Below are 119322 nucleotides of genomic sequence, written 5' to 3'. Positions count from 1 at the left end.
CCTCTTGTAAAGTGCAACAGAATATGTTGCGCTATATAAGAAACTAAATAAATAAATAAACAGATTTATAAGAATTTAGGAATTTTTTGAGTTTTATATCATTGTTCTTTTGCTATCATTTCATAAAAGGAACCTGTGGACAATAATACCACCCAAATAACAGAAGGAGCCCCCAGTCCTTTCACTTCTTACTACAGTAATGCCGGATGTGGGACCATTTGTAGACAACAAGTAGATAGACAGCCATTAGGTCGACACCATTAGTTCGACAACTCAATAGGTCGACATGCTTTTAGGTCGACATACCATTAGGTCGACATGTCATTAGGTCGACACTGCCATTAGGTAGACAGTGTCTAGGTCGACAGTCAAAAGGTCAACATGGTTTTATTCACTGTTTTTTGGCCGAAATGTCGACACAGTCGACATGGACACAGTTTGAAGTGAACCGCAGCCCCTCGCATCGCTCGCTTCGCTTGCGATGCTTCGGGCACACTATTTTATTCTCCCACCACACCCTAGTGGATAGTAGGGCATGAAATACCGCCTGTCGGCACATGTCGGCTCAAAAAACAGTGAAAAAATCCATGTCGACCTTTTGACTGTCGACCTAGACACTGTCGACCTAATGGCAGTGTCGACCTAATGGTATGTCGACCTAATGACATGTCGACCTAATGGTATGTCGACCTAATGACATGTCGACCTAATGGTATGTCGACCTAATGGTATGTCGACCTAAAAGCATGTCGACCTATTGAGTTGTCGAACTAATGGTGTCGACCTAATGGCTGTCTAACTACTTGTTGTCTACAAATAGTCCGGATACCGTAATGCCTTGGGGTGGTTGGGTTTTGTTGGCCTGGGGGTTCACTGCTCTGGACTGTGACCTTAGGGACCTATCTGATGAGGTCAGTACTAAGGACAACAATTAATAGGTCGACCACTATTGGTCGAGAGGCCATAGGTTGACGCCTTAAAAAGGGCAACATATCTTTGGTCGACATAGTCAAAAGGTCAACAAAAGCAATAGGTTGACACAGAAAAAGTTTGACATGAAAAAAGTGGACGTGAGCTTGGCACTGTATTTGGTGCCTATGTCGATATATGGACACCATATATTTGCTTTGCTTGCCATGCTTCGGACACAGTGCCTCGCTACACTCAGTACACTATTGTAATCTAAAGGCCCCCATACACTGCAGAGATTTGGGCCAATTTCACCCACTCCAGGTGGTTTGGGCTGAGAAATTGGCCCAAATTGGATGCCTTTGATGTCCCCTTGGGTCCAATGTGCGGTCCCATGCATGCAGGTCCAACCTCAGACCCTTCTTCCAGCAGCAGGGAACAGGGGTCGCATGCTATCCATCACATGCAGAGGCAACACATGCGATGCGGAAGATCCCGGGTGGTTTGCGGGTGATTGGCTCATACATTGCTGTGATACATTGCAGTTGTGTATGGCCAGCTTAATGTATGTGTATGGCCAGCTTAATGTATGTGTATGGCCAGCTTAATGTATGTGTATGGCCAGCTTAACTCTACGTCCACCTGGATGGTAAAGTATGAAAAACCACCTTTTTTGAAGAACAAAACCATGAAAAACTCATGTTGTAATTATTTATGTCGACTTTTCCCATGCCGACCTATTGCTTGTGTCGACCTTTTGGTCATGCCGACCTGTGGTATGTCAACCTTTTTCATGTGTCCACCTATGGCTTGACGACCATTGGTGGTCAATCTATTGACTGTTGACCTTATTACTGTCATCCTGCCGACTGCATCCCACCTGGTCATGGTAGGTGGACCCATCATTTTTGCTAGCCTCCGGTTTCTGCTGGATGTTGCTCACCGGGTTTTCGCAGCTACATTTCTCCACATATTTGATATAGTGATGATCTATAAGAAAATAAAACACGGCACGGGACGGCTTCTATATCTGATATAAGTCCATCCCAAAGTCCCCCTCCCCCCCATTTCTATTGGCTGTTTTCACATTAGCATACCTCCCAATAACCCTGATTTCAGTGGGACTGTCCTGCTAATTAGACAGTGTCCCGCTGTTCCACCCATGGGTTGCATGGCAGGGAAAGGGGGTAAGTTTTAAGAGCTGGTGATAACTGCATTATTGCATGCACACGTCATCTGTTAGATCAGGGCGAGGAACCGGGAGTGCTGGGTACACTCTAAAAATGACGAAAACAGGGGGTCACACCCAGGGCTGCTGAAAGGGGTGGGGAGCAGGTACAGTTTACCCGGGCCCAGGCCTGTCAGGGGGGCCCAGGTCCGGGCACACACACAGATTTTTTTATTTGGTGGTGAGTGCATAGGGTCTGAGTGTACCGGAGTCAGCTGTTTAGCAGCGTCAGCAGGAGCGTGGATGTGGGTGGGACCGTGGGGGTGAAGGTATCACAGAGATCCTTCTGAGCGGCGTTCCACTCTCTGGCTCCAGGGTCTGCTGAGAGCCAGCCACGTGACTCGGGAGTTTACCTTGGCTCGGTGACAGGAGGATACTTCGGGTAGGTAGTCCCTGGGTGCTGGGAGGAGCTAAGACAGAAAGAGAATGGGAATGTAGTATTACCCACTTGGATGCTGCGGAGTGGGTAGTACTCCCAGGGTAGGAGGCCCCTGGGAGTACCACCCACTCCGCAGCATCCTGCTTGTCACGGTCCCTACATTCCCATCCCAGCTGCCACCAGCAGCAGCAGGTGCCAGTGCTGTGTCTCCAGCCCAGCAGTCCCAGACCTGGTTCCCCACCCATGTCCAGGTCACTGTGTTCCAAGGTGGAAGGTGGGTGGCTGGGTGCTCTGTGTCTGCTGCCTCCCTGCATGCTGCTGGGGGTAGAGATCCAACTCTGTCCGCATGTAACCCCTGGCAGAGCATGTACTGTAACTCCATGGCAATGAGCATGTAAACCCCTGGCATCAAGCATGAAACCCATATCAATGAGCATTTAGGTCAGCAGAACTTATGTGGCATAATATGTGTGGTATTATATGGAATAGGCATTACAGTGTGTGGCATAATATGTAATGAGCAATACAGTGTGTGGAATAACGTGTAATGGGCATTACGGCATGTGGTAAAATATGTAATAGGTATTAAAGTGTATGATATAATGTGTACTGGGCACTACAGTGTATGGTATAATGTGTACTGGGCACTACAGTGTGTGATATAATGTGTACTGGGCACTACAGTGTATGGTATAATGTGTACTGGGCATTACAGTGTGTGATATAATGTGTACTGGGCACTACAGTGTATGGTATAATGTGTTACAGGCATTATGACATGTGGTATCATATGTAATGGGTGTGTGGCGTGTAATAGGCATTACGGTGTACATTTTTGGTGCGCGCCACTGTCCCAGTGACCACCATGGAAGAAGTGGCATAACAGCGGGTCCATAGACCCCTTGACGGCTTGAGGGAGTCATCACCAGCAGAGTGTGCGAGGAGCTCCATCCATGGGGGCCCAGGGAAGTTGTTGTACTGGGGCCCAGGATTTCTCTTGGCGGCCCTGATCACACCAGTAGGCCATGCCCCATCCACATAAGGTGACACCCACACATTACGTGGTTGTGACCCGTTTTCATATGGGCCGTGTCTCCTGCGCAGCAGGCCCAGAGTACATGGTGGAATGCGGTAGTCTAGGTCAGGCTTATGGAAGATAGAAAAGCTCAGCAGCAAGTCAGCGAAACACAGCTGTGCTGCTGATCCCCGTGTTATGGCCCCCATACATCAGCAATCACAATTAATTGCTTCTCTGATCCAGTGATATTTTTCCCCAGATAAATGGTTTCTTCAATCTATATGACTTGCCCACACAATACAGATTTGTTTCAGTGATCGGCAGATTTTTCCTGTTAGAACGGAGGATTGTCACAATTAATTTGCTGATGTGTGGGGCCAGCCAGCACACAGAGGGGCGGATTTAGGGATGAGGGCGCCCCTAGGGACAACAATAATGTTTACTAAGTAGGACAGGTTACAGGGGCAGTATCTGCATGTCCTATCCATTTACACTCTATTTAAGATGGAATATAGAAGAGTACAGTGGATATTTTGCAGTTATTGGTACATTTTGGGCTGACAGTACTATCACAGGCATCCAAGTGCCGCCCCCAAACATGTGCCGCCCCTAGGCACGTGCCTCACGTGCCTAATGGGAAATTTGGCTCTGAGCACACATATCACATGTGACAGGTTCCCTTGCCAGAAATATGTGATTGGTGCTGCTTTTTAGTGGCTTTATTTGGTACTTGTTTAGTTTCACGGCGGCAGTTATGTAGTTTACGTAGTTTACGTAGTGCTGTTTTGATAATACCAATACAGCACTACGCTGCCTACATAAACTACGTAACTGCTTCTGGAGCCCTGAAACGACACAATGGTTAATATCCCCACTATCCACGTCATAGCCCCAGTATCCACGTCGGTGTGGAGTTGATTTTATAAATTGTGGCGAGCGCATAGAGCCACCGAGTCTGAAACGTGGCGAGTGCAGCGAGCCCCGCGAGGGGTCACGGATACGCGTCCCCTCGCGGGGCTCGCTGCTCTCACCACACTTTATAAAATCAACTCCACACCGACGTGGATACTGGGGGTATGACATGGATAGTGGGGGAAATGTGTGTGTTGTGCATTATACTTACAGTACCATCCTCCGGCCCAGCCACTGCATCCACTGGGTCCCCGCCATCCACAGATGGGCAGTGTTCAGCCCCCCTCCTCCAGCAATCAATCCCCGCCGCCATCGTTCAGTCCCCCTCCCCCGGTACTGGCAGCTGACAATGTACACAATTAGCATAGTGCCACTGGGGGCAGGGCCAGATTATAATGGGGGCACAAGGGGTCAGTACCCCTTGGCCCCCCTCTAGCTAGGGGCCCCCTGTGTTTGGCAGGTGTTTTTTTGGTACTTGTTTCCTAGCACGGCCACACCGATTTGCATCGGGGTGGTCGTGATGGAAAAATCGCGTCGATCGCATCGCATGCGACCAAATCGCATGTGACGCGACCGACGCGATTTTTTAATTGAATCAAATGTGAATAGGGTACCTGGGACCCGATTTTACATTGGATTCAATGTAAAATATTCCCTAGACCCCCAATTTTACACCCTCAACTCCATCCCACGATTGACACGAACCCGAAGCGTGGCAAGCGCAGCGAGCTCGCGTGGGGCGGCGGTGCGCGTCCTCCGCCCTTTTCATACCCCTACTATCCACGTTGGCGTGGAGTTGAGAATATAAAGTGTGGCGAGCGCAGCGAGCCACCGAGCCCGAAGCGTGGCGAGCGCACGTGTATAACTTCACAGGTATACGCGTCCCCTCGCGGGGCTCGCTACGCTCGCCACGCTTCGGGCACGGTGGCTCGCTACGCTCGCCACACTTTATATTCTCAACTCCACGCCGACGTGGATAGTAGGGGTATGAAAAAAGGTCGGAGGACGCGCACCGCCGCCCCTCGCGGGCTCGCTGCGCTCGTCACGCTTCGGGTTGCCGTCAATCGTGGGGTGACGACGGGGCCATATACAATGTGAAATGGGTCATATTGGCCTATTTTACATTGTTTCCTATGTGAGATGGACTTAATCAAGTCCATCTCATCTTGTGCCATTATAATGGCACAAGACCGACGCGATGCTCCCGATTTCAATGTTAAAAAATATTTTAACATTGAAGCCTATGGCAAAATCGCGGGCATCGCGTCGGTCGCGTCGGGGGCAATGAAATCGGGTCCATCGCGGGCATCGTGTACCTTAACTTTAAGGTACAGGATGCCCGCGATTGTGGCCGTGGTAGGAAACAAGTACCATTTTTTTTTTTTTTAGCTAAACATTTTGTGCATGGGAGTGGGGTAGTGCTGCAGCTTCACCTATCTGCCAATGTGACAATGATTAATGGTGCTGAGCATCGGGAGCCAAGGTACACTGACTGCACAAGTGTGCAGTGCATTACTGGGAGTTGAGTAAGTCCCATGACACTTTGCACCAGAGGACAGAGGCCAGTAATGACAAGTGCAAAAGGGCCCCACTGTCTAAAGTGCCCCGGGCCCCCCGAAGGCTTAATCTGGCACTGACTGGGGGAGCTGGGAAACCATGTGATGCTCCCCCAGCGGCAATGCGCTGAATTACGTACATTGCTGGTGCCTGGAAGTGACTGCCGGAGGAGGGGGACTGAAAGCTGCCGCCGGGTAGTAACCATCGCCCGCAGGGATCGCTGCCCGGAGGACGGTAAGTATAAAACAAAACACCCACCATCACTGGCTACGCTGACAACATATCTTAGTATACGTTAAAAACGTAGCACAGAGCTGTCGCCGTGAAACTACACAAGTACCCTTTATTTAAATCTAAAGTTGTCTTTCATGCTAGAAAAATTTTAAAACGTACCCAAGTTTAGATTTCATATTTATCATTTCTGTTTAAATATTGCAAAATAAAAAAACAATGTATCCTGAATTCATCCTTACACAGTTCTGCCAACATGAAAGGTGATGTTCTCAGCAAGCGTAGGAATGCAACAGGGGCAAGAGTTAATAATGGTTAGTCATGTATACTGGTAACACAAAAGGCCTATACATTTTCTATAGTTGACAGAAAAAGGGTCAGCTCTGCCTACGTGGTAACGCAAACATCAGCAATACCACGTATATAAAGAGCCATCCACTTCGGCTCTCAAACAGTTCCCAAACTTGTCCATCAGAGCTGCAGGCAAAATGGTTAAGGTAATTCTCGCTTACACTCACAGTATCTCAGCTGTCTGGAAAATCTGTTCTTCACATTTTTAGAACTAGAAAATTGCCTAAATTTTACATATAAACATATTGCATACATAGGGAAACACATGTACTTTTGGCCATTGATAACATGTACTTTTTGGCATTGATAATAATTTCAAATTGTATAATAAATTCATTTCCAAACCATTAACTTTCCACAGATCATCTTCTACGAGGATAGAAATTTCCAAGGTCGCTCCTACGAGTGCACCTCTGATTGCATTGATTTGTCTGCAAACTTCAACCGCTGTAACTCCATCCGAGTAGAGAATGGAAACTGGGTCTTGTATGAGCAGCCCAACTACAAAGGGCACCAGTACCTCCTGAGGAAAGGCGAGTACCCCGACTTCAAGCAGTGGTTGGGATATAACGACTCCATTAGATCCTGTCGCCTGACTCCACAGGTACATTTTTTATTTATTGTTTACTTTTTGTTAATAATAAGTAAGATAAGTAGTCTTATAACATGGACTGTCTGAAATCTACTATGTGTGTAACTTTATATTTAATTGGCTACATCAAGTTGAGCTTGTGAATTTGGGTTTGGGTTATTCCCTACATAGGCAAATGCAGGAGGGGTTTCCAGTTGCCTGGAATCTCCATACTCTTGGTAAGTGGCTGAAGATAGGACATTTATCATGCAGTATGTCAGTTTAAAGGAAAGCGTAGAACTGCTGCACGTGGCCAGTGGTAGCAGCCTTTCTACCAAGTTTGCTCTGTGTGTGGTTCGGAGTCCTCAATCATTACAGAGAGCAGCTACCAGGGGGAAGAAACAGGAGCCTTCTAGTCTAATTCTATTATGTTTGTGTATTTATTTATTATATATTTAGCCTTTTCCTGACCACATATTTATGTTATTTATGACACAGCCTATACTATAGACCAGGGGTGGTCAAACCTGTCCTCAAGATTTACCAACAGTTCATGTAGATATTAATACTGTTGGGGGTGTTCAATTCAAAAATTGTTGAATTGATCTATTTAATTTGCTTAACTGCTGACTTTTGGCCTAGGCAAATTATCTGTCTAATTGCGGACACCTTTGCCCTTTTTTGTCTGTTTTTGTCAATGCCGTTTCACTTTTTGGGGGATTGAAAAGGCATCAGTGAAAAATTGACAAAAAAAAACAGATGAGAATGTCCGCAATTTCATGGTGAAAGTCTACTAAAAACTGGTCCAGGCCAAAAAACAGGATTATTTGAATACCCGCTATATTCCATACAGTATCCAGTATATAAAAATACCTATGTTTACATTCATGTCCAGGGTCGTTATTAGGTTCTTCTACTGCTCCCCCAGACTCTCGCACCAATGTTCAACAAAGTAGGAGATTGAGGACTGTATGGAAACCCCCCTCTAATAATTGTGTGTGCCATGCCCTGTCTCTGCTTTATATTTAGATCTCTTACTTTAGATTCCAGCACAGGGATTTACTACAACCAGGGGTTCAAGTGAGGGGGAACGGGGTGGAACTGAGTTCCACCACCTCTAATGGTGAGGTGGAACATTTTTACCTCCACATTGGCCCTGCACATTAATTCTCACAGAATAGCCTTCTAGTTTGCAGGGGGTACCAAAAACCTTACCAATGGCCCTTTCTCTGCCTAATGGGGGGAGGGGGTGTAATTAGGTAGCATAGAGAAATTAGTTCCCCCACCTCTGCATGACCACTTTATGCACTGACTGCAGCTGGAACATTTATGTTGCTTAATTCATCTATTTTGCTTGAGTGCAGCACAGTGGACCGTTCCGGCTGAGGGTCTACGAGAAAGAAGACTTCCGAGGTCAGATGATGGAGTTCACTGAAGATTGTCCTCACGTCTATGAGCAGTTCCACTACAACGACATCCACTCCTCTCATGTGCATGACGGATACTGGGTTTTCTATGAGGAGCCCAACTACCGGGGACGTCAGTATTATCTGAGACCAGGAAATTACAAGAGATTCAGTGAATGGGGAGCAACAAGCCCCAGGATTGGTTCCTTCAGGAGAGTCCAATATCTGTATTAACCAAAAAAACTATATATATTAAGTTCTTTTTAAAGTTTAATAAACATATTGAACAGTATTGGATTGTTTGGTCTTATTGATTATTTTTATTGTAAGATATAATGACAAGGGACCACTGATAATTGCCTAACCATCTTAATAAGAGAGAGAGAATGATGGGTTGGTGTAATGGGACATTATGGGACATTATAACAGATGGGCTTATTATAAAGTTTATTTATGTGTCAATCTTCCCAAGTGTTGACTTCCCACTCTGTGATTACTGTTGACCAATTGATCGTATATCCCTCAGACATAGAGCTTTCTGTCCTCATGCCTGTACTTTATAACTACTGCAATGCTAATTGGCTGGCTGCCCGTGGATAATGATCTTTGTGGGGTAGGTTTCAGAGAGAATGAGTCCCATGTGCAGACAATTATTTGGGGAAAATGGCCCGGACTTTAGAGAGGTAAGTGTTACCATCAGTCCTTCCACCTCTCCCGCTAGAGCACCAATTTTATATGTTAGCAAAAACCATGGTGCACTGTGACACTCGGAACAGTGGAAGAACCCAAAGCGCAATCTAAAAAAAGGGGCAGGGTCTTGGGGGAAGGGTGTGACCTTGTGGAAAGGGGTGTGGCCTCTGGTTCGCCCCGTCTTTGCATGACTCTGAGGGTTGGCAGATGCTGGCCTGCACCAGGAGACTCTCCGTCTACAGCACCGGCCCCTGTGATGAGTGCCGCACAAATGGCCACATGGGGGAGGTCCACACTCCCATAGTGATGCCACTGGGTGGACAAAGAACATGATGACAATGGCCATTACTTTGTAACTATACATAAACCTGAGACAGCAGATTTTTTATTTGACTTGTTTACAGCAGCAGCAGCACTGGACATATGTATTTGCATTTACTTTCCCTTTTTCAGAAATTAATTCTTAGGTTCAAATAAAAAGTCCAGTGTTTCATCCATTGCACAATACAGCACATCCGGAACAATCTCATACACAATAGCTGCCCATAGCCGACCGAAGGGTCACAGACTTTTACGTGTATTTTGCACACATCAGCAGTAGGGTGAGTATATATAATGGGCAGCAATAATCTATCACAGGGAAATTCTGCGAGGACTGTTAAAGCTGCGATCAGTTACAGGGCCGTACTGGCTTTATAAATGATTGCCGCTTTAACAATATCGGCAAACTCTCCTACATCTTACTGGCATGTGCATTCTGCCCCGAGTGTTGTCCATCGGCTGGGGCAATTATTGTAAATGTGCTGCTCATGGAGCAAAAGGTTGTATGTTTTTTATTGTGAGGGGGAGTGGGAGGGGGGGGGGGGACTTACTACATATTCTAAAAGTCTGCCCATAGCAAACGATCAAATGGTGTATATCATTATCTAGGATGCAATAGAGAAAATGATAGACAGGGGTTTATTTACTAAGATGGGATGTTGCCCATAGCAACCACTCAGATTCAACTTCTTATTTATTTAGCACCTTCTAGAAGATAATAGAAATAATCTGATTGGTTGCCCATAGGGGGTGTGGATTTTATAGAACAGGGGTGGCCAAACCGGTCCTCGGGATCTACCAATGGTCCACATTTCCCAGACCACAAAGCTGGGGCACAGGTGCAGTCATTACTAACTGTCACATTTACCAGACCACCTAGCTGGTGCACAGCTGTAGTCATTACTAACTTTCACTTTCCCAGATCACCTAGCTGATGCACAGCTGTAGTCATTACTAACTGTGACATTTACCAGACCACCTAGCTGGTGCACAGCTGCAGTCATTACTAACTATGACATTTACCAGACCACCTAGCTGGTGCACAGCTGTAGTCATTACTAACTGTCACTTTCCCAGATCACCTAGCTGATGCACAGCTGCAGTCATTACTAACTGTGACATTTACCAGATCACCTAGCTGGTGCACAGCTGTAGTCATTACTAACTGTGACATTTACCAGATCACCTAGCTGGTGCACAGCTGTAGTCATTGCTAACTGTCACATTCCCCAGATCACCTAGCTGGTGCACAGCTGTAGTCATTGCTTACTGTCACATTTCCTAGATCACCTAGCTGGTGCACAGGTGCAGCCATTACTAACTGTCACATTTACCAGATCACCTAGCTGGTGCACAGCTGCAGTCATTACTAACTATGACATTTACCAGACCACCTAGCTGGTGCACAGCTGTAGTCATTACTAACTGTCACATTACGCAGACCACCTAGCTGGTGCACAGCTGTAGTCATTACTAACTGTCACATTCCCCAGATCACCTAGCTGGTGCACAGGTGTAATCATTACTAACTGTCACATTTACCAGACCACCTAGCTGGAGCACAGCTGGAGTCATTACTAACTGTCACATTACCCAGATCACCTAGCTGGTGCACAGGTGTAATCATTACTAACTGTCACATTACCCAGATCACCTAGCTGGTGCACAGCTGTAGTTATTGCTAAATGTCACATTCCCCAGATCACCTAGTTGGTGCACAGCTGTAGTCATTAGCAACTGTCACATTCCCCAGACCACCTAGCTGTTGCACAGCTGTAGTCATTACTAACTGTCACATTCCCCAGACCACATATCTGGTGCACAGGTGCAGTCATTACTAATTGTCACATCTCCCAGACCACCTAGCAGGTGCACAGCTGTAGTCATTACTAACTGTCACATTCCCCAGACCACCTATCTGGTGCACAGGTGCAGTCATTACTAGCTGTCACATTTCCCAGACAACCTAGCTGGTGCACAGCTGTAGTCATTACTAACTGTCACATTACCCAGATCACCTAGCTGGTGCACAGGTGCAGTCATTACTAGCTGTCACATTTCCCAGACAACCTAGCTGGTGCACAGCTGTAGTCATTACTAACTGTCACATTACCCAGATCACCTAGCTGGTGCACAGGTGTAATCATTACTAACTGTCACATTCCCCAGACCACATATCTGGTGCACAGGTGCAGTCATTACTAACTGTCACATTTCCCAGACCACCTAGCTGGTGCACAGCTGTAGTCATTACTAACTGTCACGTGTCCCAGATCACCTAGCAGCTGCACAGCTGTAGTCATTACTAACTGTCACATTCCCCAGACCACCTAGCTGGTGCAAAGGTGTAATCATTACTTTCACTTTTACAAACATGCTGCATTCATTCCTACTATAGGTCCACAGGTTGTCTGATACTGTACATGGATTGCTGGTAGATCTTGAAGACAGGTTTGACCACCTTTGGTCTAGAATCTAGATAGACAGTCTAAAGGTCAACCCCAAAAGCTCGACATGCAATAGATCAACAGGGTCAAAATGTCGACATGAAAAAGGTAGAAACATGAAAAGGTCATGAGTTTTTCAAATTCTTTGGGTGTAATGGACCCCCAATCAGTGTAACGTGTACCCCCACTTCGCTCACCATGCTCTGGGCTCGGTGCCTCGCTATGCCCGGCACACTATTATATTCTCCCTCTGTGCCAACTTGGATGGTGAAGTGAGATAAGCCGGTTTAAAAATAATCATGAAAAACTCAAGTCGACTTTGTGATTTCTCTACCGTTTTCATGTCAACATTTTTACCTGGTCAACATTTTTCCCTGTCAACCTTTTGATCCTGTCAACTGGATCTTTTGTGAGCAACCAAACTATTAAGGACACAACATATGGCTAGGTCAACAGTGACAAACGGACAACACAAGCAAAAGGTCAACGCGGCAATGGTGAACACATAAAAGGCTTGACATGAGGTTTTGAGGAATTGTTTGGACTTTTTCAGGCTCCACCATCGCCATGAACTTTGACAGGGAGTGGGCGGAGTGAAGCGAGCCGTACAAGGCTACTCTAATTGGGGGTCTGTGTGATCAGGTGTTACGTTGACACCAAAAACTCATTAAAAACTCATGTCAACATTTACATGTGTCAACGTTTTCCACATCAATACGTACATGACAAGTACATGTCAACCATTGTCATAGTCGACTGCGCATGTCAACCTTTTAGTGTCAACCAGTTGACTGTCTACCTAGATATTGCCTGGGAGCTAATCCTCAATGAATTATTTAGAGATGTTACGTGTTGTAAAATGGTATTATTATTATTATTATTATTATTGTTATATTATTATTATTATTATTATTATTATTATTATTATTATGTTGAGGTTATTATTATTATTATTATTATTATTATTATTATTATTATTATGTTGAGGTTATTATTATTATTATTATTATTATTATTATTATTATGTTGAGGTTATTATTATTATTGATGTTATTTTTATTATTGTTGTTATTATTTTTTATCCATGTTAAGATATTTAGGTGTATTAGTAGCGTTTTCGGTACTTGTGAGTTATCCGGGCTCCCGATTTTTTGATTGTATGCCTTAAGTTAAGGCATACAATCCGATGCGATGCGATACGATATCGCATCGCATCGCATCGCATCCGACCATCGGATGCGATGACCCGATTTTTCCATAGGAATCAATGTTAAAATGATTCCTATGGAAAAAGGGGTCCTTTTCATACCCCTACTATCCAAGTGGGCATGGAGTTGGATATAAACCTGTGGCGAGCGTAGCGAGCCACCGAGCCCGAAGCGTGGCGAGCGAAGCGAGCCCCGCGAGGGGACGGTATTCCGTGTCCCCTCGCGGGGCTCGCTACGCTCGCCACGCTTCGGGCTCGGTGGCTCGCTACGCTCGCCACAGGTTTATATCCAACTCCATGCCCACTTGGATAGTAGGGGTATGAAAAGGACCCCTTTTTCCCATTGAATTCCATGTTAAAATGGACTCAGTCCATTTTAACATTGATTCCTATGGAAAAATCGGGTCATCGCATCGCATCGCATCCGATGGTCGCATGCGATGCGATGCGATGTCCCGATCCGACCCGATTTTAAAATCGGACGCCCGGATAACTCACAAGTACCGCGTTTTCACTTATGACATCATTAGTTAAAGCACATTGGTCCATTCTGCCTGAGGATCTACGAAAGAGGAGAATTCACAGGACACATGCTGGAGATCACTGAGGATGGTCCTAACGTCTACAATCTGTTCTGTTATCATGACATCCACTCCTGCCATGTCCTGGATGGACCCTGGATGTTCTATGAGTGGCCCAGAGAGTACAGGAGCTTTACTGAGTGGAGTGCCATGTAACCCAAAATTGGTTAATTTACAAAAGTAGGTACTTATGTATTATCTGGGCTCCCATGTTTTTGTTTTTTTTTTAATCTTTTTATTGCTTTTTTTTTAAATGTAACGACATTGTACAATATTGAATGAAGAGTACATGTATATGAATAAAGAATATATGATTAAGGATTCAGATGCGTAAGTCTGATATATGTATATACATAATATAAGACATAACATACAGTATAGTTTAAATTTATTTATTATTTATTTATTAACAGTTTCTTATATAGCGCAGCATATTCCGTTGCGCTTTACAATAGCAGACAGTGATACAACAAAACAGGGTATTTACAGACAGTCAAAATGTAGGAGGGCCCTGCTCGCAAGCTTACAATCTATAGGGAAATAGGCATTGATACATAAGGATAGATACTGTATTCTTTATTGCATCGATTTCACCAGAACGCAAGGTTCTATGACTGGTTCTGGTATTTGATAAGCTTGCCTGAAGAGATGAGTCTTCAGGGAACGCTTATAGGTTTGGAGACTGGAGGAGTCTTATTGTGCTTGGGAGGGCATTCCACAGAGAGGGTGCAGCCCGAAGAAAGTCCTGCAGTCGGGAATGGGAGCGGGTAATGAGTGTGGATGAGAGACGCAGCATATCATATATTATAGTATATATTGTAGCATGTAGCATAGCAACATAGGACGTACAATGGTCCACTCCGAGTCTTCATATAATAAATACATAGATTTAAACATCTGTATAACATCTGTGTAATTAAAGTACAACACGTCTTTTGGCTTCTAAGAAAAAAATTTAGATGAGATCAGATGGCCAACCATTGCATGTCCTATTCTCAGCACATCTAACGGTTTAATGATAATGTTTATAGACCTATTAAGCATATAATCCTAAATAAACAAAAAACATACTCTAAGGTGGATAAGATTTTCAGACATAGACAAAGACAAAGACATAGACAGACACAATAGGATATCGGCGGGTGGTAGGGCAGACAGGGATGGGAAGGAGAGAAAGGAGGGTGAGGGGAAGGTATAAGGGTGCAAAAAGGGGGGGGAATCCAAAGTTGCTTAGGGTACTAAATAAATGGGGCCACAGGACAAAATCAAAAGCTTTCTCTGCGTCCAACGTGAGCACCATATGTTGCCCACGCTGGTCCGCAGAGACTCCCCCTGCATGTTGTATGGCAGCTAAAACTCGTCTGACATTGACAACTGAGTGTCTTCCAGTTATAAAGCCTGATTGGTCCTTATGAATAATTAGGGGCAACACAGGTTTCAATCTCTCTGCCAAGATCTTAGTAAAGAGTTTATAATCTATGTTTAGCATAGAGATTGGCCTGTATGAGCCCGCCAAATTCAGGTCACGTCCTGCCTTCGGCAAAACTTTTATTATAGCTTCTGAGAAAAAGGCTGGGAGGGTACCTTGTTCTATGATACAGTTGAAACAATCTCTTATCGACTCCACCATCTCCAGTTTCATGATTTTATAGAACTCATTTGAGTATCCGTCCGGGCCTGGCGCTTTGGCCAGTTTTAATTGCCCAATGGCCCAGGTGATTTCTTCTTTTGTAAATGGAGCGACAAGAGACTGCTTCAAGTGATCTGGGACTTGTGGTAATTTAATAGAATTCCAGAAGGAAGAAGGTGGGGATGTTGTGGACAAATCTGATGGAGGAGAGGGAAACCCATCTGTGCCAATCGACTCACCCGAAGAGGCCGCAGGAGGTGTATATAATGTTTTATAGAAGGCCTGCATAACCTCCGCAATTTGTTCATCCGAATCGGTGAGTGTATCTATTCCTGTTTTCAGCGGGTGGATTACAGTACGTTGCCTAGAGCCTCGCAATAAGTTAGTGAGCATGGGGCCTGTCTTATTTCCAAATTTATAGAATTTAAATTCCACATTAAAAAGGTATTTGTCCCCTTCTAGTTGGAGAAGTTCCTCAAAATGAACTTTGGCGTTTTGATATTCATTCCTATTCCCTATGTTAGGGTTCAATTTATACTGTTGATAAGCATCTGTAAGCTTACGTTGTGATTCTAAATATTTAATATTCCTGTTTTTCTTTATGCCAGAGACATAAGCGATAATTTCACCTCTTATTACTGCTTTTGCAACTTGCCAGAAAAGAATGGGGTTTTCAATTTTAGTGGTAATATTATCAACGCAGTATTTTTCCCAGGTCTGTCTGATCTTATCCTGGAGGCCTTTATTTTGGGACATATGGGAGGGAAATTTTCAATTAGGTCTCGTATTTCTAGAGACACTTAGCTCTATTTTTATCGTTATCAGGCCGTGATCTGACAATAGTGGAGGGGCTATATGTGCTACTTTAACTTTTGGGAATAGGGGTTCAGCCAATAAAATATGGTCTAATCTAGAGCAAGTGTTATGGGTCATAGAGGTACACGTGAATTCCCTCTCAAGGGGATGAAGTGCCCTCCACGTGTCTATCAGATTTAGTGTTCGCAGTAGGTAGGGAATACCTATTTTCGGAGGAGTGTTCTGTTTTTTAACAAGCGGGGTCCTATCTAACAGATATGATGAGATTAAATTGAAGTCTCCACATAGTACTAATGTAGTTGGGTCTAACTTGTGTAGGTGAGTCAAAAGTTCAATAAAAAACGCCTTCTTATATGGGGTAGGGGCATACAAATTGCATATATTTAACACCTGTCCTTCTAAGGTAACATTCACTATCACATATCTTCCTTTAGGGTCGCTGATCGAGGAAGACACACTTACAGCCAGAGATTTTTTTGCCAGAGTCACTACTCCACAAGATTTTTAATTTAATAAAGAGGATCCCAAAAAGGTCCAATTAAGCATATTAAGCTTTTTTATTTCCCCCGGCAGTAAATGAGACTCTTGTAGGCAGACAATATCTACCTCCTGCTTATTGAGGTATGTTAACACTTTCCGCCTCTTGGCTGGTGTGTGGATTCCTCGAACATTAAGCGTTCCAATCGTAATATACATCACATATTTTTTTAAGTGTACTAGAGAAACCAATGCTTCTAATTCACATGCATATGGGGGTGGGAGACACAAAAGGGTAACATTGAACACGTAGACATGGGTAGAACATAAGAGACACGAAAAAAGGAAACCTATACAAATTACTACAACTATACTGAAAAGAAACCTTGGTAGGTATATAAATTGTGGACTTCCAGTATGGCCGTTTGCCATAACAGTGGTACTAAATTATAGAACTAAGATACTAGACGTATAACGGCATAACTTCCCCTCCCACCCAACAACATTCGAGTAAACATTCAAGTAAGCCTAAGCTAAATAGCTAGTCGGCATGTGCTTCATAATAGCAAAATTGCCATAGCCCTCTATAGAACGTGTAAACGATGCAGCGTGACAATCAACATTGTCACTTGTAAAAAACCTCTCAGTCTGTCACGATGTCAGTTACTGTATGTCCTGGTTCTCCCCCTGTCTCGCAATGAGACAGTGTTTTATGAGGTAGTCTTCTGCCTCGCTTGCCTTGACGAAATCCCGGGTACCATTATCAGTAATTATTCTCAGGCGGGCTGGGAAGAGCATGTAAAACTTGCACTCGGACCTTATCATGGCTGAGCAAATAGGAGAAAAAGCACGTCTTGCTTTTGATACATCGCTTGGGAAATCTTGGAACACTCTCAGTGTATGATCCTCCCATCTTATGGGGTTAACTTTTCGTGACGCACTCCAAATTAGTTGTTTGTGCAGGTAGTTCAGGATTTTTAATATAACTACCCTGGGTCTTGATTGTGACTGGGGTTTAAGGATTCCCATTCTGTGGAACCTCTCCACAACCATATCTGCACACGCAGATTCAATATTGAGGAGTTTTGGCAGGGTATTGCGCACAAAGAATTCTAACTGTGTCCCTTTTACATGTTCAGGCACCCCAGTGATTCTGATGTTATTTCTTCGGGTCCTGTTCTCAATATTTTCTAATCTGTCAGCTAGACGTTTGTTATCAGTTTCTAGGCTTTGAACTGATTTTGTCAGAACACTGATTTCATCAGTGTTGTCGCTGATCTTTTGCTCAGCAATGGACATTCTATCAGTGAGGCGGTTAATCTGTATGGTTATGTCCGTGACAGCTTTCTGTATGAGGGGGGCCATTGATTTCTGTATCATAGAGATCAGCTCCTCGTGTTGGTAATGATAAATACCTGCATGTCCAGTACCGCTGCTCAGGTCATCTGTCTGGGGTTCCGTTATTGTTTTTTTGGCAGCTGGTGTCCCTGGGGCGTTGCTGGAGCCCGATGCCATGTTTTGCTCCACGCGTCTTTTTTCTTGCCTCTGTGGCTGAGGCACCGGAGCTTGTTTGGCGGCTGCAGGTGATCCCGGAATCCTCTCCATAGCGTGTGCCCTACGGCGGGGAGAGCGGGAGCGATCTCTGAGGGTGCCCGACAGCTTTGGGGTCTCTCGTGCTGGGTAGGGAGACGGAGCTACGTGGAGAAGCTCCTTACTCCTCCATGCCGGAACCGGAAGTCCTGGGCTCCCATGTTAAATGCACCCCATTTTTTCATACCCCTACTATCCAACTAAGCATGGAGTTGATTTTATATAGTGTGGCGAGCGCAGCGAGCCACCGTGTCCGAAGTGTGGCGAGCCCAGATATTACATAAGGACTGAAAAGTATTATATTAAAACTATCACATGCATATTGTTGGTTTATTCACAAGAACACATTATTGATTTGCAATTTCATACAGGCATATACAGTATTGTGTCACTGTATATGCCTGTATGAAATTGCAAATCAATAATGTGTTCTTGTGAATAAACCAACAATATGTATAACGGAACGTCACTTCCGGTGACGCGTGAACGTTACCAAGGAGATGGCACAGCATCAGTGGAACTAATTCCGGTTCAAAACCCCGATTAACGGGGATTGTATATGCATGTCTAATAATCCTGGTGTATAATAGTGAGATCAACAACCCATATGTTTTAGGATGGCGATTATCAACATATGAAGGGTCAAGTTGCCCTCTCATGTCTCTATTCTATACGAGCAAAAGTCTGTATTAACATAAGATTAGGTCACCCAGTTGACCCGGAAATAGTTCATAGAGGTCAAACTCAATTATATTGTGTTTTCTATATGAAATTGTTTGTTTTATACATAATTTATAGATTTGTTATAGTTTCAAGGTCTGTCTCCACTATATACTAAAAGAATTCAATGATTATTATATCGACAAAATGAGTGAATCAGATTAATCATGCAAATAAATCCCATAATGCACTGGGTATAAATATAGGTTCAGAACATACAGCAGCATACCTTGACAAAGCTGACGTTTGGACAGCGAAACGCGTTGGTAATGCTGGTGCCAGATCCTGGACAACTACTTGGAGGTTCCACCTGCTCAATCATCTGACCACAACTCTTCCCTAACAATCCCTGGAAGTCTACGGCTCAATTTCATCACAACTCAACCTGGACACCCGGCCACGAGGTTGTAGGTAGGCTCCCATAACATCAGCCACTCCCTCGGTGTGCTCACAGGATTACAAATCGCCGTTTCACGGACTCCACAAATCACTGGGACTGTATCTCTAGCGTGGACAGTGCGGGTTCTTCAATCCTCCCACCCCGGACGGGGTCATCCATACACACGTGAGATCTGGGCACCAGTCATTTATTGTGTTTTTACTATCCCCCCCTTTTTTTGCCACTATAATCTTTTTATAATAGTGTACACTTGTCAAAAAATTATATTTGATATCCACATGCTGCTATATTTTTTATATTGTTTTTTAATAAATTGTTATATGAATTTTCAAATCTGATTCACTCATCATTGGATGTGAGCGCTGCTTTTTGTGTTGTCTTTTTTTCTGGCGGTTGATAAAGGCTGAGACCCTGTTGAAAAAGTAATTTATAACACATACAAATCTGCACACATACTGTATGTTTTCTCCACTTTATTGCGTCATTGCGTGAGCAGAGCTAGGTTGGTTCTTGTCTTGCTTGCAGACTTGCAATCTAAAGACTGTATTAAGGGAGCAAAACCAATTTCAAGGCAGACTTCAGACATTGTGGGTCCCTGGACTGAAGAAATAGGCAGGGGACCCATGTGGCAGGTCCAGATTGGTTGCCGTTCTGCAAGATACAATTTTAAATGCCGTCAGTGCTCGCTCGATGGCCACCGGGTTATGCACAGCTGCAATCATGTGTTAGCCCAGTCTGGGGCCAGGACTGGAGTCCCAGCTCTCCACCATGATGGTGGCCTGGCTGCTCTTACAGGAGACAAGTGGCCAATGACAGGCTCAGAGCCAATCAGGCTAAACATGCTTTGTTCTGATTGGTTAGCACATAGAAAAAGCCATTCTGATTGGACAGAAGCTGAATGCATTCAGCACAATGAAGTGTATTCATACATATATTGTTATAATATTAAGATGTCTGGGATATGATTGGTGGATGTTTGCTGTAATAGATGTGTTATAAATTAGTTTAGAAAAAAATCAATGACTCAATTTCATATAAATGGGGGCGAGGTTATGGTCACAGCGGCGTGTTGTGAGTCACGAGGGCCTGGCCTATATCTCAGCTCTCTTAGTCACCTACCATCTATACCTGCATCTCTTCTCACTCACGTCCCTATATCTCAGCTCTCTTACTCACCTACCATCTACACCTGCATCTCTTCTCTCTCACTTCCCTATATCTCAGCTCTATTACTCACCTACAATCTATACCGGCATCTCTTCTCACTCACTTCGCTACATCTCAGCTCTCTTACTCACCTACCATCTATACCTGCATCTCTTCTCACTCACTTCCCTACATCTCAGCTCTGTTACTCACCTACCATCTATACCGGCATATCTTCTCACTCACTTCCCTACATCTCAGCTCTCTTACTTACCTACCATCTATACCGGCATCTCTTCTCACTCACTTCCCTACATCTCAGCTCTGTTACTCACATACCATCTATACCGGCATCTCTTCTCACTCACTTCCCTACATCTCAGCTCTGTTACTCACCTACCATCTATACCGGCATCTCTTCTCACTCACTTCCCTACATCTCAGCTCTGTTACTCACATACCATCTATACCGGCATCTCTTCTCACTCACTTCCCTACATCTCAGCTCTCTTACTCACCTACCATCTATACCGACATCTCTTCTCACTCACTTCCCTAAATCTCAGCTCTCTTACTCACCTACAATCTATACCCGCATCTCTTCTCACTCACTTCCTTACATCTCAGCTCTCTTACTCACCTACAATCTATACCCGCATCTCTTCTCACTCACTTCCCTACATCTCAGCTCTCTTACTCACCTACCATCTATACCCGCATCTCTTCTCACTCACTTCCCTACATCTCAGCTCTCTTACTCACCTACCATCTATACCCGCATCTCTTCTCACTCACTTCCCTACATCTCAGCTCTCTTACTCACCTACCATCTATACCCGCATCTCTTCTCACTCACTTCCCTACATCTCAGCTCTCTTACTCACCTACCATCTATACCCGCATCACTTCTCACTCACTTCCCTACATGTCAGCTCTCTTACTCACCTACCATCTATACCCGCACCTCTTCTCACTCACTTCCCTACATCTCAGCTCTCTTACTCACCTACCATCTATACCCGCATCTCTTCTCACTCACTTCCCTACATCTCAGCTCTCTTACTCACCTACCATCTATACCCGCATCACTTCTCACTCACTTCCCTACATCTCAGCTCTCTTACTCACCTACCATCTATACCCGCATCACTTCTCACTCACTTCCCTACATGTCAGCTCTCTTACTCACCTACCATCTATACCCGCACCTCTTCTCACTCACTTCCCTACATCTCAGCTCTCTTACTCACCTACCATCTATACCCGCATCTCTTCTCACTCACTTCCCTACATCTCAGCTCTCTTACTCACCTACCATCTATACCTGCATCTCTTCTCCCTCACTTCCCTACATCTCAGCGTCTCTTACTCACCTACAATCTATACCTGCATCTCTTCTCACTCACTTCCCTGCATCTCAGCTCTCTTACTCACCTACAATCTATACCTGCATCTCTTCTCACTCACTTCCCTGCATCTCAGCTCTCTTACTCACCTACCATCTTTACTTGCATCTCTTCTCACTCACTTTCCAACATCTCAGCTCTCTTACTCACCTACCATCTATACCTGCATCTTTTCTCACTCACGTCCCTACATGTCAGCTCTCTTACTCACCTACCATCTATACCTGCGTCTCTTCTCACTCACGTCCCTACATCTCAGCTCTCTTACTCACCTGCCATCTATACCTGCGTCTCTTCTCACTCACTTCCCTACATCTCAGCTCTCTTACTCACCTACCATCTATACCAGCGTCTCTTCTCACTCACTTCCCTACATCTCAGCTCTCTTTCTCACCTACCATCTATAACTGCATCTCTTCTCACTCACTTCCCTACATCTCAGCTCTCTTACTCACCTTCCATCTATACCTGCATCTCTTCTCAATCACTTCCCTACATCTCAGCTCTCTTACTCACCTTCCATCTATACCTGAATCTCTTCTCACTCACTTCCCTACATCTCAGCTCTCTTACTCACCTACAATCTATACCTGCATCTCTTCTCACTCACTTCTCTACATCTCAGCTCTCTTACTCACCTACAATCTATACCTGCATCTCTTCTCACTCACTTCCCTACATCTCAGCTCTCTTACTCACCTACCATCTATACCTTCATCTCTTCTCACTCACTTCTCTACATCTCAGCTCTCTTACTCACCTACCATCTATGCCTGCATCACTTCTCACTCACTTCCCTATATGTCAGCTCTCTTACTCACCTATCATCTATACCTGCATCTCTTCTCACTCACGTCCCTACATCTCAGCTCTATTACTCCCCTACAATCTATACCCGCATCTCTTCTCACTCACTTCCCTATATCTCAGCTCTCTTACTCCCCTACAATCTATACCCGCATCTCTTCTCACTCACTTCCCTATATCTCAGCTCTTACTCACCTACAATCTATACCTGCATCTCTTCTCACTCACTTCCCTACATCTCAGCTCTCTTACTTGCCTACAATCTATACCTGCATCTCTTCTCACTCACTTCCCAACATCTCAGCTCTCCACCTACAATCTATACCTGCGTCTCTTCTCACTCGCCTTCCTACATCTCATCTCTCTTACTCGCCTACAATCTATACCTGCGTCTCTTCTCACTCACTTCCCTACATCTCAGCTCTCCTACTCCCCTACAATCTATAAATGCATCTCTTCTCACTCACTTCCCTACATCTCAGCTCTCTTACTCACCTACAATCTATACCTGTATCTCTTCTCACTCATTTCCCTACATCTCAGCTCTCTTACTCACCTACAATCTATACACGCATCTCTTCCCACTCACTTCCCTATATCTCAGCTCTCTTACTCACCTACAATCTATACCTGCATCTCTTCTCACTCACTTCCCTATATCTCAGCTCTCTTACTCACTTACAATCTGTACCTGCATCTCTTCTCACTCACTTCCCTACATCTCAGCTCTCTTACTCACTTACAATCTGTACCTGCATCTCTTATCACTCACTTCCCTACATCTCCACTCTCTTACTCACCTACAATCTATACCCACATCTCTTCTCACTCACTTCCCTACATCTCAGCTCTCTTACTCACCTACCATCTATACCTGCATCTCTTCTCACTCACTTCTCTACATCTCAGCTCTCTTACTCACCTATCATCTATACCTGCATCTCTTCTCACTCACGTCCCTACATCTCAGCTCTCTTACTCCCCTACAATCTATACCCGCATCTCTTCTCACTCACTTCCCTATATCTCAGCTCTCTTACTCCCCTACAATCTATACCCGCATCTCTTCTCACTCACTTCCCTATATCTCAGCTCTTACTCACCTACAATCTATACCTGCATCTCTTCTCACTCACTTCCCTACATCTCAGCTCTCTTACTCGCCTACAATCTATACCTGCATCTCTTCTCACTCACTTCCCAACATCTCAGCTCTCTTACTCACCTACAATCTATACCTGCGTCTCTTCTCACTCGCCTTCCTACATCTCATCTCTCTTACTCGCCTACAATCTATACCTGCGTCTCTTCTCACTCACTTCGCTACATCTCAGCTCTCTTACTCGCCTACAATCTATACCTGCATCTCTTCTCACTCACTTCCCTGCATCTCAGCTCTCTTATTCCCCTACAATCTATACCTGCATCTCTTCTCACTCACTTCCCTACATCTCAGCTCTCTTACTCACCTACAATCTATACCTGCATCTCTTCTCACTCACTTCCATACATCTCAGCTCTCTTACTCACCTACAATCTATACCTGCATCTCTTCTCACTCACTTCCCTATATCTCAGCTCTCTTACTCACCTACCATCTATACCAGCGTCTCTTCTCACTCACTTCCCTACATCTCAGCTCTCTTACTCACCTACAATCTATACCTGCGTCTCTTCTCACTCACTTCCCTACATCTCAGCTCTCTTACTCACCTACAATCTATACCTGCATCTCTTCTCACTCACTTACCTACATCTCAGCTCTCTTACTCACCTACAATCTATACCCACATCTCTTCTCACTCACTTCCCTACATCTCAGCTCTCTTACTCACCTACCATCTATACCAGGGTCTCTTCTCACTCACTTTCCTACATCTCAGCTCTCTTACTCACCTACAATCTATACCTGCATCTCTTCTCACTCACTTCCCTACATCTCAGCTCTCTTACTCACCTACCATCTATACCATCGTCTATTCTCACTCACTTCCCTACATCTCAGCTCTCTTACTCACCTACAATCTATACCTGCATCTCTTCTCACTCACTTCCCTACATCTCAGCTCTCTTACTCACCTACCATCTATACCTGCATCTCTTCTCACACGCTTCCCTACATCTCAGCTCTCTTACTCACCTACCATCTATACCTGCATCTCTTCTCACTCGCTTCTCTATATCTCAGCTCTCTTACTCACCTACCATCTATACCCGCATCTCTTCTCACTCACTTCCCTACATCTCAGCTCTCTTACTCACCTACCATCTATACCTGCATCTCTTCTCACTCACTTTCCTACATCTCAGCTCTCTTACTCCCCTACAATCTATACCCGCATCTCTTCTCACTCACTTCCCTATATCTCAGCGCTCTTACTCACCTACCATCTATACCTGCATCTCTTCTCACTCACTTCCCTACATCTCAGCTCTCTTACTCCCCTACAATCTATACCCGCATCTCTTCTCACTCACTTCCCTACATCTCAGCTCTCTTACTCACCTACCATCTATAACCGCATCTCTTCTCACTCACTTCCCTACATCTCCGCTCTCTTACTCACCTACCATCTATACCTGCCTCTCTTCTCACTCACTTCCCTACATCTCAGCTCTCTTACTCACCTACCATCTATAGCTGCATCTCTTCTCACTCACTTCTCTATATCTCAGCTCTCTTACTCACCTACAATCTATACCCGCATCTATTCTCACTCACTTCCCTACCGCTCAGCTCTCTTACTCACCTACCATCTATACCTGAATCTCTTCTCACTCGCTTCCTTATATCTCAGCTCTCTTACTCACCTACCATCTATACCTGCATCTCTTCTCACTCGCTTCCCTACATCTCAGCTCTCTTACTCACCTACCATCTATACCTGCATCTCTTCTCACTCACTTCCCTACATCTCAGCTCTCTTACTCACCTACAATCTATACCCGCATCTCTTCTCACTCACTTCCCTACATCTCAGCTCTCTTATTCACCTACCATCTATACCCGCATCTATTCTCACTCACTTCCCTACATCTCAGCTCTCTTACTCACCTACAATCTATACCCGCATCTCTTCTTACTCACTTCCCTATATCTCCGCTCTCTTACTCACCTACCATCTATACCTGCATCTCTTCTCACTCACTTCCCTATATCTCCGCTGTATTGTGTACTAAGATTTGTGGGTACTCTTTACCTAGAACGGCGCCCACGATTGAAATCGCGGGCGTCGGGGGTAAAAATCGTGGTGATCGCGGTCATCGCGGGCATCGCGGGTAAATCGGGATGGCCGCGATGCCCGCGATCACCGCGATTTTCCCATAGGGAACAATGTTAAAACGGCAGATTGACCGCGATTTTACTGTTAAATGCCTCAATGGACCCGATTTGGGGCCAAATAGGCCAAATTAACCCTTAAATGTCCCCCCAAATTTTTAACGCCAGCCCACGATCAACGCCAACCCGAAGCGTGGCGAGCGTAGCGAGCCCGCGAGGGGCGGCGGTACGCGTCCTCCGACCTTTTCATGCCCTACTATCCACTACGGCGTGGTGTGAGAATATAATAGTGTGGCGAGCGCAGCGAGCCACCGAGCCCGAAGCGTGGCGAGCGCAGCGAGCCCCGTGAGGGGACGCGGATACCTTCACAGGTAGACGCGTCCCCTCGCGGGCTTCACAGGTGTCCGCGTCGCCACAGACACCTGTGAAGCCCGCGAGGGGACGCGCATAACTGTGAAGGTATCCGCGTCCCCTCGCGGGGCTCGCTGCGCTCGCCACGCTTCGGGCTCGGTGGCTCGCTGCGCTCGCCACACTATTATATTCTCACACCACGCCGTAGTGGATAGTAGGGCATGAAAAGGTCGGAGGACGCGTACCGCCGCCCCTCGCGGGCTCGCTGCGCTCGCCACGCTTCGGGTTGGCGTGGATCGTGGGGTGGCGTTAAAAATTTGGGGGGACATTTAAGGGTTAATGGGCTCTGTGGCCCATTTAACATTGATTCCTATGGCCAAATCGGGTGGATTGAGGCATTTAACAGTAAAATCGGGTCCATCGCGCCTTTTAACATTGATTCCTATGGGAAATCGGGAGCATCGCGTCGCGGGCATCGCGGGTACATTTATGGCCGGCCGCGACGCGACCGACACGATTTCCATGTTTAACATTGGTTTCAATGGGAAATCGCGGGCATCGCGTCGGTCGCGTCGCGGCCACACATAAATGTACCCGCGATGCCCGCGACGGGCGCCGTACTAGGTAAAGAGTACCGATTTGTGCTCTGTTTTTGTTCTTCTGTTGCTGTTATGTCTAGTTCTGTTTACCCTGTACTCTTCTAATGTGTTCTATATGTACGTCGCTGCGTACCACTTGTAAATAAAAATATAATAATAATATATAAAATACACCAATGACACATATGTATAATGTATGATTCAAGTGCACAGTCTGGAACCTGATCCCTATTGGGGCCCCCGGGGGTTTCCCTGTGGGCTGGTCTGACCCTGACTATGTTGCATTTACTTTGATGTATGACCCTTTGCGCCATGGATTTCCATGGCAAGGTCACTGACCGGTAAGCCCGCAGTAGCACATTCTCTATTTAAAAGTGAACACGTTGTTATTAGTCAAATAAAAGCATTGAAAACACACGTAAACCTCAAAACAACTGCTTCTAGCAAGCATACGTTCACAAAGGCAACACAAAGAGAAGCTGGCGATGAATGGGGCCTTACTGTGCGTTCACTAAACAGAAAATGCTGAACCCAGCGATGGACAATGTATATATAAAGGCACAAGAGCGACTCACTTCACCAACACCTCCAGTAGCACAGGCAGCGTCTAACCATACACCATGGGAAAGGTAAGGGAGCCTCGAAAGTCTCCGCAAGTCTGTATATGCTCTCTCTAGATAACCTATTCATTTAATACACAATATTGTATATTTATAACTTATTTGCAGAAAAAAATGATTGTGTCTGAAATGAAGGCAACATTTTCTATAGTGTGTATAATGCTGAACCTAAAACCTCTTATTGTATTGTGTTCAGTTCTGGAGGCCATATCTCCAGAAGGATATAAATACATTAGAGACTGTACAAAGAAGAGCAACTAACATTGTGCATGGCCTACATCACAAAACGTACCAGGAAAGACTAAAAGATCTAAATATGTATACTTTAGAGCAGAGAAGGGAAAGGGGGGACATGATAGAAACTTTCAAATATATCAAGGGCTTTAACAAGGTCCAGGTGGGAGACATTCTTCACAGGAAGAGGAGCAGCAGAACACGAGGACATGCACTGACACTAGAGGGAGGAAGGTACAGGTGGGAGACATTCTTCACAGGAAGAGGAGCAGCAGAACACGAGGACATGCACTGACACTAGGGGGGAGGAAGGTACAGGTGGGAGACATTCTTCACAGGAAGAGGAGCAACAGAACACGAGGACAGGCACTGAAACTAGAGGGAGGAAGATTCAGGGGAAATGTGAGGAAGAATTACTTCACAGAAAGAGTAGTAGATAAGTGGAATAGCCTCCCATCAGAGGTGGTAGACGCAAATACAGTAGTACAATGTAAACATGCTTGGGATAGGCATATTGATATCCTTACAAAAAAATAAGGATCAAATATGGTTTGAGGTAACATGTTTAAAAAAAGGGGCAGACTAGATGGGCCAAGGGGTTCTTATCTGCCGTCAAATTCTATGTTTCTATGTTTCTCTTGGTTCATTTGAAAACATTTCCACTTAATACAGTACATAGATGATTTCAATGAACAGAATATAGTAACAGTACGTACTATAATAACAGAGTAAAGTTTTAATGTGCATGTCAACCTTTTGGTACTTTTCCACCTACAGGATTCACTGTCGACATATACACTGTCTGTCAGCCATTTACTATTATTGTTATTATTATTATTATTATTATTATTATTTATTATTATTATTATCATCACTTATCTATCTGGCACCACCAGGGTTCTGCAGCACCTGACAATAAACAGATGAGCAAAAAACAAGAAAACAATGAATTACAGTATAATGCAATTTAGTATTTGGTAAATATAAGACAGCTGCAGCAGCGGACACTGACACAATTATAAAAATGGTGGAGATAAATTCTTAGAAAAGCACATGAAGAGAGAGGGCCCTGCTCGTTAGAGCTTACGTTCTAAAGGGACGGGGCAGACAGACAGGGTTGACACAGAAGGTATAGAAGTGATCATAAACAGAAGGCTAGGATGAGAAATGGTTAGATTTAATAGAGAAGTGGGGTCTTGAGAGCCCTTTAAAGTTTTGTACAGAGGTGGAGAGTCTGATAGGGAGGGGTAGAGAATTCCAGAGATACAGAGCACAACGGCCAAAATCTTGGAGGCAGGAATGGGAGTAAGTAAACCATCAGTAGGAGCATTCGCATCTTCGAGTCTATCTCCGTTTATGCACTTCCCGATACCCCGGATTAAAGGTCCGAACCTGACCGTGCACACCACAGAGGCAGCACGCATTTGAGGGCAGGTGGGAGTGTAAACAGAGAAAAGTAGTCCTTCCTTTTGCTCAAAATTGTAATTTTGTATTTAAGATTAAGGCCAATTCCAAGGAGAGCTTATTGCTTACATGAAAACTATTTTTAAATGCACTCTTAACAGCCGGACACACATTACACAAATAAATTGAGAATATACAGTATAATAATAATAATAATAATAATAATAATAAGATGTATGGAATAGAGCACAGGTTCTCAAACTTGGTCCTCAAGACCCCACACGGTGCAGGTTTTGCAGGTTTCCTCACAGAATAAAGTGAAATAATTAGCTCCACCTGTGGATCTTTTAAAATGTGTCAGTCAGTAATGAGTGCACCTGTCAGGTGACTTGGAAACATGAACTGTGTGGGGTCCTGAGGACCAAGTTTGAGAATCACTGGAATAGACCATAGCCCCATATTGTTGACATGGGTGAAAAGTGTGAAAAGGTCACTGGTAAAAGGAAGACATAGAGTAAAGTTGAAAGGTCAAAATATTAACATGAGAATAGTGTAGACGTGTATCATGACACCCTTTGAACCTGTTGACTTTAAGCACTGTCTACCTGTGACCTGTCAACAGTCTGATCCTTTTGACCTAATGCATGTTGATAACATAGTGGTGACTGTTGATGTAGACACTGTAGATATTTATAGGGGTATTCAATGCCGGACAATATTTCGGTATGTCGGAATTATCAGCCATTTTTGAATAGGTGGAATTTACGTTTCACCTATTCAATATCATTACCGATCTTCCAACTATAGCAAACATTCCAAATGTTGAAAAAGATTTGGATCAGTGAATGTGTCCGACAATTTAGTGTCCGTTTCTGACAATGCAGATGCAACTTTTAAAATAGTTGAATCTACAGCAGTGAGTCCCGGCCAAAAACAGCCGGGACTGAATAGGTCCTGCACAATACTTCCAACTATCGGAAATATCAGATTGAATACCTCCCATAAGCTATTAGCAGACGGCAACAAGATACTTGTTTGATAAAACTCATTTCTGAAAGCAACTACAGTATCTTACCCGTGGCTCAAAGATCACTTTGTATCACATTATTCTGGTCTTCAGTTAATAATGTTTTTTTTTTCCTTAATTGCTTTTCTGATGTCTATAAATAAAGCACAAAAATGAAATGCAATTCAAATAGTAAATGCAGTTAAAATTATAAACTTTAGTCTCCCAAATACATTTTTGGTCAGAGCTATTTCAGTAATAACTTTATTATTGTTTTGTAGTTTCATGGAAAATTTCTATATTTTGATTTTCAATATGGCCACAATTATTACTAAGGGGGGATGTTCTAACATCCGCACCCCAGCTCCGCCCTCCTATCGCCGCCCATCGCATTCATAATTATCGCATATGCACTAACATATGCGATAATTATGGCAAAGGACAGCTCTAGCGTTATGAGCTGTCCTTTGCTGTGAGTCAGCGGATCCCATCGGGACCCGGCAGCTCCCCCCTCCCTCCCTTACCCGGCGCTGCTGCTGAAGGGGGGCTGGCTCTCCTCCTCCCTGTACCCAGAAGAGGATCAGTGCAGGGAGGAGGAGGTCACAGGTCCGGGCAGCACAGCTCTCTGCCCGGACACAGTTGAGGGGGTGGGGCGATGCTGGGCGGCGGGGGTCCATGCGGGACGGTGGTGGGTCGGTGCGGGGTGGCGGGGGGTCACGTTAGAAGCCCATATGCTTCTGTGGGGCATCGCCAGATTTTTCTGGCGATGACCCCCGCCGCGGTAACCCAGCGGGGGATGCTTAGTGCATCCCAAAATACAAAAAACAGATAACAGGGTTTTTACTGCATTTTTAGCTTAGAGAATCTCCCCCTAAATGATTATCTTTATTAAAATGCATGTAAACTTGAAGGCAAATACACTTTAATTACAATCAGTATAATGCAGGTTGAGTAACCCTTATCTGTATACACCAAAACCGAAATATTCCCAAAACCGTAGGTTTTGATCCAGACACACACACACACCGACCACCCCCCACCCCAACCTACACAACAAGTATTAAGTAACAAAATATGTGTGATATAAAACACTTAAACTTATACTGAATATTATCAAATAAAGATAGAAAGACACAATAGCTCCTATTAACATACATGATATAGCCCTGATGATATCCTAGATCACTCTGTTTACAGATACTACGCGTTTCATCAAAGACTACTTCTTAGCCCAAATCCCATCAGTGTGTTTGAGCAAAATAACTATGCAGCCAATTACAAAGTTTTATCCTATTAGTGTGTGCAGCTCTGTAATTCACATCAGAAATCCTCAAATAATATAATGATCTCACAGCACTGGAAATAATAGTGCAAAAAAATAAAAAATAAAAACATTTTGGTATTATACATTTATATTGTTCCCACGTAATTAGGGCTGTTATTGATTACTGATGATAAATGGAATAAAGGAAATTCTAACAACTAACAGAAATGCATTCCTAGAATATGAAAAAGTTATTGCATTATGACATTCATGCAATTTATTATTATTATTATTATTATTTACTTAATAACAGTTTCAATAGCATACACATAGAAAACATTAATAATAAGGGACCAATTAATACATTTATTTATGGGGACAGAGGGGCAGATTTATTAAGCTCGGTGAAGTCATAAACTGTCTTGTTTTTATCACCGGCCAATCAGCTCCTACTTGTGAAGTTACAGGCTTGGTTAGAAAAATGACAGGTAGGAGCTGATTGACCAGTGATAAAAACCAGACACTTTATCACATCACCGAGCTTAATAAATCTACCCCACAATTGTTAAATTAATTTATTATTGAAGGTAACTTATTCATTAATACTAAACACAATAATATTTCTATTAAAGGTATAATATATATTTTAAGAAATAATAAAAAATTATGTTTTTTTTAATTAATTATCATTCATTCATTAATTCATTCATTTGTCGAATTTAACAGCGTTATTTCACAGCTAGTTAATAAAAACAATATTTTCCCCTTAATAATTATGAAATTATTTTTTTCTTCATTTGCCCCAATGACAAATTCATTTGCTTTTATACTGTATAATATATATATATATATATTTTTTTTAATCACTGTTCTACAGATCATCTTTTACGAGGACAAGAACTTCCAGGGTCGCTCCTATGAGTGTAACTCCGACTGTTCCGACCTGTCTTCTTACTTCAGCCGCTGCAACTCCATCCGCGTGGAAAATGGAAACTGGATCCTCTACGAGCAGTCCAACTATAAGGGATATCAGTATTACCTGAGACGAGGAGAATATCCTGATTTCAAGCAATGGTTGGGCTTCAATGACTCAGTCCGATCCTGCCACCTTACTACTCAGGTATGTGATGTTGTACTATCATTGTTTCTATGCTTCTAATGTGCTGCCGGCATAGCGTCAGCCACACCATTAACACATAGCTCGAGGGATCCCCATACACTGGAGTTGGAGATATTTTATCTACTTCCATCATGTCTACAATAATGAAATGTTAGGATTATCACAATGTTGGCAAAATATTTGATACGGTGGTGACTTACCTGGTTCATCAGGTATGGTGGCTCCAGTATTGTATTTGGGTCCCAGTAGTCAGCTGGCACTTAATTACTGTGATATCACTGCTCACACTAACCCTCCTACTAGAGTCCAATCCTAACCATCCCCTCCCACAGGCTAACCCCCAAACCACTTCTCCTTCAACCTAACCCCTAATCCTCCCATCCCAGTGCCCAACCCAAATCTCCCCTTCCAGCCTAATTATAAACCTTCCCTCCCTTAGTCCAACCCTAGCCTCTCCTTTGTGCCTAACACTAACCCTCCCTTCCTACAGCCCAACCTATCCTCCCCCCAGTGCATTAACCTAACCCTTCTCTCCCACAACCTATTCCCTAACCTTCCTCTCCCACAATCTTACCCTCCTCTCCTGCAACATATCACCTAATCTTCACCTCCCACAGCCTAACCCTCCTCTCCTGCAACCTAATCCTGTACTCCGCAGCATGGTAAAAGGTGGGTGAGCCACACATGACAGCAGCATGCAGGAGACTTGCCCACTTTTCTGGGTGGCCGGGTGTGCTACCAAATTTTCAATAACCACCAGTCATCACCATATGATCAAAAAGCATTAGGTCAAAAGGGTCCAATGGTTGATAGGTAAAAAGTAGACAGTGCTTAATATAGAGCACAATACCTTCATCCACCATACAGCACAGTACCTGCATCAACCATACAGCAAAATACCTGCATCAACCATACAGCAAAATACCTGCATCAACCACACAGCACAGTACCTGCATCAACCATACAGCAAAATACCTGCATCAACCATACAGCACAGTACCTGCATCAACCATAAAGCACAGTACCTGCATCAACCATACAGCACAGTACCTGCATCAACCATACAGCAAAGTACCTGCATCAACCATACAGAAAAATACCTGCATCAACCATACAGCACAGTACCTTCATCAACCATACAGCAAAATACTTGCATCAACCATACAGCACAGTACCTGCATCAACCATAAAGCACAGTACCTGCATCAACCATACAGCACAGTACCTGCATCAACCATACAGCACAGTACCTGCATCAACCATACAGCAAAATACCTGCATCAACCATGCAGCACAGTACCTTCATCAACCATACAGCAAAGTACCTGCATCAACCATACAGCACAATACCTTCATCCACCATACAGCACAGTACCTTCATCAACCATACAGCACAATACCTTCATCCACCATACAGCACAGTACCTGCATCAACCATACAGCACAATACCTTCATCAACCTTTACCTTTATTTACATTTTTATTATCCTCTGAAAATAAAGAGCTGAAATCTAGAAATATAATAGAAAAATAATAACACATTTATAAAAGTACCATTTTTTTCCGCTATTTTGTGATAACAGCCTTGTTTTCCATTACAGCATCGTGGTCCTTTCATCATTAAGGTCTATGAAAAAGAAGATTTCAAAGGTCAAATGATGGAGTTCACCGAGGACTGCCAGTGCGTCTATGAGAAGTTCCGCTACCAGGACATCCACTCCTGCAACGTGCTCGATGGTCACTGGGTGTTCTACGAGGAACCCAACTATAAGGGCCGTCAGTACTATCTGAAGCCTGGAGAGTACCGGCGATACACTACCTGGGGCGCCAATAACTCCAGAGTTGGATCCTTTAGACGTGTTCAGCAACTCTATTAATTTATCCTAGATGCTCTGTCTCCGAATTCCACATTAAATTCTCTTCTGTAACAAACATTTGTTTCACGTATATTGGTCTTTTTCCTTTGCCTAGGATTTAGAGGTTTATTATATATATGCGGGGGAACGGATTATAGGGTAGGTTTCAGGGGTGCAATGGATTATTATGTGATGACAAAAATATATAAAATGCCACAAAGAAAAATTATGGTAGATATTAAATACTTACTGTAGCTACAGTGAATTGATGTTGGGTTGTCCAAGTACAGCAATAAGCAATTCTCCCTCTCGCACCTGCAGTCATCAAATCTATCAAGGAAAAAATCTTAGCTTACTATAAATTACAAAACAAATACAAAGCTTCCTGGGCAATGCCCTGTTATTATATTTATACCCTATCAGTTACAGGCAAAGTATAGAGACTGGATAACATAGACACTAGGTTGTTACATAAGTTAACTAGTAACACATATACAGGAGGTATTCAATGTGGGATTCTGACTGTTGTAACTTCCCGACAGTCAGAATCCTGGGCGTCTTCGTCCAGATCACCTGCAACTTGACGGGACAAATTCAATGTTCCACCTGTCGAGCGTTGAAAAGTGGGCGTGTTGGCAAAAACGGCCATGGGTTGTCGAGAAACGGACATGAATTCAACAATCTACAGGCGTTTTTGACAAAACAGATCTGATCAGCATTGAATCGGCGGCAGGTGCTATTTCCCCTGTCTGTCGGAAATAGTGCCCCCGGCATTGACTACCCCCACAGTATGCTACAATGGGCAGCAGCTCATAGTGCAAACAGCCCCCTCCTCAGGATTGTTGTCCTTGCCTAAATAGTGCAATAACTTATAAAAGCACATTGCACATAGAGAATTGTGATAATGTTGTATTCCTACCATATCCTAATGCATCATTCATACATCCGAATAGTCAGACACATGGCCATTAATAATAAAGGATTTAGCCAAACTACTTTAGCAATATAACACTCCCCATTGCTCCCCAGTGTGCTCATATAGTGCCGGGTTCTCATCCGTATTCATCCGAGGACTATGTTACTTCGTACAGCTAGCGGGACTGTGTCCAAATAGCTGAAACAGGGACGGTTGGGAGGCATGTGAACGATGCCATCGGTACAGAAGGGGCCAGCACAAAGCACTTAAATTAGTAACAGCCAATGACTCGCTATCTCTGTAACATTTTGATTTAACATATACAATGAGTGTTAATGGAAAATATAAAATACATGGAAAGCTTAACCCTTTGAGTGCCAAGTGACTTTGGGCCTTATTCTAGTTCACTCTTTCTGACAAAATCCTTCTTAGATGGACAAAACCATGTGCACTGCAGGTGGGGCAGATGTAACTTGTGCAGAGAGAATTAGATTTGGGTGGGGTTTTACTTCGAAGTGAGATCTATGTTGCAGAGTAAAAATAAATCAGCCAGTATTTACCTTGCACAGAAACAAAATAACTCACCCAAATCTAATTCTCTCTGCACATTTTACATCTGCCCCCCTGCAGTGCACATGGTTTTGTCCAGCTAAGAAGGATTTTGTCAGAAAGAGTGAACTAGAATAAGGGCCTTTGACAGAATAGGTGTGAAAATTGCCAAGAAAACATCTGCATTCATCATAACGACCTGTAATGTTAACTTATATAGGAAATATAATCTTGTTTTTACACATTTTATTATTTGAATTTATATAACAAATGTGAGCGACGCTGGGATTTTTAGAGGATATTTTGTGCATCTCTCACAGAGACGTTGGCACTCAAAGGGTTAATGAAAAGTAGTAAATCTAATCTGAGAAATGTTCTATACAGCTTTATTAGGCACCGTGTATATATCTGTAATACTGCAACTACTGTATATAGGACAAACATTTGGCTCACTCCGGACCGGTCGTTCATGTGAGTAATGGGACATATAATTGTCAGCAATGCCAGGAATCTGGGGACATAAGCTTCGGACCCTGGTATACAAAGACAGGACTGTCAGGATGAAAAGATTAAATCAACCGGACAATACTTTTCCCCCGAAGCAGAAAAAAACCTTTTGTCCTCCATTTGCTGATGAAGCGGCGGGCGGTGGTATATATAACAGCGGCTGCCTCTGCTATTGTAGATCACTGAGTCTGTCGCAGAGTCACAATGGGAAAGGTAAGAACAAATGCGTTTAGGATGGACGGACTTGTAGGAACATATAGGGGACACAATACACACTTTAACTGAGTCGTTAGCGCTGCACTGTAACATATTCAAAAATATATGGGGGAGACGTATCAAAGCTCGCAGAGAGATAAAAGAGAGAGATAAAATAACAACCAATCAGCTTCTATCAGTGTTCTAAGACAGCCTGTAACATGGCAGATAGGAGCTGGTCGGCTGGTACTTTATTGCGATCCACTATATCTTTCTGCAAGGATTAGTACATAGACCCACAGTCTGCAAAATGACAGTACATTATGAATATCCCAAGATTTGATACATCTACCCCCCCCCCCCCCTTGTAGTCTGAGTAGTCTGAGTAGACTGTTGCACTCAATGGCAGAAACCTACCTGGACTCACTGCAGTATATCACACAGTAGCATGTGCTGGGCTAAGGGAGACAGGCTGCTACTGTGTCCTTGGTGCCCTCCGGATCCCAGGATACACATTCTACGCCTGCATCTGTATATATATGTATATATATATATATATATATATATATATATATATATATATATATATAAAGTTCGAATTGAAGAGGCACTCGTCAGACTTCGTAAGATGCAATCAAAAGATTTTTATTCCTACATGTTTCGGGACAGATACTCCCGTCGTCAGGGAACTTGGTTCCCTGACGACGGGAGTATCTGTCCCGAAACATGTAGGAATAAAAATCTTTTGATTGCATCTTACGAAGTCTGACGAGTGCCTCTTCAATTCGAACTTTATTTGGGAGTCTGACATCCAAAGTAGGCACCGGAGCATTCCACTATATGACCCAGACGAGTGCCGGATTTACCGTTTGTTATATATATATATATATATATATATATATATATATATATCTCAAAAGAAGACAGGCAGAACTCACGTGTCAGGCGCTGGATGCCATAAGGTGCATCAACATTTCAGTTTTATTTAAAAACTTTCATCAGGATAACATTATTATCTTATCCTGATGAAAGTTTTTAAACAAAACTGAAATGTTGATGCACCTTATGGCATCCAGTGCCTGATATTACTTCTTACTTCAAGATCTGTGAGTGCCGTCTGTCTTCTTTTGCTATATGTGGAACATGGCCCTGTGTTCTTAGGAAAACACCTGGTAACAGTATGGGACTGAGTACGGGTTTCTTTTTGTTTTTACATTATATATATATATATATATATATATATATATATATATATATATATATATATATATATATATATATACAAATCCAATATTCAGCCGCACTCCAGCTTTGAAAAAACAAATATTTAATTTTCTACACAGCAAACAGCAACGTTTCAATACTTAACAGTATTTTCCTCAGGCTGAGCCTGAGGAAAATACTGCTAAGTATTGAAACGTTGCTGTTTGCTGTGTAGAAAATAAAAGATTCGTTTTTTTCAAGGCTGGAGTGCGGCTGAATATTGGATTTGTGTATCGCTGGCTTTTCGTCAGTGGATTGCGGGCACCCGCCAAGCAATCGTTTAAGTGGAGTTGCTGGACCCCCCCTCTGCTCCTATATATATATATATAGAGGTGCTGCAGGTGGCACTCCGGAATCTCCTGATGATGATGAGCAAAAATACTGGTGCCTTCCTAGGAGACGGTCAGATGCTGGCCGCTCGTTATAGAGGAATACTGGGGACGGCGGAACTCAGAAAAAGTAGACACAAGGCGGTTTTGTGGACCGACGTTTCAAAGCCCGCAGGCTTTTTTATCAAGGTGCTGATAGTGAGAACTATCAGCACCTTGATAAAAAAGCCTGCGGGCTTTGAAACGTCGGTCCACAAAACCGCCTTGTGTCTACTTTTTTCTGAGTGCCGCCGCCCCCAGTATTCCTAAATATATATATATATATATATATATATATATATATATATATATATATATATATATAGGAGAGAGATATAGAGAGACAGAGTGTCAGCCCATAGCAAACAGGGCACTAACCAAATCTATTCAGTTGCAGTTGAAAACTTCTTTAATAATGTAACATAATGCTCACATAGAAATAGTCAATGTTTCAATCCTATTGGGGACCATAATCAAAGCATCCAAGGAGAAAGGCAGACTGGCCAATGTCTCCAACATTCCCCTGATATAGGATCTTAGGAGGTTATTCTGATCGGTGCGGCCAAACGTGCGTACGTTCCATATTAGCGTACGCTCTCCGTACGCGGCCGTTGAGGTTAAGTCCACCCACAAATCAGCCGCATACGTACGGGCAGAAACAACGTCGAAGGGGAGTGGCGTACAATTGAGCGTACGCCAACGTACACCGACGGCTCACCCCTTAGACTCCGACAACTGGCGTACAACAGAGCGTACGCCACCGTTTACGGACGTCTCTCGTCCGTCTTCCCACCGACTTCTTGCGGCTATCTGAGCGTACGCCAGCTTGCACGGACGGGTCCCTATTGTTTTCAATGGAAAACTCAGCTTATGTCACCGCTCGTGAGAGTGAGCGTACGTCCGTGCACGCTGGCATACCCTTCACATATATGGACCTGCAAATCTTGCCTTTCAACTATAATTCTGACAATTAATTAATTATTCTAATTGTTATTCAATTATTGTTTTCTATTAACTCAATTGAAGATTGTGTGCAAAATAGTGGGCATGGGCTTAAAACATTGCTGAAACATCCTTTGTAGGTGTTAGATGTGGTTTATGTTATTATATCATAAATACAAAACCTATGTTTGTATTAGAGTGAACACGTTGACACATGTCGACTTGTGTAGATTGAGTGTGCTACTGTGTAAAGTCTATGAAAGCACATAGTGAATGTGTATAACTGTTTAACAAATACCTACCTTAGCATATATAGGCAGGTCTTAAAAAGATTCGTACCTTAAATTAAACAAACCTTTAAATGTCGAGAAGTATAGAAAGATAAGCTTCCAATGTGTTTGAGTGCTGTGTGTAGGCTTGCAGGTAGTGAAATCATGGTTTGGACTTAATAGACTGCAGCATTGCTTATTACATTCAGGTGTATGTGTTTGAGTAGTAATCAGCGTAAATTAGCAAACCCAGGCGCACGCTGGCATGCGGTATCTGTAGGGGTGGTCTGAGGTGGCGGTTGGCGGCCGCCTGTTTTGTGTCCGAAATGAATGGTGCTTTAGCCGATCGTGCGGTAGTAGCACCGTTCATTTTTGGTGCACACCCCCGTGTACGCCCATATTTACGCCCATTTTCCCTCATTATTTCGGCCGCATTGGAGATGGTACGCATGCGCAGATCATTAAAAAACCCGGAACGTACGCGTACGGGCCGGCCGCACCAACCAGAATAAGGCCCTTAATCAGCATAAATCACTTACACCTGTGGCATCTAGTCCATCAGGCTGGAAGTGGGCTGCAGGCCGTTTATCACTCAAGGGAGTTCAGCTCTCTTTGCATAGTGAAACCACCAGTACCCAAACACATAACTAGATCACTCATCCCTCGAGATGTTCCCATCTCGATCTCCAAACAGAGCAACCGCTGCCGGTATTCGGATCCGGTCTCCCGGAAGACCAGTAGCTCCTCTCTCCACTTCCAACTTGCGTTCCACACCTCCAGCTCACCTTGAGCCCCTCAGCCCAATATCTGCATGTTATGTCTATTTAACATAGTACTATACCATTACTAATATTGCATTCCTTATCTATGGAACTCACTAGACTACCGGGTTTATTTAGGCAAGTATAATGGTGTGTAAGTGATCACAGATATGTGGATAAATTCTGTTCATTCAAACGCCCCCATTAATATATATTTTTATAGTCAGAGTCAATAAACTAGTCTGGTACAGAGCAATCAAATCATAAATATGTACATAAAAAACAAAAGGAACCCATAAAAATATATATAAAGGGGGCGTTTGCATGAATAGAATTTATCCACAGCAAGAAAACTGTATTATATAATAGTACTGTATTATATCATAGTATTGTAATATATCATAGTACTGTATTATATCATAGTACTGTATTATATCATAGTATTGTATTATATAATAGTATTGTATTATATCATAGTACTGTATTATATAATAGTATTGTATTATATCATAGTACTGTATTATATCATAGTACTGTATTATATCATAGTATTGTATTTTATCATAGTACTGTATTATATCATAGTATTGTAATATATCATAGTATCGTATTATATCATAGTACTGTATTATATCATAGTATTGCATACTCTATGTTGTGCCTATACAATATAGCAGTGTGTAAATAATCCTCATCTTTGTTCGCTATCATAAGAAAAAAATAGTCATTGTGAATTTCAGTAATTCTCTCTCACACTCTTTCTGCCTATCTACCTCTCCCTTTCCCCCTCTCTCTGTCTGTCTCTATCTCCATTTCCTTCTCTCTCTCTCTCTCTCTCTCTCTCTGTCTCTCTCCCTCCCTCATTCTCTCTCACTCTCTCTCCCTCTCTCTCATTTTCTCTCTCCCTATCTCTCCTTCTGCCTCTCTCCACCCTCTTTCTCTCTCCCTCTCTATCCACCTCTGCCTTCTTCCCATTCTTTCTCTCTGTCCCTATCTTCTCACCCCATCTCTCTCCCTGCTTCTCTCTCTGTCTCTCTCCATTCCCCTCTTTCTTCCACCTCTTTCTCTCGATCTCTCTCCCTCTCTCATATTCTCTCTCTCCCTATATCTCCCTCTATCTCTCTCCACCCTCTTCCTCTCTCCCTCTCTATCCATATCTCCCTTCTACCCACTCTTTTTCTCTGGCCCTATCCTTATCGCCCTATCTCTCTCCCTACTTCTCTCTCTGTCTCTCTATCCATCTCTCTCTTTCAATCCCATTATCTCTCTCCACCTCTCTCCCTCCCACTCTTTTCCTCCTGTCTTTCTCTTTCCCTCTCCCTCTCTCTCCTTCTCTTCCCAACTTTCTCCCTTTCTCTCTCTCTCTATCGATCTCACCCTGCCTTTCTCTCTTTTCCTTTCTCTCCCCCTCTCTGCCCTCCACCCTATTTCTCTATCTCCCTCTCTTTCTCTCCCCCTATATGCCCTCCCCTATTTCTATATCTCGCTCTCTTTCTCTCCCCCTCTCTGCCCACCCCCTCTTTCTCTCTCTCCCTCTCCCTCTCTCTCCCTCTCTTTCTCTCCCCTCTCTGCCCACCACCCTCTCCCTCTCTCTCCCCCACTCTCTCTCTCTCTCTCTCTCTCTCTCTCACTCTCTCTATCCATCTCTCTCTCTATTTATCTCTCTCTTTGACATGTTCAGTGCCAGGCAATAGTAAATCGCAGCTGAATGCAGTTATTTGCTACTTTTCCCCAGATCACATTCTTTGAGGACAAGAACTTCAAGGGGCGCTCCTATGAGTGCAGCAGTGACAACAACGACCTGCACTCTCACTTCACCCGCTGCAACTCCATCAAAGTGGACAATGGCTCTTGGATGATTTATGAGCAAACCAACAACAAAGGCCACCAGTATTTTCTTAAAAAAGGAGAATACCCCGACTACCAGCACTGGATGGGCTTCAATGACACCATCAGTTCCTGCCACATGATTCCTCTGGTCCGTTCCAAAAATATTACGTTCAATAGCCATTGGCCAAAGATGAATACAGTTAATCAAAACCAAATTAAAAAGGGGCAGACTAGATGGGCCAAGTGGTTGTTATCTGCCGTCACATTCTATGTTTCTATAGAGTAGAAATGTTCTTATATATTATTGTTATTATTCATCTATTTCAGGGCCAGTGCAAGCCCTGTCAGCGCCCCAGGCGAAATCCCCCCCCCCCAACTGCTCCCCTCTGCTCCCCTCCGCACCCCTACTGCTCTGACCAGTTTCAGGAAAGGGGGGGTGGATGCGGCTGCCACCGACCTGCTCCATGGCACGGGGCAGGGGGGTGCAGGTGCCGTTTACCACAATCCACGGGGGGCCAGCACTGGGCAGCTACTCCCGACACCACCCCCCTCCTCCCTGCAGCACTGAAGTGGTGGCGGATAGCCCTCCTACCCCCTGTGGCACTGGGCAGCTTCACCTGCGTCCTTACATCCCTCCCTCCTACTCGCAGCACAAACATTTTAATTCATCCACAAACCCCGGAGGAGGAGGGGGGGATGCGGGTGCGGGCAACGCTTAGCTGGCTCTAAGGGTGCTGCACGCTACAGCGGCTGCTGGTTCAAGGATGCAAAGTGCTGCCCTTCAGTGGCCTGATCTATTTTATCTTATTGCATTACAAAATGTTTGTTACAAGACAAATCATTTTCTCACTGATAATTATATCTTCCATTAGGTATATTGAAATGTAACGCATGTTCTTAAACCCTACAGTACACTGGATCTTTCGTGATCAGACTGTACGAGAAGGAAGACTTCCGAGGACAAATGGTCGAGTTCACAGAAGACTGTCCACACGTCTACAAAGACTGCAACTACCAAGACATTCACTCCTGCAATGTTCTGGAAGGTCACTGGATCTTCTACGAGGAACCCAGCTACATAGGACGCCAGTACTACCTGAGACCTGGAGAGTACCGGAGGTTCAGTGACTGGGGCGCATCAAATGCAAGAGTTGGCTCCATTAGAAAAGTTAAAGATTTTCATTAAAAACTTAAAAAAATCTGTATTTTATATTTGAAGTCACTGATAAAATACAGAATCGCATGAACTTTCTCCAAATGGTTTTCTTTCCTAGAAGTAATTGCTTATATCATTATTTATGCACCATTACTAGTTAAAAAAGGTGGGAATCTCATTTCTTGCCCTGCGATAATCTTATATACAGTATGCACCTGCAAACACATATATAAATAAGCATATTAATTATGCCTTAGAATAGTCCACAAATCCCAGTATGCAATAAATAGGCAAACTAAGTATGAATGGATTGTATATTATATAACAAAACTACAGCAACTGTGTTCTTGTTAGCAGGGAGAAAATGACACATTAGTGTAATCTGATATCCAAATTCAGACATGAAGATAACGGTACCATCAAGTCAGGTTTAACGGTGATCTCTACGTCCAATAAACCCAGTGACTTTATGTCATTTTTACTGTATGTATTTCTACAGGCCACTTATCTCCTTCATCTCGGTTCATGACCTCTGTGTTATTAACAGGAAACCGGTATTTGGGGGCAAAAACCTAATGGTTTCTTGGTGTATCAGAAGAAATTCAGGCACGCCCAGGCGTTTATGAGGAGGGTCTGTGACATCACCACCCTTAGACCTACTCAGATTTGCACAGATGGCAAAGTCTCTTCGTGGTTCTTGTAATTGCGTATGGATTTGCGAGTGGATAGTGATTAACAATATATTCACCATTTTGCACCGGGCATTTTTTCTTTCAGTCTGGGTGGTGGCTTGCTCCTTGCAGTCCACTGCAAATCCCCACATTAGCGATCCATGCTGAATTAGGCCTGATAAGCAGAAATATGAGCCCAATCTAAAAAAATATATATTATTTTGTGGAACATGATATTTTAACCAGTCGTAGCTTTTTACGCATTTTTATATTTCGTAGCTTTTCAATTACACAGCTGCATTTCCCAATAACTTCAATATAATCTCTTACATTACATAGGTCTACTAACATCTTCTGATTACTTCATTTTATGAGTCCACTATATAAAGCTATAAAACACAACAGGAGTCAAGTACAACATCGCAGGAACCATAACTGATTTAGGGGCAGATGTACATTATTAAGCCTAGGAAAGAGATAAAGTGGAAATAAAGTAAAAGGTGATAACACACCAGCCAACCAACTCCTAACTGTCATTTTTCAAACATAGCTGATTGGCTGGTGTATTATCACCTTTTACTTTATCTCCCCTTAATGATCCATTCTCACTTTCACTGATAAAGTACCAGTCAATCAGCTCATAATGGGCATTATTCCAACACATTCATGACAGTAAGGAGCGTATAGAAGGTACTGTACTTATCTGTGACCACATTACCTCTCTCCAAGACTTGGTATTGTACATAGACCCCTTGGTGAGTAAGAATTTCTTCCAGCCTTGTTCTTTGAGTCAATAAGATGGATACTACTGGATGGTTGAGGACAGTTTTGTATAGACACCATGGGCTGGACTTAATTTTACTCGAGTATGGGCATCCGTGATGGTGCCGAACAAACTAAGTTTTTTTTTAAAGGGGCAGTTATTTACAAGGACTGGTTTTGCCATGTGAATGATTGCCCCTTTAAAAAAAAATCGCATAGTTCATCCGGCATTCCCTACTCCCAGACTCGCACCACATTATATCCCGCCCAAGATCTTAAAGAAAAAATAGTATTCTGGAAAAACTTTTTGGACAAAGAGTGTAACTGTGGGTTGTACTCTTAGTTACTACTAATGTTCAATGAAATCCCTTACATTATATAGGCACAAACAAGCTACCACCATAAAAGTATCTACTAACTTTTGGTAACAAATTAATTTTGGCAATTGAAGAATACAAGATATAAAAAAAACAACCAAGGTTAAGGGGTCAGGACCTATTATAAATAAAGTAGACCCATTACAGAATGCCGGTGCCGCATGGTCCATGAATTGGTTAGTAATAACGAATCAGTACTACGCCATTGGTGTGGACGTATTGGGTTAGTTGGAGCTTGTTTAAGCATACGGACACAGGTAGGACCATATTGTTTTGTGAATAGATTTAGCAATACCATTGTTCAATACAATAAAAAGAAAATACTTATTTGCTATTTGGATGAATGGGGAAGATTTGCCAAAGGCAATATGGGTGAAAATGTAATGAACCTTGATTATGGTAATACTGCTATTATCGTGTCATTCTACCAGTCTAGGGATCCAGCTAGTACGGACCCACTTCATCTGGGACTTGGGCACTCTAATTAGAAGATATTTATGGATAAGGACCACTAGTCTTCTATGTTTGGTGGCACCATTGGCACATGGGTTGTATTGAAATTCTCAGGCCCAAAGAATCTTGTCAGTAGAGCCAGTCAGAGTAGACCTCATGGGGCAATGGTATAGCTCACAGACAATGTCTAGGTAGACAGACAGTTATAAAGTCAGCATTGACAAAATGTCGACAGCAGTGGCAGTACCAGACGAAGGGCCACAATAAAGTTCAAAATTCAAATAGGAGAGGAGTCCCTCAACTGCCACAAACTGCTATTCCAAATTGACTCACTGGCAGTGGAATTGACTCCCCTTTTTGAATTTGTAACTGTGCTTCAGACCCTCCTCTGGAGTCTCCTTTAGTCAACGGTCAACAGGTCAACTTTGTTAAATGTCAAGAGTGGCAAATGGTTCACACATGAAAGGTCTTTCAGGTTTTTCTGTTGTTAGTGTCAACACCTCAGCACATGGACTCCCAATAAGTGCTGGTCATGGTTTGGGCCATGTGCCTCACTGTGATATGGTCAGCACAGTTCTCATTCCCATTCGGAGTCCATGTGGATGGTAAAGCATAAAAAAGTCTAAGTAAATTTGAAAAAAATTTAAAAAATTCATGTTGACACTACTGACATAGAAAGGTCTGCATATAAGATATGGAAAGCAGGAATAATACTGGACTTATGCAGCACTTAGGATCCTTTCCACAGTCTGGTACATATTAATTCTCTCCCTAATGCTCTAGTGTGGCTCTATCATCTCAGCATCTTCCTTCCCTCTCTGTCTACACCGGGCTCACACTGGTTCCCTTCCCCTACACAGTAGACTTAGAACATCTCACAACTGACAGTTCTCTCCACAATACATATCGGAATTGGCGGCAGTTGAAAAACCGATGCCAGGATCCCGACCGGCAAGCCACAACACAGAGGCCGGAATCCAGACATTAGTTGAGATGCTGACACTGGAATCATGAAAGCTGGCAAAATCATAGTATGCTGGGGTGTCATAGCAATGGAACAGGGTGGGGGTTTTAGGGTTAGGCAGTTAGGAACAAAGGGGCAGTTAGGGATGGGAAGAAGGAAGGTTAGGGTTAGGCTGAATGAGGTAGTTAGGATTATGAACTAAAAAGGGGGTTATGGTTAGACACATTTGGGAGGTATGGTGTATAGTTGACCTACATATGGTCCATCCAATATCCCAGAACCGTATAAACGTATCCACCATTCCATGGTGTGCAGAATATAAACAACTAGTAAGCCCACTCAAATTAAAAGTTTTGAACGCTAGTCTGCTACCTTGTGATTGCCTCTGTGTTTGTGCATGTGTGAGAGAGAACAAGATGTAGTTTCACTCGCTGCCAACTGATGGCAGTGTTTCATAGACATACAAATGGCTACTATACATATATAGATGAAAAATAAACAGCATCATGGCCCGGAGGAGGCCGTATCGAGATTGACAACAGCAGCACCGAATAGTATGATATTTGATGAGCAGTGTTCTTAGAGGTGTATTTTGTAAATACCTCTCATTATCCGCAGTGTCGCTAAGAAGAGCCTGCCCTATATGTAGGGAAAGGGAAACCCGTGCAAGCCAAGTTCTACAGTAGATCTGACAGCTTTGGCCAGAGTGGTCAGGACACTTCCATAGCATGTGCCAGAAGACCCTATCAGTTGAACAGTACTTGGAACAAACTGAGTTACAGTAGATCAGAGACCCATCCCATTTGAAGATACAGGGGTAAATTTACTAAGCCGGCCGTATACGTCTGATCCCCGTCCAAACAGGCATGAACAGGATCGGCCCTATATGACCCAAAAATACATATGAAGAATATGACAAATTTACAAAGCTGTTGTATTCTCATCATTTGTATTTTCCAATGTCGTACCCATTCACATTCGTATCCATTAGTATACATATTTGGCGGGTCCCAGGCCAGGCTGACCAGTCACGGGGTTTATTGCTTTGGCCGGGGGAACTTGTATAAAAAGCTGTGGCATTACACTACTGGCTGTTTGGGCCCAGTGCTGGTTGTCAAATACAGGGGAACCCTATTAAGTTTGTCCCCCGAATTTTGGGAACCAGGACTGGCCCTTGATCCTGGTACTGGGTTTAGAAATACAGGGGTACCGTAATTTTGTCCCTCAAATTTCTAAAACCAGGACAGGCTCTTTGAGCCCAGGGCTGGTTATAGCCGGGGGAGGGCACTACATGCCATTTTTTTTTAATTCTGTGAAACCTGCACGGATCTGACTGATCTTACTGATCTGACTGATCTGTCTAATATGACTGATATGACTGATATGGTGAATCTGATTTATATGACTGATATGATGGCTCTGACTGATACTGTATGATGAATCTGACTGATATGACTGAATTGACAAATCTGACTTATATGACTGATATGACTGATCTGACTTATATGTTGAATCTGACTGATATGACTGATACTGTACAATGAATGTGACTGACTGATCTGACTGATATGACTGATCTGACTGATCTGACTGATATGATGAATATGACTGATCTGCCTGATACTGTTTGATGAATCTTATTGATATAACTGATAGTATTGATCGGACTGATATGATGATTCTGACTAATATGACGGATCTGACTGATCTGACTAATCTGACTGATATGATTAATCTGACTGATATGACTGATGTAACTGATATGAGGGATCTGACTGATACTGTATGTTGAATCTGAATGATATGACTGATATGACTGATCTTACTGATATGACTGATCTGTCTGATATGACTGATCTGTCTGATCTGACTGATCTGACTGATATGATGAATCTGTCTGATATGACTGATATGACGGATCTGACTGATACTGTATGATGTATATGAAGTATATGTTTACTGATATCTTCATGTATGTTGGGTGGAAATATAGGGCCTGAGTCAGTCCTGATCGCATGGCTGCCAATTTTTGGAACCCTGCAATCAGGTGTATGCCTCCCCGCCAGAGTGGGATCCTGCCCTGTGCAAGCCTGTGATTTGCTTAGCACGGCCTGCAAAAAGTACTGTAGCTGGATTAGTGATTAGCAGCAAATCCAATCACAGCCACTTACCATGTTGTGATTTCCCAGTGTGCGCAGTCTGTGCATAACCCAGGACTTACTCAGTGGCTTCGATAGAGACAGGCTGATTGGGCCCAGAGCTGATGTCACATGACTTTGCCTCAAATTACTGCGTTTTCCCTGACACTCCCAGAAAACGTCCGGTTACCACCCTCAAGCGCTGTCTTTCTGCCAATCAACTTGCGTACAGCCAGCAATTTAAAAAATGTGCAGGATTTCATCACAGGACGACCTCGCACATGCATACTACATTTACAAAGGAGAAAGTCCTAACAGAACTCTCAAAACTGAAATCAATGGGGGCAGGTGGGATACATCCAAGGATACTAAAATAGCTGGTAAAACCATTAACAGAATTATTCAAACAGTCAATAGCTACTGGAGTAATCCCAGAGGACTGCAAAATAGCAAATGTAGTCACACTGCACAAAAGTGGAAGAAAGGAAGACCAGTAAGCCCGACCAGAAAGCCATCAGTAGTAGTAGAGAAATTGATGGAAACACTCTTAAAACAAAGAGTTGTAGAATATCTCAAAACCAGGAATTTACAGGATCCGAAACAGCATGGGTTTACTGGGGGAAGATCATGTCAAACAAACCTTGTTGACTTTTTTGTCTGGGTGACTAAAGTAATAGATCAAGGAGGGCTGTAGATGTAGCTTATCTAGACGTTAGTAAGGCTTTTGACACTGTCCCACATCGCAGACTGTTAAATAAACTTGAAAGCTTGGGATTGGATTCTAAAAGAGAGTTGTAGTAAATGGAGTGAAAACACAGACACAGGAGGCAAAGGTTACCAGTGGAGTACCCCAGGGATCTGTACATGGATCCTTACTTTTAATATCTTTATTGGTGATATTGCAAATGGAAGTGAAGGTAAAATGTGGTAGATACACCAGGAGGGGTAAAACCAATGATTGATGATCTAGGTCAGTGGTTCCCAACCCTGGTCCTCAAGTACCCTCAACAGTGCATGTTTTCCAAGTCACCCAGCAGGTGCACTCATTATTCAGACACATTTTAAAAGATCCACAGGTAGAGCTAATTATGTCACCTGTGATTCTGTGTGGAGAACTGGAAAACGTGCACTGTTGGGGGTACTTGAGGACCAGGGTTGGGAACCACTGATCTAGGTAGATTAGAGGAATGGTCAAGAGCATGGCAACCACAGTTTAATGCCAAAAAATGAGGAAGAAGTCACTTTTGTGCAGCATTACGTTATTTTTTGCTGCACCTCCAGTGCACCGTATTTAATAACATTTCAGAGAATTCATTCTCTTCATGCAATAAAGTTCTTGTACTGTAATAGCTGCAATTCAACCAAACCTGAATTCACTGTAATTTCCATTCTCTGCACCTTCCTGCAGTATTTTGGAGGGGAAAGAAGACCCATCACGTGCCCCTAACTCTGCTGATTATGGATTTACTGACACCAGTGTGGGCCCGTGATCACTAAACGCTGACTGAGAGGTGTGAAAAAGACTGAACATTCTCGGCCCCGGTATAGAGGGAAATACTATAGATTGTTTGTACTAAGCGACATTTCTATTGTGTTAGCTATGCAGATCCAGCAATTGGAACGGTATATAAGGGCTGCTGTGTGTATCATCCCACAGTACCCAGGCTATAGTGCAGACACTCCAGGAAAATGGGCAAGGTAACCAATGGCTGTATTTGTTTATTTATAACACGATGACAATGTGATACAATTAATGTTCCATTTCCTGTTCTGAATTCTGCTTTGTATACACTATTAATCTTCATATTAAGCAGAAAGGTGACCTACAGTATAAAGGTATCTGGGCCCGGAACATTTATGTCATCATACAGATAATAAAGAGAAAAGTCTAATATTTCAGTCAAATCAAGAAAAAGTAGGATTTTGTGGCATAGTACAGGACAGGTACATCTTTTGCCAACACATAACTAATTAATAAGTGTTAATCATCCAAAGCCTTAATCAGTGTAATTAACATACACTGCATGATTAACTCTTTGTAGTCACCTGTTGTTACAACATCCACAGAACAAACACAAAAAGGCAGCAGTTTTATTTAATCTGGAATTTACTTCATTGTTTCCGCTCATCGCTGGTTCCAGATTTTACCATTTCTTCTTTATTTTTAACATAGTTATTATTTTATTGCTCAATACATCTCAATAATATCTGGTCATTTCAGATCATCTTTTACGAGGACAAGAACTTTCAGGGCCGCTCCCACGAGTGCAGCTCTGACTGTTCCGACCTGCACTCCTACTTCAGCCGCTGCAACTCCATCCGGGTGGAGAATGGAAACTGGATGCTGTACGAGCGCCCCAACTACAGCGGGCACCAATACTTCCTGAGGAGGGGAGAGTACCCCGACTTCCAGCAGTGGCTGGGGTTCAATGACTCCATTAGGTCCTGCCGCATCATTCCCCAGGTAGAGATTCTTTTTATCTAACCTGAAAATGAAAAGTATATTAGTGTTTTTAGAGAATGATGTTGTGACACAGTAAGAGTGGAGTCACGGTGAGGTTAGACCGTCATTAGTTGTCTACAGCGCACATAGGTCAACCGGGGATACTGTTCCTATGGTTCTCAATAAAGTTCTCCATCATCTAGCTCTGCCTTCAGGACCATTGTACGTACCGGCTGTGCAATTTGGCACGTTTTGGAAAATCGGTTAAAATGTGGCAACATGTAATCGGTCGAGTTTGATGCCTCATTTTCCTTTGAGCTAGATTTGAACCCTTAGAATTTTAGGGACTTCCCTGATGAGGTTACCTGGACATGGTGGGTAAGCCCATATCCCTGGCCAAAATGATGCAATAAAACTCTATTTATGACAAAATTGAATGGAATAGTACAATTTGCTGACAATGCAACAGTAGTTGGTCTGATTACTGGTGGGGACAAAGTAAGAGGTGGAGCTCCTTGCTAAATGGTGGAAATCAAATAAGTTGTCTTTAAATAATGATAGATGTTAGGAGATACACCTGAGTCCTTATACTGGAATAGAGACATAGATAGTCAGTGGATTTACGTTTGCAGGAGTGGAACTTACTGATGATTTATTGTGGTATTCGCCCATTTTATTTGTAATTGAGAAGGAACGTCTGAGGGCATTAGGTTTACAAGGTGATTCTTACAAGTTTTTATTGCATTGTAATCAAGAGTTGCTATTACAGTGAGGTACAGGAATTCAATTTTGTTCTGACTGTGAATCTAGTATCATAGTCATTGTGGTTAACGCTTCTCAGGGAACCATTGACCAATCTTTGCACAAGTTGGAGGACATTTTTGTTTGGAGAAACTTATTAAAGTCAAATAAGATCATTGTTGATCCTTACTTTCCTAATTCACTAATAATATGTTTGATGTTTACTCTCAGCATCGTGGAACCTTCAGGTTGAGGATCTATGAGAGGGAAGAATTCAGAGGCCAGATGATGGAGTTCTCAGAAGACTGTCCACAAGTCCATGAAGAATTTAATTACCATGATATCAACTCCACCAATGTTCTTGAGGGACACTGGATCTTCTATGAGCAGCCCAACTACAGGGGACGTCAGTACTACCTGAGACCCGGAGAGTACCGGAGGTTCACCGAGTGGGGAGCCGTCACCCCTAGAGTTGGCTCCTTCAGAAGAGTTCAGGAATTGTTTTGAAAACATTTAGCATAAAATGCATGTTAATAAATAAATTAAAACTTAATAAAATAATAAATATAATAAAAAAAAACATTTGATGTTAAAATTTCATAACTACACTCTTGGGGAAGAGGAAATTGGGAATACCTGTGCACAAGCAAAATAGTTGACAATTGTGTAAGTCAAAGGTAATCCACAATGTTTGATTACAGTTGAGTTGATCTCAAACAAGTGTCTCGCGGGTAGGTTCTTTGTTTGCATTTCATATGCTCCAAAACAGAAGAGCGTGGCCAGCGTACAGGAAAGGAATATATTCTCCTTTGCTTTCACTTTCCTTAGGATAAATGAAGAGCTGGAAAGTCAACCTCGTTCTTTGTCTTGTAATGAAATTCACATACACCTTCCAGTTGCCATCTTGTGGGAAAATATATTATCTTTGAGCGCATCTACCAATATAATAACAGCATTGCATCTCACAAAGCTGACCCATCGGGGACGTTGCAAGGTTTCTAGGCGCCCTATGCAACATTTTCTCCACCACCCATCCTCAATGCATAATGTGCCACACAGCAGTGCTCCCAATTTATGATATACCACACAGCAGTCTCTGCGTGGCATATCATCGCCTACCGAGGCTAGCGCCTGACGCTGTTCGGGTTGCCCAGATGCCCGGTGCCCAACCAATGACGTTTATTGCAGTGGACCCAGAAGTACCTGCCCGTTGTGTCTCGCTACCCTGACCAGGCCTGCAGCCAGTATGGAGAGGACAGCTACTATTAACTATTAGGTTATGACTTTGGGCACGATTCAGACCTGATCGATGGGCTGTGAGTGCTCGGAGACCAGCGTTCAGGTAAACGCTGCCCCACAGGAGTGAAATCCCACCCATGTGCACGGATGCAAATGTGATCGCAGCCATGTGAAGAGGGGGTAATTCAACCATCAATGAATTTCCCCCACCATCCTGTGTAGCGCTGCTTAAGCTGAGATTTACTCAGCACTGCGATTGCTGTGAGTAGATCGGGACCGTTGATGACATCAGCGTCCCTCCTAACCGACCACTTTCTGGCGCACTCCCAGAAAACACAGACATTATGTCCCCAAATGCCGGGCGCCTGTCAATCAACTTGTAAACATCTAGCAATGGGCAGCTATTGCTGGCTGTGATCGCAAGGATGCTCACGCATGTGCACTGCATATCAAGCGCATGCACTCAGCGATCAGGTCTGAATCAGCCCCTTTGTAGATGCGCTTCTCTGATTGAGACAGCGAGTGCCCATTTTCTGCCTTCTATAAACTTTGCCATAGCTAGAAACACGTCTTAATGTCTTGTATCAGTAACAGCTTCCTACAGCACTCGCTGGTTCTGGTGCCATGAGCAAATTCTAGTACGCTGTAAAACATTTCATCCTCTTGGTGAAGTCCAGAACACCACATCAGGCTGACGAAACACGTGGAGATTATTCTCCTGTTGGGTAAATCCATCAGCCCTGTTCCGGTCAGATAAGCTTCATTGTGTGTACTGAATATGCGTGTGGAAATAAATGATTTAACAGCCTACCAAGATCATTTTATCTTTACAATATACCAAACTCCTGCTTCCCTATAGAGTGTAAGCCCGTGAGCAGGGCCCTCCAACCCAGGACTTAAAGTGATCCTGGAGAGGTGGTGGAACACCATCCCATAACACCAAACCCCCCCCACAACCCCCATTAGACAGATCCTAGACCAGTGCCAGGGAATTTGTGCCCTACCTCCCATAATGGGAAAATGGTCCCACAGTTAAGGGGTGTGTCACACAATAGTAACTCCAATTCAAATTTACAACACAGTAGTAGCAAATCATATACACATTACACCGCATGTAGTGCCCCTTATTCTTATTAATATTCACAGAGCCTGTTCCTTCTAGTGGCTCTTCTTCACGTCAGCGACGGTGATGGCATTACATCACATACGCCATGCCAGAAGAAGACGCTGGGACAGGTTTTCTGTTAGAATTACCGTTCAGGACTGTGGTAGAGGTGGAACTCAGTTCTCCATACCATTAGAGGTGGTGGAGGTCAATTTCACCCTGTTCCCCCATCACTTTAACCACTGCTCCTACCTCTATGCTTGTCAGTTGTTACCAAGTCCTGTTTTATTGCTGTTTGTTTCCAATTGTAAAGTGCTACAGAATATGCTGCGCTCTATAAGTAACTGTTATTATTATTAATAATAATAATAATAATAATAATGTCTGATCTCTTAAAGCAGGGGTCAGGGAACTTTTTTACCTTTTACCCCCAAATATATTTAGATATGTCGACATTACCTCCTTGTTTTGAATAGAAGGAAATCATATAATTGTAACACACACTGTACCCCAAAAATGTATGATATATCCCGCTAGTACGGTACACAGCCTGGCAGCCATTGATGATGATGATGATGATGATGATTATCATGTATGGCTGTGTGTGGTACATACATGGTAATCATCATCATCATCATCATCAATGGCTGCCAGGCTGTGTGTGGTACAATCATTCACCAATGGCTGCCAGGCTGTGTGTTGTACAGTCATCACCAATATCTGCCAGGCTGTGTGTGGTACAATCATCACCAATGGCTGCCAGGCTGTGTGTGGTACAATCATCAGCAATGGCTGCCAGGCTGTGTGTGGTACAATCATCATCAATGGCTGCCAGGCTGTGTGTGGTACAATCATCACCAATGGCTGCCAGGCTGTGTGTGGTACATCACCAATGGCTGCCAGGCTGTGTGTGGTACATCAGCAATGGCTGCCAGGCTGTGTGTGGTACAGTCATCATCAATGGCTGCCAGGCTGTGTGAGGTACATCAGCAATGGCTGCCAGGCTGTGTGTGGTACAATCATCACCAATGGCTGCCAGGCTGTGTGTGGTACAATCATCACCAATGGCTGCCAGGCTGTGTGTGGTATCGCCATTGATAATGTGACGTCCCAGTAACTATTAGTGTCAGTATTACAAGATGATATAGTGACAGTCTGTGAAATGTTTTTCCTACACTAGAGATGGGTGTACCCTGACAGGAGCCTATAACCAGGCAAAGAAACTTGGTGCCGCATTGGCAGTGCAGACTGTGCACTGCCGAGATGGTGCAGCAACTAGTCACCTGTACTGAAAAAGTTGGCGGACTTGGAGGCGGGGCCCGGAGCATCACGAAGGTAAGTGTGTTATACACAAGGGCCTGACGCACTGCACTGTAACACACACACAGCCGGGCAAGCATATAGAATCTATATATAGTTCTATGTACAATGAAATTAAATTCATATACATGCCCGGCTGTGTCTCGGCAGCGCAACTGTCCATTACCCTTAGGAATTACATTTTTACCCCATTTGGGGTAATTTACCCCTGTTCCCTGACCACTGTCTTAAAGAATATTGTGAAGATCCATACTCATTGGATGTAGTACAGTATAACCATATATAATCATTTATTGTGTTCTTGGTTCCCATTTTGTACCAGCCGTAATATTGTCTTTTTTCAGGTTGTGCAATGACCAATAACAATACTGTTTATTAATGTGAAGCGTATGCCAGACACGAATTCAGAGTCCCCCAATGAAATGAGGGCATGTTAGCTGTATCATTCAAGCAAGGCGTTTCCAGGGTCCTCTATAATTTTAAGCTGGGAATACATCAAGACGATCACGACCCGAGTCACGATTTCCCTTGAACCTTCCCAGACACACAATAGATGTTATATGTCCGGCAGCTTCCCAGACACACGATAGATTATGTATGTTATTTCACATAAGATCTATCATAAGATCTGCACCTACCAGCACACAGGTTGTTAGTAGCATCCTGTAGCATCTTCCGATTATTAGCTTAATCAAGATGAGAACGGCTGCATCTGTAAGATCACAGGATCCACCTAACGACCCGCAGGCCTGCGCATTGTACCTCACAATGTGACAAAAACACCCACAAACCTCGGAATTCTGCATTCAGGCCTGCAATCGTTCTCATGTATGGCCAGCTGTTGTGCAGGGCCCTCTCTCCTTATGTGCTTTTCCTTCTGTTACTTAAACCATGTTTAATGGCACCAAATCCCTTGTTCTCTGCCTCCCTGATAAATCTACGGAACTCCCCCATTCTAAGCAATGTAGCACTCCTACAGCAAATGCTGCCTCCTTTGTAATGTGGTCCCATTCCTAAACGTTTAAAGCACTTAAGGCTTTTAAATATGAAAAGAGATGATGTTGCCCGTAGCAACTAACCAGACTATGGGCAGCGTTACCTCTTTTCATTTTTAGAACCTTAGTAAAATTTATCAGTTAGATTCCATGTGGAGAAGAGTTCTAAATAAATGATTCTATTATTATTATTATGTTTATTAATATTATTATTATTATTATTGTCATCATCATTATTATTATTATCATCTTTATTAGTACCATCTTTATTATTATTATTATCTTTATTATTATTATTATTATTATTATTATTATTATCATCATCATATTATTATTATTATTATTATTATTATTATTATTATTATTATTATTGTCATCATCATTATTATTATCATCTTTTTTATTATTATTATCATCATCATCATCATCATCATCATATTATTATTATTATTATTATTATTATTATTATTATTGTCATCATCATTATTATTATCATCTTTATTATTATTATTATTATTATTATTATTATTATTATTATTATTATTATTATTATTATCATCTTTTTTATTATTATTATTATTATTATTATTATTATTATCATCTTTTTATTATTATTAGTAGTAGTAGTAGTAGTATAAATATTATTATTATTATCATCATCATTCTTAATATTATTATCATCTTTTTTATTATTAATATTATTATTTTTATTATTATCATTATCATCATCATCATCATATTTATTATTGTTATCATCATCATCATTATTATTATCATCTTTTTATTATTATTATTAGTAGTAGTAGTAGTAGTAGTAGTAGTAGTAGTAGTAGAATTATTATTATTATTATTATTATTATTATTATCATCATTACCATCTTTTTATTATTATTATTATTATTATTATTATTATTATTATTATCATCATTAGTATAATCTTTTTTATTATTATTATTATTAGTAATAATAATAATAATTGTATTCCATCTTTTGGAACCAATATTTTCAACCTTATTTTTTAAAGATGAGAGCTACCGGAAAGAAGATTAAACTCATCTTAAGAGGTTTTTTTTTTTTTTTTTTGTCAGATGTAATAAATAAAACAGAGCCGTCTTTATTATTAGGACATTTTATTGTGACTCAGAATTGTTAGAAGAATATTGTTGGTCTTTAATAAAGATCTTGAACTCTTCTGAAGGAGCCAACCCTTGGAGTGGTGGCACCCCAGTCGCTGTATCTTCGGTACTCTCCGGGCCTCAAGTAGTACTGGCGCCCTTTATAATTGGGCAGTTCATAGAAGATCCAGTGTCCCTCTAGCACGTTGCAGGAATTAATGTCATGGTAATTAAACTCTTCATAGACCTGGCGGCAGTCCTCTGTGTACTCCACTGTGTGCCCTCTAAAGTCTTCCCTCTCGTAGATTTTGATGCGGAAAGTGCCACGGTGCTAAAGAAATAAGTTATAACATTGTTATTCTGACTATATATATATATATATATATATATATATATATATATATATACTGTAATTCCTGTACTTTTAGAAATGCATTATGTTTAAGGGCTTCACTAACATATGTGCAGGAAGTGCAGCTGCTTTGGGGCCCATATTTATAAGGGGCCCAGCTTCCTTGTCAAAATAACTTGTGTTGGATACATTTTTCACCATTTTGCTGTACAAATGGGCCCTTATAAACTTACCTATGGCTGATTAGGTTTTTTTCCTACTGGCATCATGAGATTTAATTTAATCTATGAGATCTGAATGCAGAATGATCCTGCTTTTTTATTTAAATTGTGAGGGAGCAAGATTTCTACGTCTATTTATAATGTTTCAGCACCTTCAACAGTAAGTGAAAAAATGTCTTTCTTATCAGTATGATAAAATATAGGGCATTAAAGGTACATAAGATACAATAAAACAATCATATTTAAATGAGAGCTGCATTAATAAAAACTCTAAATGTTCTATTTGTTTGTTTTTGGGGTGAAGAGGGATTCAAAGTTCCCGCATCTAATATTATGTTTGAACGCCCACTATAGTATTTGAATTAGTTACCTTCATTATTAATATCAATAAGATATAGGGCATTAAGATGTAATAAGATAAAATGATCATATTTTATTGAATGGGGATAACAAAAATAAAATGAGAGTTGCATAAAAAAAATCTAAATTGTCTAATTTGGGTTTTATAGGATGTAGAGGGACTCAAAGCTTTTTAGATGCAATTTCAATAGCAATAAAATCTAAGAGTAATAAGATAAAATGACCATGTTTTTTTTTTTTACGGGGATAACGAATATAAATGAAAGTAGCATCTAAAAAATGTTTGCTTTTAAAATTTTTAATAAAATCAGCAAATCAGGAAACAATGTAATCAGACCCGAATAAATGTCTACACTCAATGGAGGTGGAATTAATTTATTATACATCTTATACATTTGCTGCATTGTCTTTACGAGCAATATAAAAAAAGAATTGTCTGTCATTGGGGACAATTCTTTTTTTTTCTGAATGTAATGTGTATATTCCAAAATTGGTTACTGTTCACATCAACGTTTTTAACCTATGGGATAGAACCCAGACTATAGGTAGCATTCAGCGTACTAGGCTGCTGGGTTCCAGTACAAACCAGTACGTGCTGATAACTTTTAGGCAACAGTAAAGACATTGGAAGGAAGCAAAGGCGTAACTGCCATAGGTGCAAGGGGTGCAGCTGCTATGGGGCCCAGAGCTGAAGGGGGCCCATCTTTGCTGTCTAAGTAGTATGTTTTACATACATTTATCACCATCAATTGCTAAATAGGGGGCCCTTACAAACTTTTGCTATGGGGCCCATAAATATCTAGGTACGCCTCTGGAAGGAAGACTATTACTAATTATAAACTAGATAATCTGTCAGTTTTTTGTCTGTAGATATCTATTGCGTTGTCACCAGCAGTGGATTTACCTGTACCTAGGAGCAGCAACTGCCGACAGCCAGATACGGTCAGTGATTATTGATTATTTTTTTATTTTTTGCCCTTAAAACAACTTATTATATTTTGAACTGGTAGGGTAAGGTGGGGACAGTGGGGTGTGGATTATTAGATAGTCAGTGTCTACCCCAAAAGGTCGACATTCAGTAGGTTGACAGGGTCAAAAGGTCAACATGTGAAAGGTTGACATGGGAAAGGGTCAAAATATCAACATACAAAAGGTAGACACATGAAACGGTCAACGTGGGTTTTTTATGTTTTATGGTGTCTATGTCGACATGGACCCCCAATTAGTATTACACGTACCCTCCCATGAGTCACTTCGCTCACCATATTCTCCCTCTATGCCGACATGGATGGGGAAGAAAGAACAAGCCGGTTTTAAAGAAAGAATCATGATAAACTCAGGCCGTACTTTTCATGTGTCTACCATTTTCATGTAGATGTTTTGACCCTGTCACCATTTTGACCCTGTCGACTTATTGCATGTTGATCTTTTGGAGTAGACCTATTGACTGTTTATCTAGACACTGTAGATCTATCAACCGGAACCATCGATGAAGGAAAGATAATTATGTTTTAGCTGGTGGTGTTGGGGGTAAGTTTGGGCCTACTTTGATGAGCTCCAACAAAAGTGGGGCATAGGGGGTAGTGAAGTATTGGGGGGGGGGGGGGGGCAACCAACTATGATGTGCCTATGTACCAAGGTAGCTACGCACCTGAGGGATAATTCGGCAAGAGTTGATGGAGTCATTGAATCCGTTCCAGTGCTGGAAATCAGGATATTCTCCTCTCTTCAGGAAATATTGATGCCCCTGGTTGTTGGCATGCTCGTATACCATCCAGTTTCCATTTTCCACCTTGATGGAGTTGCAGCGACTGAAATGGGAGTGAAGATCTATACTGTCAGAGTTGCACTCGTAGGAGCGACCCTGGAAATTCTTGTCCTCGTAAAAGATAATCTGAAAGAAAAAAAAAAGACAGACTCATATTGCATCGCAAACAGATAGAACATCCGTACAACAATGGATACCTGTGGGATCGCTGATAATATACCGGCTTTATAACTTTATTATTTCTTTATTATTATTATTATTATTATTATTATTATTAATGCTTCTGTTCATTAACATTTTACAAATGTGACATCTCCAAAAAGTGCACCAATAATCGTAATGGTGGATGTGAGCTAATATATATTATGTGTTATTTACAAGCCTTAGTTAAACTAATAATTTAGTTAAATTTAATATACAGGTAGAGTCTCCCGTATCCGGAGATCTCTTATCCGAAATATTCCAAAAACCGTGTTTTTTTTTTTTTTTTACCCCTGCCCCTTTTTTCATACTTACCAAGTCCCTCGATGTCCACGGCGGTCTTCAGGATATTCTGCATCGTCTTCAGCGGTCCCAGAGTGCATTGCACCGGTGCACAGTCGAGCCGGTGATGTCACCTCTGGGACCACTGAAGAAGTTCCTGAAGGCTGCCGTGGACACCAGGGAACTTCAAGGACACCAGGGGAAGCCATGGGGCCATCGGGGGGAACAGATATGTATTTTTTTTTAAATCGTAAAAATCCCTTATCCGAAATGCTCGTGGTCCCAAGCATTTCGGATAAGGGATACTCAACCTGTATAATGTGTATTCCTCATTAATGTATTAGGTTATCATCTTCTCCATTACAATATAAAACGTTCTATGTTTCACCAGGCAGTATACCGTATATACTTGAGTATAAATCGACCCGAATATAAGCCGAGGCACCTAATTTTACAACAAAAAAACTGGGAAAACTTATTGACTCAAGTGGGACCCTCACTCGAGTATAAGCCGAGGGGGTATTTTTCAGCATAAAAAATGTTCTGAAAAAGTAGGCTTATACTCGAGTATATATGGTACCCTTCATGTGCTATGCCAGTTACACATTACGTGATGCGGGTAGCTGGTGTTATTGGTGGCAGCATACACACTTGCTGGGAGGGGGGCCATCGCCCTGTTTAATAAGGTCCTCCCTTGTCTGTACTAAAGAGAACAGCGAGGGGGTGGTTATTGGGGTGCAGAATGCGTAGCGGTGTGTACACACTAGACGGGAAAGTAAAATCTATCACTCAGCAGGGCCCGTACATGTATTTATTGCTAAATGACTTTTAAAATCCCACAGCCAGAATTACCGGCCGGCGGTGGACTACAAGGCCACCGCTGCTCTGTAATTCTGGTGGTGGAATTTTAAAAATCAATCATATTAAACGCTTATGAAAAAAACACATAAAATATACCCCAAAATAGGCAGAAGATTCCAAGGTTCCAAATAGACTTCAACCATAGGGGCTGATTCTGAAATTATTTATTATTATTTATTAACAGTGTCTTATATAGCGCAGCAGATTCCGTTGCGCTTTACAATAGGTGACAGTGATACAACAAACTGGGTAACAACAGACAGACTTGGAGGTAGGAGGGCCCTGCTCGCAAGCTTACAATCCATAGGGAAATAGGCATTAGTTCCACCAAAATGTAAAGGTTCCTGGTGCGCTGCATGATACGATGACCCAGTAGTTTGGCCAGGGGTCAGGAAATGGGGGCTTAGCAAAAATAAATACATAAACAAACAAACAAATAAATAAATAAAAAAGGACTTTGCACCTTGGTAAAATCAAACCTTAACTTATCTATCCTTTGTTGGCTACATGCACAAGCAGCCAATATCTACCAATGTAAAATGTTAATAATTGTTCTATAACAAAATCCTTTGTTAATTACTATTATATTACATTCAGAGCAATACCAATAAACAGAATGGGTTAGTTCCTATATTCCATGTTCTGTACTGTACCTTTCCCATTGTGGCCGTACTGTGGCTGGATCTCTGGTTTCCAACAGCAAAAGCTCCTATTTATATTGACGGCTTTAATCTGGTCTGCGGCTGGCTAACAAAAGGCATCTGAGCTGATTTTCCAAAAAGGGTGTGCATTGCCCTTTCTCTGTATAGATCGCGGTGCTGGTGATTGTTCAGTCATTCAGCAGCATTATGTGGCTTTGTCTGCCATACTATGTAGCCTTCATCCTTTGTTTAATCATTTTTAGTTAGAAAAACTGCCTCGGTGCGAGAAACTAAACATTTAGGGGGAAATTCAGGGAAGAACAAGGTGAAATAGGCAAACAAAAGTTTCAGAAGTTTCATTGTTTTAGCAATCATTACCTCTCATTCAGGGTCAGATTAATGCTTGTAGGGGGGCCTTAGAACACTAAATTGTGGGAGGCATCTCCAATATGGCCCTCATATCCCCCCCAAAATATTGTAACAGTGCATCCCAGACCAAGTGTCAGGCCGCCCCTAGGCACCATATTTTTGCGCCCCCCCCCCCCCAACCTATTTTAAAATAGGGAGATAGGGAAGGAGAGACAGGGAGAGAGAAAGGGAATGGAAGATGAGAGAGATAAAGGGAAGGGAGAGAGAGAGGGAAGGGATAGAAATAAAGGTAGGGAGAAGGAGAGAGAAAGGGAGGGAGAAAAGGGGAGCAAAAAGCAGAGAGAGAAAGAGAGAGAAAGGGAGGGAGAGGGAGAGAGAACGGGAGGTAGAAAAGGGGAGAGAGAAGGAAAGAGAGAAAGGGAGGGAGAGAAAGGGAGAGAGAAAAGGAGAGATAGAAAGGGAGGGAGGAAAAGAAAGAGAGAGCAAGAGATAGATAGGGAAGGGGGAAGAAAGAGAGAAAGGAAGGGGAGAGATAGAGAGGGAAGGGAGGAAGAGAGAGAGAAAGGGAAGGGAGGAAGAGAGGGAAAGGGAAGGAAGAGAGAGAAAGGGAAGGGATGAAGAGGGAGAGAGATAAAGGGAGGTAGAGAGAAAAACAGAGGGATAGTGAGATAAGGAGAGCAAAGAAAGCGAAAAGGGGAGTGGAGAGAGAGGGGTGGCAGAGAGAGGGAGTACAGCAAGAGAGAGGGAGTGCAGAGAGAGAGGGAGCACAGAGAGACAGAGACGACAAAGAGTGGCGCCCCACGTTTTGTGGCTCCCACATGACCTCTCTCATGTGATTCATGGCTCCCTCATAACCCCCATAAGGTAATCTTACCCTTCTTCGCTGGTGGGGCTACAGCAAAGAAGGGTCAGATTACCCTGTGGGGGCCCTGGGACGATTGCCCCTGTCGCCCCTCCCTTAATCCTGTCCTGCTCTCATTTATGTAACACTTTATAACACTTAAACTTCATACTAGTGTGAAGTCTTGGGGCTTGTGCTGACAAGGGGGTCCCGTGCCCTGGACTAGAACCTTAGTGTTGGAGACCCACCAGATGAGATCACCTTTGTGACCCGTTGGTGGGCCCATATTTTTGGCCAAAATGATGCTAAGCACCTCAGATTTCAAAATGTATTATAATTATTCTTCATAGCAGTGCTTAGTATTTAGAGGGTGCACCTGCATTTCCTATTTTTGTATCTGTATCAGCATTTTGTGGTTAGAAATTTGAAACATTTCCCCAAGATGAGCCAAACTACCAAAAGAACTCAACACTTCTATAAGTTTTCATGATGTTACCCCGACTTTGGTTTGACCAATCCCTCGTCTTGTGATTTATCAGCAGTTGGATTGATTTCTATGACATTTGTCTCTTTAATACTTTACACTTATTGGGCCATATTTATCAAGCTTCAAAAAGTGGTAAAATGGAGCGTGATAAACAACCAGCCAATCAGCTCCTACTGTACTTGTCATTTTTCAAACCCAGCCTGTGACACGGCAGATAGGAGCTGATTGGCTGGTTGTTTATCACTCTCCATTTTATCACTTTTGTAGCTTAATACATCCGGCCCATTATATCTATGCACATGGACGGATAATATTACGTTTGTACAACACGTACATAGGAAACATGAATACATTATAAAGATGTCTTAAGATGTTATAATATTAACCTATTTGTTCATCTTTTCTCAGGTGAATTTTTAGCAGACTGGAACGGTCTCTTAAATTGGATTAGGGTGTTTAAATAGACCCTCAAGGAATTTTGGGGATAACTAGTTTTTGGATTTTCTGACATATCAAGCTAAGCAGCCCTAACACACATCAGCTGGACCCTTCTCAACAAACCATAGGTACTTTACCAGAGGCGTGCCTAGATATTAGTAGGCCCCATAGCAAAAGTTTGTAAGGGCCCCCTATTTAGCAACTGATGGTGATAAATGTATGTAAAACATATTAGTTAGACAGCAAAGATGGGCCCCATAGCAGCTGCACCCTTTGCACCTATGGTAGTTACGCCCTTGTACTTGACTGTTATTCTATATAATAGCCTAACCCTGCTCCTTACCTCTATGGAGTTCCATTTGGGAGACTTATACACACACCTCAGAATGTCAGAGCCCCAGCTCCCTGCAACTCTGTCATTTTGATAGGCTTGTAACTAGTTCTGGATAAACATCTAAAATACATCTGTTGGCTTTTTTCTAACCAAGACCTACTGCAGGTTTTTCAAAATTATTCTAGGTAAATGACACATTTTACGTACTAGGGTCAATTTAACAAAGGTCAATTTTAATTGTTTTTTCTTAATCGGTGATACCTTGTTGATAGTAGGTCTAACGTTACATCCTTAAATCATGTTTCAAATTATAGAGAAATGATTTAAAGACTACAAAACTGGACAACAATGAATTCAATGGACATTCATCATTGGTTGTAGTAATCAATATAAATTTATTGAAAAAAGTTTAAATAAATACTAGAAAATTGTCAAGCAATATCCAGTGATAGCTGATATCATCCCTTACAAAGCTATGTGTATTTACAGGAAAGCACCTAACTTAAATAATACATTTGTATGAAGTGACATATCCCCATCATGGAAGGCTTTGATCGTACAATCCAAAGGTTTTTATTGTTGTTGTTCGTGTCTCCACTATAGGAACAGAAAAAGCACAAACAGGAAGATGCAGGATTCTTTCAAAATAAACATGAAATTAAGGATTTTATTAATTGAATAGCTGGCCTGCATTCTTTAAGCTCCTGCAAAACTTCTTTGCAAAATCCCAGAATTGCTGGCCTGCATTCTCCCAGCTCCTGCAAAACATCTTCGGGTAATCCCTAAAAAGTTGACCTGCGTTCTCCCAGCTCCTAAAAAACATAGTCAGGAAATACTGAAAAGCAGGCCTGCGTTCTCCCAGCTTCTTCAAAACATCCTGGGAAATTCCTGAATAGCTGACCTGCACTCTCACAGCGACTACATACTGAATAGCTTGTCTGCATCACATATGCAGGTCAGACCAGTCTCCTTATTTATTACACCCTATTCTCCATTGCATTAGTTTAATTCAGTATCTGGTTAGCAATGCAGAAGGCCACAACCTGCATGTTGGCTGCCACAAAGTCCGTATCTCCTCCTGGTGGTCCCTGGTGTGTAAGAATCCGCACCTCTGTCCTGGGTCGAGCCAAACACCTGATATCTGACTAGTGATGTTAGTACTCAAGTGGTACCCTAACATTATGCTTGACTGGAGGAACGTCATCAAATCCACATAATAAAACTCTGTTTAATGACACGCTTAGTGCTAGGAAGTAGGTGAATGTTTTTGTTTTTTTCTCTCCAAGCGTAATCTGTCTTGTCTCAGACAGAAATTTTACATTTTTGGTGACAGAGCTGTTGCTCTTCCTTGTGAATGCAAGTATTGTTGTAGATTAATTAGCCTCTATGGTCTTATTACTTTATAGAAAGTACTATTCTTTATTGGTGTGAATCAAAGGGTTAACAGTATCTTGGGTGACAATCAATAGGTGGACCCCAAAAGATCAACAAGGCACAATGATGACATTAGCACTCACACACCTGCTCCCCGCTGACCCTGCTGGGCTGAGTTCTGGTGCTCTCCTTGGCTGCTCATTATCGCCCTCCAGTGGCCGGCGCCCTAGGCAAATGCCTGAAGCTCCCTAGTGGTGGCGCCGGCCCTGCTTGGCGCACTTTACCTCTCCCAATTGTGGTCCCCCATTGAACATACATCGTTAATTATGAAGTGTTTTGAGAGAATGGTCCTGAGACACTTTAAAGTTGGCATCTTGGTGGGTTTCTATTACCATCAATGTGTTTGTGGCTCAAAGAGATCCACCAAGAATGATGCTGTTCTCCACAAGGTTCTCTGTCAGTTAGAGAATAGAGAATCATACAGTACCTATATACTGTATAAGATGTGTTGTGTGTGAACTGTAGCTCTTTCTTCATCACAGATTTTTGCCAAGCTCCAAGAGGCTGGTTGTTATATGCCAATAAGTAACAGGTGTGTGTGTGTGTGGGGGGGGGGTTGCTGGGAGGGATCTGATCCCCCGCAGACCACTCTGGGGGGATTGTAGGGCTTAGTGCATATAAGGGATGTGGCCAAAGCCGAAAACTGGTTTTCCCTTTAGCACATACCGCATATTGTTGAACCTCCTGAAGAGATAATGGTATTTGGCTGCCAGTGCATCATGTGAGACGCCTTTGTCTGCTGTTCTCTGGGTATAGCCCATTCCAAGTCTTTGTCACCAGAACTGCTTGTTTGCTGCTGTATCATGCGCTTGCTGTAATCCCGTGGTATGCCGGAGTCTGTACTCAGCTGAATGCAGTCAGAGGCTGCTATTGTCCTGAAATCATTTCTAGAACAGGTTACAGACTGACTTCTACTAGGACAATGAAACGGTCACAGTTATACTTCATTGTAGCCTGATACAATTGTATAATGTATTATGCATCTATGTCACGAATCTATAATGTATGTCTAGTGTCCGTGTGTCTCTGAAACACTGCCATCTGTTGGCAGCAAGGGAAACTACATCTACTAGCTTTTGAAGCATTAGCTTTGAGCGGGCTTACTAGTAGCTCATAACTGGCAAATAATGCAATATATGCTTCTGTTTTACACTGCCAACCAACCAGATGTAGATACGCTCATCGTTGATTCGCCAATCGCCACGTGTGATTTTCATGGCGATTGGTGTGGTCCCGTCACCATGCCCGTGTGTCTTAGCTCCTGCAGCATTGAGCGGTGATGGCACGGCATAGCGATTCCGCACCGGCACTTTGGCACGCTAAACGAGCACGAGCAGCTATATCACAGCAACAATAAATGTTGCTACATCTGTGTCAGTAATACTAGTGTCACTAGCGGCTCACAGGAACGCACATCGCAAACAATGTCGTCATTACACACTGACCGATTACAAGAAATTATCATAACACATGTCGTCGTTGTTATCAAAATCATTTGTTAAAGCGTCTAGTGTGTTCCCGGCATTACCACCTCCAATGGAGGAAAGCTATTCTTATACCTTGGTGTTTAGATTTAATACACCTGAACCCCACTTGACCATAGGAACAACCTCACATTATATAGTGCCTAATAATTTGTTGGGTCTCTGTACTAAGCTTTGGAGAGAGATAAAGTACTAAACAAGCAGCTCCTAACTGCCATGACTGCCAGGCTGGGGTTGAAAAATGAGTTAGAAGATAGATTCTGTTTGTGTAACATGAGCGGCAGGTGACGTATTTCTGTATATTGTTTCGAGACTCTGAAAATGTCTCTTGGGGATATGGTCATTAGGTCTACAAGCATTGGGTCGACAGTGATTCCATCGACACTGTTTGGTTGACATATATTTAGGTCAACATGCATTAAAGTTGACATGCATTAAGGTCAACGTGCAGGAAGGTCAACATGCAGGAAGGTCGACATGCAGGAAGGTCGACAGGGTTATTAGGTCGACACAAGCAACAGGTCGACTTGGGATTTTTCACATTTTTTTGAGCCGACATGTGCCGACAGGCAGTATTTCAAGTGTACTGAGCGCAGCGAGCCATGCAAGGGGACGTGGTGCTACTTTTTAGTGTCCATGTCGACTGTGTCGAAATTCGGGACAAATGTGAAAACAGCATGTCGACCTTTTGACTGTCGATCTTCTCCATGTCGACCTAATGCTTGTGTCGACCTAATGACCCTGTCGAACTACAGTCATGTCTTCCTGCATGTCAACCTTAATGCATGTTGACTTAAATGCATGTCATATAAATATGATTTATATTAAGAGGAAAGTGCAGGAGCAGAACGTTGTGTCCCTCCTGGCATGGGTCATGTTGGGAGGTCTGCATTCTGTTCGCCGGGTGCACGTACCCAACATAGCGGGTGGGGGGGAGTGGAGAGGGGCGTTTTCATGGTACCAGTTTTATTGGTGCAGCCGATGGTTGTGAAAAAGGTGCAATGGGATTGTGGCATTGGAAGATGCTGTCAGATGCACGGATAGACACCAGAGAAAAGGCTGATACAGTCGTAATGTATTGTTTTAAGGTGTAATTCAATAAGCTGTGCTGCTGGGCATTGTATCAGCCAATCAGAGTAGCCCTGGCACCGCTAGTATTCTGCATACCACTATGGGGTGCGCTGTAAAACTTGCGATGAAGATAGATGTGATGCGCTGCTCTGGAATGACGGGTAACATTGTTGTATTGAATTAAATACCACATTAATGGAGAGATGTATGTGATACCTGGCAGGTGCTGGGTATGACAGGGAAGTATGCCAGGCTGTCACATCACAAACAGCAAGCAGTATATTTACAGTTCAGACAGAGTTATCACGGAAATAACATTTAATTCTTTGTTCTTCTCCAGCACTACATTCATATAGGTTACATTAGACTACATCAGTCCAGCAATTCCTTCCAGCAGCATAAACAATGATGGTACGGCAATACAGAAGTAGGGTATCCTGGGACCAGTAGTGTCACAGCAGCCTACTAGGACTCTCTCTGTTTGGTGTTTGCTTGGGGTTCTCTGCAGTCTATCTAACCGGGATCTCTCATGGATTCGTCGCTGGGGACCTCGCCCCACGTGGCTGGCCGCAAATTTGCTGCACGGCCGATTGTCGAAAGACCATGCTGTGCGCATACACGATCCGTCCATGCAAAGACAGCCAGCGATGGCTGCTCGCATAATGATTGACACCCTGCAGCTGTTTAGGGGAGTTCCCCAGAAAACGCAAGCATTTCCCAGCCATTGAGATGGAGGGATTACATCAGCGGGCATCGCAGCACCAAGTAAGACCTGGCTTACTCAGCACTGCATCCAGAGGGGAAAACCATTCCATGCTGAGTGATTGCGAATGGTTCGAGCACATGGGTGGGGGGAGTGCAGTCTGTGGGGGTGGCGTTTACCTGATCTCTGGGCTCCAAAAACAAATCATGCAGCACAGCAATCAGGTCTGAATCGGGCCCTTAGTGCGGTCCAATCAGTCCTTGTTATCTCCCATCAGTCCATGTTTCCCAAGCCATCTATGATCCTGTAGAATGTGTCGGTTAGGAATGACTACACCTGTGCTCCAGCTAGGTGATCTGGAAGAGTGTGGATTAAAGATTATCTAAGTTGACAGTCAATAGGTCAACACCAAAAGATGTACAACCGCAAGAGGCCTAGAGTCAATGAAGGGGAACGCACCAAAAACAATGATGACCTTAAATATGACCTGAAACCAGTTACCCTGCCGTTCATTCCAGCCAAACAGCCAATGCACAGAATCCATCCACCACCACTAAAAAGGGGAGGGAGGGCGGGATTTGATCAGGATCAAGAGGCTGGCTCCTCCTCTTCCTGAATCCTATATCCCAGCTAACTCTGCCAACCCTGCATCCTTATTGAATGCCGAGTCACATGTTCTGCTGAAGGCCATCCCCAGCCTCAGATTTTTAACCGTCTCCTCTCCCACAGTAGCTCAGTCTTTCCGTTCTACTACTGTGACATGGCCACACATGCCACATCATTCCTACTATGGATCCACAGGCTGCCTGATATACATGACCTGTTGGTAGATCTTAAGGAAAGGTTTGACCAGCCTTGTCTTAAGGGGTGACACACGATTTGGACAAGTTTTCAATTCGATTTTACATTCATTTCCATCCACGTTCCCATTTTCTCTATATGTGCAGGCAAAGAAATATCGAATTTGATCCAGTAAATGGAATATGTACATCGAAATCCTTAAATGCACATCGAAATCGATATCGAATGCAAAAGTGCGGATCAAATGTGAAATCGAATGGAAAGCAAAGGCCAAACTGAAAGGGGGTGGAATTGGAGAAATCGAAAGCAAATCGAATCGAAAGTCAATCGATAGTCAATTGATGTGTGTGTACACACCTTTAGAGAGAGATAAAGAGGGGAGAGATAAAGTACTGGCCACCAAACTCCTGTAATTTTCCAAACACATCCATAACGTAGCAGTTAGGAGCTGATTGTCTGGTATTTTATCTCTCTCTCTACTTTACCTCTCTCCAAAGCTTACTACTGTGCATAAGAAATTTACACTACTATTTATTGCATTATATTTATTTACTTTTTTGCTGACTGGTTCTTGCGGTTGTCACCCCTTATTGTATAAATGAGTCATCCTCTATCTACGGGGGTCAGGGAACCTTTTTACCTTTTACCCCAAAGTATATTTATATATATATAGTAAGCAGCGCACGGCGGCACTCAGTGAGTAAATGAATAACACAACGCAGGCATTTACCTGTGTTGTGTTATTCATTTACTCACTGAGTGCCGCCGTGCGCTGCTTACTACATATTGACCCAACTGGGTTATTTTGGAGGTCACCAGTACCAGTTGACGTTATTTACCAGATGTGCTGCCTATTGGAATATATATATATATATATATCTTATATATTTGGCTACATCTGTCACTCAAAGTATGTCTGAAGCTGTAACGCTGGGTGGAGCCTCTGACTCACATGACTGACTCACACGACAGAGAACCAGCCCAGTGAGCCCACAGACAGTGCCAGACACCCTCTGTCTCTCCATGTTACACAGCAAAGACACAGCTACTCACCAGACACACCAGGTGAGCGCCCCACACCTCCATACCTCCCAACATGACCCTCTCCGGGAGGGACAGAATGCTCTGTTTGTGGACTTCCATCTTAATTTATGATTGTCATCACCTGTTTTAAACAGGGTAATTGATAAGAAAGGTGTTTAAGCACAGGTGATGGTAATCCATAAATTAAGAAGAAAGTCCAGAAACAGAGCAATGTGTCCCTCCCCCCCCCCCCCCATTCACGGCAACCCCACGATTAAATGGCACATGCAAAACACTGACATGGCTATGGTCAACAATGAAAAAGGTTGACATGAGTTTTTGAAGATTTATTTTTCACTTTTTCAATGTTTTCATATTCATTCTCATGTGTCGACATGGACACCAATGAAGTGCCACACTTATGTCAACATTTACATGTGTTGACCTTTCTGTGTTGATTTTTTCTTGTGGCGATTCGCGGCACCCCCCGGCGACCCCCCTCCCGCGATTCACAGCACACCCCCCCTCAATTCGCGGCGACTCCCGCGATTTGCAGCCCCATCCCGTGACACACCCCCTCCTGCGATTCGTGGCACCCCGCGACCCCGCCCTCCCACGATTTGTGCCAACCCCCCAGGCCCCCCCTTCCTCGCGGTACCCCCCACCCCCGCGACCCCCCCTACCGCGATTCCCCCCCTGTTATTGCGGCAACCCCCGCCCCTGCGACCCCCCCCTCCCGCAATTCACGGCATCCACCCACGACCCCTCCTCCCGTGATTCGCGGACACACCTCACCTCCTCCCTCCCCCCCCCACCCCCCGCTCGCGATTCACGGCAACCCCAGGATTAAATGGCACATGCAAAACACTGACACGGCTATGGTCGACAATGAAAAAGGTTGACATGAGTTTTGGAAGATTTATTTTTCTTTTTTGAATGTTTTCATATTCATTCTCATGTGTCGACATGGACACCAATGAAGTGCCACACTTATGTCAACATTTACATGTGTTGACCTTTCTGTGTTGATTTTTTCTTGTAGCAATTTTTTTACAGTGACAACTATGTGCACATCAACCTACACATCATCAACCAATTCTTTGTATAATATATAACACCTGTTCTGTTTTACTGTAGGTGTTTTAAGTCAGATCTTTTACTGCTACTATTACTGTTTATGTAAATGCATTCTGAATGACAGCAACATCCTACCATCCTTCTACAAGAATATATAACCAACTAGGTGATTTATCGCGCCCCGTGCCCCCCCCCTCCCGCAATTCACGGACCCCCCGCGCACCCCCCCACGATTCACGCCCCTCCCACAATTCACGTCACCCCCCGCACACACACCCCTCCCGCAATTCGCAACCCCCCCTCCTGCAATTCACGCCCCCTCCCACGCTTTGAGGATCCCCGCCCTCTCCCGCGGACACCTGCGCCCCCTCCCTCCCTTGATTCACGGCACCCCCCACGCCCCTCCCACAATTCACGGCACCCCTAAGCCCCTCTTTAGTCCCCCGTATACTCGCACACCCCTATCACTACCCAGCTTCCTGCTCTCCTGAACCATAACTTCCAGCACTGGGGAGTCGCTGACGCTGTTTTGCCCACATGCCCCCATCATGCCTCATAGCCCAGCCTCCTGCTCTCATGTACCCTAACTCCCACCCAGTAGGAGGAGACACTGACTCAGGGCCACCATCCTGTACTCCTGTACTGCCACACTGGACCCTCACCCACTGGCAGAAGCTGCACAGTATCTCTCACCCTCCTCTTTAGTCCCCCTTATGTCCACACACCCCTATCACTACCCAGCCTCCTGTTTTCCTGTGTCGTGACCTCCGCCAGTGGGGAGCCGCTGACTCAAAAACACACTACTATATTATTGCACACACACACACACCTAAACAACATGCACACACAGCCCCCCCCCCCCCCCACACCCACAAATGTCACTGTACCATCCACACTATCAATGTACATCTTACTCTGTAACCATTTTTTAATTAAACAAAACAATACACACCCCCTTCCACATCATATGCTCTCTATTTAACAAATTTCACCTATAACTCAAGTTGCAATACAGGCATCTTTCATACAATTCTAACCATCTTTCTCATATACAAATGTTCACAAATTAAGGGGGCGCAGCCCCTTACGACGGTGTGAAGAGGGCGCGATGAATCACCTAGTATATACATATATACACAGTCCAGATCAGTCCGGCACTTGACCTCTCAATAATCAGCCACCTGGGTAAAAAATTTTGTTTGTACACCTTGACAAAGGGGCAGTTTGGAGCCCCGAAACGTTGGAGCAATAAAACAACTTTTGACACGTTTGTAAACCCTGCTGAGTGCCGCTGCTTGCTAGCTACCGTCTTCTATATATATATATATATATATATATATATATATATATATATATATATATATATATATATATATATATATATATATATATATACGCCGACATTACCCCCTTGGTTTGAAAAGAGGAAAAACATATAATTGTAATACACACTGTACCCCCAGAAACTGATGATATATCCCGCTAGTACGGTACACAGCCTGGCAGCCAATGAGGATGATGATGATGATGATGATTACCATGTACCCAACCAGCCATACATGGTAGTGGTCATCATCATCATCATCATCAATGGCTGCCAGGCTGTGTGTGGTACATGGTAGTCATCATCATCATCAATGGCTGCCAGGCTGTGTGTGGTATGTGTCAGTATTACAATATGATATCGTGACAGTCTGTGCAATGTTTCCACTAGACTAGAGATGGGTATACCCTGACAGGAGCCTATAACCAGGCAACCAGTCTGTGCACTGCCGAGATGGCGCAGCAACTAGTCGACTCTACTGAAAAAGTGGGCGGACTTGGAGGCGGGGCCCGGGGCATCACACAGGGAAGTGTGTTATACACAAGGGCCTGACACATTGCGTCAGGTCCTTGTACACTACAGTACTTTAACACACAGCCCACACTGCACTGCATCAGGTCCTTGTACACTACAGTACTGTAACACACACAGTCCGCACTGCACTGCGTCATGTCCTTGTACACTACAGTACTGTAACACACACAGACCGTACTGCACTGTCAGGTCCTTGTGCATTACAGTACTGTAACACACACAGGCCACACAGCACTGTGTCAGGACCTTGTACACTACAGTACTGTAACACACACAGCCCGCACTGCACTGCATCAGGTCCTTGTACACTACAGTACTGTAACACACACAGCCCACACTGCAATGCGTCAGGTCCTTGTATACTACAGTACTGTAACACACACAACCTGCACTGCACTGCATCAGGTCCTTGTACACCACAGTACTGTAACACACAAAGCCTGCACTGCATCAGGTCCTTGTACACTATAGTACTGTAACACACACAGCCTGCACTGCATCGGGTCCTTGTACACTACAGTACTGTAACACACACAGCCCGCACTGCACTGCATCAGGTCCTTGTACACCACAGTACTGTAACACACAAAGCCTGCATTGCACTGCATCAGGTCCTTGTACACTACAGTACTGTAACACACGCAGCCTGCACTGCACTGCGTCAGGTCCTTGTACACTACAGTACTGTAACACACACAGCCCGCACTGCACTGCATCAGGTCCTTGTACACTACAGTACTGTAACACACACAGCCCGCACTGCACTGCATCAGGTCCTTGTACACTACAGTACTGTAACACACACAGCCTGCACTGCATCAGGTCCTTGTACACCACAGTATTGTAACACACAAAGCCTGCACTGCACTGCGTCAGGTCCTTGTACACTACAGTACTGTAACACACACAACCCGCACTGCACTGTGTAGGTCCTTGTACACTACAATACTGTAACACACACAGCCCGCACTGCACTGCATCATGTCCTTGTACACTACAGTACTGTAACACACACAACCCGCACTGCACTGTGTCAGGTCCTTGTACACTACAATACTGTAACACACACAGCCCGCACTGCACTGTGTCAGGACCTTGTACACTACAGTACTGTAACACACAGCCCACACTGCACTGCGTCATGTCCTTGTACACTACAGTACTGTAACACACACAGCCCGCACTGCACTGTGTCAGGTCCTTGTACACTATAGTACTGTAACACACACAGCCTGCACTGCACTGCGTCGGGTCCTTGTACACTACAGTACTGTAACACAAACATCCCGCACTGCACTGCATCAGGTCCTTGTACACCACAGTACTGTAACACACAAAGCCTGCATTGCACTGCATCAGGTCCTTGTACACTACAGTACTGTAACACACGCAGCCTGCACTGCACTGCGTCAGGTCCTTGTACACTACAGTACTGTAACACACATAGCCCGCACTGCATCAGGTCCTTGAACACTACAGTACTGTAACACACACAGCCTGCACTGCATCAGGTCCTTGTACACCACAGTATTGTAACACATAAAGCCTGCACTGCACTGCGTCAGGTCCTTGTACACTACAGTACTGTAACACACACAGCCCGCACTGCACTGTGTAGGTCCTTGTACACTACCGTACTGTAACACACACAGCCCGCACTGCACTGCATCATGTCCTTGTACACTACAGTACTGTAACACACAGCCCGCACTGCACTGTGTCAGGTCCTTGTACACTATAATACTGTAACACACACAGCCCGCACTGCACTGTGTCAGGACCTTGTACACTACAGTACTGTAACACACAGCCCGCACTGCACTGCGTCATGTCCTTGTACACTACAGTACTGTAACACACACAGCCCGCACTGCACTGTATCAGGTCCTTGTACACTACAGTACTGTAACACACACAGTCCACACTGCACTGTGTCAGGACCTTGTACACTACAGTTCTGTAACACACACAGCCTGCACTGCACTGTGTCATGTCCTTGTACACTACAGTACTGTAACACACAGGCCGTACTGCACTGCATTAGGTCCTTGTACACTACAGTACTGTAACACACACAGCCTGCACTGTACTGCATCAGGTCCTTGTACACCACAGTACTGTAACACACACCCAGGCCGTACTGCACTGCTTAAGGTCCTTGTACACTACAGTACTGTAACACACACAGCCTGCACTGTGTCAGGTCCTTGTACACTACAGTACTGTAACACACACAGGCCATACTGCACTGCTTCAGGTCCTTGTACACTACAGTACTGTAACACACACAGCCCGCTCTGCACTGCATCAGGTCTTTGTACACTACAATACTGTAACACACACAGCCGGGCATGCATATAGAATGTATATATAGATTATATATGCAATTAAATGAAATTCCAGGTGGTAATGTATCACGCTGCCGCGACACAGCCCGGCATACATATACAGTAGAATGTATATATAGATGCATGTAGATTCATATGCATGTCTAGCTGTGTCTCGGCAGCGCGACCATCCATTACCCCCAGGAATTTCATTTTTAACCTATTTGGGTAATTTTCCCCTGTTCCCTGACCACTGGTCTATTACATCTCGTTACCTTGTGGAGATGTTTTGTACCATCATAGTAAGTACTGTATATAGGAACTACATAGTAAGTATATAGGAACTACGATTGCATGCATTTAGTTACCAGTATGACATGGGTTACTCAGTCCCAGCTGTACGTGTATTATACCCGGGGCAGAATCACTGTCACACTCCCAGCACAGGAGAGATCGCCCCAGCCTCATCCACTGCCAGAATTTCTGGTAACTCAGAGCCAAATGTAACGTCAAAGTGACTGAACGTTTAGTGAAAGTGACAGTCCAGCGAGAGACGCATTACAGGAGAGACAGGAGGGCAAATCATCTCTCTACATAGGAGCGGCGGCCTTTTGTTCACATTTTCTGCAGATGCAGCATAGAAGCTGGCCCATATAAGGCCACACATCTGCGGAAGCGGCAGCTGCAAGAATGGGGAAGGTAACCGCAGTAGTCAGACCCTCCGCTCACATTACACACTGCATGACAATGAGACGTAATACCATGTAACACATTAGAAAACGAATCCCAAATGATGTTACGCTACATAGGGGAGAATAGGGGAGAATAATGATGGGGAGAATAATGATGGGGAGAATAGGGGAGAATAATGATGGGGAGAATAATAATGGGGAGAATAGGGGAGAATAATGATGGGGAGAATAGGGGAGAATAATGATGGAGAGAATAGGGGAGAATAATGATGGGGAGAATAGGGGAGAATAATGATGGGGAGAATAATAATGGGGAGAATAGGGGAGAATAATGATGGGGAGAATAGGGGAGAATAATGATGGGGAGAATAGGGGAGAATAATGATGGGGAGAATAGGGGAGAATAATGATGTTACGCTACATAGGGGAGAATAATATTATGTGATAATCTCTTTATTATTTTTTTATTCAATTTTAGATCGTTTTCTATGAGGACCGGAACTTCCAGGGCCGCTCCTACGAGTGCAGCTCCGACAATCCCGACCTGCAGCCTCACTTCAACGCCTGCAACTCTGTCCGGGTGGAGAATGGCTGCTGGATGCTGTACGAGCGCCCCAACTACATGGGACACCAGTACTTCTTAAAGAGGGGAGAGTACCCTGATTACCAGCAGTGGCAGGGGCTCAACGACTCCATCCGGTCCTGCCGCTTAATCTCAGAAGTGAGTTGTACTCCCGGTGCTTTCGGATCTCTGACACCATTGTCCGGCCATCCGCGACACACAATACTGAGCTATAATACAGGAGGTTGTGGAGTTATTTTTTTTTTTCAACTTTAGGGGGGATTCAACACGAAACCATTCGCCCATCCAAGTTGGGGCTGTAGGAGCGCCATCTCCCATTAGGGTAGTGAGCACTTTCGTGCAAGTCGGGCAGTTGGCGGCTGGGAGAAGGGTGCAAGATGGCCACTTATATGCTGTGGAAAGGGCAATCAGCACTGATATCCCTCCTGATTTCAGAAGTATTGGGTGATCCTGGGCAGAGCTCGGTACATTTTGCTATTCTAGAAAAGTATTTGAAAAGTCCAATGAATGATGGATCTGGGGCTCATCCTGCTGCTGTGCCGCGGTGTCCGGAGATACAGCTAAAATGATGATCGTAGCAAAGTAATTATGAGTTTACAAATGCTTACACAGCCTGTAACATGACAGTTAGGAGCTGATTGGCTTTTACTTTATCTCTCTTCAAGGTGTAGTCAATAGACTCCTAGGACTCCTAAATTTCTCAGAGGTAGATGTATTAAAGCTGTGAGAGAGATAAAGTCTATTCATATACATTTATCCAATATATAGTAATGATACAATATATAAACACTTACCTGTCCTGTAAACCCATGCCCATGTGCCCACTGGCGCCAGTGGATGGAAAGGTGGTGTGGTTCGGTTCAGGGCGTGCCAGCCATGAGATGACTGTGGGAACAAGTGTGTCTGCATGGGTGCAATGTGTGTGGGGCACATTGCACCCCTCCGGGGTCCCGCGATGAAGGCAGTAGCGCTGCCGGAATCGATGAACAAATGGATGCGGTGCTGCATCGGGAGACTCTTGCTGAGACTCTATTGGGCTGCGGGCCCTGCACCGGGAGAGAGGAGGGGGCCCAAATGAACATGGGACTCCCCCTCTCTTAAAGCCCCCTGCATCCAATCATCTTCTAACTCTTAAGAGCCTGCACCATCCCAGTTAGGGGCTTCTTTATTGAAACTATGGGGCAGATTTTTAACTTTATCACTGGTCAATCATCCCTCAATTGTCATTTTGCAGTCGGCCGGTGATAAAGTACCAGCCCCTTCATCACTTCATAGAGTTTAATAAATCTGCCCCTTTATCTCTCTCCTCTTTATCTCTCTCCTTTATCTCTATCCAAGCTTTGATCACCCGCTTTAATGATTTGACACATTTCCCCCATATGGTATATTAAATAAATAAAAATCTATTTGTTTGTCTTCCCAGCACCTGGGATCCGGAGTCCATAAAATCCGGGTCTTCGAGAGGGACGACTGCAAAGGGGAGATGATGGAGTTTTCGGAAGATTGCCCAAATGTGTACGATCGCTTCTGCTCCCATGAAATCCATTCCTGTAATGTGCTTGATGGTCACTGGATCTTCTATGAGCTCCCCAACTACAGGGGCAAGCAGTACCTCCTGAGACCCGGCGAATACAAGAGGTTCACTGACTGGGGCTCCCTGAGTGCAAAGGTTGGCTCCTTCCGCCGCGTCACGGGGCCTTACTAGAAAGTTCCAGCTATTACATTAATAAAGGGTGGCGAAGTTGCTGTATCTGTGGGTGATTTATTCTCTGCTGGTCAATACTGTTGTATATAGGAAGATATAATAGTATAAAATATATCAGAATGAAACTGGTCACATCATTGTGTGCTAGGTGCTAATTTCCCATATCTAATATACAGAACTGGACCAAAGGGGGCTGAAAAGCCCAGGAGGTGTGACCAGTGATGTGTGGGTGTGGCCCGTGATGTGTGGGTGTGGCCCGTGATGTGTGTGTGTGACCAGTGATGTGTGGGTGTGACCAGTGATGTGTGGGTGTGACCAGTGTTATGTGGGTGTGACCAGTGTTATGTCGCTGTGACCTGTCATGTGCGGGTGTGACCAGTGATGTGCGGGTGTGGCCAGTGTTGTGTGGGTGCGACCAGTGATGTGTGGGTGTGACCAGTGTTATGTGGGTGTGACCACTGATGTGTGGGTGTGACCACTGATGTGTGGGTGTGACCAGTGTTATGTGGGTGTGACCAGTGATGTGTGGGTGTGACCAGTGTTATGTGGTGTGACCAGTGTTATGTCGCTGTGACCTGTCATGTGCGGGTGTGACCAGTGATGTGCGGGTGTGGCCAGTGTTGTGTGGGTGCGACCAGTGATGTGTGGGTGTGACCAGTGTTATGTGGGTGTGACCACTGATGTGTGGGTGTGACCAGTGTTATGTGGGTGTGACCAGGGATGTGTGGGTGCGGCCACTGATGTGTGGGTGTGACCAGTGTTATGTGGGTGTGACCACTGATGTGTGGGTGTGACCACTGATGTGTTGGTGTGACCAGTTATGTGGGTGTGACCAGTGATGTGTGGGTGTGACCAGTGTTGTGTGGGTGCGGCCAGTGTTGTGTGGGTGCGGCCAGTGATGTGTGGGTGTGACCAGTGTTGTGTGGGTGCGGCCAGTGTTGTGTGGGTGCGGCCAGTGATGTGTGGGTGTGACCAGTGATGTGTGGGTGCGGCCACTGATGTGTGGGTGTGACCACTGATGTGTGGGTGTGACCAGTGTTATGTGGGTGTGACCAGTGATGTGTGGGTGTGACAGTTTTAGTAATGTAAATAAGAACTGGGGGAAGATGTATCAAGCCGTAAACAGTGTGAATAAGTTGACCAACAGAGATGTTTCCCATGGCAACCGTTCAGCATTTGATACATGCTTCCTCAAAGCTTATTGGTTTCTATGGGCAATGTCTCCACTGGTCCATTCTTATTTTACTTGCTTGATACATCCCCCCCCTCTCCCCCCCGAGTATGTACAGACCCTGTTTTAGAAGCGCTCATACATATTTTTATATCATGGGCCAAATGCCAGGATCACTGACGATTTCTGGTCATTTTTCGTAACAGGAATGTGCAATTTTTTCGTAAAAGTAAAAAAAAAACGGTGCTGGGTCCCCACCTGAACATAAGCAGCCCCAAGCTTTTTATGCCAGGCCTGGTTTGGGGAGACACTTTCTATACAAGATCCACAGGATACACATGTGTACAAGTCCTCCCTCTGTTTTAAAGTCCTAAAATAAAATAAAACCAAATTGCAAATGGAAAATTAGCAACAAGAGAAAACGTGAAAATTAAATGTTATTAAAAAAAACGCAATCCCATCCGGATGAGAAGCCATGAACAGCAGACCCTGCCGCGGATCACCAGTTGCGGTGGTTGCCGCCTGGCAGGTCCTGGCAGTTGCACGTCCAGGAAATATGCAGAGCCTGTTCTCCCCTCCCAGAAAAAGGGGACGACATGCTTCCATTTCTATAAGCGCTGGCCAAGAATCCCCCAATGCACATGTGCAGTCCTCCCACCCCCGCAGATTTGCGCAAACCCTTGGGCCGCCTACTTCTAGTGTAATATGTTTGTTTGGTACTTGTGTATTATAGCGGCGCCCCCGGTTTTCATCGTGCAATGTTTTAATCGCATCGCATGCCATGCACCCGATGGCATGCGTTGTGACGCGATTTTTGCCCCCTATACGATGAAAGATTGTATAAGCACCCTAAAGGGTGCTTTTAAGCACCGTAATGGGTGCTTAAAATGTTAAATGCACCCCCACGCCACCCCCCCACTATAAACGTGAACCCGAAGCATGGCGAGCGCAGCGAGCCCGCGAGGGGCGGCAGTACGCGTCCTCCGACCTTTTCATACCCCCACTATCCACGTCGGCGTGCAGTTGAGAATAGAAAGTGTGGCGAGCGCAGCGAGCCCGAAGCGTGGCAAGCCCCGCGAGGGGACGCGGATATCTTCACAGGTATCGGAGTCCCCTCGCGGCCTTCACAGGTATCCGCGTCCACTCGCGGGGCTCGCTGCGCTCGCCACGCTTCGGGCTCGGTGGCTCCCTGCGATCGCCACACTTTCTATTCTCAACTCCACGCCGACGTGGATAGTGGGGGTATGAAAAGGTCGGAGGACGCGTACCGCCGCCCCGCGCGGGCTAGCTGCGCTCGCCACGCTTCGGGTTCACGTTTATAGTGGGGGGGTGGCGGGGGGGTGCATTTAACATTGTAAGCACCTATTAGGGTGCTTATACAATGTTTAATCGCATCGCATTGTATGGCATTGTATGCCATATACAATGTCATACAATTTTAAAATTGTATGGCATTGTACAATATCGCGCAATATCGCGTCGCATCGCATACCATCGTATGCCTTATGGTATGCAATGCGATGGGCGCCACCAAAATACACAAGTACCGTTTGTTTCTTAAATCCAATAAACAGTTGATCACATGAAATAGTCAACAGTATAGAGGTGGTACTGTTGTTGCCCAAGAGAATAGGTGTATAATGAGAAAAGCATAGGGAGAGAACAGTGGCATAATGAGGTGGTTTGAGGAAGTCGGTGATGTATGCTGCATTTGCACCAGACAGGTCCAGGGCCGCCAACAGGGGGGTGCTGTGGGTACAGCTGTCCCAGGCCTCGGCCTCTGGTGGGGCCCGGGCAGCTCATTTTGCCCATCGCAACCCTCCGCTGCACTGCTGCGTTCAGTGCACTGAACGAAGCACAGGCTTCTTCAATGCAGGATGCCGGCGGCCAATTAAAATGCTGCACCGGCTTTTGAGCCAATCAGAGCTAGTGTACTATTAGCCAATCAGAGCGGCTGCAGGTACCAGAGCACTGATTGACTCATCAGCCGGTGCTGCATTGTAATTGGCCAGCGGGCATACTGCATTGAAGAAGCTTATGCTTCTGAGTCGGGCGGTAAGGGAAGAGAGTGGGGGGAGATGGGGGGGGGGCGGAGGGGCCCAGACTGGAAATCAGTCCCGGACCCAAAATTCCCAGTGGCAGCCCTGGACAGGTCACAGCATAGTACAAGCACTTTAGGAAGCTCCAGTGGTCCCAACCTTAGCCCACACCACAGCCTATCACTTGGGCATCTAATTCACCATCAAGAGCATTTTCCTTCTGCCCTGGAAACACTTATATCAAGAGATCACAGGTGCTGCTGATTACACAGCCTTATTGTTACTGCTACTGCTCCAAAACCTCGTCTGGATCCTCCACATTACTCTCATGTGGAGAGATTCTGTCTCTGGAATAAATATATATATATTGCCCCTGGCAATGAGCTTGTACACCCTTGGCAGTAAGCATGTAACTCCCTGGCAATGAGCATATAATCCACTGATTATAAGCAAAAAAAACACTTTCAAGGAATAAGAAACCCATGTAAATGAACATGAAACCCCTAGCTATGAGCATGTAACCCTTGACAATGAGTAGGGAACCCCTAGCAACAAGCATGAAACCCCTAGCAATTAGCATGTAACCCCTGGTGACCAGCATGAAACCCCTGGCATTAAGCATTGTAACTCCTTTCAATGAGTATGAAACCCCTGGCAATGAGCATTTAGGTTAAAAAAAAAAGTATATAAATATATGGGGGGGGGGTGCCAGCCTTTTTTGTCAAGGGGTGCAAAATTTCTAGTGACGCCACTGGGAGAGCAGAGCCTTGTGGGACCCCAGCAGCTAGAGTAGTGGGAGCAGAGGAGAGGGTGGATCTGAGGTAGAGACTCCTAAAGAAACAAAATAAAGAATATAACAAAAGAAGTATATAACAAAAGGAAACACCAACCAAAGATACCTTTTTGTGTATACCAGCCCTATAGAAGAAGTGCTATTGGTATGCCCAAGGTTCTTGACCTATAAAGATACCTTGATGTGATTACAAACTACTCAGGTTTTGTGAGCGTGGGGTACACAAATCTCTTCAGTGATTTTTATCCACTGTGTTTATGTGAGATGAGTACGCAGACTTGAATATCTGGTACACATATTGCTTATTGGTTTTAAAGATACCTTTATGGATTTTCATCCACTTTGTTTATGTGAGATGGGTATGCTGACTCCAATATCTGGTACCCATATTGCTAATTGGTTTTAAAGATACCTTTATGGATTTTCATCCACTGTGTTTATGTGAGATGGGTATGTGTGACGACCCCAGGCTCATAATGTGCATTACTTTTGCCTCATGTAATTTCCGCCTTGAGAAAGGCAGCGTTTAGAGCTTTGCACGGGTCCTGGGGCCACACACGATTCTGCGATCACACAGAAAGCACGCAATAGCAAGGTCCAACGGAACCTTTATTACATAGAGACTAAATAAACATGTAAACCGTAACCACACTATGTACATATATATACAGGTAGCATTAACATTAAACACAGTTATGAATAGACCAATATGACTAGAACCACACAAAGCAAGAACCCCTCCCCCAATACCGGGAATATCCACCTCAGGGAATACTTGCGTCTGCTGGATGTTGGTTGCTGGGAGGGCGATGATGGTGTCCTGCTGATCTTGGCCTGCGCCAATCACTACTCCTGGGAGTAGGGCACCCTGGAAAAGTCACCCAGCTCCTGCTGGCACACTTAAGCCCGGCACCTGTGATGCTCTGGTGGGGGCAGTACGCTTGGCTGTGTCCCCATCTACCAGCACCAGGCGGACAGGCTTGGTTCCTGGCAGCCGCCTCTCTCTGCAGTCTCTCAAACTCAACAACAACCCCCACCCCTGGTGCGTGCCCTCTTCAAAACTTCCATCCTCCCAGAATGCTCCGCTCCCCTGGTGACCTCACGGAGTGTCCTGATTGGAGGGATTTCAATCCTGCTCTTTAGAAGGTGTCTCAGAGCTATGTGGAGACCCCCTGTGGTTTTGGAGACATGTAGTCTGCAATGATTCCCCTTAGAACAAAGGCCAGGTAATTATGCTGATAAGGAAAATGTCCACTTTGGGATTGTATAATGAGCCATGTTAACCCCTTGTAGTCATTTGTGATGTCACAGCCCCCTCAGCTGATTGCTGCTTCCTGTGCAGGGGGGTTGTGAGCACAGGGGGAGAGGGGGGGTCAGTCCTGGCTGTCCCATGTATCACTCACACACTGGATGGCAGGAAATTGCACACATGCAATAAACAGTACATTACGGAGACAGACATCTATCAGGCTCAGGGGTATATGCCCTGATAGGCACAACACTTATAAGAACAAGGGACTACTTCCCGAAACATCTGGTATCTAATAAAGTCACATTCTATTACTATAGAACACACAGTCCTGTGGATGGCTCCATTAGTGTGAGAGGCACAGCTCCCAGGAGGTTGCAGTCTATGAATTCAGCTAAGAGGGTGTCTGTGTCTCTGGGCTGTATTTAGGAATTTTGGGGTGTCTACCCCCTCATGATCCAGGTGCGGGGGTGCCCCAATGATGGTTCATGACACACCTCCCCCTTCCTAAATCCGGTCAGAGGGGCTAGCTCCGCGATCGGAGCCAGTCAGGATGACCGGGCCCAGAGATCGCATGCGGGCATGATCCCGCTCATCCTGTCGGGACAACCCACAACCCTTTGGGTGTTCCTTCTTCCTCTTGGGTTTGGCGAATCGTCCCAGGTGCTGCGGGTCAGGTATAACCACTACTTCTGTGGCCTGGGCCGACATCACCCCTTTCCCGCCTGGGTCACCCCCAGGTGTGCATATGTTACCCTTGGGGAGGACCGGCTCCTGGTCCGGGTGAGTGGGGTCTGAGGTCAGCAGTTTACCATTTGTAACACACCTTCCCGCATCCCCGTGACCGGGTTTTCCCCTGTCATGTGGAAAGCTTTCCTCCTCGCCTTCCCTTTTGGTTGTTCCTCCTCCCTCCGCCTCTGGCGCAACTGGGAGGGGCTTGATCTGCACACTCAGACCAGCATCATGGAACCTGGCCGCTCTCAACAACAGTGCTGATGTTGGCTGTAGAGGAGTGGTGGGTACCGACAATGTTCCTCCCTCCCATGCCTTCACATCCACCCCACTTGGGTCGGAAACCTCCCCCAGCCCCGGAAACTGCTGGGCCTCCACTGGGCAACCTTCCATCCCTGTCTGTTCATCCACCTCGCAGGGCTTCCGCACACTCTGCCCCCACCTGCCCCTAGCAATAGGCAGTGGCCCAGGGAATTCTCCTCCACCCCATGGCTGCAGAAGAGCAGGGGGTATCCGCAATCCTTCCCTTGCTCTTCCCTCAAAAGCTCCCCCCTTTGGGTCGAACACCTCCCCCAGCCCTTGGAACAACAACTGCTGGGCCTCCCCTGGGCAAACTTCCATCTTCCCCAGGGTGCACTGCTTCCCCAGCCTGGCTATGAGAGGGACTGGTGGGGTGGCATTGTACAGCAGCACTGCTGGCATCTCCCTTACAGCCCCAGGTGCAAACTCACATTCTCTTGCTCGTGCCATGCTGGGTGGTGAGGGGTCTTCCTCTGAGGCGCAGGGGGGTGATGAGCTATGCCTCTGACCATCCCCTCCATGTTTGCTTGCTTGGCTGCCTGTTTGCTGCAGTGGCTCCCCGGGCACATAATTACAGTTAGTCACTCTTGCAGGGGACTCACAGTAGCGCTGCACCCCAGCCTCTACTCCCTGCTCTGGCACCCCGGTCACGTACCTGCCTTTTAACTTCAGATCCTCCTGGCTCTGATGGCTAAGTGGGAACAGTCCTGGATAATCCTCCTGGGGGGGTGGAGCGGCGGAGCACACACCAGACACATTTTCTTCCATCTCCCCCTGCTGAATATGCTGGGGATCCTGTGGCAAGATGCCCTCATTCGCTGGGCCGCTGGTGGTCCTGTAAGGGAGAATTACTGCCCCCTCGGCTGGGGCACAATCATTGCAGACCCCCTGGCCGCTAGTTTCAAAGTCTCCATCTCCCACATCTGCAAAAGGGAAGATGTACTGCCATTCTTCCTGGGGTGCCATTTTTGGGTGCACCCCCATCCTTTGGCTAGCTGCTTGGAGCAGTGGCTGACCACTGCTTTGTACCTCCTGTGGCGAGGACTCAGCAATCACAGTCCCAGCCTCCGAGGTCTGCTCTGCTCTGGGGCTATTCTCTGGGGCAGCCCCTGCACTGTATACTGGCACTGCTCCATCTATCACGGGCTCCGTGTGCACCAGTCCATCATCACCATGTGGGGCCACAGTGCCCAGCTCTGCCACACTACTTGGCACAATGCAGGGGGAATAAATATCCTCTTCCCGATATCCATCTGCCACAATCACAGTCCATGATGATAGGGCTCCTTTAGAGTCCCAGGTCCCTGGTGCGATATCGCAGGGACACTCCACAGCTCGTTCCTCATTTCCCAACTCGCTGAATGGGAACAGTTCTGTGATTTCTCCCGGTGTCAGAGGGGAATTTAGTTCAGTGTCTCTGTGCGGATGCACAAGCTGCAGCAGCCGACGTTCCTCTGCCTCTACCCTCTGACACTGGTCCAGCCACTCTGGGGAATTCAGCTGCCCCTGTGCTAGGGCGACTCTCTCTGCATTCTCATAGCAATGCAGGAGACACTGCAACTGCTCCTGGACACTTCTCAGTTCCCCTGGACACAGGACCCAGTTTCTATACGCGCTGAACGCATGTAGCGGGTCCTCTTGCTGCTCGTACACCCATCGAATAAGAGTGCAGTGTGAGCGGCCTTCGGGGGGTGTGCTGCATCGTAGCCTCCATTCCGCAATTAGGTCCTCCAGACTCATTCTTGCTAATGGAGCTCCAGATTCTGCAGGCCACAGATCCTCCGCCTCCCCCCCTGGGATCTCGGTAGTGGACCCCTCGGTCATCCACCCCGGTGGCACCATCAACTCCTCCTCCCTTTGAGTTCTCTTCGCGGGCTCCTTCCCAGGACCCACTTTACCCGGTGCTGGCACGCTGGCCTCAGCGACCCGGCTTCTGTGCATTAGCTGATGCGTGGCGTTACTTACTTCTGTGACAAAAGCCTTCCACGCCACCGTATGCAGCAGGTTCCCTGCAGCAGCCTCAAATACATACTGCTCAAATTCATCGGTCAGGTAAGCTGCTTTCTCCTCTGTAGTAGCTCCTGTCCATACATTAATCCACCGATATGCTGCTTCCCAATCCTCCCAGAGGGGCTGCATCAGCGTGGATGGACTGCTCAGGTCCCATTCCTCAGCCAGACGACTCCATGACGATTCCTCATCTATGAGCCTCACTGCTCTGGGCAACTGTGGGCACCTCTTGCCTCTCTTTAGACGTTTCTGTCCTTTTCCTGGCCCCATTCTCCAAACGTGCTGCACTAGTAGGGCTTGGCCAGCGTCACTTGCTGAACCCCCTCACTTCAGCTTCCGTTTCTGGGCCACGGCACACTCCACCGTTCTCACGCTTGCAGGGAAAGTCCCCTGGACAAGCAGGCACTTAAGCGGAATTCTTCCCTCGCGTAATGCCCTCGCACAGGAACCTTTTTCTTCCTCCCCGGTGTTCCAGCTAGGTTTATAAGAGCTCTGCTCTGTGTGGTTCTATACTACTGGGTTACGGACTATTGCGCCTTTAGAGCTTGGCCGCATACCGATACGGACCCCTGGCTCTGCCCGGACGTCGGGCCTGTGTGATCCCCACTGCTTGCCACCAATTGTGACGACCCCAGGCTCATAATGTGCATTACTTTTGCCTCATGTAATTTCCGCCTTGAGAAAGGCAGCGTTTAGAGCTTTGCACGGGTCCTGGGGCCACACACGATTCTGCGATCACACAGAAAGCACGCAATAGCAAGGTCCAACGGAACCTTTATTACATAGAGACTAAATAAACATGTAAACCGTAACCACACTATGTACATATATATACAGGTAGCATTAACATTAAACACAGTTATGAATAGACCAATATGACTAGAACCACACAAAGCAAGAACCCCTCCCCCAATACCGGGAATATCCACCTCAGGGAATACTTGCGTCTGCTGGATGTTGGTTGCTGGGAGGGCGATGATGGTGTCCTGCTGATCTTGGCCTGCGCCAATCACTACTCCTGGGAGTAGGGCACCCTGGAAAAGTCACCCAGCTCCTGCTGGCACACTTAAGCCCGGCACCTGTGATGCTCTGGTGGGGGCAGTACGCTTGGCTGTGTCCCCATCTACCAGCACCAGGCGGACAGGCTTGGTTCCTGGCAGCCGCCTCTCTCTGCAGTCTCTCAAACTCAACAACAACCCCCACCCCTGGTGCGTGCCCTCTTCAAAACTTCCATCCTCCCAGAATGCTCCGCTCCCCTGGTGACCTCACGGAGTGTCCTGATTGGAGGGATTTCAATCCTGCTCTTTAGAAGGTGTCTCAGAGCTATGTGGAGACCCCCTGTGGTTTTGGAGACATGTAGTCTGCAATGATTCCCCTTAGAACAAAGGCCAGGTAATTATGCTGATAAGGAAAATGTCCACTTTGGGATTGTATAATGAGCCATGTTAACCCCTTGTAGTCATTTGTGATGTCACAGCCCCCTCAGCTGATTGCTGCTTCCTGTGCAGGGGGGTTGTGAGCACAGGGGGAGAGGGGGGGTCAGTCCTGGCTGTCCCATGTATCACTCACACACTGGATGGCAGGAAATTGCACACATGCAATAAACAGTACATTACGGAGACAGACATCTATCAGGCTCAGGGGTATATGCCCTGATAGGCACAACACTTATAAGAACAAGGGACTACTTCCCGAAACATCTGGTATCTAATAAAGTCACATTCTATTACTATAGAACACACAGTCCTGTGGATGGCTCCATTAGTGTGAGAGGCACAGCTCCCAGGAGGTTGCAGTCTATGAATTCAGCTAAGAGGGTGTCTGTGTCTCTGGGCTGTATTTAGGAATTTTGGGGTGTCTACCCCCTCATGATCCAGGTGCGGGGGTGCCCCAATGATGGTTCATGACAGTATGCTGACTCCAATATCTGGTACCCATATTGCTAATTGTTTGTAAAGATAACTTTATGGGTTTATACTTCCAGTCACTAAAGTAAATGGGTACGGTGTCATTTTTAAAAGAACAGTTTATGGTCTAAAGCATACTTTTACTGGTTTTAGCAAACATTACTACACATTGGATTTGTTTTGTTTCTTTATCTTCCCGTATTGAACCACATGAGAGTCACCAGTACTATATCTTGTGAAGAACCACTTCCCGCTATAGGATACACCAACCAAAGATACCCTTATGTGAACATGAAGAAGTGAGTCATTGGTACGTATGTTTATGGTCCACAAAGGTAATCCTATGTGAAAATACGCCACCTATATTTTGTGAGTGTTGGCTACGCAGACCTTCCTGATACTGGGTTAAAGATATCTTTATGTATATTATATCCAATACTGCTAGTGTGTTACGATCGTGCAATCCGGGGCTGCACAATTGGATCTTGTTGTTAATCCACTATTCGCATGGCACCTGGAAACACACTCTGGAAAGGATAAATGGTAGCAGCAATTCTGGTGTACCAATAACCAACGCGTTTCGCTGCTCCTGCAACTCCTTCAAAAAGCTGCAGGAGCAGCGAAACGTGTTGGCCATTGGTACGCCAGAATTGCTGCTACCATTTATCCTTTCCAGAGTGTCTCCAGGTGCCATGCGAATAGTGGAGTAACAACAAGATCCAATTGTGCAGCCCCGGATTGCAGGATCGTAACACAAGCTCACTTACTTTTTGTGGAGGAATCTCTCTAATTTGCCAATACAAGCACCCAGGTTGGAGGAAGCATAGTGGAGGGCCACAACATACTCCTGACACCCACCTGATATCAGGACTTACAACATCTTTTTGGGCCCAAAAAAGAACAGGACACACCTGGACGTAAGGTGATTTTGAAAATCTCACTAAAACGTGCACAAATTATCGCAGCAATTTTTTTTCTTGTTTGAATACATCTTTTTATATAGTTTTTTTTAGCTATTTAGCTCACCTTTTAAATTTCTTCTTGTTAAATAAATGTCATAGCGCAACTATCCTTTTGCATATTAATCATCAAAAGTATATTATACTGGTGTTATCAAATATTACTACACATCGGACACTTTTTATTTCTTTTTGTTTCTCTGCCTTTGGATTATCATCACTATAATCTTGAAGGACCTCATTATCCACTACAATGTTAAAAATCCAGCGAACAAGGACAGAGAACCTCTAAAAAAGGAAGTATTGTTTAATGTAACATATTTTTATTGTGTAGAGCGCAATGGGTAAAATCTTCTCCTCCACCTTTTTCATTGCTTGATAAGTCTAAGGTGCCAGTGATACTTTTTGGAGGTCTAGTCTCTACCTTGGCCACCTATAATTGTGCCTTATTCAGGTGTCTTCCTTAAAAGATATACCTTGATCCAAACTGTCAGACCTACTCTCCAATTCTACTCCAATGACCTATGACTCAGGGAACCTGTCCGGTCACCTAGGTCTATTCTTACTATTTTGTCCACTACCTGTTCTGCAGTGATGGCAGATAGAGCACCAGCCTCTGGAACCCGTATGCTTGTTTTTCCCGATCAACAGAGCACAGGGATGGGACCTGCTATGTCCACAGGAACTTACTGCAAGGGCTCCATTATGAGCAGAGCACTGAAGTGCCCAAATGGCCAAATCATGGCATTGGGCCTACCATAGGTCTGGGCATTATCTGACATTCCAGGCCAGGGCAAGCTCTCTGTCAGACACTTCAATGGTCCATCTCCGGGCTACTGTCCAAAGGGTTTCATGGGCAACCATCACCAGTTGTGCAGGAAAGTCCCCTAGGAGCACCAGTTGGGCACATTCCCTTTCTGGTCTATTCCCTTCTACATTCCTGACTACCCTGTACCTTAACCCTTCCCACCTGGTCACACTTCCTGCCCCCATCCTGTCCAGGCCACTGCTAGGTTGGCATCTCAATCACTCTGGTTAGGTTGAGCAAAAGTGGCAATGATTGCACCAACAAGATATTTCCCCAGGACTACATCAGTTCTGAGATATTGCTGGAGATATTGCTGATATGACTTGCTGGAGACTTTTATTTCCACAGAAGAACCCAAAGTCATTGATGTATTGCTTTATTTCTACACAACTCTATCAACCCGGGACCCACTACCCAGGGGTGTCGGGGATAGCATCTGGCACCAGCCCTGGCTGTGGGGGCCTGTGGGGGACCCCATTATTGGGTAGGTTCCCACTCCCCCAGGGACCCTGGCCAGGGCTGACCAGTCACTGGCTAATGTGATGGATGGGAGGCCTTGTATAAAAAGTGTCCCATGACTGTAGCATGACAGCGGTGACTGTTGGAGCCTGGTTTATTTTTTGTCAATTTTTACGTCATGTTAGGTGTGAGGTTTGAAAAATCGCACCCTATCCTTTTCAATGGAAAAATATCTGGATGCGATTTTTTATTTGATTTAGATTTTTTTCATCATGGTAAAAAGTGCAATTTTTACCGCAAATATTAGTTGTGCAATTTTTGAAAAACGTGTGATTTTTTTTTTCAGTTTTTGACCCAAAAAATCACACATCTTCCAGAATCATACCTTATTAAATTTACCCCCAAAAGTGCAGGTAGGACATCAGTAGTGTAATAATAATAATAATAATAATAATAATAATAATAATAATTTATTGTCACTACAACATTAAAAAATGTAAAGTGAAATTCACAAGGAAGAAAAGAAAAGAAGAAAGAATACTCACAATTCAAACACAAAATAACAGATGGGAAAAAACTGTCCCACAACCGAATAGTACGGCAACTCAAGCACCTGTAACATTTCCCAGAGGGCAACAGGGAGAAAAGAGAATAGCAGGGATGACTAGGGTCTAAAATAATATTTTTAGCCTTTGCTTTTCCCCTCCTCAAAAAAATATCTGCCATCCTAGGCAGAGGTTGGCCAAGGACATCAGTAGTGCAGGTAGGGCATCAGTAGTGTAGGTAGGACATCAGTAGTACAGGTAGGGCATCAGTAGTGTAGGTTGGACATCAATAGTGCAGGTAGGACATCAGTAGTGTAGGTAGGACATCAGTAGTGCAGGTAGGGCATCAGTAGTGCAGGTAGGATATCAGTAGTGCAGGTAGGGCATCAGTAGTGTAGGTAGGACATCAATAGTGCAGGTAGGACATCAGTAGTGTAGGTAGGACATCAGTAGTGCAGGTAGGGCATCAGTAGTGCAGGTAGGACATCAGTAGTGCAGGTAGGGCATCAGTAGTGTAGGTAGGACATCAATAGTGCAGGTAGGGCATCAGTAGTGTAGGTAGACATCAGTAGTGCAGGTTGGACATCAGTGGTGTAGGTAGGACATCAGTAGTGCAGGTAGGGCATCAGTAGTGTAGGTAGGACAACAGTAGTGCAGGTTGGACATCAGTAGTGTAGGTAAGGCATCAGTAGTTTAGGTAGGACATCAGTAGTGCAGGTAGGGTATCAGTAGTGTAGGTAGGACAACAGTAGTGCAGGTTGGACATCAGTGGTGTAGGTAGGACATCAGTAGTGCAGGTAGGGCATCAGTAGTGTAGGTAGGACAACAGTAGTGCAGGTTGGACATCAGTAGTGTAGGTAAGGCATCAGTAGTTTAGGTAGGACATCATTAGTGCAGGTTGGATATCAGTAGTGTAGGTAGGACATCAGTAGTGCAGGTAGGACATCAGTAGTGCAGGTAGGGCAGCAGTAGTGTAGGTAGGACAACAGTAGTGCATGTTGGACATCAGTAGTGTAGGTAGGAAATCAGTAGTGTAGGTAGGACATCAGTAGTGTAGGTAGGACATCAATAGTGTAGGTAGGACAACAGTAGTGCAGGTAGGACATCAGTAGTGTAGGTAGGACATCAGTAGTGTAGGTAGGACAACAGTAGTGCAGGTTGGACATCAGTAGTGTAGGTAGGACATCAGTAGTGTAGGTTGGACATCAGTAGTGTAGGTAGGACATCAGTAGTGCAGGTTGGACGTCGGTAGTGTAGGTAGGACATCAGTAGTGTAGGTAGGACATCAGTAGTGCAGGTTGGACGTCAGTAGTGTAGGTAGGACAACAGTAGTGCAGGTAGGATATCAGTAGTGCAGGTAGGACAACAGTACTGCAGGTAGGACAACAGTAGTGCACAGCAGGGTCACATGCAAAAGCAGCCAGTATTCATCCTGCATGTACAGTATTTACTTCCCTTATACTGCAGCATGGTTTATCTAGGTGAAAACTTGTTCTTGCATCTACCTCTAAAATGAGCCCAGTAACTGTGGACAGGGCACTCCCGCACAGGGAACACTTAATGCCAGTGAGCATTTATTCTAGGACAATAAAATAATTTGCAGTTGTGCGATCGAGTCTGAACACCCCCCCCCCCCCCTTATACATTTGTAGTATTAATGTATTGCTGCACTGTACAAGATGTATGTGCTCCTTGAGGTTTGCATACAGTATAAGCTGCAATCCTGTGACATGATACAATTGGATACACTTACAGTATATACAGAGCATCCTGTGTGTGCACCTGACAATATGCTGGTCTCTCAGATAGTCCAGCAATCAACAATATGCTGTACAGATGTCACTGTAGCCTGTAAATAATAATGCAGAGTAAAACAGAACAAGCATCCTGAGTTTGTGTTTTCGTTGTGTTACAATCCCATGACGGGTTGCTGACTTTGTAAATCCGACGTACATTCTGTTTAATTAAGTCATTGTCATGCAAAGTCCATTGTTAGCGATGGCTATAAACTGGGAACGCTGGTTCTCTGTGCACCACTTCCGTAACATTCACGATGGAAAAGGTAATATGAATGCCCCCATTCTGTGTGTATAGGCAGGTAACAGTCCCATTGTCTGCAGACGGAAGCGAGGTCTGTATCTGTGCTCTGTCCTGGTACAGATTGTACAACACAAATGTCTTCTTGTTTTATAAATGAGTATACCTTTTAAAATACTAATTATATATATATACAGTATATATACATACATACACACACACACACACACACACACACACACACACACACACACAAACAATCAGCTTTAACTCCCTCCAAAGTTCCCACCACAGTAGATCATTTTTGTTCTGTTATTTGGGCGTATTTACGCCACTAAAAAATAACCTAATATTGCAGTTATAAGGCCTGATTCTGGGTTGGAAGCAGCGATGATGTTGGGTGCCGCAGAGCGATGATTTTAGTAAGCGCAGGAGTCCTGGTTTGATTGTAGAGAGCTGCAGATTTGGATGCGCAGGATCAGGAATGTACGGGTCGCTCCTGGACAGTGAGTCGGAGGTAATGGGGCGATGGCTAAGGATGCGCGCAGAGAGGTTGCGCCTTCTGGAAGAATCGCAGGGGTGTTGCTGAAAGCGGTTGTGTAGAGAGGCACTGTCTACAGGAAGTTGAAATTTTAGCGTTACTTTCAAACATGTCCCCCAACCGCACACACACATATACATACACCCCCTACCCCCCCCCCCCCCCCGGCCCAGATTACAGTTTTATTCGTTTGTGACCATTTATTCTAGAGATGTATTTGTACTGCCAGATAAAACGTCACATTGTAAGAATGCGTCTGGCTGCGATAACTCATCATGTCCCCAATATCCCCCCCAGATAGTCTTCTACGAGGACCGGAACTTCCAGGGACGCTCCCATGAGTGCAGCACCAACAGCTCCGAGCTGAACTCTTACTTCAGCCGCTGCAACTCCATCCGGGTGGAGAGCGGGAACTGGATGATTTATGAGCGCCCCAACTACACAGGACAGCAGTACTTTGTGAAGAGGGGCGAGTACCCCGACTGTCAGCACTGGTCCGGACTGAGCGACTCCATCAGGTCCTGCCGAGTGATCCCCCAGGTAATATAGAGGGTTGGTTACTAACTGATAGCTTTGCTTGTACAGTGCTTTGCGATCCAATATAATATGTTATATGTTCCCTATATCCTGTATGCCATAGAATACTAACAAACCAATAACTGGCACTTCCCATATACCACCGATAAGCAACTTTCTTTATAAATGTTTTTCCTAAAGAAAATGGGGAAATCGTACAATTTTTAGGGGGTTTGACCAGAATTAGCACTAACGCGTTTCACATCTAGGTTCACATTGGTGAACAGGAGGAGAAATGTTGTACTAAGGTGGAGCATTAGTGATATCCACAGCATCCCACAGGGTATCCTTGTGCAGGAGCGGTTACATAGAAAAAAGCACCAGCGGCATCTGAACATTTACCCCCCCCCCATTTATCAACCTGACCCTAACCAACCGTCCACGCTTGTGCCTAACACTACACCCCCTACCTGCCTAAATCTAACCCAAACCCCACAGCGAACCATAACCTTCCTCTCCCAGCAGCCTAACCCTATTTCATTGTAGGCACCTGAATCTTTCCAAGCATCGGCGCCGGTCCTTTGACAACAGTAAGAGCGCGGGTGTTAGTATACTGCCAGGAGGGCTGAGATAGAACAATTTTAATGTTCTCCTATTTTAAAATAAAAAAAACCTGAAGGCATGGGTCTTAATGATGTCATCAAGTATTCACATGATGGCATCATCAAACTTCACCTGGTCAAGAGACATCATCTTCAAAAAAGGTATCTTTTTGGAAACCTTTCTCTCCCCTATTTGAACAGTACATAGGATGAGCGCCACTCATCCTTAGCAGTTAAAAGGGGTCAACAATTACCATAATAGAACTTTGGGTCATGAACATAAAGATAGGAAAAACCTAGGTAAAGCGTGAAGTATAATAACGACCTTGGTTGCCTTTAATTATAATCTCCATGAACACAAGAGGAATAACAATGTCATTTGTAGATGTTGTAGGTTAGATATAACCAGAAAGGGTCCCAAAACCTGGAATCTGCTGACGCGTTGGTGAGGATAGTCGGTCATTAATCGAATCTGTTCCCCTCTTATAGCACCAAGGCTCCTTCCGGATCAGAATCTATGAGAGGGAAGACTTCAGAGGTCAGATGATGGAGTTCACTGAAGATTGTCCTTATGTGAACGAAGAGTTTAATTACCACGACATCCACTCCAGTAACGTCATTGACGGGCACTGGATCTTCTTCGAGCAGCCCAACTACAGGGGGCGCCAGTACTACCTAAAACCCGGGGAGTACAGAAGATTCACAGACTGGGGGGCTATGAACGCCAGAGTCGGCTCCTTCAGACGCATCACTGATTTGTTCTAAAATTCTGAAAGTTTTCCATGTGCTTAAATGAATTGCAATATGCCCAATACACTCATTTCACTCCAGGTGTAGAATTGTGACTTCTTACTATACAACATGATCACAAATATTACTAATGGTAAATGACTTAATAAGTTCCAGAACCACAAACTATTTCTCTTATGGGGACACTCAGATGAATAGGTTACAAAGTAACTGGGCGAATCTCTACACAAGGGGGCGCCAGATAAGGATCTGCAATAGAATTACAGGATCAAAGATTCTGGGTATCACCATTATGTGAGCTCAGACGTATTACTCAAACATCAGTTCAACCGTTTCTGCTGGGTTTAACCAAAACTTTGGTTAACACCCCCCCCGCCACCACCACCACCACCACCAACCCCCACCCCCATTAAAATGACGGCTTCTGCACTGCTTCTCCACCCCGCCCCCAGTCTCTATCTGCTCCCCTACCTCCAATCTCTGTCTTCACAGCTCCCTCTCTCCATATCCACAAAGTTTTAAACAGATCAGGGTCCCTGCAAAAAATGCTTTCTCTTTCTGTTATTACATCTTTTAGCACACAAAAGGTTAATTTGGTCCGTTGAGTGCCCTCTAGTGGTCATTGGCGGTTCTTCACCTCATGATATCGAACTCCCATATCGACCTTTTTATGTGTTGACCTGTCAACCTATTGATTCCATTGACATTTTGTCTGTCAACCTGTTACATGTCAACATTTTTTCAATCTGTCAATCTGTCTGTCAACCATTCATTCGACAAATTGACTGTTGACCTAGAACACTGCCCATCCTGAGATCCACACCAGGGTATACAGTTCAGCGCACGTGTGATATTGGCACATGACGATGTTTGTGGACATGACGATGTTTGTGGACTTTGGCATCTGGGGTAGGTGAGGAAGACTCTAAAGAGAATCGCATACCCCAGTTACCAACTTTTCTGACCCTGACTCTGGGAGGGGGCAGCCTGTTTGGCGCAGGGGGTGTGGCTGGATGCACTGTCAGGTGTTATGGTGACACTACGCTTCCTGCTATACAGTGCCGTAAAACAGGTGGGGCTATGATGACCCAATTCAGCTTGAACCATGTCATCATTGTTCTGACCACTTGTGCTTGAAAGTGGGTGGCTGAGGTCAGTGTGGGGGTCCGAGGGGTTGCGGGAGACTTGCAACCCTTTCCTTGGGAGGATTACCAGATTTCCAGGAGCCCCTTTCCCATTCCAGAAGTGTAGGCAAGTATGACTCATTCCAGAACTTCTCATTTCCTAATGATTCTAAACTCATCAATCAACATTCAGTGACCCAGGAACAGAACAGACGTCAGCTCCGTCTGTCTATGGGGCGATGCACGACGCAGGGTATCCTCACTCAGCATCAATTTAAAATCAGTTAACTCCGCGACTGAGCTGCACTCAACCAATGGCAGATTTAGGGGGAGGGACACCAAGGCACCCCCTGTCATTTCAGGAAAATGTGCTACGTGACCTCTGGTCGCTGGTACAAGTAGTACGGCTGCCGTCACGGGGGGAAATTGGTAAGAGTTCAAATTTAGATGGGATGTTGCTATGGGCTAAATAAATAAGTAGATTCTGATTGGTTGCCCATAGCAACGTCCCATGTGACATAGAACTCCCATCTTAGTAATTTCCCCCCCGTGTGTTCCTGGCCAGCCGTTGGCACCAGAATGTTGTGTGGAGCAGTGATTGACAGTCAGGAGCCGTAGGAGCCATGGTTGTCTGAGCGCACTACCACCAGTCCTCCCCTGCCCGAAGTTCATCACTGCCGGAATATATTTATAGGCGAGGCAACACAAAATCTAGACTGAGTATTATTAGCGGAGACAAATCATTTGATGGTGAGCGATGGGGGAATGATTCCTCTCCCGCGCAGCCGCATGTGAGCAGATGTGTATGAGATGCCCGATCCCCAGATACCCACCATTTGGGATGCCACCTGCGGGTCAGGAAGGTAAAAGGTGATGAACGCGAGGGCGTGTCTCGTGGATAGGGTATTCCTTTTGATGCCATGTCCTTGTTGCGGGTCCACATCCAGTTATCCAGGGGGGTGCGCTCCTTCCACGTGCCCGATACATCCCCTTCCTCTAGCGGTCATTCATCACTTTCGTCACAAAACATAGATGCCTCAGAATTTGAGTTGTTTTATTAACAAGTGATAACCCAATTTCTCCCTGAATAATGGACATTACTGTGTGGCGTAATGTGAATAATGGACACTAATGTGTGGTGTAATGTGAATAAGTTGCACTATTGTGTGGTCTATTGTGAATAATGGACACTATTGTATGGTGTAATGTGACTAATGGACATTACTGTTCGCAACTTCAGCATGTCCCTAGTATGGGGGGGGGAGGGTGTACCAATTACATATTTTGCACAGGGCACCAAAATGTCTAGTTACAGCACTGGTCCCCTGTACTTATCCTCTATTGTATTCAATGTAAGTCACTGCTTTGCATGTACTCTGTAATTGGGCGCTGAGGATCCTTTGTGGCACCATATAAATAATTTATATAATAATAATAATAATAATAATAATAATAATAATAAAAGACAATTCTTCTAGTGGCAAAGGGTTCATTATAAAAACTTTAGTCCAACATAGACGTTAGATATTTTTATACAATATATATTTTAGATACATAGTCAACATACAGATGTATTTTTGAAATATTTACTGATCCATGTTACACTATGGCCCTTATTCAGATATAATCGCAGTACAAATTTGTTTGGAAAATGGGCAAAACCATGTGCACTGCAGGTGGGGCAGATGTAACATGTGCAGAGATAGTTAGATTTGTGTAAGTTATTTTGTTCCTGGGCAGGGTAAGTACTGGCTGCATTATTTTTACACTGCAATTTAGAATTCAGGTTCAACACACCCCACCCAAATTTAACTCTCTCTGCACATGTTACATCTGCCCCACCTGCAGTGCACATGGTTTTGCCAATTTTCCAAACAAATTTGTACTGCAATCAGATCTGAATAAGGGCCTATGTTCACTCACAAATGCAAATAACGCCTATGTTCACTCACAAATGCAAATAACGTCTCAAAACCATGTGCACTGCAGGTGGGGCAGATGTAACATGTGCAGAGAGAATGAGATTTGGGTGGTGTGAGATCTATATTGCAGTGTAACAATAAAGCAGCCAGTATTTACCCTGCTGATCACATGCACCAGAGTCCCTCTGGGCAGAGAATGTGCTGACGAGATCCCATTCCGCTATCCCGGATTAATCGGCTTCAATAATGGAAAAGGCAAATTCAGCAAATAACCAAGTGATTAAATAAACGATGCACAAAGCGACTCTACGTTCATGAATCTGTTGCCCCAAATAAATACTAAAATAAAAACGTTCACAACATTCTCAGCAATGTGTATAGACTGTATATACCAAACAAAGTATATATACTGTATATGAAATAATATCCTAGTGGTTACCAGAGTCTGTCATTGTGTCGGCATCAGGATGGGAACGGTAATGCTGTGTACACACTGATACAATCTGCATAAGATCCAGATAAGATTTTGACTATAAAGTTATAAATATTAGTCAAAATCTTGGCCCTTATTCTGATTGACGCGGACTTTACCGCATACTTTCGGATCGCGTCTTTACGGCGTCTGCGCATGCGTGGAGAACGCAACGCGCATGTGCCACGCCTTGACTCGGTACCAGTTCGGCCAGATCCCGTCCAGAACTGTTCACCGCTATCATTCGGGAAATAGGGGCGTATTATGGGCGTCATGCGGAATGACACATGGGCGTAGTTTCAAAGTGGGCAAAACGGGGCGGAAACATGGGCGGACACGGGGGAGTACACTTATGTTGGGGGGCGTACATTCGGAAACCACTCCGAATGCACGCGATCAAAAAGGGCAGAAATGTGCGGTGTCCACAAGTGTACTATTGCTTTGCGGACACCACTCGTTCATGCGCTAGGCGAACGTACGCCTAATGACTACAACCATTAACACCTGAACCCAATAGAATCTACTCCTTTACTCATTACTCACTAATAGGCCGCTTGTCAGTGCTTTAATTGAAACCATTGCTGCTTCAAGGAAACCTTACTAGTCCCCCACATATGCTGTACTTGTCAGACACTTTCAAACTGCTAACAATGGACATGACAGAATATTAATACTAGCAATACACATGTGTATTTGACATGTACTCATGAAACCACACATTTTGGGTAAAGTAAACACATTTATTTATATTCATGTCACAGTCAATGCCAGTGTGATGCAATGACCATAAAATAATACATACAAACAATAAACAACATGGCAGGAATGCCGCAAAATAAATAATAATACAAAACAAATATAATTGCACACAGATGGACTCCAGCACCTCCTATGTGCCACTGCACATGCAGCCAGTGGGAAATGAGGAGGCTGCTGGCCCTTCTACAGCAGGGTGTCACAACATTCAGTTATTGTATTGTTTCTTACCTGGTTTGTGGCTTCTCCTGTCTGTTCAGCCTGCTCCATGCTGCAAGGAAAGTCTGTGTGGCCTGAGCTTTGCTAATTACAGCACCTGGAGGAGTCCTTGCTGCTGACAGCTCTGTATAGTTGAACTGTGCTGTGAGATCTGAGCTCAGCTAATTAGTTACACCTGGGTAACTCTCCTGCAGGAGAGCTCAGTGTAAACTGAGCATGCTCAGCCCATTGATTAGTTCACCTGTGGGTTCCCTGTGCTTCCTATAAAGGGCAGCCTCTGGGAGACAGAAGCTGCCAGAGTATAGGTTCACACCAGCTCCAGCGTTCCAGTGCCTTGTACTATTCCAGACTTCTGATTATTGCATCTGACCTCGGCTTGTTCCTGACCATTCTCCTGCCTGATCCTCGTGTACCGTACCCAGTGTTTACCAGTGTATGATTCCGGCTATTCTCCTGACTATTCTCCTGCCTGCTCCTTGTGTACTACATCCGTGACATCCAGTGTATGACCTTGGCTAGTTCTGTTACCATTCTCCTGCCTGCTCCCTGTGTGCTGCATTCCTTGGTACCGTATCTGCTCATCTGTTACTGATCCGGCTTGACGACCACGCTCCATATTCCACAAGCTACCACCACTCATACGGGGAACCTGACCAGGGGGCCGCGACCGACGTGTCGGGTGCCGCAGAAGCCCATATCCCGCTTGGAGGGGTCACTGGCAGAAAACCCCCGGCACGGTTAGACTCCGCGCCCCTGTGTCAGGTCTAGCCAATCCCCGAGTGGTAGTGCACCCCAAGTTTGTGACAGAATACTCTGGCCCAACTGGAATATGGATGCTGTTAGTGGCATGTCTCATAAAGAACTCCTGGAACACCTGCTGGTCCGGGTTGACAAGCAAGGACAGCACCAAGCTCTGATTATGCAAAGCTTGCAAACTCTGCAGCAGCAATTGGACCTCGCTCCAGCCTCTCCAACACCAGTGATTTCTGATCCGGAGTTCATTAGGGTGCCTCGCCTGCTAATACAGCAGTTACAGGAGCTGCTGTCTAACGTCCTCACCCTTGTCACCAAACTGCTCAGCGAGTCTACTGTGGGCTTGGTGCCTGCAAGACCCTCAGATTCCACTCCGGGTACCCCATTGGCAAATACATCTGTGCCCTTAAAGGACAAGTACGTGAGTCGGCCTCGTCCCCAGTTGTCAGGTGAGGAACGCCAGCGACGCAGGTCCTTAAATTTATGTTTTTATTGTGGAGACCAGGACCATTTGATTGGGGATTGCTCCCTCCGAGAGGCCAGGAATAAGGTTGTTGCTTCTGTGCCCGCTCAGGAAGAGTTTCAAGGCTATCACTGGGGTCCAAGAACTAAAATCTTTTTACCTAAAAGCAGTACATTTTTGGTCAAGCCGCAAGAAGCGAACCCGAGTGTCAAGTTCCGAGAGGGGAGTCCGGGTGTCCAACCCCAGGAGGGGGTCCTGTCCATCCAGCCCCAGGAGGGAGTTCATGGTCACAAGCCCCAGGAGGGGAGTCCGAGTATCAAACCCAAAGATGGGGTTCTGTCCAGCCAGCCCCAGAAGGGGGTTCTGTTAGTCCAGCCCAAGGAGGAGCTTCCTAGTGTCCTGCCCAAGGAAGGGCTTCCTAGTGTCTTGCCCGAAGAGGGGCATCAAAGTGTTTCACCCCAAGTGGACTCTCACAGTGTCGAGTTCCGAGAGGGGTCTCAGAATGGCGAGCCCCAAGAAGGGGTACAGAGTCTTTTTCCTCAGAAGGGGTCTCGGAGGGTAATTTCCCAGGAGGGTTCTCAAATTCTCAAGCCGCAGAACGGGGTTCAGAGTGTCGTGCACCAGGAGGGGTCTCAGACTGTCAGACTCCAAGCAGGGTCTCAGAGTACCACACCCCAAACAGGGTCTCTGAGCATTGCGCCCCAGGAGGGTTTCCCGAGCACTGCACCCCAAGAGGGGTCTCTGAAAGTGGTACCCCAAAAAGGGCCTCTGAGTACACTACCCCAAGAGGAATCTCCGAGAGTTGCACCCCAAAAGGATCCTCTGGTAGCCACACCCCAGGAAGGGTCTCTGAGTGTGGCTTCCCAGGTTAGGCCACTGAGCACTTTGCCTCAAGAAGGGGCTCTATATTTCCCCCCAGAAGGGGGTTCCGTGTCAATCGCCCCAGAAGGGGGCTCCGAGTCAATCGCCCCAGAAGGGGGCTCCGAGTCAATCGCCCCAGAAGGGGGCTCCGAGTCAATCGCCCCAGAAGGGGGTTCCGAGTCCGTCACCCCAAGTGGGGGTTCCGAGTCCGTCACCCCAGGTGGGGGTTCCGAGTCCGTCACCCCAGGTGGGGGTTCCGAGTCATTTACCCCAGGTGGGGGTTCCGAGTCATTTACCCCAGGTGGGGGTTCCGAGTCACTCACCCCAGGTGGGGGTTCCAGGTCTGTCACTCCTGGTGAAGATCCATCTGCCCTTGCCTCCGGGCATGAGGACCCATCTGCCCTTGCTTCCGGGCATGAGGACCCATCTGCCCTTGCCTCCGGGCATGAGGACCCATCTGCCCTTGCCTCCGGGCATGTGGACTTGTGTGTCGTGGCCTCCGGGCCAGTCTCTGTGGCCTCCGGGCCAGTCCCCGTGGCCTCCGGGCCTGCCTCCGTGGTCTCCGGGTCCGCTTCCTTGTCCTGCGGGCCTTCCTCCGTGGCCTCCGGGCCTGTCTCCATTGCCTCCATGGTCTCCAGGTGTGCATCCGTTGCCTCCGGGCCTGTCTCCATTACCTCTGCAGAGACGTCCATTGTGTCTAAGGTCCCACCAGGGTTGGCTAGTACACAAAAGCCAGCTGAAGAGTCTTCTGAAGATATTTGTTTTGATGGGAACCTTGCCCATTACCAGGCTTTAGCGGATCACTACTTAGATGCCATGAATCATGATCCATCTTCCAGTGTCAATATGGCAAATATTGTAAGATTTATGATCTTATCCTTCCGGGGAGAAGCACTAAAATGGGTCAATCCACTTGTTGAAGCTAATGATCCTCGACTGCAAGATCTGATATCATTCTCCAGGGCTGTGATCGAGAAATTTGAATCTAAGACTCCTTCATCCTCCCTGGCTAAAAGTCTGCCTATGCCTCTTCAAAACCATGGGTCATCTAGACGGCATACCGAGAGTACTAGAGCTTCTGCAAAAAAATTTTTTCCAAGATCTGAATCGAAGAACTCAATAGTTGGGGGCATCCGTGTCGGCTCTTTAGCACTTCATGGTCTCAAAGAATCATCCGCTAAAAAATCTTTGATTTGCACCCCAGAACTAGACTCCAACTCAGATTATGATTCTGAACACGATGCTGCTCCTTTTTTGGGTGGTCTAGTGTTGGCCAGAGCCCACTTTGAAGAGCCAGAGGCGTCACCAGCCTTGAAGGGATCTAAGTGTTCTTCTAAGAAAAAGAAGAAGCACCACAGGCGACCTTGAAAGTATCCATGTGGGGTGTTCGGAGCCCACCCCTAGAGGGGAGGGTAATGTCACAACATTCAGTTATTGTATTGTTTCTTACCTGGTTTGTGGCTTCTCCTGTCTGTTCAGCCTGCTCCATGCTGCAAGGAAAGTCTGTGTGGCCTGAGCTTTGCTAATTACAGCACCTGGAGGAGTCCTTGCTGCTGACAGCTCTGTATAGTTGAACTGTGCTGTGAGATCTGAGCTCAGCTAATTAGTTACACCTGGGTAACTCTCCTGCAGGAGAGCTCAGTGTAAACTGAGCATGCTCAGCCCATTGATTAGTTCACCTGTGGGTTCCCTGTGCTTCCTATAAAGGGCAGCCTCTGGGAGACAGAAGCTGCCAGAGTATAGGTTCACACCAGCTCCAGCGTTCCAGTGCCTTGTACTATTCCAGACTTCTGATTATTGCATCTGACCTCGGCTTGTTCCTGACCATTCTCCTGCCTGATCCTCGTGTACCGTACCCAGTGTTTACCAGTGTATGATTCCGGCTATTCTCCTGACTATTCTCCTGCCTGCTCCTTGTGTACTACATCCGTGACATCCAGTGTATGACCTTGGCTAGTTCTGTTACCATTCTCCTGCCTGCTCCCTGTGTGCTGCATTCCTTGGTACCGTATCTGCTCATCTGTTACTGATCCGGCTTGACGACCACGCTCCATATTCCACAAGCTACCACCACTCATACGGGGAACCTGACCAGGGGGCCGCGACCGACGTGTCGGGTGCCGCAGAAGCCCATATCCCGCTTGGAGGGGTCACTGGCAGAAAACCCCCGGCACGGTTAGACTCCGCGCCCCTGTGTCAGGTCTAGCCAATCCCCGAGTGGTAGTGCACCCCAAGTTTGTGACACAGGGCAAGCTGCACCTGACCATTCAACAGCAGGGCACCCTACACCTGGCCCTTCTGCAGCAGGCCAACCTGCAGCTGGCTCATATGCACCATCAGCAGAATCATTTGGAACACAACCGGGGACTTCACAAGATAGTACCATGGCCATCACTTCAAGTACAGCTGACAGTAATGGCAGGCAAAAGAGGGCAACAGGGGAACCACAAAGGACATATGAAGCAAGGGCTCAGCTGGTTACCCTCAGCACGTGATTGGACACAAGAAGCTGACACACACAGCACAATGGAAGATTTGGGAACACATAACGGCGGAGATTAATGCAGCCACAAGTTCATTTCCGACCACGTTTGGCCTTGGTAGGCTCCTTGGCCTGTGCAGCAGCTCTTCGGGGACGGCCAGATGCTGGGGCAGGTGGAGCAGATGATGTGGAGGGGTTGGCTGGTCTACCCCTCCTGCCAGCAGGGAGTGTTGCCGGTGGTAATGCACCAGAAACGGATGCCATTAGGACCCTGTTGCTGGTAACCAGCTCCACCATAAGCTCATTATGGTGGAGGAGGAGATCATTTTGGCGGGTGGCTTGCTCGGCCAGCACCTGAGCACTTGCAGCCATGGCCTGCATGCTCGCAGCCATGGACTGCTGGGTGCTGACCAAGCTCGCCAGGATCTCCTCGGTCCTACGCACCCGTTCTGATGCCAAGTCTCCCTGCTGGTTGATGTCCCCAAGCACCTCGGCCAAGGCGGCCAAATTGGCTTGGGCCGATGCCTGCTGCTGCACAGGCCTACCTCTGGGGCCAGGTGGCACGGACTCCTCCACCTCCTGAACAGAGTCGTCACCAAGCGGTGGGGTGTCTGTGGGAAAAGATAAACACAATTAGGAGACATTCTACGATAATTACTTGCACAAGTTTATGGCATGACCAATATTTACCTTCCAGAAAAGACGCAAACACTTCAGCTGGGGCCTCGCTATCCATCGTGCTCACCCCCCTGATCTCCTCAACTGATATACAGCTCTCGGCCATCACCTCCAGGGGGGTGAGCTCTAGCCCTGATGGCATGGGGCCGGCCCCAGATGTCTGGCTGTGGTCCCACCGCTTGGTCATCTTCCTCTTCAGGTTGGTTTTGAAGTCCTGCCACCTGCAATGTAAGTTGACATATTAATACATGTCACTCCCAATGTTAGCTGTTGCAGCCATTGCTCTGTGCTACATATTACAACATGTGATTAATGTCCCATATATAATATTACATGCAACTATGATATCAACCGTTACAATACACATTCACAATCACCCTACTCTAACTCTCAACGAAATAACATGGCAATAATGTATGTGTATCGTAACAACCTCACGGCCCATTTGCTAAATGCATCTAAGCATCAATTCAATCATTACTTGGCTATTACTGGCCACATGTATCACAAAACAACTTGCCTCTTCTTCACATGGTCCGTCTCACGAACTTGTGGCGCTACTTCATTAATCTCTGCCGTTATCTGTTCCCAAATCTTCCATCTGCGTGTGTGTGTCAGCTTCTCGGATGGACACTCTATCCAATCACGTGCTCGGGGAACCAGGATGGCCAGCTCCTGTGCTTCATATGCCTTATTTTTTTTGGGTGGTTCCGCTGTTGCACTGGCTCGCCCCTTGCCACGTCCCTGGCCACGCCCCCTGGCACCAGTCGCTGCACTTGAAGTGCTGGCCATGGTACTACCTTGTGAAGTCCCCTGTTGTGTTCCAAACAATTCTGCTGATGGTGGATATGAGCCAGCTGCAGGTTGGCCTGCTGCAGAAGGGCCAGGTGTAGGTTGCCCTGCTGTAGAATGGTCAGGTGCAGGTTCCCCTGCTGTAGAAGGGGCAGCAGCCTCCTCATTACCCACTGGCCGCATGTGCAGTGGCACATAGGTGGTGCTGGAGTCCATCTGGTCAAATAGTTGCTGCAGCACTGGGTCCACCTCTGGTTGGGATCCAGACATGTTAGCAACAACATTGTCACCTTCTAATACACCTTTATATACTGTTTGTGTAATCTGTTTGGCGGACATCAGCGGCAGCTGCGTTCCGTGCGTGAGCGTACGTCGCTGTTTTTTCGCGCCGCATACGGTGGCGGAAATTACATTGTGTAAAACCTGGCGAAAGTTCTACATGAAATACTGGTCACCAATGCTAACATTGCATAGAATCTTCTGATACACCTGTGACTATTGCACAATACACATGCTATTTGCTAGCATGACATGACATTTCATTCATGACTACTGTGGTATTGTGGCGTTTTAGTGCAAGCTAAAAGTAGCCCAATCCCTTAGAGAATCCAGCCCACAAGTCATGCAATACTCATCTCTACTGTTATAGACCACACATGTGAGAGCCCTATAAATAGTGACTTCCTGCTAGAATCATTTGTCTCCAGATCTGGACTTGTCAGGGTCTAAGGTAAGCTCTTCCATGCTCCTTGTAGATATGATATCCATTAACAATGTAAGTGTATGAATGTATGCACCATTGCCTCACTGACTACAGATTGTTGGGCCAGCAAAGTGGTGTATCATTATTGCAACATGTCACATGTTCACTATTTCACTCACAGGTCTTCAACCTGTGTGGGTTCATCTATTGCAGGACAACATGTCCCAGCAATAGATGAAATGTGTCATAGTACATGATGTCGGCAAAAAATGCTGACACCTTTATCTGTGTGTTTTGGACGGTGTGTATTGAGTTCATATTATTGTGTCATCATTAGAGAGTCAAATGGATCTGCGGGATTTCACGGGGCGGCCATCTATTGTACGTATTGAAGGCTACAAATCTATTTGTAGTGGGATATGGCCATTATGTGCATAGGTGCATCAGTATTTATGTTCATTTCTTTATAGGTTGCTGAAGCTATTATGCGCTACATGGAGAGGAGGCTAAGGGCACTTGCGGCTCTCCCCACTCGTCGGCCAAAGAGGCCAGGACGTGCTAGAATCTATCGCACACGGGTGACTCTGTTTGCTATGCCCGATGATGAGGTACTTACTAGGTACCGGTTACCGCCACATGTAATTCTGGATCTGCTCACCTTAATTCAGAGCGATCTGGAACCTCTACACGGGATCACGACAGCAATTCCGCCTCACACACAGCTGCTGGCGGTGTTGCATTTCTGCGCCTCAGGATCATTCCAACAAGTAGTGGCAGTACTTGCTGGAATATCTCAGCCGGCCTTCTGCCGAATCCTGAGGCGTGTGACGTCGGCCATGTTCAGGCGCAAGGGGCACTTCATGGCCATGACATTTGCCACCGAGACCCTGCGCAGAAGCCAGCAGGCCTTCCATCAAATTGCTGGCTTCCCTAATGTGATAGGGGCTGTGGATGGCACCCATGTACCATTTGTGCCTCCATCTCGAAGTGAGAAGATATATAGGAACCGCAAATTGTTCCACTCACTGAACGTGATGGTGGTATGTGGCCCATCCATGGAGATTCTCGCCTTCAACTCGAAGTTTCCCGGAAGTGCCCATGACTCTCATGTCATCCGACAAACCGGGATATGGCAAAGACTCCAAGAGCTGGAAGGCCGTGATGCGTGGGTTCTGGGTGACTCCGGTTACCCATGTACGCCCTGGCTACTTACGCCGTACAGCTACCCAGCACCGGGCCCACAGGAGGCATTCAATCGGGCGCATGTTGCCACCAGGCAAGTGGTGGAGCGCTCAATTGGCCTTTTAAAAGGTCGATTTAGAGTGCTCCACCGCACTGGTGGTGACTTACAATATGCGCCTGAAATGGTGTCGAGGATCGTGGGCCTGTGTATATTTTTCCACAACATTGCTGTGCGGCGTGAGATACCCTTTGATGAGTGGGAGGTACCATCTGAGCCGCAAGATCCGCCCATGCGCCCATCCCGCGCCCCTGAATGCCGGAGGGGATACCAGCTGCGGGACTCTGTGGCGCAAAGATACTTCAGGTACATGTTATCGAGTTGACAGAACACACCAATTATTGTAAAAATCACTCCTTCAAATAAGTACAGTGTGTTAGTTGTCAGTGTTACAACACGAAAATTAGCCAGCCTGCCCTCCTAATGGCAAAGAAATAGGAGATATTTATCATATGTGCTTAGTTTTGGGGGAAGTTAAATATAGGTGCTAATTATTATACCTTGTTCAAGGGATCTTATGTGTTTGTTATATCTTCATTATTGTAGTTGATACTATCCCTGATGACTGGTGAGTACATTGATTTATTCTGTAATGTGTTTGGGATTTTTTCATGTGTTGATGTCTGATTTGTTTGCAGATATATATATATATATATATATATATATATATATATATATATGCTATTCGAATTTATTCACATGTTTCAACATTTCAAGGAGCAGGCAGCCAGGCAGGCAGGCAGCCAGGCAGGCAGGCAGGCAGGCAGCCAGGCAGGGCTGGTGTATAATGCTGGTCTCAGGATACCTGCAAGTGTGTGTATGTGTCTTTTACACATAAATGTACGCATACACATAGATGCATAGAGTAAATAATGCTAAGTACAGCTAGGCGTTGCTAAGCTATAGCACGCGTTGCTTGGCGGAGCGAGGCGTCATTGGATTTGCTAAGTGCATACACACTGTGTTTTATATATATCAGATTTGTTCATTGCCATACATCAACACTACTGTTTTGAAGGCATGCGAATTTGTCACCATTTGTGTTTGCGCAGACACGCTGTTCATGTAAAGATGAACAATAAAGTTATTAACACAAATAACTGTGATCAACCAATGCCACCACCTGATTGGTTGATAGATGCCATTGTCAACATGGCGGAGACACGAAGGGCAGAACCCTTCACACATGCGGAGCTGAGGGTTCTTGTCTCCGTCATGGAGACAAGGCTGGGCCGTGCGGGGCCGTTTATCACAAACCGCCATAAGCGGAGGGCCTATGCTGCGGCAGGGCGCCGAATTTACGCCCGCACTCGGGTGCGGAGGTCCCTCGGGCAGCTTGAGAGGCGGTGGTCGGACCTCCGCAGGCGACAGCCCCAGCTGCTCCAGCAACTCAAGAGCGAAATTGCTGATTGTGAGTATTTTAGCTATGAAATTTCGCACTTACAACATAGCATATATAAACAATAAAATGTGTCTCATGATAACTGGGTGTCCATGGGTTTAAAAGTCCATAGACTGTTATGTGTGCTTCTTCCTGGTTAACATGCAGTCATGTGGCTTTTATATGTAATGCCATAGCATTGAGGATTCTGATGCATACAATGTGCCAGATCTAATATGTGTTACACATTGATAAATGCCTGGGTTGTAATGTGTGAACAAATTACTAACAATCACATAATAATTTACATGTCACAATTTGGAATCCATGAACAGTAAGGAGCTACTTTCCTGCATCGTTTGCCATCATTATCACCCTTCCATGTATGTCTTGTTATGGATTAATACATGTGCCCCAATGACCCGACATTGACCATGATTTTTTTTTCTACCACACAGCACGAGCCCAAGCCCGACAGGCCCGTGAAGAGGCGGAGGCAGCCCTGGGCCAGGAGGAGGCCCAAGACCCGGAGGAGGAGGTGGCGGCAAGGGTGGAGGAGGAGGAAGTGGAGGAGGAGGAGATGGTGGTGGAGGAGGAGGAGATGGTGGTGGAGGAGGAGGAGGTGCGTGAGGAGGTGGTGGAGGAGGATGTGGAAGCGGAGTTGGTTGCGGAGGAGGAGGTGTTGGTGGCGGAGGAGGAGGTGGAGGAGGTGGTGGTGGTGGTGGTGGAGGAGGAGGAGGAGGAGGAGGAGGAGGAGGAGGTGGAGGAGGTGGAGGAGGAGTTGGAGGAGGAGGTTATTGTGGCAGAGGAGCTGGCGGAGGAGGGGGCTGAGGAGGCCACGGTTGCCCCGGAGGAGTCTGATGACGAGGGGGAGGAGGCGTGCCAGGCCCCGGAGTACCATCAGATCGGTATGTTAACATAATGCATCATTAATGAAGTAGTTGTACTGGTATTTGTTATGTAGCACTGGTGATAACAAATTTTTGGCCCATACTATTCATATAGACCCCAAAGTGGGTAGCTACAGATACAGGTACGGGTTAGATGGGGTGTCCAAGGCATCCCTTTCATCCAGGACACCTCTGAATTACACAGGTTTGTGGGATGGGTTGGAGCTCCATTTTGACTGCCACATAACCGTAGTAGTTAAACAGGATCCTGGAGTAAAGGGATGAGTGGATCATTTGTGGATGAAATTCACCTGCTGCAAGTGTTGATTATGACCCATCAAATAGTGGAATCTATATTGTTGGTGAATGTTATTTCTAAACTATAGGATGTATGCTATAAATGGAGTATGGGCCGGCCTACCTTGGAATGGAGTCAGAAGTTGCCAGTGTCCCAGGAGCCTCCTCTACCTAAACACCCCCTGTAGTTCAGATTGTTTTTTTGCCCTCACAGAATTGTAGGTTGGTTTAGACAGAATTATGATTTTGAGGATGTGTACTGTGCATTCCTGACATTTGCATAACTCCCATGCCACGAACCATCACTGAACTTAGACTGAGCAGATTGTGACAAGTTCTTATTGACGGAGGCCATGACATGCTTGTCATTGGTTAGTCATGGGTGGGTTGTGACTGAGAAGAAACAATATGACTGTTATGTCTTCTGCAGAGTAAAGGGTAGAGGCCAAAAAAGACAGTATGTAGTAAATAAGTTAGCATGTATGTATATATGTATGTGTCATATCTATTTATCTATGTGTGTCTCTATCTCTCTACATAGATAGATAGATATATATATACACACATGTCACCTAGCATTTGTGCAATTTATGTCGCAGTATGTGAAATGTATGCATGAATAACATGACTAATTTTTGCCCCTTTGACATGCCCACAGATGACACCACACCGGCAGATGAGGGGGTGCGTGGGGCCGTCCTGCGAGCGGAGCAACATTTAAGGCTCCTTCTAGCAGACCTGCAGGACATCCGCGATCTGCTGCTTTGATTTATTATATTTTATATTTTATTTTTTATGTTAATGTTGATTTAAAATAAATTCTTTATGCAAGTTCACAGTTGTTGGTTTTATTTGCACTTGAAACAGTATATGTGTAGATTGTTTATAATCTTTTACACAGGGTGTAATAAAAACCATTGCACTTACATTGCTGTAAGGGTTAATGTGTGCAATGGATGTGTTAGGCATGCTTGTAAGGATATATTGGCATCTAATTGATTCCAATTCCAAATAAGCTGTTTTTTATGAGGATAGGTAATTGAATAAGTGGGTCATGTGATGTATTGCAGAATTGACATAATAGTGGGTTGTTTGGCGTAAATACTCCGCTTACGGGCGGTAGCACCGCTTGGCTCCCGTTCGGATGCGGTATTTCCGAGCATACTCTGTAATACTCAGTAATACCGTGCCGAATCGGAGTGTTTCTCCCGCACACGCATGGTTTGTATGTCGTCCGTAAACACGCCCTGTTCTTAAAGAGTGAGTCCGTCCGAATGCGGAGGACACGTGGGCGTTTCTACGGACGATGGCCGCACGCGGCAAAACACCGTGGCGTGCGGACCGCACCGTAAGAATGCGGGAATATCCGCACCGATCAGAATAAGGGCCCTTATCTGGATCTCATGCAGATTGTATGGGTTTTATCCCAAGCGATCCAGATGCGTTCAAGATGCGCGCTCCCATATCTTAACCAGAAAGTCTTGGCTGCCCTGTCTATATAGTGCAGATCTGCACTATATAGTCTAAATTGAATGCAGATAGTGTAAATTGTATGCAGATAGTCTAAATTGTAATCGCATCTGGATCTTATGCAGATTGTACTAGTGTGCACACGGACATAGGTCATTGGGTCAAGCAAATTAAGATCGACCACTGCATGTCGACAGGCCTTAGGCCGACACATGAAAATGTTGACATGCCTAAGGTCGACATGGTCAAAATGTCGACTCAAGCATTAGGTCGACAATGGGAAGGTCGAGAGTCAAAACATTTTTTCTTCGTTCTTTTTTGAGCCGACATGTGCCGACAGGCGGTATTTCATACCCTACCATCCATTAGGGCGCGGTGGGAGAGTAGGATAGTGTGCCGAGCGCAGAGAGCCGGGGACGCGGTGCACTTACACAGGCGCACTTACACAGGTGCACTTACACAGGCGCACTTACACAGGCCCACTTACACAGGCCCACTTACACAGGTGCACTTACACAGGCGCACTTACACGGGCGCACTTACACAGGCGCACTTACACGGGCGCACTTACACAGGCGCACTTACACAGGCGCACTTACACAGCGGCACTTACACAGGCGCACTTACACAGGCCCACTTACACGGGTGCACTTACACGGGCGCACTTACACGGGCGCACTTACACGGGCGCACTTACACGGGCGCACTTACACGGGCGCACTTACACAGCGGCACTTACACGGGCGCACTTACACGGGCGCACTTACACGGGCGCACTTACACGGGCGCACTTACACAGGCGCACTTACACAGCGGCACTTACACAGGCGCACTTACACAGCGGCACTTACACGGGCGCACTTACACGGGCGCACTTACACGGGCGCACTTACACAGCGGCACTTACACGGGCGCACTTACACAGGCGCACTTACACAGGCGCACTTACACAGGCGCACTTACACAGCGGCACTTACACGGGCGCACTTACACGGGCGCACTTACACGGGCGCACTTACACGGGCGCACTTACACGGGCGCACTTACACGGGCGCACTTACACAGGCTCACTTACACAGGCGCACTTACACAGGCGCACTTACACAGGCGCACTTACACAGGCGCACTTACACAGCGGCACTTACACAGGCGCACTTACACAGGCGCACTTACACGGGCGCACTTACACGGGCGCACTTACACGGGCGCACTTACACAGCGGCACTTACACAGGCGCACTTACACGGGCGCATTTACACGGGCGCACTTACACGGGCGCACTTACACAGGCTCACTTACACAGGCGCACTTACACAGGCGCACTTACACAGCGGCACTTACACGGGCGCACTTACACGGGCGCACTTACACAGGCGCACTTACACGGGCGCACTTACATGGGCGCACTTACACAGGCGCACTTACACGGGCGCACTTACACGGGCGCACTTACACGGGCGCACTTACACGGGCGCACTTACACGGGCGCACTTACACAGCGGCACTTACACGGGCGCACTTACACGGGCGCACTTACACGGGCGCACTTACACGGGCGCACTTACACGGGCTCACTTACACAGGCGCACTTACACAGGCGCACTTACACAGGCGCACTTACACAGCGGCACTTACACAGCGGCACTTACACAGCGGCACTTACACGGGCGCACTTACACGGGCGCACTTACACAGCGGCACTTACACAGGCGCACTTACACAGGCGCACTTACACAGGCGCACTTACACGGGCGCACTTACACGGGCGCACTTACACGGGCGCACTTACACGGGCGCACTTACACGGGCCCACTTACACAGCGGCACTTACACAGCGGCACTTACACAGCGGCACTTACACGGGCGCACTTACACGGGCGCACTTACACGGGCCCACTTACACGGGCGCACTTACACGGGCGCACTTACACGGGCGCACTTACACGGGCGCACTTACACGGGCGCACTTACACGGGCCCACTTACACAGCGGCACTTACACAGCGGCACTTACACGGGCGCACTTACACAGGCGCACTTACACGGGCGCACTTACACGGGCGCACTTACACAGCGGCACTTACACAGGCGCACTTACACAGGCGCACTTACACAGGCGCACTTACACGGGCGCACTTACACGGGCGCACTTACACGGGCGCACTTACACAGGCGCACTTACACAGCGGCCATGCCGATTTACATTGAAATCCGGGACAAAAAAAAAGGTGAATACTCATGTTGACCTTTTGACTGCCGACTTTCCCATTGTTGATATAATGTCTCTGTTGACCTTCTGATCCTGTCAACCATAGCTATGTCGGCCTGAGCCCTGTCAGCCTTTAGTGGTCGCGTAATGTATGTCGACCTTCGTTGTGTTGACCCTATGACCCATACACTGCTACATGAGGTAATACGCGTATTCTGGGAATAGTCTCATTTTGCTCCAGCTCTGCCTCATCTGGCTGCAGACTGATGTAATGACACAGTACGAGCACCAGGGGGCACCAGGGACAGATCTCGTTCTTATCTGCAAACTGTGCATGCAACATTGGAGGCATAGAATGGAATGTGCATGTGCCAGGCAGGGCCGAGACTAGACGCCCGGAGCAAGGCTGTCATTTGGTGCCACTCCACCCCCCACCCCCCCTCACAGGTAGATGTGACCTCCGTTGTCCTGAGTAACAGCAGGTGATCTGGGGGAGCTTGCAGTGCAGCTCAGCATCGTCTGCGGACCATAGTGAACACCCAGTGGCAGGACATCAATCTGCTGGCTAGCTGACATACTATACTCTGGCGAGTGGCTGCTGTATCCTGCAGTGTCCACGGAAGTCAGGCCCACTGACAGCAGAACATGGCCAGTGGCCGCACTACATAATTGCCCTGATCGCAGTACAAATTTGTTCTCAAAATGGGAAAAAACATGTGCACTGCAGGTGGGGCAGATGTAACATGTGCAGAGAGAGTTAGATTTGGGTGGGGTGTGTTGAAACTGATATCTATATTGCAGTGTAAAAATAATTTAGCCAGTATTTACCCTGCACAGAAACAAAATATATCCCCTAAATCTAACTCTCTCTATACATGTTACATCTGCCCCACCTGCAGTGCACATGGTTTTGAGACGTTATTTGCATTTGTGAGTGAACATAGGCCCTTATTCAGATCTGATTGCAGTACAAATTTGTTTGGAAAATTGGCAAAACCATGTGAACTGCAGGTGGGGCAGATGTAACATGTGCAGAGAGAGTTAAATTTGGGTGGGGTTTTGAGAAAAAAATTGTACTGCGCTCAGATCTGAATAAGGGCCAATGTGCGCAAATCCACCCAGAGCAGCCCCTTGAAGGAGCAGGCAGCAGGTCGCGGGGGAGCTGTCAGCCCGGTGGGGATACTAGTGACATTCAGTGGAGGAGTCACGGCACCCGCCTGTAGAAACGGCCCTGCTCCGCCTACCAGCTCTTCCCCGCTCCACCTCAGGTGGGAAGCAATGGAGTCAAAGGAAGACACCCGACGATGACATGGATCCCGGCAGTGGCTTTGCGCAGCACCAGCAGGCAGGGGCTAGTGAGCGGCTCACTGACTCCCCATAAACAATGCCAAGGGCAAGTGACCCCTCTGCTCCCCCCTAGTTACGGCCCTGCACATGGTACAAGGCCAGATTCTCACCCAACTAACCATAAATTCGCACCACCACTGTTCAGTTACGAGGAGGCCAACTTCAAAGGAATTGTTCAGAGAAAGAAGGAAAGAAATCAGTTTTCACTGGGATGCACTCCTCATCCACATTGTCCCATGGGACATAAAAATTAGTACATTCACAGTATGTCATCTATTATATATGCATCTGCAGGCTAGCTGATAAGACAGATAAAGTAGTAGGTATAATCCAATAATCCCACCGTTTGGGAGTGTTCCCGCAGTGTTAATTGCGTGTATCTGCGTATACGCTCTGCATATCACTCAAATACAGTATTTAATCATGGTAATGTTGTCTCCTATTCCATCCGAGATATTGCGGCCACAGAAGCAAGCTTAGTTAGTTAGTGCTGGCTTTCTCTGTGCGTTAAATTACCGCTATAACGGGTGGAGTAATTTACTGTAGTGTGCAGAGGGATTCCCGTTTATTCATACTGCAGGCGGTTTGACATACTACTCATGCATTTTTATAGATATTAGGCCACTCAAAAACACGCAGCTTCCAAACACTGATTTGTACTGATATAGCCAGTTCTGGGTGTCTGCAATTAAGTGGCTTAAGATAGCATATGCTCTGGTATCATGAAGCAGGCACTGTTATTTCGTTATGGCAGTAGTATACACGTGGATATTTAGGGTGCGTCCGTGTGTATCTTCATACCCAATTCTCAGTTATACACCTAGGGCAAGTTAAATATGCGGGTAAGGTGGCGGGCTTGAGTACAGAAGTCTGTCGGGGATTGTTCCCTTTGTACTCGCCGCGCGTGTCAGCGTGTGTGCTCAGTTAGCAGCCGGAGATCTGTGGTGATTCTCCGTTGCAATACTGTGCCTTCACAATCAGGGGGTATATTCCCACTAGTACACTGCGTGTGCTAGCGTGTTTATTCACGCTGCCTGCAGCTAGTACTCGCTCTCTTATCCCGCTACCTCTAACCACAATACATTGAGTAAATATTTTACAGTTAATAAAGCAAACACTGCTACAAACAAACAAACAGTTTACAGCGATCTGCCAATGCGCATTTCGCTCTCTATAAGCTTTGTCAAGGCTTAGTATAGACCTATACTAAGCCTTGACAAAGCTTATAGAGAGCGAAATGCGCATTGGCAGATCGCTGTAAACTGTTTGTTTGTTTGTTTGTTTGGCAATACATAGGTCACACACTGTATATTCCAATACTGTGTATATTTAGGGAAGGAATCCCCAGCTCATAACAGGCACCATACCCTGCAGCCCGGTCTACCTATATTTTAATAAACCTATTGGGCACCTATTTTCTATCTTTTTTGTCACTATATGTGTATATATGTTGTACATCAATTTTAACCTCTTGTATTTCGCCAACCACAGTGGGTGTATCCTGAATCCCAATAATATTAAAGATTAAAAGGATTCCCCACTTAAGATATAAAATCACATCAACAACTCATTATAACAATTTAATACCTCATATGAATGTGGTGTGCATCCGCTAAGACTACTTTTCTTTCTCTCTTTCTATCGTAACTATATCAGTACAAATCAGTGTTTGGAAGCTGCGTGTTTTTGAGTGGCCTAATATCTATAAAAATGCATGAGTAGTATGTCAAACCGCCTGCAGTATGAATAAACGGGAATCCCTCTGCACACTACAGTAAATTACTCCACCCGTTATAGCGGTAATTTAACGCACAGAGAAAGCCAGCACTAACTAACTAAGCTTGCTTCTGTGGCCGCAATATCTCGGATGGAATAGGAGACAACATTACCATGATTAAATACTATATTTGAGTGATATGCAGAGCGTATACGCAGATACACGCAATTAACACTGCGGGAACACTCCCAAACGGTGCGATTATTGGATTATACCTACTACTTTATCTGTCTTATCAGCTAGCCTGCAGATGCATATATAATAGATGACATACTGTGAATGTGCATAATCAGGCATCCCACATTGTCGATATATGCATCAAAGCATAACCATTAAACAGTGCTTGCTATAAGGTGCAATAATATAGGTGGACTAAAGCCATAATAGCGCAATATTTAAAACCAGCTATACCAGCACAATCAGTGTTTTAAAGTCACATATATATGAAAGCACACCTTATGGTCTGATACAGATACCCTGCATGCACATTGGCAATGCTATCTCCACATCAGTAGCGGAAACTATAGTATTAAACCCTCATAG

The 119322-nt window shown here is 45.1% G+C and overlaps 7 protein-coding genes and 1 long non-coding RNA gene across 9 annotated transcripts; 7 read left to right on the top strand and 1 right to left on the bottom strand.

The window, feature by feature from the left end:
- Positions 1-6722: 6722 nt before the first annotated feature.
- Positions 6723-8796, top strand: LOC146021255 (gamma-crystallin-3-like). The gene is made up of 3 exons (XM_083155047.1): positions 6723-6731; positions 6947-7189; positions 8521-8796. Exons 1-3 carry the CDS (start codon positions 6723-6725, stop codon positions 8794-8796), a joined length of 528 nt encoding a protein of 175 aa, XP_083011173.1.
- An 18758-nt stretch (positions 8797-27554) lies between these two features.
- On the top strand, positions 27555-34555 carry LOC146019586 (gamma-crystallin-3-like). Its single transcript, XM_083152079.1, has 3 exons — positions 27555-27659; positions 32436-32678; positions 34280-34555. Exons 1-3 carry the CDS (start codon positions 27651-27653, stop codon positions 34553-34555), a joined length of 528 nt encoding a protein of 175 aa, XP_083008205.1. The 5' UTR covers positions 27555-27650.
- A 2155-nt stretch (positions 34556-36710) lies between these two features.
- Positions 36711-43320, top strand: LOC146021254 (gamma-crystallin 2-like). The gene is made up of 3 exons (XM_083155046.1): positions 36711-36719; positions 42040-42282; positions 43045-43320. Exons 1-3 carry the CDS (start codon positions 36711-36713, stop codon positions 43318-43320), a joined length of 528 nt encoding a protein of 175 aa, XP_083011172.1.
- Positions 43321-50344: 7024 nt separating this feature from the next.
- On the top strand, positions 50345-52346 carry LOC146019584 (gamma-crystallin 1). Its single transcript, XM_083152078.1, has 3 exons — positions 50345-50353; positions 50877-51119; positions 52071-52346. Exons 1-3 carry the CDS (start codon positions 50345-50347, stop codon positions 52344-52346), a joined length of 528 nt encoding a protein of 175 aa, XP_083008204.1.
- A 5297-nt stretch (positions 52347-57643) lies between these two features.
- LOC146019583 (gamma-crystallin 1-like) lies at positions 57644-101580 on the bottom strand. 2 transcript variants are annotated; one of them, XM_083152076.1, is made up of 3 exons: positions 101450-101580; positions 60198-60440; positions 57644-57944 (listed from the first exon to the last, which is right to left on the bottom strand). In XM_083152076.1, exons 1-3 carry the CDS (start codon positions 101486-101488, stop codon positions 57669-57671), a joined length of 558 nt encoding a protein of 185 aa, XP_083008202.1. In that variant the 5' UTR covers positions 101489-101580; the 3' UTR covers positions 57644-57668. The 2 variants fall into 2 exon arrangements, with proteins under 2 accessions (XP_083008202.1, XP_083008203.1); XM_083152077.1 differs by lacking the exon at positions 101450-101580 and adding an exon at positions 62312-62550.
- LOC146020439 (gamma-crystallin M1-1) lies at positions 77237-79526 on the top strand. The gene is made up of 3 exons (XM_083153570.1): positions 77237-77245; positions 77717-77959; positions 79245-79526. The coding sequence occupies exons 1-3, from the start codon at positions 77237-77239 to the stop codon at positions 79524-79526; spliced, it is 534 nt and encodes a 177-aa protein (XP_083009696.1).
- Positions 94552-96959, top strand: LOC146020434 (gamma-crystallin 1-like). Its single transcript, XM_083153566.1, has 3 exons — positions 94552-94560; positions 95374-95616; positions 96684-96959. Exons 1-3 carry the CDS (start codon positions 94552-94554, stop codon positions 96957-96959), a joined length of 528 nt encoding a protein of 175 aa, XP_083009692.1.
- A 10036-nt stretch (positions 101581-111616) lies between the features above and the next one.
- Positions 111617-112813, top strand: LOC146019582 (uncharacterized). Its single transcript, XR_014450614.1, has 2 exons — positions 111617-111698; positions 112636-112813. It is a non-coding gene; the product is annotated as an uncharacterized LOC146019582 (long non-coding RNA).
- The last annotated feature ends 6509 nt before the right edge of the window (positions 112814-119322 follow it).

This window comes from Crinia signifera, chromosome 7, assembly GCF_055691185.1.
Source record: "Crinia signifera chromosome 7, ASM5569118v1, whole genome shotgun sequence".
NCBI lineage: Eukaryota > Metazoa > Chordata > Amphibia > Anura > Myobatrachidae > Crinia > Crinia signifera.
Note: the sequence above shows the minus strand (reverse complement) of the source record. Positions and strands in the feature narration are given on the sequence as shown.

Bases quoted from the DNA above. Each gene is read 5' to 3' on its own strand.
- LOC146021255 (XM_083155047.1), top strand. The intron at 7,190-8,520 runs GTACATTTTTTA...GCTTGAGTGCAG, and splicing joins CCTGTCGCCTGACTCCACAG to CACAGTGGACCGTTCCGGCT.
- LOC146019586 (XM_083152079.1), top strand. The intron at 32,679-34,279 runs GTATGTGATGTT...TTTCCATTACAG, and splicing joins CCTGCCACCTTACTACTCAG to CATCGTGGTCCTTTCATCAT.
- LOC146021254 (XM_083155046.1), top strand. The intron at 42,283-43,044 runs GTCCGTTCCAAA...TAAACCCTACAG, and splicing joins CCTGCCACATGATTCCTCTG to TACACTGGATCTTTCGTGAT.
- LOC146019584 (XM_083152078.1), top strand. The intron at 51,120-52,070 runs GTAGAGATTCTT...GTTTACTCTCAG, and splicing joins CCTGCCGCATCATTCCCCAG to CATCGTGGAACCTTCAGGTT.
- LOC146020439 (XM_083153570.1), top strand. The intron at 77,960-79,244 runs GTGAGTTGTACT...TTGTCTTCCCAG, and splicing joins CCTGCCGCTTAATCTCAGAA to CACCTGGGATCCGGAGTCCA.
- LOC146020434 (XM_083153566.1), top strand. The intron at 95,617-96,683 runs GTAATATAGAGG...CCCCTCTTATAG, and splicing joins CCTGCCGAGTGATCCCCCAG to CACCAAGGCTCCTTCCGGAT.
- LOC146019583 (XM_083152076.1), bottom strand. From the start codon at position 101,488: ATGGAGCAGGCTGAACAGACAGGAGAAGCCACAAACCAG. The intron at 60,441-101,449 runs GTAAGAAACAAT...TTTTTCTTTCAG, and splicing joins CAGGAGAAGCCACAAACCAG to ATTATCTTTTACGAGGACAA. The intron at 57,945-60,197 runs GTGCGTAGCTAC...TTATTTCTTTAG, and splicing joins CTTGCCGAATTATCCCTCAG to CACCGTGGCACTTTCCGCAT.